Source organism: Amblyomma americanum, chromosome 5, assembly GCF_052857255.1.
Source record: "Amblyomma americanum isolate KBUSLIRL-KWMA chromosome 5, ASM5285725v1, whole genome shotgun sequence".
Lineage (NCBI taxonomy): Eukaryota > Metazoa > Arthropoda > Arachnida > Ixodida > Ixodidae > Amblyomma > Amblyomma americanum.
The window spans coordinates 185722560-185866738 of NC_135501.1; the positions used below are offsets into that span (position 1 = coordinate 185722560).

General features: G+C 46.4%; 4 protein-coding genes and 1 long non-coding RNA gene across 5 annotated transcripts in view; 3 read left to right on the forward strand and 2 right to left on the reverse strand.

The window, feature by feature from the left end:
- Window positions 1-4534, reverse strand: part of LOC144133189 (neprilysin-1-like) — a 14752-nt gene extending 10218 nt beyond the window's left edge. Inside the window, exons 1-3 of the mRNA XM_077666079.1 lie at window positions 4343-4534; window positions 2675-2904; window positions 967-1110 (exon numbers count right to left, since the gene is read on the reverse strand). Of these exons, the coding sequence (XP_077522205.1) occupies window positions 967-1110; window positions 2675-2904; window positions 4343-4505 (537 nt within the window). The 5' untranslated portion in view covers window positions 4506-4534. The remainder of the gene's footprint in view (window positions 1-966; window positions 1111-2674; window positions 2905-4342) is intronic.
- A 2939-nt stretch (window positions 4535-7473) lies between these two features.
- On the reverse strand, window positions 7474-23663 carry LOC144134469 (uncharacterized). The gene is made up of 7 exons (XM_077667379.1): window positions 23556-23663; window positions 21667-21807; window positions 18414-18590; window positions 16863-17025; window positions 11145-11246; window positions 9582-9862; window positions 7474-7482 (listed from the first exon to the last, which is right to left on the reverse strand). Exons 1-7 carry the CDS (start codon window positions 23661-23663, stop codon window positions 7474-7476), a joined length of 981 nt encoding a protein of 326 aa, XP_077523505.1.
- A 12575-nt stretch (window positions 23664-36238) lies between these two features.
- Window positions 36239-47077, forward strand: LOC144134470 (actinia tenebrosa protease inhibitors-like). The gene is made up of 7 exons (XM_077667380.1): window positions 36239-36301; window positions 39006-39039; window positions 40219-40413; window positions 42690-42866; window positions 44960-45157; window positions 46372-46563; window positions 46983-47077. The coding sequence occupies exons 1-7, from the start codon at window positions 36239-36241 to the stop codon at window positions 47075-47077; spliced, it is 954 nt and encodes a 317-aa protein (XP_077523506.1).
- An 8468-nt stretch (window positions 47078-55545) lies between these two features.
- On the forward strand, window positions 55546-62471 carry LOC144135430 (uncharacterized). Its single transcript, XR_013315497.1, has 4 exons — window positions 55546-55582; window positions 57242-57257; window positions 59367-59470; window positions 62355-62471. It is a non-coding gene; the product is annotated as an uncharacterized LOC144135430 (long non-coding RNA).
- Window positions 62472-63889: 1418 nt separating this feature from the next.
- LOC144135431 (neprilysin-2-like) lies at window positions 63890-97731 on the forward strand. The gene is made up of 10 exons (XM_077668096.1): window positions 63890-64058; window positions 65505-65645; window positions 68928-69101; window positions 72722-72878; window positions 74667-74765; window positions 80436-80747; window positions 82338-82535; window positions 83240-83469; window positions 88511-88654; window positions 97320-97731. The coding sequence occupies exons 2-10, from the start codon at window positions 65538-65540 to the stop codon at window positions 97671-97673; spliced, it is 1776 nt and encodes a 591-aa protein (XP_077524222.1). The 5' UTR covers window positions 63890-64058; window positions 65505-65537; the 3' UTR covers window positions 97674-97731.
- The last annotated feature ends 46448 nt before the right edge of the window (window positions 97732-144179 follow it).

Below are 144179 nucleotides of genomic sequence, written 5' to 3' on the forward strand. Positions count from 1 at the left end.
ATTGGGTACACTCTCACTTATCCATGAAAAAAATTAATGGTGGTTTAGCTTTTTTTATACCGAGTGAAGCGGTAACCTCACGATGGTTTACCCTGGCAAAGACAATTGAAACGGCCAAAGCATAGCATAACAGGCATTTGCCAGGCTAAAGCATCGAGATGATACCGCTTCTCTCTCGGTATAACCAAAACTAAGCCACTGTTACTTTTTTTTGTCATGGAAAAGACAGGCGGGCAGGTGAATGCAGGGTGGGCAGAGCGCACGCGAACATCGGTACGGACGACGACGTCACTCGACAAACACACGCTATTTACTGTTACCTTGGCCGAAATTTTCACTGCGTGCTCAGATAATATTGCCTTTCACATTCGTTCGACCCTCACGTACTGTTAATCTATTCATGCACGCCAATGTACTTGCATGCTACGTGAGGGTCAAGCTCCGCTCCTTGTGTATAAGCGACATATGAAACGCTTACTCACTGCAGACGTCACTTTGTTTGCCACAGGTGAGTAATACCGCATTGAACATAACGTTATCATTTACAAGGTAGATATAGATGTTTGACCTCCAGCTCACACTTCCCGCGATAGTGGAAAGATTCTTAACTTGCCAACTTAGAATTGAGACTAGATGGCTGTAAGCGTCCAAAGTTTTCTTCTTGCCGCGCCTGCGAAATGACGACTTAAGGAGAGAGCTACTTTGCTACTGCAACCCAATTTCGAGCTTTGTCGCAGCTATAGAGCATCAAGCTTATTCGTACTTTGCCACACTCAAGCGCAGTCCTCAGGGAAAATACGTCCTTTTGTTTGCTTATATGTCATATGTATAACCATCATACAATTATTATAAAATTCTAACTATTTCTACGTCAGCGGAATAAGCACATTTAGATCATTGACTAATGAACGCTGGAGCCCAAAACTAGTGAAGACACCGGGTTTACCTGGTGTTTGGATTACGTACCCGTTGGTATGATGCCCGCAGGCAGAGCACCTTTTGGGCGTACTCCCGCATTGTCTGCGTGTCCTCGTAGTCAACCCTATTGACCGTCTCGTCTAACGTGATCCCATTGACGTCGTATCCGTGCATTATTTCATGGCCGACGACCTGCGAACCAAGTTTACGTTGTCAAGTTGACAACTCGGGATTAAATGAAACACAGGTCACGGAACAAAATAAAGCATGCTCATCTTAAGATCTGAGGTAGGCGAGAACACGTTGAATGAAAGCCTTCCCTCCTGTTAATTATCTAAATATTCATCATCACAATCATCGTACATTGTTATCTGATAAGTGTTACGGCAGCAGTGCGTTAAATGTCTTCACTGCGCATATACTTGCATCTGTTGAGCCTTCATTGTGTCCATAGCGTGCCTCTCCCAGATTCTATGAATATCCTTACAAATATTTCTTTACACAGTCTGTGGACTGACCATAGACTTCTGTCTATAAAGTATATTGACGTGTCCTAGAAAACAATATATAGGCGATAGAAATCTGATTGAGTCTATAGACAATCTATAGACTGGTGGCCACGCACTTTTAGTTGACTTTTGTTGATAGACAGTCTAGATAGAGACTATGGATATAGACAATCGATAGATTATGGCCATACACTTTTAGTAGACATTTATAGACAGTCTATAGGCTACGAATAGACAAAAAGAAATATCTATAGGAAGGCATTAGTCTATAGACAGTCTATATAGATGGTCTATAGACGATTTTTACGAGGGAACACTACCAGTATCGTGGTCTGACCTGCGTTGCATTTTTTTCTCATTTACGGTGCATTAGCTGGTCAGGTTTGCCCGATGGTTGGCGGACACTGTTCATGACGGGGAACTTTCACGACCCTACGAGAAGTAAAATTACGTTGACTTAGCATATGAGGGGTTCACAACTGAGAGGGTAAGTCGGAGCTGATGCTCGACTAATGCGACGCTACAGCCGAAAGATCTGTGCAATATAAGGCTATATACTTCAATTCTATTTCTCTTAACATTTCGTCAGTAGTTGATGCGCAGAATTGATCTCGTTATTGTCGAGATCAGAGAGCCGGCGTGGGGTATGAAAGCAATCGAATAGATTCGAGGGCTATAGGATTTCCTAATATAGCATATTTAATTAAGCATATTTAGACTTATTTAAGGGCAATTGGGCATATTTAAGGTTATTTGAAGACCTTCAAAGAAGGTCCATCTGACTACATGATCCCCAAAGGTGAGAAGTGCAGTTATGCCAAGAATTCCTTCAATGAAGATGGCGAAAATCTTCAACCGATTTCACCTCAGCATTTATGAACAGACGGCGTTTTTGCGCCCCGGTAATTGCTTATGATTCACTCGCAGAAACCTGCGAATATATAAGTTTTTCATTCATTCATTCAACATGTGAGGTGCTTTTAAAGCTGCATTCTGCGCTTTCATTCGCAGTTACGGCAAAAGTTCTCATAGTTCGGTCAACGTAAAGACGTTTTTTTTTTTAGGACAACGGCGATTGCGTGGCTATTACGATGAAAGGACTTTCAAAGCTGCAACTATTCCAGAAGCACCAAAAAAGTGGTCTGCTGCGTTGGAGGAAACTAACAATGGCTTCACAACAAAGCAATACCGTTCGTGAAGTACCTATAGGCAGACATCAAAGTAGATGGAATCACGAGGATCCTTACCTGTCCGAGACCTCCGTAGTTGTACGCAGGCGGGCCTTCCTCGATGAAAAGCGGCGGCTGCACGACGCCGGCGAGAATGGTCATTGTGTTTCGCCCGGGCCGGTAGTAGGCGTTGGCGACGCCAGTAGTGAAGTTCTCCGTGGCATCCTCCATGAATATGCGACTCGTCAACAAACGGTGCGACTCCAGGTAAGGCGTGAAGAAACTGGCGCCAACTTCCGGGAAGGCATCTGCGCCAACGTCGACGAAAAGAGAAGTGAACAGGGACAACACATCAAATACTGTCCATTAAATTTCGCAGGAATTTTCTTGGTCAAATTTAATGAATGAATGAATGTTTATTTCAGGCAGACAAGGCACACAAGAAAAGTGCACGTCAGTCTAAGAGGCTGACAAAAATGCACGGATGCCTGACGAGTGTCAGTCTCTCAATGCACACAATGCCTCCGCATATGGTGAGAAAAAAACAATCTGTTTGTTACATGCACTGGAGAGCAGAAAACAACGGTAGAACTAATACAGGCATTGACACAGAGCGGCACTGGAGGGTTAAAAAAAATATAACGCAGCAATTCAAAGCAACCGGACATAATTTAAGAAGTCAAATCTCTCCTAAAGTGACAACAAGTATGCACTCAACTTTTTTCTGAAGACTACTAACGAAGATGATTGATTTACTAACGTCGTAATGACAGGGTGGCGATTTAAAAAATCTGGTATAACAAATGATTGATTTTGCATGCCGTAATTAGTTCGTATTTGACACTTCTTGTAAGTCGTGCACCTCGTGTTATATTGGTGTTCGTTCGGGAGTCCAAGCAAGCATCTGGTCCAAACAAGCAGCTGGTGAGAGTTGTTGGCGGATTTAATCGCTACTGGGGCCTTTGAATGTGTGAGGTCCCCGACACCTTTAAGATTGGTTGGTGGCGTGTTGGGTTTCATGGCACATAAGGCGCTCAGGATACTATGCGCTGAAAGCAAGGTTGAATTTGTGTTTTATTGTGTTTTTAGAAATTTCCTTTTTATTACATTGTCAGCAGAAAAGAACGACCAAAAAATTACACGAGTGCTCTTTGTCCAAGAAGCCTACCTTCGGCATAAAAGTTCTTTTTCCTTATGTTCTGAAGTTGAAGGCATGTATAAATGCGCAATCCCTCGCTCAACGACTATTGTTGTAGCGAGTTGGATGTATTGAAAACTAAACGTTTTGACAGATTTGCCTGTCTGGTTGGGTTTGAAGACTTATAATAAACTGCACATCTCCAACCAAAATTTTAACTTTAACCCAACGTTTCGAAGCCGACTCGGCTCCTTCATCAGGGGTGACTGAGGGCAGTAGCTAGCGTCTTTTAAGTATGGAGGGGGGGGGGGGGGTGAAAAGAACAGCTGTATCGCGAATGGCGCGGTGGAGGGTGGTGAGGGTTTAGGCTGTTAGTCACGCTGGCGCACTGCAGGGAGGTGCTGAATGGCGACTTTTTTCGTTGCAAAAAAAACGAAAAAAAGTTTTAAAAAACATCCGGGCCCTACTGTGTTTGTTATAACGAGATTAAACTCTCTTTTAACGTGAATACCGCCTAGACCAGCTAGTCAATCATTACCTTGATGCACAGAATACTAGATTACTTCGTCTGAAGAATTTTTGTTCAGTTAGTTGACTAGCGAGCTCACCATAGAAGGCGTCTACCAGGGAGTCGTTGGCCAGCTCATTCGGGTAACCCATGATGAGCCGCAGACCCCTGGACTTGCGCAGGGTCAAGTTTCGCACGGGGTCCCGGATCCAGGCCGCCGTCGAGAACTTATTGCTGAGCTCCCTGACCAAGTTCATCGCCATTTCTCTCGCAGCATCCAGTGTAGAACGCGGCGTGACTGCAGAGAGACATGTCGCAGATCACAGATGTTATTAACCTAGCGTGCATATTCACGAAGCAAGGCAGAAAAGAACTCAGCCTGCAGCTTTACACCGCGCTGCTGGCCTTCGCAAACATTCCATTTCCTCTTCCTCGCCACTCCAAAGTCGACACCACGGGGCTAGCGGGAGCCCTGGGCAATATGGATTCCCCGCACCGTGCATTCACCCCTCCAGCACCGCTGCACCTTAATGCGATGTGCTGTTCTGTCGTCGTGCTGTCTTTTCCTTGCACTCTTCTGTCGTGATTTTTTTTTCGCTGTGCTGTTTTGTCAGGTGTGCTGTTTTGACGCGTGCTGTTTTGACGCGTGCTATTTTTTTGTCAAGCTGTTTTGCCCTGTGCTGTTTTGTCGCTGTGCCGTTTTGCCCTGTGCTGTTTGTCGGTGTGCTGTTTTTGTGCGCTGTTTTCCCCATATATTCCCACGAGACATCATATCTGACCTACTTTATGGCGTTTATTTTTTGCGGCTATGCTTTAGAACTGCGGCCTGAAGTTCCCACCAAATAGATTTTTTTTCTGTACAGGCAAACAGCGCGCAGCAGGGGAGGTTCCTTTCAGCTGCGGCTTTCCATTAAATGCGCGAGGTCAATGAAATTCCAGGCTAACACAAAAGAAGTAAAGAGAGGCAGTGTCAATGAGAATCGGGCGCGCTGTACGACCCACTAAACGGGCGTAAAGCAATAGCGCAGAGCGAATAAAAGGCTAAACAGTAAACAGGCATCGCCGGACGCCCTTCCAAATGAAATACCCATGCTATCGATAGGGGGACAGTAGGTGTACGCGAAACAGAGAAACCAGGAAACAGAGAAACGCCAATGACACCACGGGCTCCTGTGCTATCTGATTCGCTCTGTCCTATGTTTTATTGAAATGAACCTTCTAGACCGCAAGGACCTTGTACACACTTTCGGTGATGACCGTTACAAAAAATTCTTTGGACCATCTATAGGCTGTCCCTAGACTTTTCTCTATAACGTCTGTAGACGTACACTATAGACAAACCCTACAGAGCAGTATGTAGTCAATACAGATCCTATAGACATATATAGACAATCTAGTCTATAGGCAATACAGATCCTATAGACTTATATACACAATCTATAGATTTATCGCCACACACTTTGAGTACACTTTTGTCTATAGGCATTTAATCGATAAAAATAGACTAATAATAGATAAAATGATATATCTATACGAAGTCCATATAGTCTATAAGAAGTCTATACTGCCTATAGACAATTTTTTTATGGGTAGAGGGAAGGCGCGAGAACAGCTTGAGCCTCGGAGGTGCGCAGAGTGCTCGATTCTTTCTTGTTCATGACTTCAAGCACACAGGCTTCACTCTTCCACCGAGCTAGCTGTGTGTTCGCTTGGAACGAAGGCATACCACTCAACGCTTGGCCATATATCAAGACCAGGACACTATATATGCCTTCTTACTGCCCGGAATGTACACGCAGAAAGAAATGTAGCGACGTGTGAAACCCAAGTAGTTGGTAGAATGGAGGACAGCCATATGATCTCACACTAAACCCCAATGCTCAAAGAGGCTTCGAGCCAAGGGAAGCAACTATGCGCCGTGAAAGGAAGAATACGTGATGTTTTCCTCCTTGCGCGGAAGCCCCTCGCGTACTCGCAAAGCCGTTCACGACAAACGGTTTGGCTACGTGTTCAATTTGTACGAGTGAATTTCGGTTGTGTGAGAACTCTATGGTATGCCTGTTCGTGCATGGTCCCCTCCTTCCATAACGAAAGACATTCAACATCATTGCAGTGAGTACAGCTTGCTTATACAGTCACTGAGGGCAGGAAAACCGGAATACCACAGGTTCCCTTTGGGTGTGGTTTTCTCGCCGGGCTGCACATAGCTGTACTCGGTTTCGTGCTCAGCAGATTGCGCTGTGTGTCTCGCAAATCCCCTCTGTCCAGAATATTTTAAAGGAGATTACCTATAACTGTTGTTTCTCAGCATCTTCCCTAATCTTAACGTAGCATCTGACACAATTATTTTCTTTTCATATGCAAGGTAATATGGTATCTCTAAGTATCTAAGTGTCTCTAAGCCAAAGGCTCAGCTGCAACCCACGCATCAATGCGCCAAACATGGCCGGGCCGGTTATTTACTGACATCGCTTACTGTCAGATTTCTAAAGACGCAATATCACAGGTTTAGATGTTAGTTGGCTGATAGTGTAACTGGTGGAAATAAGAACAACGCTAGCGTTTCTTCTTCGGTAGGCCAAGGATTTCGCATATAATTATCTATGCATGAGCACTGACCCGGCAGAGTTTCTAAAAACTAAATGGAGTGTACAGAGGCATCATCGTCGATGCAACTTTCTCTAAGACGCACTTCGGCTACCACCTGAATTGCAACTAGTGCGCACTTCGCATTTGACTTGGCTATTGTTTGCCTGAAAACGTGGATTCAGCTTCTAAAGAATATCTGCTGTGGAGTGCCCCGAATGCGAACATAGTAGTAGTAGTACAGACTTTATTGAGGCACGACACTTAGGCGCCTAAGACGTCGATGTCCTGCTGCAAGGCCTTGCTTCAAGGGGGCCCCCTTATTAAAATTTATATAGGCAGTTTATAGATTGTCCACAGACTTATGTCTATAAAGTCTATAGACTTTCTATATACAAACTCTGGAGAACAGCCTATAGGCAATACAAATCATATAGACAGTCTTTAGAGACAATCTATAATGGCCATACACTTAGTAGACTTTTGTCTACAGACTATGAATAGATGAAAAGAAATATCTATAGGAAAGCAATAGAGTCTACAAGAACTCTATAGACTGTCTATAGACCATTTTTGTAAGGGATAGAGGAGGAGGAGGAGGAGGCACTCTGACATTTTCGGTGGGAGACTGCGGAGAATTGTAGCCTATACACTCTAAACAAAGGGAGTAAAAAGAGAGTAAAGCAGTCCTCTAGAGCACACCCTTTATAAAAGGTGTGCGCTAGAGGACACTTTACTTCCTTTTTACTCCCATATAGGCGCATTTTTGTTTAGAGTGTAGGGTATAGCTTCCTCACCGGAAGCCTAGAACATAGATAATGTATGTACTAAGGCTTCCAAGGCACTCTGGAGCTTGAGACGCAATATGTGCAGTGCAACTCCTGAAATAAAAAGTCTGGTTTTCAAAAGCCTAGTTAGGCCTATCCTCGAATATGCAAAAGTTGTCTGGGACCCGTACACTGCTTCCAACTGTTCTAAGCTGGAAAGAATCCAGCGTCTCGGAGCAAGGTTTATATTTAATAGGTATCGTTATTCTGATTCTCCCACTTCTTTGTGTAAATCTGCTGGTTTGCAAACACTTGACATTAGAACCAAATGCGACAGACTCAAGTTTCTTTTCCAGATCGCTAACCACTACTTGAAAATCGATCAAACAAAATACTTTGAAATTAAAACAGGGGAAACATCACGCCATCGTCACAGTTTGTACATCCCAATGCCGCCTGTCAGAAATGATTGCTTTAAATTTAGTTTTTTCCCGAGAGCCATTAAGGAATGGAATATGTTACCAAACTCCGTTGTCACGTCACAATCACTTAGCGAATTTTTAGATAAACTGCACAATGTTTTATGTTCTGCTTGATTTCTATGACAATGTTTTTGTTTTGTTCAAGTGGCAAACACAATTATGTATGAAATTTAGTGTTGATCTCAGTGTTTGTTAATGTGTTCTTTTTCTGTTTCAAGTTTGATATCCACTCCTGTAATAGCCCGCCCAGGGCTGACAGTATGAATAAATGAAATGAAATGAAATGAAGTGACACTAGTGAGAGGAGCCGCTTCAAGCTCGTGGAGTGTTACTGTTTCACAAGTATGCATGGTTGGCCCGGCTGAAAGGCGCTCTAAAGAGGAATCTGAACTCGTCTTTTTACCGCGGGAAATCTGTCTTTACGTTGCGGGCATCCTTAGAAACTTCGAATTATTGTCCTGTGCCCGCCAATTGCCCTAATTAAATGGGATTAAACGTCCCGGCTCCCGCCTTTTTTTTTTAACTGAACGCGGTAGCTAATAAGGCGGAGTCAACCAACGCGTGGAGTGCCTTTCAGCCAGTCCAGTGGCGGGTAGGCCTTCACTTATATTTGTTTATTTTTAGGTTTTTCCGAAGAAACAGTATCAGTCACAAACGATACACCCACAAATTAGGCCCACGAAAAAAAAAATACAAGGTGGACTATTTGATTTACTGTCACTCCGCTGATGGCAGAGCGTCAAGTCGCCACGGGACTGGCTGACGCGTTGGTTGACTGCTCCTACCTACCGCGTTGAGTTAAAGAAAGGCAGGAGCCGGAACGTTTAATCTCATTTAATTAGGGCAATTGGCCACACAGAACAATAATTCGAAGTTTCTAAGAATGAACGGAACGTGTAGGCAGAGTTCCCGCGGTAAAAAGACGAATTCAGATTCCTCTTTAGTGCACCTTTAGTGCACAAGTAAACGCTTAGAATGACTCACGTATGGGATTTTACAAAGCATTTCGCGGAAATTGGTCCGAAGAAAACTCCAGTTTGCAGAATCCAGTTTATGTGATCGGTCAATCACTAGCCAAGCCAAGTAGAGTAGGGAGCGTCCACTTCTTTGCATTCATGCGATGAACGAACTAAGCGGCTGTTTTCCCACTAGGCGATTATGAGACTCTATGATTACAGTCTCGTAGCCACTGAATGAGGTTGCATTAAAAAATAAATGAGAGTAATACGCACAAATTCGGATAAAGCGGCTCGAGACACAGTCTCGTAGCAACTGAATGAGGTTGCAATAAAAAATAAATGAGAGTAATACGCACAAATTCGAATAAAGCGGCTCGAGAGACAGTCTCGTTGCCACGGAATGATGTTACACTAAATATAAATGAGAGTAATACGCACAAATTCGGATAAAGCGGCTCGAGAGACAGTCTCGTTGCCACGGAATGATGTTGCACTAAATATAAATGAGAGTAATACGCACAAATTCGGATAAAGCGGCTCGATACTGCCATTTCCATGACACCGTTGACGATGTATAAGCAGTAGTTGGGGATTGCGTCGTAGTTCCCTTTCGATCTGTTCGCGGCCGCCGTCATCATCGCCTTGCCGTGGGCTAGTGGAAGGAGCCGGTGGAGGAGACTCCAAGACATCAGGAGCCGAGAGTCGTTCCGTGCAATGCGGTTTTTGCTCAGCAGCAGCACCACGAGTGCCGGGGCGTTGTCCCACAGCACCAGTAAATCCGAAGCCACGAAAGCCGTGTAGCGCATGATTAATTCTTTCCAGCGATCTACAATAGAGGGTTGGTTTATTTAAAGGGCCGTTAGTCTGAACTCGCGTAATCCGAACTTAGGGATAACTCTAACAGATGATTTGGGCGAGCCAGCATCATGTGCAATAAAAAGGCTCCTCTTTATTAGAAACACCGCATTATTTGAACAAATTTTCGGTTACTTTCGAGTTAAAAATACGTATAGAGTCAACGGCAAACTATTCAGTTATCGTTTGGGTTTCTTAAGGTTTTTGAGACTGCACGCATTAAATGTATATCAGAAATATGCCTATTGGATTTAAATTGACACTAATGATTGAATAATACAACGTGATTTGAATAACGCACATCACAAATAGCGAAAAGTTCATAATAAATAGAGTATGTAAATGGAGTATGTAGTGTGCAGTTGAGGAAAGAGAGAAAGCAGAAAACGTTACAATTCATGCATGCATTTTAAAGACGAAAGATTAAACGTGAACCGCTAGTGTACAGCAAGATACGTTAGTAACACCATAGTAACACCCATGTAGCACCCTTTTGGTGCAGCAAAAGTCGCAGAATTTGAGACGTAAAGTTCTTAAACGCTGGCAGAAGGTCCCCCCCCCCCCCCCTTGTTCATACAGGTTTGTGATCACAGCGAAGTCAGACGTTTTATCGAAAAGCACTGGCTATTGCGAACATGTCGAGATACAACTTTTTATATACATCCCCAACAAATTTGGACAAAGGAATTTCAGAACGGGAACGAATTTTTGAGCGCACTGTTTTCATATGTTGTAAGATTTCGCTATAATAATCAATAGTTATGCAGATCTCCCGTAGGCAGCCTTGAATTGTTTTGCTATTAACTTTTATGTTATCGTCAAAAGCGTTCCCATTGGTTTCGTATGGCAGTCTTGACTGCTCGATGCGGCCGATGGAAACACTGCAAAAGAAAGACTTTTTGACGAAACACGGGACGCCGAAGAAGGACTGTGCCACATATCGAAAGAATGGACCATCACATTCAATATTTTTGTACCGGTACCTTACAGTTTTTCGATATTCGAGATATTTCCCCAACAATATTGGACATGAAGTCACGTGTGAAATTTGGGCGAACTGTACGCCGCGAATTCGGAAGAATGAAAAGGCCAAAGACTTCATTTGTAGGGTAGTCCAATGGATGTGTGTGCTATTAATAAATAAATTTTTATGGGAATTGAAAATGTAAGCCATCTTTTCCGGAAACAGAAATACTGCGTGGCCAAGGGAACCACATGAGTGAAATGCGCTGTGGCAAAGCCACAGACCTTACCCTGGGTAACGAAATTTCTAGTAAACGTCCCGAGACCCTCGACGGTTGTTGTACGGCCGGTGAACCTGTCTGTCTGCCGCAAGTCCGCTAAAAACTGGCGCACTGAAATGAAGGTGAGAGAATTTCGCGAGAATTAGTCACAACTAGCCATCGACAAGGGCATTTTTATTTCCTCGGAAAATAAAATGAAGCACAAAGACTGTACCTGGTAGTAGGCGATGTTCGAAAACCCACATTTCGGGCATCGCAGGAAACAGCCACATAAATAACGCGCTATTTAAGAGCAATCGCTCTTACTACTGGCATTTGCTCGTCCCGCGTACATTTCTCCGTGCGCTTTCAGATGTAAAGATGGCGGCTAAATCTCAAGTCAGCAAAGTGTGACACCCCATCATGTGACTGTGCGCGCAGTCGTCGGACCACACGAACGCCAGATTACAGCTTGTACTGGCGTTTTGCTATACATGTACCGTCTGAGCGGGTAACTAGACTGGTGCCACTTGTGATCGTCATTGGTGAGAAAATTGTATCCTAACCGCTTGGCGCGGAGGGTTCGGAGTGGTGGCGAACGAATTCGCACAATTCGGCGCACAGCGTTGTTAGTCGGGTTGAAGCCTGGTCTGTGTGAGGGATTCGCACCGATGACCTTTGTTCCTCGAAACCATAATAGGGCGACCTTCAGAGGGCCGTGGCGGGCGAACCAGTGGTCGCAGAGGGATGCCGGTGGTACCAAACGAATCGTCGCATCGTGATGTACACTTTGGTGACCAAATTTGTCGAAAGCATAGGAGAAAACAACTAACGCTCTTGATTCGATATCAAATTTGCGAATCATTCGTGTAGTTGTTTCATTTCCTTTGTCTGTCTAAGAAGTGCAGTTTCTGTCAAATATTTTAACGGCCTCTAATGAAATTCACTGCTTTACCACGTACTGGTGGTCGGGTTGGTGATCTGCATGCTGATTGCGCACATAAAGGGTTTTGAATAACGTTCTGTTATCAAAATATTTCTGGAACAGAAATGCTACAGGAGCCGACGCGGGTCGCGGAGAAGCAAAGCGGATGAATTTTAAATTCTTCCGAAGCGCGGTAATTACACTAAGTTTCTCAACACATGCAGAGAATGAAAATATATTGCAAACGGTCAGGAAAGGCATGAAGCGGAATCGGTGGTTGCATCCACTGCATAGAAGTAAATACTTCTTTATTTAATGTAAGAAAACGCAGAATTTGAAGCTCGTAACTAATATAAATCCTGAGTGGCTTCCTTCGCTACATTGGCTTGGAAACTGATGCGGGAGGGCGTAGCCAATACAGATAAATGCGCTGGCCTTACGCAAGGTTTAAGTATGAAAAAACACAAATGAAAAGGAGGACTTCTGCCTTTGTTGAATTTAGCTGCATATTATGAAGTCATTTCAACATAATCATCATCAGCCTGAATAAGCCCACTGCCGGGCAAAGGCTTCTCCCATGTCTTTCCAATTAACCCTGTCCTTTGCCAGCTGCGCCCACCCTATCTATACCTTGGTTTGAGTTAATAATAATAATAATGACGATAATTGGTTTTAGGGGAAAGGAAATGGCGCAGTATCTGTATCATATATCGTTGGACACCTGAACCACGCCGTAAGGCCAGGGATAAAGGAGGAAGTGAAAGAAGAAGGAAAGAAGGGGGGGCTGTAGTGGAGGGCTCCGGAATAATTTCGACCACCTGGGGATCTTTAAATTGCACTGACATCGCACAGCACACGGGCGCCTTAGCGTATTGCCTCCATAAAAACGCAGCCACCGCGGTCGGGTTCGAACCCGGGAACTCCGGATCAGTAGCCGAGCGTCCTAACCACTGAGCCACCATGGCAGATGGTTTGAGTTGCAGGTTAGTTGACCCTCGGAGCTCCAAACAGCTCCCATAGCTGAAAAAGCGTAAAAGCACTTAAGTCTGTATTTGCTGTATCAAGTGCCACTTTAACTAGTATTGATCACCAGGCAGCATCCGTGGACAAAGAAGATGCCGAAAAGATCCGATTTTTGCCGTGATAGCTAGCGATCGGTACGCTCAACTAGGTGAGGGTTGATGGCCACGTCTTCCAGTCATTGTGCTTTCTATTCTGCTTAAACTCGGCTCGCTGGTTAGAAGTTTAATGACACGCAGGTAAGTCCACTTTGATACAGGCGGAGAAGAGCACAAGACTACTGTCTGAACAACTCCCCAGGTGGTCGAAATTATTCCGGAGCCCTCCACTACGGCACCTCTTCTTCCTTTCTTCTTTCACTCCTTCCTTTATCTCTTCCCTTACGGCGCACTTCAGGTGTCCAACGATATATGAGAGAGATACTGCGCCATTTCCTTTCCCCAAAAACCAATTATTATTATTATTAACAACTAGGGGCTGCCGGGGTGGCTGAGTGGTTATGACACTCGGATGCTGCCACGAAAGATGCGGGTTCGATCCCGGCCGCGGCGGTCGAATTTCGATGGAGGCGAAACTCTAGTGACCCGTGTACTGTGCGATGTCAGTGCACGTTAAAGTACCCCAGGCGGTCGAAATTGTTCCGGAGCCCTTAACTACCGCACCTCTCTTTTCCTTTCTTCTGTCAGTCCCTCCTTTATCCCTTCCTTTACTACGCAGTTCAGGTGTCCGCCGAGATGTGAGAGACTGTGCCATTTCCTTTCTCCAACCACCAATTTATTATTATTATTATTATTATTATTATTATTATTATTATTATTATTATTATTATTATTATTATTATTATTATTATTATTATTATTATTATTATTATTATTATTATTATTGCCGCCGCGGTGGCTGAGTGGTTATGGCGCTCGGCTGCTGGCCCGAAACATGCGGGTTTGATCCCGGCCACGGCGGTCGAATTTCGATGGAGGCGAAACTCTAGAGGCCCGTGTACTGTGCGATGTCAGTGCACGTTAAAGAACCCCAGGTGGTCGACATTTCCGGAGCCCTCCACTACGGCGTCCCTCATAGCCTGAGTCGCATTGGGACGTTAAACCCTCATAAACGAAACTAAACCCTGAACGATTAGGCCTATGAAAGTTCATTGACACTCGGCTCATCTTCGCATTAAGCTGCAGTCTCTCCTCCGACCCTCCTACAGTTGATTACGTAGTGTAGGGGACAAATATGTGACCTAGAATACTGTCGCAGTTATACACCAGGCGAATCAGGAGGCAAGCTGCGATACTTCGCAGCAGTCGAAACAGTGACGGCATTCTTCATATAGTCTCTTTGGACGGGCAATGCCTCAAAATAAACACAAAACTATGAACCTCCTTAAATGAGCACGTCTCACGCTTTAGCATGGTCCCCTGGTAGAAAAATTACTAGCGGAGTACTCGGGGTATGCGCGTTCTACACAAAATTCGGGGAATTCGATAGTTAAAAGAAATGGCGGTCACCTTAACTTCTAGTTTTCACTGTTTCTTTTGAAGTATGCACCTTGATGTATGTACCTATCCCATGAATCCACGCACCAGAGGAAGTCACCAAGCGCGACTGCGCTGAGGAGCTCCTGCGATTCTGACCGAATCTCTTCAGTTGCGCTAAACCGACGTGCTTTCAGCCTCAATTACACTCACTTACAAAAAGATGTCACAGGAGGCAAAGTTGGGTCAATTTGGCAGGTACGGAAGTACCGTGATGTTTTTGGAAGTCAGGAGCTGTCGTATAACGAACGTGAGCGAGCGAGTTGCCATGGTGAGGACGCCAGTTCTTCTACTTATCTGCACATTTGTCCTGAAACCTGTCCCGAAACTGACCTGTTTGAGTATCCTACAATATTACAGGCGTGATGGATAGTTCGCCTTCGATTAGAAAGGATAGCCTCGGGAACTTTGATGTCATCATATGTTGGTGGTCATCCGGAACGCTCATCGCCGTCGACAGACGTTCGGCCATCTTTGAAGCTTTTGTACCACAAAAACATATTTCTTTGCATCATCGAATGAGCTCCGAAAGCTTTCTGTAGCATACCATGGACTTATAGAGGAGTTTTGATTAATTTTAAGCATAATTTGATGCATAATCCTTGCTCCCTAAAGTGCGTCCAAAAGACATTGGACTTGGAATGGTCATGGGGATGATTTGTGAACGGTTAACCATACAGATAAAGCTGTGCACACGAAGCGATCATAGGCAGAATACGCCAACACTACTTCTCATCCGCTCTCTCTAATTATTTTTCTCTTCTCCTTTTGCTTTGTTCTACCTTTAGGACAGAGCGTGTGCATTCGCTTATCAGTAAATACTTATGAATTGCAGCTCGAAGATCTACTACTGTGAAGTTATTCGTTTACGGGGGATTTTTTTTTTTCTCCACGCAAAAGTTTTGAAAAGTTCTGCACGTCCAACGAGAAACAAACCTGAGCAGTTCGGCGTCACAAGGCGCAAATAATAATAATGAAACTGTGTGGTAAATAAAGGGACACATGACTAATGGGCGCATGAGGTCGAGCATTTCTAAAGCAAGCATGAGTTCCCCCCCCCCCCCCCCTAGAACATCGCCGCCGAAATTCTCCGGCGCACAGTCTCCCCTCCTCACGCGACCCGTAACCGTGACCTTTACAACTGATTTCCAAACGGACATTTTCTTCTTGAAGCATGAAAAATAGAGAGCATCCCGTTATTCATATTGTTGCAGCACAAAACGAACGAGGACGAAAAAGCATGAGAAGGGAACATGTGCTCACTATCAACTCAAAAAAAATTATTGGGACTAGAAATATATACAAAGAGAAAAAAACACATGACATGCGCAGGTGCTCCAACAACATGGAAGCACACCAACTTGCGAAATTTTCTACCAATTTGCAATTTATCCAGTCATTACTCACTACAACACCAACTGCGACGACATCGCTGACGGCAACGTTCATTCTCACCGAAATATCACCACAGTGCTGTGGCTGGAAATCTTAAACTGAACCGAAATTGGAAATGGTTTGTCAACGACTGTCTTCGTGCGAATATTCGCCCTACGTGGTTCCAATTTAATAATAATAATAATAATAATAATTGGCTTTTGGGGAAAGGAAATGGCGCAGTATCTGTCTCATATATCGTTGGACACCTGAACCGCGCCGTAAGGGAAGGGATAAAGGAGGGAGTTAAAGAAGAAAGGAAGAAATAGGTGCCGTAGTGGAGGGCTCTGGAATAATTTCGACCACCTGGGGATCTTTAACGTGCACTGACATCGCACAGCACACGGGCGCATTGGCGTTTTTCCCCCATAAAAACGCAGCCGCCGCGGTCGGGTTCGAACCCGGGAACTCCGGATCAGTAGTCGAGCGCCCTAACCACTGAGCCACCGCGGCGGGGTGGGTTTCAATTTAGAGCGTTATTTCAGGTCTCAACGTAAAGCATCTAACAGGTGATTTCCTTCTTGTAATCCGCGGCGCGAGTGTATACCCCTCACAAAAATGGTTTATAGACCGCCTGTTTACTTATAGGCTTTATTGCCTTCCTTTAGATATTTCCCTGTATGTATTCATAGTCTATAGATTCTCTGTAGACAAAACTCTGCTGTAAGTGTGTGGCGATAAATCTATAAATTGTCTATAGACTCTCTATAGGAATTGTATTGCCTACAGACGGTTCTCTCTATTTATTCTATAGGGTGTCTGTAGACATTACAGGCAGAAGTATATATGGACAGTCTATAGGCTGTCTAAAGTAGTTTTTGTAACGGTACGCACCGGTGCTCTCTGCTCGAGTTATTCGCGTGGCCAGACGATGGGCGTTCAGGTTCGGGTCGTACATCCTCACAAAGCTCGAGTAGAACTGCGCCAAGGTCACGACGCTGGTGAACTCTTGGAATCGCTCCTTCATCCAGTCTTCGTCCGCTTTGTCGATCTCCATCTGCGATGGCGCCCTCCTATAAGTTGCACTCTCTTGGGGCTGTCGTTCCCCGGCTTATGAGAAAAATGCGCCAGTGAAACATACTAAGAAATGGAACGACTAGTAGCGAGATTTGCCCCAGGAGACTGGTCACGTAGTACTTTCAGCCTGCTAATGATAAAGCGTTGTATAACCCATTAGCAACCAAACCAAGCGTTTGGTTGTCCCGAAACCCCCATGGCGTCACCAAGACCTCATGGCGTCAGGAGTAAACTATAAGATAGCTAACGGCAGCAATAGTTAATTACAGTGATGTCTGTACGTTAAATATGGTGATAATTAGTGATAGTGGTAGTTGATGACGCAATAGGTAAATAGTATGTGTCATGCTGTAAGATACAGTCATAGCGTAATGTGACGTCACAGTACACGATGGCGTCATAGCACACGTCTGGTAAATCTGTTATATTACATCATCAATACGTCATATCATAAGAGATATGGCGTATTAAACTATGTCACATCGTAGGATGTAGCGTGATCAAACACATCACGTGATGTGTAAAAGGTAGTCTAGACTGAGAGAAACGCCAGATTGCTCTAGAGGCGTGGAGCAGGCCATAAATGTTTTCGCATTTAAAGCATGTAACTAGTGTTAAGTGCCCTCTAACTTTTTTCACCTAAGCTGTTACATGAAGTTTCAACAGCGACAGTTAATGAGGAAAGATAATGTTCATGACCGTCATCATACTCAGCCTGACTACACCCATTGCAGGGCAAAGGCCTCTCCCATGTCTCCAGTAAAGCCTGTCCTTTACCAACTGCGCCCACCCTATGCCTGCAAACTTCCTAATCTCATCCGCCCACCTAACTTCTGCCGCCCCTGCTACACTTGCCTTCTCATGGAATCCACACCGTCACCCTTAAGGACAAGCGGTTATCTTGCCTTTGCATTACATGCCCTGCCCAAGCTCATTTCTTCCTCTTGATTTCGACTAGGATGTCATTAACCCACTTTTGTTCCCTCACCCACTCTGGCCGCTTCCGGTCTCTTAACGTTACACCTGTCATTTTTCTTTCCATGGCTCGCTGCGTTGTTCTTAACTTAAGCTGAACCCTTTTCGTTAACCTTCACACTTCTTCCCAGTACTGTGAGCACCGGTAATATAAAGCTGGGATGCACGTGAACTGCCATTCATGACCAGAGAGAACCTGCCATATACGCTCCACTCCATTCTTATCTCTCTAATTATTTTAGTATCATGGTCCGGATGAGCGGTCACTACCTGCCCTAAGTCGACGTATTCCCCTTACCGCTTCCAATATCTCGCTATCAATTGCAACTGGTGTTCACTTGCTAGACTGCTGAACACTACTTTGGTTTTATGCGTGTTAACAAGGTAGCGTACGGCTAAGGTCTTCTTGGGACGATGGGGCCGCCGGAAGAAGGTGAACCTGGCGAACGTGGGGAAGCCGTACTCGAGGGACAGACGCGTGATCCGCTCTGCGATGTCGAAGTCGGGGTCGGGGGTCATTGAGGACATGTCGAGGCCCAGGAGGCCAAGGAAAGACTTCAGAGATTGGACCTGGAAAATTAGACCCCGTGGAACAGGCCACCGAAGCGAAGTGCAGCTCCGCATGTATATAAAAATGAGACTATCTGGGACCACTGGAATAGCCAGCATTTTCAGTACTGCCACTAACGCAGAAATACCGGGTGTTTCAGAGAACGGTTTCAACAATTTTCTAAAACAGGCTTTTTGGGGTGAAAATGTAGATTTTTCGGCATAACGTTACCAATGTTGGTGGCCAACAGAAAATCTTTCAATCGTCTTAAGTAGTAGGCTGGTTAATTAGTTTTACAGCGATAGCTGTTAGGCGCCCACCCCTGGCTTCCCTATCGCCGTCGGCGTAACCAGTGGGTGCGTTAATGTCACGTGAACTTATGTCACAGAAGCCTGCGAGTGGCTCGGTTTGGAAAAGCTGCCTGCCAGTGCAGGGGTGCATCGCTTGATCACTATGCGCTACGGCGCCAGGAATAATAATAATAATAATTGTTTTTTTTTTAGGAAAGGAAATGGCGCAGTATCTGTCTCATATATCGTTGGACACCTGAACCGCGCCATAAGGGAAGGGATAAAGGAGGGAGTGAAAGAAGAAAGGAAGAGAGAGGTGCCGTAGTGGAGGGCTCCGGAATAATTTCGACCACCTGGACATCTTTAACGTGCACTGACATCGCACAGAACACGGGCACCCTAGCGTTTTTCCTCCATAAAAAAAAAACGCTAAGGCGCCCGTGTGCTGTGCGATGTCAGTGCACGTTAAAGATCCCCAGGTGGTCGAAATTATTCCGGAGCCCTCCACTACAGCACCTCTTTCTTCTTTCACTCCCTCCTTTATCCATTACCTTACGGCGCGGTTCAGGAATATATCCCCAAAAATTGAACGCCTGAACAGCTGTCGCTGAACATCGCGTCACTCAGTTGTAACCGTCATGTGAGTTGCTTTAATAATTAACTTTTGGGCACCTAGTTGAAACCAGAGGTTTGTATCTGGTCGTATTTAATAGACACATCTGTTTTTAGAATTTCGAAAACGCTATTTCCTTTGGCTCTGTGGCTCGACAGATCTTCACTAAAATTTCGACTTGTTACGTGCACTGGAGGGGTTGCTTTGCCTGCATGCTTTCGAAAGCGCATGTATTTTCTCACGATGCCGACAAATTTTCTTGTGCCACCGCGACGAGGGTGATCGCGATTTAGAAAAATTCTAAAGCTGATATAGCTATTACTAACTACCAGCTGCCAGTCTCTGATTGCAGCCAGTTGCCTATCTGTGATAGTTAAAAAGTTATTTAACATAAATTAGTTAACAAGCTTACTACTTAATACAATTCACCGGCTTCCCGGTGTCCCCCAACACTGGTAATACTATGACAAAGGCCAGATTTTTACCCCAAAAAGCCTATTTTTGTAAATTTTTCGTCCTTCCACGAAACACCTGGTATTTACTTCTGATGAGAAGCATGCGCACACAGTGCGGTTTCATGTAGGCGGCGCACATCCTTGTCAGAAATATGAAGTTATTGATTGCTAACACACGAAAATATTTTCGAGTAATTTCGTAAAGTTCCAATATCGACTCGAAACCAATCACTCATAAGGTGGCATCTGAATTTTTCCTAATGTAATTTATATGAAAGAAGCGCTAGATAGGTTCAAACAGTACATCTGGAATCACTGCAGTTTCCATTCTGGATCCCAGAACCACAGGCAAAGTCTCCTTTAAAATGTGGCAGTCTCAATACTGTAGGATCTTTGCACACCGAGATCGAGAAACGCCATAACCAGCTGACTCAATTATGAAACGTATCCATTGTTACTGTGTTGCAAGTCGGGAAACACAACAGAAATTTTCTGTCGGCACAACAGATTTTCTTTAATATTTTTGACGAAAAACCTGTAGTAACAACACAATTTTGTGGAGTTCCTGCAGAAAGCTATTACACAACTACAAAGTATAAAAAACTACGACTAGAAAGCTACTGCGCTACAAAACAATACAAAAGAACAGAAAAGTCTGTCGTTAGGACGAAACTATAAAGCAGTTTCATCGTATTTATGACACGGTTCTGCGGCTTTTTTTTTTACTGGAAATACTTCGTAATAAAACTGTGTTGCCGGTTCAGCGGCATATAAAGCAACAGGGGTCCTTCGCGGTGGGGCAAGGTATCCCATTGGAATAGCCACTTCAGGGAAGTTTTGTGAGAGTGGCATAGTCGGCCAGCGTAGCAGAAAAGGAAACGACATCACGTCGAGAGAACATCACGATGTCATATGTTAGTGCTTAGGCCTCAGACTGCACATCGCGCACTACATCGCAGCCGCTAGCAACGATGTGAACTTTGCACAGAGAGCAGTCAACTACACTGTGAGAGATCTTCGGGGAGCAACGACAACCGAAGGTCCCTGGAAACGACGTTTCTCTTGGGAAAATACTAACTTCGCGACAAGAGTGTCCGCTGCATATTCCATGAACTCAATAATAGGCATTAGATAGCAAGGAGAAGAATGAAGCGACGAAAGACGTACGTCCTCGCTACCTTCTCTCTTCAGCTCAGGGCAGCACCAACATTTGGTGCCGTGCTTGCTTATGAAATTGTGGCCTTTTGTAGTTTATGGCCACAACAGTATAAGCAACAAGTGAAACAGCAAGGACGCTTGCTAAGCGTCTGAGGCTCGTCCATGGCAGCTCCGCTACACACTCGCGACAGCCGTTCTATATATACGCACACGACCACGTGGCTATGACGTGGTATCACATGGTCTTACAACCCCATAGGATGTCAACACGTGGCTTAACATTATCCCATCGGATGTTCTTAAGGTCAGATGTGAACCCAAAGGTCACCCAATGTCAAACGTCAAGTCAAGGTCAGAGGTCAAAGGTCAACTAAATGTCATTGCTCAAGGCCAGTGGTCAAGGGATCGACCCCGTAACTGTACCACATGTGGTCATACACGGCTGACGTGGTTGGGCCGAAGGTCGTTCAAGGTCGTTGTGCTGTCTACCCGAAGATTGCTTCACCCAGCGTAGTGAAGCTTTTCTCTTCAAAAATAGGTGCTTCGAAGGCAGTGACAGTGAAAGAAGACAGTGACGCACCTCCGAGGCATTGGCGGTGGCTCCGAGACGCACACAGGCGTGGAACAGGCCTGCCGCTTTCTCTGTGGCACTCTGACCGGTGGGCGGAACGTTGATCGTGAAGAGCATGGCTTTGGTGGTCCTTTGTAAGTACCGGCCTCTCTGTGTGCAGAAGGGAAGCATACATCAGTAGAAAGGAGACGCAATATTCACGTGGGCCCCGACTGTTTGGAACCGCTTGCGAAAATAAGACAAATGTCAGTCCGTGCCGCTCAAGCTTAGGTACGTAAAAAGAGGCTCTGTCAAAAGTGCCCGCCTAGCAGGGTTGATCGCTGAGCCCTGTCTATATACTATATTTCTGGACAAAAGCGTCTATGAACGCATTTTTCTTTCTTATAATGTAAGATTTCACTATAACAATCAATATATCTGCATATCGCCCGACGGCAGTCTTGTATTTTTCTTCTAGTCACGTTTTGGCTACCATCAAATGCGTTCCCCGTTGGCTTCCTAAGCAGTCTTAACTGTTCGATGCTATCGCTGGAAACTCTTTAAAAGAAAGATTTTGCTACATATCACAATACTGAACTATTACCATGCAATATTCTCATAACAGTGTTCTACAATTTGCCAATTTTCAAAATTTTTGCCCGAGAAAGCTGGACTTGTACGTTTGTACCACACCGTGGCGCACCGTTGCTTCACAGCGGTGGCGATGGGAGGTCTTTTCAAGCTCCACAGATGCGGAGCTGCAGGGGTCTCTAAAGTGCCCGGTTAAAACGTTCGGCAGGAAGCCCTATACGCTAGTGATTGTATGTCAAGTATAACGTCCCGAAGCGACACATTCCAATCTTTCCTGGAGGTTCAACAACTAGCGTCATCTGTCGGCCGCCAGAAACAAACACCGTGCAACTCAATGGGGACATTTTAAATACGTACTGTTAATTATACTAAAGAGTCTAGAGAGATTCGGTGTCTACGTGGTGATTACCGTGACCAACTCTTCCTCGTCGCTTCAAAATCTAACCTATAAGATGCTTTCTCTATTGAAGACAAGTATTTTTAACTGTCGGAGAATAAAAGCGATGTAATGAGCATTCCAACTTTCTGCGATTATTTCGAGTGTATAGCGCCACGGGCAGGTGACGACAGGTCTTCAAATTAGGAATGTTTGTCCACCTTTCTTGGGACTGCATGAGTATAAGGGTTCCGGATTCATTGAGACCATCCGGAGTTCTTAAAGTTCGTCTTTGATACCAGCAGCCGAACGCCAAGTCCACTGAGCCATCACGACGGGTTTGCAAACCCAATGGGTCGGAAAATGTCGAAAAAAAATATGTTTACTTCACTTCACATTTCTGTGCATCAACTCATTGTACACCCGAGGGCCGACAGTTGGCACGTACATCAGGAATCTAAAAAAAAATTGCGTCGTCTTTACGCTCTGATGACTAACGTATTGAACTTTGCGAAAGCTGTCTCCGTGCTACTAGCTACACTTTGTTAATGCCTAAGGCCTACAATAAAGTTTAAGACCTGCAAATTTTGCACCAACCTTGTCTACAGAATTCGGTCATGCTATATATTACCATTTGGCAGTCTGAAAGTAAAAATGATAAATGATCGTAAGGACGTAACGCAAGCTTTCGCCAAAAAGCATTCAAGTTCCGGTTACTCTATGCATTGAGATGCTACCAATTCTGCTATTATTGGCCGGCCCCATCCTGATTATACCGTAGTCTGTAACGCTGCATCAGGGGTCAGGGCGAGCGATGTTTTTACAACACACATTTCTTCCGCTCAGTTTTCAGTTTTCTTCGCAAAATTCGACCGCTCTAAGACTTTCCCTTTGCTACATCAACTACGTTGCTACAGTTATTCTAAACTCAGTACCCAAGGGATTAACTCACGTCACTCAGGACGTCGCCGTCCGGGGAATGGAAGGTGTTGCACACGAAGCTGTAGAAATCGTCGCACGGTGCGTATTTCCAGTCGAGCGATGAGTTAATAAACTCCATTGCAAGCCGAAAACCTTTCGCACCGAAAGGCAACTCCGGTGTTGTCGACATTGCGGCGGGTGCTCATAGTTGTCGTGTTGCGCGTAGTGTAGTGCGTTGTAGTTGTCGTGGGTGTAGTTGTTGTAGTGGACGTAGTTGTGGAGTAGTTGTTGTAGTGCGTGTAGTTGTCGTGGGTGTAGTTGTTGTAGTGGGCGTAGTTGTTGTGGATGAAGTCGTTGTAGTGCGTGTAGTTGTCGTGGGTTGTAGTCGTTGTAGTGCGTGTAGTTGTCGTGGGTGTAGTTGTTGTAGTGTGTGTAGCTGTCATAGTCCGCATGGTTGTCGTAGAGAGAGCAATTGTAGCGCGTGCAGTTGTAGTGTGCGTAGTCCTCATAGGACGTGTAGTTGTCATAGTCCGTATAGTTGTCGTAGGTAGAGTAGTTGTAGTGTGCGTAGTCGTCATAGGGCGCTTAGTTGTAGTGCGCGTAGTCGCCAAGGTTTGTGTTGTAGTCAGTGTCCGTGTTGTAGTCGTTGTGCGCGTCACGGGTGAGGGTTTGTCTGGAAGTCGAAGTTTGAGTTGTCGGCGTGGAAGGCGAGGTCACCATTGGTTGTCGGCGTTGATATCGTGGAGGTCGTCAACATATCCGTCGTAGTTGGCTTGGTTGATGTCCCTGGCACAATAAGTGTAGTTGGCACTGTCTCCGTGGTTTCCATCGTGGGCACGGTAGGCGATTTAGGCGGGGCGTGGGGGTCCGGTGGCCCTGGGCTCGGTTTTTCGGTCGGCTTGAAAAAAGTGAGTTCACATAAGACATTAACTGGCACTAGGCTTTGTGCCCGCCCAATTTTTGTGTCTAGCGTTCAGCTTAAAATGTTTACTCATGCTAGAAGAAGTGGAGGCTGTTTAGTGCAACGACTGCCATTGCAAATGTGCGTTTCACAACATTTCAATTATAGATTTTAATACTATGACTTAATAGCCTTCATGGGACCGCTTTAATAAAACACTTTGGAATTTCATCAAAATTACAGCTGACAGCACATTTAATTACAGTTTGATGACACTTTAGCCCTATTACAAATCGCTTGTTCAATATTTGACGCGGTAGTATCTAAGTTGAGTTTCGTTCCATTCTAAAGCTGCGTCTCTCAACTGCGCAGAGCCGGACCTTTCGAAATCATCTCCGCATCAAATCGTCAAATACCAACTCGCTCAGCGTACCTTGACGGCGACATTGCCCGCTGACCAGAGCGTGTAAGTGAGCACCACGCCAGCAAGAATGCCCGGCACCATGCCCCAAAGCCAGGCCAGGGCCAGCACCCTGGTTTCACCTCCGTATGCTCTTCACGTGAAGGCGGCATCGTAGTCCGGGTGGTAGCGCCGGCTACACTTCGAGGGACGGGGGCCGTACGACTTGTAACCTGCGCCATCCGAAAACAGGGTGGTTGGGGCAATATAGGGCTGCGTGTTTTGACAATAGCCGTATATTAAAGCGAAAGGCTTTTAGGCTCATGACTCGCCAGCGGGGATGTTCGCAGAAAGGTGTCACACTATAGCTGTCAAACTGATGACGTCGTCAATGGTGTAGTATGTCGTAGCTATATATATATATATATTATATATATATATATATATATATATATATATATATATATTATATATAGAGAGAGAGAGAGAGAGAGTGCACAAACTATACTTGGTTTAAATAATAATCAGTAAATAGTTAATTATAATTTGTCATTTGCTAATTAATAAGCAGATAATTGGCAATTCGTTGATTGATGATTGTTTAATTAGTAAATTGGTAATAGTTAATTAGTAACACTAGTAATATTTAGTAACACCAGGCAATCTTGCCAGACGCCTCCTGAACGCCGATCTTGAAGGATGCGCCTAAACGCTCTCCTGTGTCTCCAGCAACCAAGCGTGCGCACGCTAATGATCGTCAGCGGAAATGTCGCGAAGCGAACAATTGTGTAGTCTTTAATCAACATCTTCACACCACTCGTCAGCGACACTGGCAGCAACACCTCGCTAAAGGCTTTCGCCTCGCCGCACTTTAGGTCAACAAAGTGCCCCCCCCCCCCCCCTCACCCCCTGAATTTTTTCTTTGCAGAGAGGTGGGCCCTCTTTTTGTAATCTTTCTTCCAGTCTGGCAACGGAGTACATCCTGCCCGCTCGCGCACTTTTGTACCCAGGTTTCTCGCGCAGCAGTGGTCCGGAAGTTGTATCTGGTTCTGCTTACTTCCTCCTCGCCGATCGACCGTACTTTTGGTTGCTCTCCTTCCAGGTATTGGAATGAGTGTCATTTGCGGAAGTCATTTAGGGTTGGTTTCTTCGGTGAAAGCTTTTCCAAGACAAATTTTTTTCGTCGAAGACAAGTCCTTCTCGAAACGTCGGCCCTGGAGGTCTGAGGTTTCCCTAGCTACCTTGATCATCTTTTGTGAAATTTTTATCGGGTGGAATTTTGTAAGGACTGGAAATAGCAGTACTAAAAAGCGGGAAGCGGAAAACCACGTGTTGATTTCATTCATCTGCTACGCAATTTAAGGAGTAGGTAGTCTAAAGAGCCCATAAGGTATTACTGCTTACGTCGTAGCGTAATCGCACAGTTTCTTTGTAGGTATTTGCTGTAGTCGCTATTGTGAAAGCCTTCACAACGAAATAAGTCATCGCGCGGAGAAAGCAGGTCACAGTGCGCATGCCCTTCAACGTCGGTCTTTAAGTACATACATCCGACAGTGGTGAAGCTGCAACACTACTTTTCAGCAGATTACAGCTAACTATACATCGAGAGCCAACTGCAATGCAGTGCAAAATTTTCAGTATTACTTCCGCCAGATCCTAACCGCACTCCTAAAGCGCAGCCTTTGAGCAACGTGCAGTTTTCTTTCACAAGCCAGAACGCCAGCGGAATTAAAACCAACATTTGGGCAATAACTCGGCGATCAAGTAAGCGTACATGTTCAACTCTAAATTTTGTTCAGTCGTGAGAACTCTCACAGAAGACCTGCTCAGATTTCTCTTTCATGACGAAATATTAGTAGCGAGCCTAAGAATGCAAGCTTTTATAGTACATAGTGCTTTGTTATAAACGCCACCAAACAGTGGAATTTTATTTTCCACGATAACAAAAAAAAATTCTTTACAAATGCGTGTTCAACACAAGAAGTGCTTTTATTTTCAGATAGAACTATGCATGCACTCCGGCAAGAAGAAAGCCCTCCAGGCTCGGAGGCAGTAGGTTAATCAAAGTCCTTCCAAAATGCAGGTTGACAAGATTCTATGATCCACCGCGGGTGTCAGACGTACTGAGAAAAGAAAAACGCGTAGCAACCAGACATGTTTGTAAACACATTCGGCCCGAATCGGCGGCCAGAAAATAAAAAAGGTGTAAATAATGTACACGCGATAAAATCAAACGTTTCCAAGCGCTAGCATATATTCTGAGCATTCGCACAGCACTTTTCTGGAAACTTCGGCAGTGTCAAAAGCTGGCCTGGTTGGTGCATGATCTTGTGACAGGTACAGCGCAGCTCGAGACAGAAGAGACAGGCGGGGCAGCGTCGTGTCCCGCCTCTAACTTCTGTCTCATGCTGCGCTGTTTCTGCCACAGCACTGTTGTGCCACCCGCCAACTACCTAATTACTGCGAGAGCCACAAAAAACGCGTTGCAACAGGGCACTAGCGCGTCGGCAGCTGTCAAAACAAGCGGACCAGAGACGAGAAATTGCGGGCGATCATGTTATCAAAGATGGCAGAGCTCATATCCTCGCTCTATAAGCAGCTTACAGCAATAATAATAATATTAATAATTGGTTTTTGGGGAAGGAAATGGCGCAGTATCTGTCTCATATATCGTTGGACACCTGAACCACGCCGTAAGGGAAGGGATAAAGGAGGGAGTGAAAGAAGAAAGGAGAAAGAGGTGCCGTAGTGGAGGGCTCCGGAATAATTTCGACCACCTGGGGATCTTTAACGTGCACTGACATCGCACAGCACCCGGGCGCCTTAGCGTTTTTCCTCCATAAAAACGCAGCCGCCGCGGTCGGGTTCGAACCCGGGTACTCCGGATCAGTAGTCGAGCGCCTACAGCAAGCCTGTGGCCTTTTATTGCAGCTTTATTATATCATTACCCAAGCAGCAATGATCATCGGCCCAATGTTGGATATGCATTGGCAAAGACGGGTCCTACAAAGGACCATCATTTGCCAATATGTTCCCAATGTTGGGCGTATGTCCTGTGCAGCTTGGGTACGCTCGCCCTACATGCAACAACGCAACGGCATCATTAGAACGCCCTGGAGATTCTGTGGCGTCAGGTTCGGACTCAAACTTTTCCCACTCCTACCTTCCGCCACTTCATCCACCTCGGTGTATATCCCTCCTCAGCTTGTAATTGCTGCCCAGCAAGATCCAACCTCAGCCACATCATGTGGGGCTGTGTTCATCAACACCCCCCCTCTCCAAATAATAATAATAATAATAATAATAATAATAATAATTGGTTTTTGGGGAAAGGAAATGGCGCAGTACCTGTCTCACATATCGTTGGACACCTGAACCGCGCCGTAAGAGAAGGGATAAAGGAGAGAGAGAAAGAAGAAAGGAAGAAAGAGGTGCCGTAGTGGAGGGCTCCGGAATGATTTCGACCGCCTGGGGATCTTTAACGTGCACTGACATCGCACAGCACACGGGCGCCTTAGCGTTTTTCCTCCATACAAACGCAGCCGCCGCGGTCGGGTTCGAACCCGGGAACTCCGGATCAGTAGCCTCTCCAAATCCCTCAATATTAATTCAGAGGAGCAGGGGAGGCTGCCCTGCGGATACCACCACCTGATCTCCAGGACAAGATTCTGGATTGGGCTCAGAGAGTAGCGAAGGCCTAACCAGCCCAGGACCTCTCCCCCCCCCCCCCCCCGCTGCCCCCTTGCCTTTAGGGAAAAATGTCACTCCCCCAGATAGCACTAGTGAAGAAAGTTTTCTTTGCCCTTGAATCTGCAGCTATCTCATACCTGAATCGCGCGAGGCCCATTCACGCTCGTTATTCGTGTTCATTTCAATACGGTAATGTGCACTTGACGTTCATCATCTCGCACTGTTCTTCGGAATGTTATCTGACGTGCATGATAAGTAGGCTTCCGGTAGGCGACGCGGGGCAAAGTGGTTTCTAATGTGACGTGCAGTTTAACGTGTCGTGTCGACACGCTAGGGACGCCGTAATGGACGGCTTTGAATTAATTTGGACTCCTGGGGCTCTTTTACGTGCGTAGACAACGCACAATACGGGGACGTTGCTGAAATTGGTCTCAACCGGAATGTGGCCGCCATCCCCTGGATTCGATCCCACAAGCTTTGAATCGGCAGCTGAGCACCGAAAATACTGAACTACTGCGGAAAGTTTCACGGAGGAAGGTGTCTTTATACGCTTGCAAAAAACTGGAACATACCAAACAATTCTGGACAAACCGAGAATTTTTGAGCAGGAAACAATTTATGAACGCAATTTTTTCATAAGTAAGATTTCGCTATAACAATTAAAATATCCGCATATCACCCGAAGGCAGTCTTGTACTTTATTTTCTATTCACGTTTCCGCTATCCTCAGAAGCGCTCTCTGTTAATTTTGCATGGCAGTCTTTAGTGTTCGATGCGATCGCTGGAAACACTAAAATATTTTGCTACATATCAGAATAATAGACCATTACCTTCAATATTGTCATAACAGTGTCTTATGATTTTCCAGATTTAAAAATTTTTGCCCGAGAAAGCGGGACTTTTAAAAAAAAAAAGACTAAGCATATCTCCCCCCCCCCCCCCCCTTCTATAGAGTACTCGGCAATTGATTGCCACTGAAGTGGATTCTACACAGCGACCAAACCAGGGGCCGGATTCTCAAGGCTCCTCACGCGATATATCGGTTTAGCTACTATTGCCGACACTTTTGCTAGCTTTTAAGCTGAGATGATATATTTGCCAATGTGTAGGGTACCGGCTAGTCACCCTCTGGACTACTGAGCGAGACGCTTTATTAGCAGGGACAACGATTGCCTGGAACTATCTCCCACTTAATTGACACCCAATTGTTCGACGTAGCGTAACATCTGGCATATCCGGGCTGCATGAGGTGGCGAAGAGAAAGTTGTGCTTCATGTACCAAGGAGGTCGACATCGGTCCTTGCGTGGAGGAACCGCTGTAGGTCCGGCTCACCAGCGTAGTACCGGAGCTCATGGTATCCGTGGACATAGCTGAAACCGAACTGCGAAACTCCCGTGGTGTTCGCGACAGCGTCATTGTTGTTGTTGGGACCGACAGCGTCGTATCCGTTGTCATGCCAACCGCATGCGCTCCATGGCCACCATGACCTCCGTGGCCACCATGGGGTCCGTGGCCACGGTAGGGTCCGTGGCCACCGTGGGGCCCGTGAGCTCTGGCCACCTGCGAAAAGTTGGCGGACCATATAACGCGCACAGACATACACACACCGGCAGACATAATGCACAGTATGCGCACCACATAGAGCGGAAATTATAATTAGTTTTTATGATTGTTTTTTTTTTGGGGGGGGGGAAGGAAATGGCGCAGTATCTATCTGTCTCATATATGGTTGGACACCTGAACCGCGCCGTAAGGGAAGGGATAAGGGAGGGAGTGAAAGAAGAAAGGAAGAAAGAGGTGCCGTAGTGGAGGGCTCCGGAATAATATCGACCACCTGGGGATCTTTAACGTGCACAGACATCGCACACGTTAAAGATCCCCAGATGGTCGCGCGCTCTTAATGTGATAGCGTTAAGGAGCTGGTGTCTCATAAAACCCGCCGTGGTCGGCGTCGTTGTTGACCTGGAGGGAAAAATCTCCGAAAAATCCCCAGAGAAGCATCCTAGGAGGCTGGTGACCTAGGTCACCTAGATCACCTGACCTTGCTGCGTCATCAAAGCCTGCCCATCGGATTGTGAACAAACTGCCCACCGTGGCAGGTGGAAGTTAAATTAATGATTATTCGTTAGGGATAAGCAACCAAGAGTCGCACAAGGCCCGCCGCTGGCAGCACCTGCCATCCCAGGGTATTTAGCGGCTTATTGCTTAGCCACTGCGCCACAGCGCCAGAAGTGGTATGAGGGCTCCCATGGATGTATGAATGTGAAGGAGAGAATGACCAATTCTGCGTACGTATACGGGGATTAACCCTTTGCGCTATCGCGTCATGCCCTTAAGGCAGATCTTAAGTGCCCCCTTCAATTTTTTTTTCCTTTTAAATTTTGGGCAAAACATAGCAAACATTGACTCATATGGCTGTAGGCTGCTAAGCTGTGTAGGCAGCATTATTGTCCGACACAGATTGTAGTTACCGATACGCAGAAAGAACCGCATGCTTAGGAACGTTGAAGATTGTCAAATACGCGCGGCGAGGTTACAGGGACAGTAACTTGTACCGTAGGAACAGTGATGATTGGCGGAATAATGATTCGCTTATCTAAACTGCCCTCATTGGCTCCTCAAAGCCAGTTCAGAATTGACTTTATCGAGTTGTGTCACCGCTCGTGGTTAGCAACTGCAGCGATTGAGCTAACAGTACACGAGCAGTACACGTTGACTGAGGTCACAGTACAGGTCACTGATAACGTTGACGTCCGGCCAGCTTTGGACAACCAGTTCCTTTTTGTCTCGAAGTGAAAGATACTCTACTCAACGTGTGTTCCGTTAGAGGCCTAACTATGACGTCAGCGAAACAGCGTGGCCGCTGTACAAAAACGTCCTTATGGGGACATGCAGCGTATATCACCTACATGGTGATGGCGTCCAGCCATACGGAGGTTGCCTGGTCGTGATGATGGTTCGGTTTGACTGCGACGATCGAAGCTCAGGAGCTGCTTTCGCGGAGAGAGCCTCGAATGGCGGCGACCAGCTTCTTAGCACTTCTTCTTCTTCACTTCTACCTCTTCTTCTATGCACACCACACGAATCCGGACATGATGATGATGATGATGATGAGCTCAGGCTTAATGGCACATACCCATGGCGGGAGATTGGCCAGGGCGCATTGCGGACACAAACGCACTCATGGGCAAGGAGTGCAGTGACTGGATAATATTGTGTCCTAGATTAGAATTTGGATAAAAAATGAAAAAAAACGGAAATGAAAAAGCACTGAATTCTCATTCTAGCAGAGGAATCTTCCTGGTGCAGTTATATATAGTGGTGAATATAATCGCACACTGGTTTCAGGGCATATCCCTTGGCGTTTGCCCAGAAAGGGAGGGGAATCGGAACAGATAGACGAAGCCCTTATCTAGCAAGGGGGATTTTGCGGCATTTCGCTTCGTTTCCATCGCCTTTGTTCGCGACGTCAGCAGTGACGTAAGCAAAAGGAAGTGCTCAAGCAAGTTACCAATCGTAGGACCCGGATTGTCTGGAAGCAGGGCCGCAGCATCCAGGCCGTGCGATTCACTGAAACCATGCTTCGCCCTTTGATTGCACAGCGTCCACAGTTTCTCTCTCAAAATTAATTAGCGCCGATAAAGCTTATTAGGAGTGTAAAACTCGTCGCCTCTTCATTCATTCGTAGGTGACGACGCCGGTCCAGCAGGGCAACATGGGCGCGTTTTTATTAGTAAGTGCACCGTGAGTGCGTTTTGCTACGACCAGCGTGACGTCATATCTAACGACCGACGTCACCGGCCGCAGGAACCTATGCCAGAGGACCAACTGAAATCAAATTATTAAATCGTCACAAAATAAAGCGAAACACAGGAATACAGCGCCAGAACCAAATTTCATCATTTTCATCTCTGACGTCCGCGCCTCTCCATTCTAAGATCCCCATCAACTTGACCTAGGGTTGATATTTGCTGGAGAGAATTGAGAATTGGTTTTTGAGGAAACGAAGTGGTGCAGTAACTGTCTCACATATCTCAGCGGACACCCGAACCGCGCCGCAAGGGAAGGGATAAAGGAGGGCGTTAAAGAATAAAGAAAGAAAGTGGAGCCGTAGTGGATGTATTCTCTTTCAGCAAATGTAATGCCCGACTATTGACAATCGCTATAATTACGTTGGGAGGGGACCAGTTTTTTTGGAGTGTTTGAACGCATTGCTCTCGTCTGAGCCGAGCTTTCATCCATTTGCGCTTTTTGTTGTTCTGGCCCTCGGGCTTGCAGGTCAGAATGACGTCACAAGACCATGTGACCTAGATGGCAAGCGGGCCACCTGCTTTTCTGCTCACAACGCCGCCGACACCGACGATAAGAACGCCGGCGACGCCGGATTTTCTGCAGACCGGGAGCCGTGACTGATGTGCATGCATAGAATGAGGGTAAAAAACATAGTGTGGTGTATCTACTGTGCTTCCTTCATGCTATGCAAAGACACAAAACACAGAGAATACATTTAATATACCATTTTCATCATCATCATGATTAGCCTGACTGCACCCATTGCAGGGCAAAGGCCTCTCCATGTCTCTGCAATTAACCCTGTCCTTTGCCAGCTTCGCCCGCCCTATATGCCCGCAAACTAATATACCACTTTAATCACATTTTAATATCACGAATAACAAAACATAACCACGATAAACAATGCAAAACAAAGAAACAACGTGCTAACGCATCTAATTAGCATTTGGCCCAACTACGCGCCTTGATTTTTTAAGCATGCTTTCTACTACAGCAGTCAGAACATGTGCTTGGTAACTGGCTCTGCAGGCTCTCAATAAAGTTGATTCTCTCTCTCTCTGGTAACCGGCTGCCTTTAGATAATGAGATTGTCTTCGGAAAATATCTTCCACTAGGTATTTTTCATCTTTTTCAAGAGCGCTCATGGAGCAAGCCTTTACTCTGGCTCTTTTTACTAACTTAATTTTTTTTTTACTAACTTTCAGTGCGCCGAAGCATTTGGAAAGACTGGCTTGTTCCCCCTTGACTCACAGGCCCAGCATACGTGCTCAGAACCGAAGTACTGACCGCAGTGAAAGAGCCTAATGAGGCCCTTAACCAGCCACTAGTGACTCACTGTCAACGATCAGCGCAGTCAATGAACTTTGTAACGACCTCGAACACTCGTGTCTGTAAATACCTTTTGTCGTTGTTAACGATTACGAGATAATTATCCACAAACCTAAAGAAACTGGCCATTCCAAACACGACGCATCGATCACGTAGCTTACGGTCTCAGATATCAAGAGCTGTCCTTTACATATGCTCCATGAGAGGCGGACTGCACGCCAAACTCAACCGGAAAACACTGTTGCAGTAGATGCGTGGAAGGGAGTAATTACTCATTGGCATCCACCCAAGGACAGCCATACGGCCACAAATGAAAGCTTTACAGCTTTCTCAGAAACTTCGCAGTTAGAGAAAAATTCGTCCTGGTCTGGAGTTCCAACCCAGGACCATCGCTTCCCCGGAGCAGTTGCTCCCGGTCCACCCCAGACCAGAACGAATTTTTTCTTTAACTACGAAGTTTCTGAGAAAGCTGTATAGCTTTCCTTTGTAGCCATATGGCGGCGCTTGGGTGGATGCCTATGAGTAATTACTCCCTTATTACAAATCTACTCCAGCTTGGAGGATTCCCCTAAATATTTGACCAGTAGACACCTGTGTTCGGCCCAGACACTTGGCCACGTTTAGCACAGGTGCACGTTTATTGCGATGTATAATGTAGACTCATGCTGACGGCTCGCGCAGCTGGGTGGCGAAAGGGCTTCTTACGCTCGTGTAAACAAAAAAATAAAACGGGTTGAAGTCCCTCACCACAAAGGATCTGTCGGAAATGCCAAGAAAAAGCAGCTGAATACTTGTATTTCTTGGATTGATGGCTGGCCTTATTAACAAGACGAGACCACTGTGTGATCTTTTGTGTCTTTTATTCCAGTCGTCCTTCTAGCAGGAAAAGCCGAACTCGGAGGCACGTGTATATAATTCAGTAAAATGCCCCCCCCCCCCCCCCCGCCTTCCTTTTTTTAATACTACCGACGCCAAAGTACGAGATGTCAGCTCATTTAGTTGCTGAACTGGGCAGCTGTTTCACCCATTTAATCATGCATACGTTTGCTGAGCAAGACGTTAATTGAAAGATTCTCAAACATATTGTTAGTGCGATTTTAGTCGCATTTCTAAGCCTGAAAGAGAGGAGCAAGTGTGACTTTACTAATCATACGTTTTTTTTTTCATCGATGAAATGGCGACTTTCCCGCTGCATCAAAAAGTCCGCCGACCCCGACACAGACTATTTTTATCGAACATACTTTTTTCCAGACAGACTTTCCAATGCCACACGAGTCGCATAACTGCCTCACTATTTCTGTAACCGAAGAAAACTGTCCTGTTCCGCACAGCCTATTTTTATTTTCGCCGCCATTGACTCGTTTATAGTTAAGCACACACTGACGCAGTCTCTTACAAAAACATATCCACCAACAAAGCACTTACATACTTCGACTCCTTTAATATCCAGCTTTCATGTTCACGCAAGAAAACCGGACAGCTAAAAACGTCCCAACTGACATACCCAGCAATTCTGAAGAAAAGCATTTTTGAGCGGAAAACAGTTTATGAACGCAACTGTTTCATATAACGGAAGATTTCACTATAACAATCAATATATGTGCAGATCACCCAACGGCAGCCTTGTATTTTTTTCTATTCACTTTTGTCCTATTGTCAAAAGCGTTCCCCATTGGTTTTCTACGGCAGTCTTCACTGGTCAATGCGATCGCTGCAAATACTTTAAGAGGATGATTTTGCTACATATCAGAATATTGAACCATTACCTTCAATATTTCCATTAGAGTATCTTACAATTTTTCAATTTTCAAAACTTTAGTCCAAGAAAGCTGGACTTCATTAGGGCCTGACCCCACTAAACGCTTTAATTAGACAATTGTGCAGCACTCTGAAAAGTTTTCAAATCGCGCGAACTCGGCAAATACACAAGGAATTTCGCTTCTACGTCTTAAATGACGCGTTACATGAGTGGGACAAAATTAATAGTGGGAATGAAAAGCTACTTAACAATTTCCAAAGACCGTGAACGTATACCGCCTCCTTTTCGTAGACTTCGTTTATCCACTAAATAAATTTTATACTAGAACTTTATGCTAGTTACTTGTGGCAAAGTGTGTTCGATCGAATCTATGGAGAACGTGGCAGCGAGATAAAAGTTCTTCAGAGTGAGTACAGCTTTAAGAAACCCTGATCGCTCTGACCAGCTTTGGCAGAGGTTACTCGTCGTTAACTAAGGTCAGTCAGTGAACAGCGCTCTCTGCCATTACAAATACACCTCAAGGAAGAAGCCCACCATCTGTTCTTGCTAGCATTGAAACAGTCGGTGGGGTATGAAAAGCTATTATACAAACATAGACGTTTTGTGCTGCATATCAATATGCGTCATATTTAAAGTGATCGTTTTTTTTTTGATGAGCTCAAGAGTTCTCAAAGGGTTCCTGTTACGTTTTCTGAAATTACGTGTGTATTCATTATGTTCGGCTATCACAAAGTGACGGCTAATTCACTATTCTAACATTGCGCAAAAAATAAACAGATATTATGAACATCTCAGAAGCATTTGCGGGGTTTATGAGCTTTTGAGAAGAATGAGTGCATGCGATGGAGCAGCAGCTTGGGTCAGCTCGTCAACAGGCGGGCTTGGACCGAGAAGGCGTCCTCATTGTAAGTGCACACAGCAATGCCATGTACGCTTGGAACGCGAGTGATATGTACATAACTCTCACGTTTGCACATAACGCTTATTCCGCGGACGTCAGACTGCATGGCCTTGGCTGCTGGTGGTTTACCTTACCTCGTTGAATTCTTGAGAGGAGTGGAAGACAGCGGTGAAGGGAAGCTAGTGAAGCCAAAAAAAGCAGCGAACACAGAAATAACTAAGCGGTATTGCCGACTATTTTGGAGAACACCTTACAAAAATTTCTTTAGAGAGTCCACAGACTGTCCATAGACTTCTGTCTATAAAGAGTACAGACTCTCTACAGACAAACATTGGAGAACAGTGTACACGCAATACCAATCTCATAAACAGTCAAAAGACAATCTATAGATTTCTGGCATACACTTTTATTTCACTTTTGTCTATAGACTATGAATAGACAGAAAGAAATATCTGTAGGAAGGCTGATTTGGTTTATGGTAGTTTAACGTCCCAAAGCGACTCAGGCTATGAGGGACGCCGTAGTGAAGGGCTCCGGAAATTTCGACCACCTGGGGTTCTTTAACGTGCACTGACATCGCACAGTACACGGGCCTCTAGAATTTCGCCTCCATCGAAATTCGACCGCCGCGGCCGGGATCGAACCCGCGTCTTTCGGGCCGGCAGCCGAGCGCCATAACCACTCAGCCACCGCGGCGGAAGGCAACACAGGCTATAAGAAGTCTATAGAAAGTCTATGGACTATTTTTCTAAGGGCAGCCGTCGCTACACTCAAGCCGAACATGGCTGAAGTGTCTGTTAATCTCTGTACATGAGCCTCTACTGAGTTTAAGATCTCAGATGTTTTGCACACAGTACCGTAAAGAGTCTTCTATTCGGAATTTCTATGACTTTCGGTGTTTGCTTTTCGCAGTCAGAAAATCTCGTATCAGACATTCAGAATTGCCCCACACAAGTTTGGCCCAAGCGAGACGGCGGCTGTTGAACATCTACGAACATGTGGGCTGAAAACAGTTCGTAAAGTGCGTGCATAATTCGAAAACAGCGGGTCAGAACACAAGCAGTCTGCACTTGTCCTTTAAACGTAGTAAAATAATTTGCCTAATAATTCCTTTTAACTCGGGTTCAGCTAGAAGCAGTGTTAATTGTCAAAGAGAGAAAGGTTCTACTTTATCTGTGCGTGCAAGTATTAAGGGTCTCATTTGAGCTGGGGCGATTAGAAAGAGTAACTTATGAAACGACTTCAAAATGTTTGGCACTGTTGCTGTAGGATATAATGCTAATTAGCTTTCAAGGAAAATGCGAGACGTTCTATACAATTAAAAGGGACAGCGTACTCTTTTGAATATATCATATCTACGAAAACAAACTTCCTTAGTCTGAATACCGGAAAACTGCGGTTGAATTTACGAAAAGAATGTGACGTCAAGCGCGTTTTCCATGGAATGCACACTTTCCTCCTGCTTGGCTTTCTATGTTTCTAAAACGGGAGTGTATAAGCAGGGAGGAATATTTTATCCTTCCTAACCGTAATTAACGACTAGGGTCGGCACGCGTTATTCCCGGAAAATTTGGTAAATGTTAGTGCTTGCATTTCTGGGGGTGCGGTGTCCCATAAGGTGTTCTTTTGTCTACTCCGTGGTATAAAAGAGGTCTTGATATTCCAGCAAACAAGCCAAGAGAAAGGGACATCATGGAATGCAAAGCTCGCCTTCCAGTCCTCCTTTTCGTTGCAACCTGTTTAGGTAAGTTGTGCGAATAATGTGTTGCACTCGCGTTTGTGACGTCATTCTAGTTGTGAGTCGTGTTCACAGAATCGTACTCTGTCTGGGACTGAGAAATCATCCGTTTGCGTACAGCTAACGTCTTTCTAAGTAACAAGCAGAAAACTCTCGTCACCTGCTTTTAATAATAATAATAATAATAATAATAATAATAATAATAATAATAATAATAATAATTGGTTTTTGGGGAAAGGAAATGGCGCAGTATCTGTCTCATATATCGTTGGACACCTGAACCGCGCCGTAAGGGATGGGATAAAGGAGGAAGTGAAAGAAGAAAGGAAGAAGAGGTGCCGTCGTGGAGGGCTCCGGAATAATTTCGACCACCTGGGGATCTTTAACGTGCACTGACATCGCACAGCACACGGGCGCCTTAGCGTTTTTCCTCCATAAAAACGCAGCCGCCGCGGTCGGGTTCGAACCCGGGAACTCCGGATCAGTAGTCGAGCGCCCTAACCACTGAGCCACCGCGGCGGGGCTCACCTGCTTTTGCTAAGTCACATCTAATGATTCGTATCCGCGCACCAGTACTACGAATGTTAGCAGAACAGAAGGCCTCTGCGCTTTGTGCCTTCCGCTTTTTCACTCGATGAAATAAGTTCTGATAAATAGGCGCACGCCAGCCTGTCGCTGCACACGTAAATAGAAATAACTGTGCCGCCAGCGTTGTGCACGTTCTGGGTGTATGTTGCCAAAATTGTGGGAGCGCATCCAATTCTTGAAGATTCGCGGAAACAATGAAAATATGCTGTGGTTCCGTTTATCGCAGCAGCGCCCTGCCCTGCAGAACAGCTGGCAATCGCCAACACGCCAGTTCTGGAACCACATAATAAGCCATTTACTTTAATTGGCTTCTTCAGCAATCCCAGTTATACAATAATAGTTTATCCTATTCATTCTCATCGAGTTTTTGTTTTTTTTTCAGTTGCACGATGCCATTCGTGAGACGCATCAGACGGGTATACCGTCGAAAACACAAACTTCTGCTTCAGCATTGACTGCAGTAGGTTCAGGGTTACCAGGCCGCTTTCTTAGGCCAGCAGTTCTGTTAGATTCATATTATCAGAGAAGAGCTTAAACACCTCTAACCACGCAATATTGATTCACTTAACGGAAACAAGGCTTATGATTGCACGTAAAAATAGAAAATAAACTACTCTCCTTCTAAATTCTTTCTTATTTATGTTCATAACTGCCGGGTGTGCAAAATGCTTAAAGATCTCGCTAAATAAGTAACACCATTATTTAGAGGTCAAAACCTGACTTAAAGGGAAAAAGCGCTACTAATTCTTCATCGTTAGAAGCCATGTTCTTATAGTTGATTTCAATAGATGCCAAGCCATGAAACAAAAATAAATGAAATTTGGTGGTTATTACTTCAAGAAACAATGAACAAATGAACAGTCTGTATACGCATGCTACCTAGCAATGCGTCAGTGTCTATTGGTACTTAGACTCTTTACGTTACGAAGTACAGACAGCTGCGATATTTGGAAACGTGCAAGTTTAGGTAAATTGCGCAACCGGACGAGTACACAAAGGATGCATCGCCAAAAGACTGATGCTGTTCTTTGTGTCAGCTTAATCATCGTATCTTCGCAGATTATATTTATTTTTGCGAGGCTGAAGTTTGTTTGGAGCCTAAGCCGAGTGTAATAGCCGTTAGGCTTAACAAGAACTTGAGGATGTAAGCACTAACCTTAGTTATCTGCAACAACCACGTTGTGAAAAAATTGCATTTCAAACTATACTTCTAAAGGATTCATAATCTTTTATTTGAGGCTTTCAGCCCTTGCTCTGAAACTGTCAGGATATTATAAAGAATGCCTCGTGCTCAGTGTAGCCTAAACGCATTTCTGTGGGCTAGGATTACAACAAAAAACGTATCATCACTTTTATTGCTGATTTCTCCTCCTAACGTGACCCAAAATTCAACACATCACAGCTATTGTTCGCTTGATGATACCAATACCGAAAAGTGTCAGGAGGAAATTAAATAGTAAGTTATTCAGCTCTCGCAGGAAAATACCACTTGGTGCTCCATCTAGAGCAATGTCTAAAGCGTCGTTTTAAAGAAAACATAAAAGCAAAAATTCTGTGTCTATGGTTCTTTATATAATCTATAATTCGCTGTGCAGGTATCACAAGAGCGGCGACTGACTTCAAACTACCCGAAGAGTGTGAGATACCAGAAGAAGTTCCCCGGTGCAGGGCTAATTTGCCGGCATGGGTCTACAATAAAACGTCGGGCTACTGTGAGAACTTGCCAAATGGCAAGTGCTATAAATCAGGAAATTTTGACACCGAAGAAGATTGCAACACCAAGTGCCGCGGTAGGTCTCTTTTCTTAGATACCGGAAGGGAGTGTGACGTCATTTATTGGCTTGTTCCCACTCGCTAACACGAAACCAGTCGCCTTAATGCATCCTATACACACTACTTCTGCTCTCAAACCCAATCCAAAATAGCAATCGCTTAAGTGCAAGAAATTTTGACTGTTGTTCGTAAGGCTCGAAACATAGGACCCAAGGTAAGTACTTTACTATACGCTCGGTATGTATGCCATCATTAGCCTCCCGAGATCTCGAAAAGGAAATTTCATCGCTTGGCCCAAATGCATATGTAAATATTGACACCCGATTCCAAAAAATGTTTTGTTCACGCTGCAGTGATTTAAAACTTTGATAATCAGCCTAGCTCCGTACCCTGTGAATGATGCCGGCCGTATTTCATTGTAAAATAAGACATGTCCAGCATTCACGGGAAAATATTTTAAAAATTGAAAAATTGTAAGACACTGTTATGGAAATATGAAGGTTAACGGTCCATGATTCTGATATGTAGCAAAATCTTTATTTCGAGGTGTTTCCAGCGACAGCATCGAACCGTTAAGACTGCCGTAGAAAACCAATGGGGAACGCTTTTGACGATAACAAAAAACGTGAATAGAAAAAAATGCATGACTGCCGTCGGGCGATATGCGGAAATATTGACTGTCGTAGTGAAATCTTGCATTGTGTGAAAAAATTGAGTCCATAAACGGTTCCCCGCTCAAGAATGCTTTTGTCCACAACTGCTGAGTATGATAAGAGATACCGCCAGTCTAGGTCCCACTAAATATGTGGACGCAGAATGTATCAGGAGGTTGCTTCCCTTAAGTTCATCTTATCTGAGGTAAAATATGTCCGACCGGACATAGCATGTGGACCAGCAACAAATCCGTGTTGACCACTACAGCGAAACTCTACATAGGATGCCATGCCTGGCAGTGTTAGAGGAGGAGGAGGAGGAGGAGGAGGAGGAGGAGGAGGAGGAGGAGGAGGAGGAGGAGGAGGAAACCGGCAGAAGCATCCGGTGTGCTACCCTGCACTAGACGAAATTAAAGGGATGAGGAGATATGAACATAAAGACATAAAGGAGTTGGAGAAAGTTGAAGCCCGAAAGCAAAAAGCATGCGGCAAAGTCATAGCCTATCGTGCAAGCCCGACGATCGAAAACGAAATATTGGCGGTGGCTTAGCTCTGGTTAAACCTGGAGTGACGCAATAGCTACATCTGGCCGAGTAGAACGCGCTCAGTCGAATTGCAAAGTCAGTCTTTCGCCGCTCCGTTTCGCTGGGCGTTCCTTCTTCATCTTCGTCCCTGGACGTGGATTCACTTTCTCCCCCTCTCCACTCCTCCCCCACTCGGTTTAGCTGGCGCGCCGCGCCGCCGGCAGTTGATCCACACCACGTGACCAACCACGTGACCAGTTACGGCGCCGTCACGGAGCTCAAGGGGTGCCACGCTGAAGGCTCGAAGAGCTGGCGTAGTGTAGCTCTCGCTACAAAACTCGCAGGACGGTTACGACTGTTTAACGCGATGTTCAGCGATAGCTGTTTAAGCGTTTAGTGGTAGCTGTTTAGTGATGCACCCTTTCACAGGCAAAGAGGCCCTGTTCCAAAGAGAGCCACCCTTATTTTTATGCGACCAAGTTTGACCGTGACATAAGGTCACGTGGCATTAAGGTCACGTCACGTCATGTAACGTCACATTAAGGTCACGTGATATAATTTCATGTTACATTAACGCACCCACCGGTTACGCCGACGGCGACGAGAAAGCCAGGGACGCGCGCCTAACAGCTATAGCTGCAAAACGCAGCATTGCCTGCCTAGCCTTCACCGCCGACGATCGCTGCTGCTACTTCCCGCGAATCTTTATCTCCCGTCAGCGGTCGTTTATCAAGACGCTTCAGCACACGCCACAAGGACAGCCTTTCGGTACTGTAAGCAGCGCATGCGCAAAGAATGTATGTTATAGCCTCGTCGCCCCCACAAATAGCGCATGCAGGGTAATCAGCCAAATCCATAACAAAGCAGTAATTGTTAGTGAATGCGACACCAAGCCCCCGGCAGCACAGTAAAGTTGCTTCATGTCGTGGTAGGCCGGGTGGAGCATGTAATTTTAGACGTAGTGGTTACAAAACTTTGCAGAATCAGCCGCATATCGTACCTATGCGCGAAAGCGACATTGCGTGCGTAGAAAAGGACTTAGCTGCAATGCTTTCTTATGTTTGAGCACCCGCCTCAGCTCAATGTTTCTCAATGGCGTTAAAAAACATTTTTCAGACCCTTTGCTCGGGGTATGTGCCAAGCAACTGCAAGCAGGAAACTGCAGGGCAAGCGTAAGACGATATGCCTTCAGTACCGAGATGCGCCGTTGCCGCCTGCACATGGGGTGCTACTCTGTTGAAGACAACGGAAACAACTTCGCAACGTTCAAGGAGTGCAACAAAAAATGCGGAGGTAAGCCGAACGATACAAATTATACAGGATGTATGTGCTACTTTTTAGACCTCACCTTGCTTTCACTGCTTCCTTATCTCATTCGTTCCATAAAGTGTTGATCTGATTTGAGTAACCGATGACATGTTTATCTGTGAAGTATATTTTTCTGTTGGTTTTTTGTTATCATTTTTTGTGTACGCTTCATTTCCTCATTGTCTTTTCTAATGATTTTTGTGTATGTATGTTGCCTGCTGCCCTGCAATGTAGGGGCCGAGGGGCACGTCAAGACACAATATCTGGCTTTTTTCTCTCGACCCTCATCATGTATACATTGGAAATAAATTGAATTGAATTTAGAAATTGAATTAAATTAGTACTGCGCACGCACTCCTCCTAATGTTGTACGTCATGAGACATAGGTAAAAATGGCTATGGCGGTTTTCACTGGAGTAACCATCTAATTACCAGATTTAAGGGTTCTGTGTTCTAAAGTGATAATGATAAACAAAACTTTGTCCGTGGTTTGCATACAATGAATAGGGATACACAAACGACGTCGAAAATTTCCTATACAAGAACACAGCTACATTAGCCTGCCAAGAAAAACTTGTGTTATGAATTCTTGTCATACATCGGTCTAACACGGGCTGATGAGTGAACAAAGAGACAATATATTACCTTCAAAGTGTCATGCCCTAAGAGTCATAGAAGCAGTGAATGAAATTTAACATATTAAAACACGACGCAAGCTAGAAATCGCATGTAGTAAAATATATTATTATCGAAAGGATATTTGCGAAGCTTTTGCAAACATTATGGCGCTTCTAAGTATATGTAACATATTCTACATCGATAGCTGAGAGTGCTACTTTCGGGCCGCTTTGGTAGCCTTTGGTACGGACTTCCTTGAGAACAAACTACACGCGCGTAAACTATCACTCCAAGCCTACCTTCGTTACCCCAGCACCTCTCGTCCCGACCCCTCAACTACGACGTCGCGAAAGACGACTCTGCAGCGTGTAAACACCCGTCGGCTGTCCTACAGCCACTGAATTTTTTTTCTGAAGCGAAAAGCGACTACCGTAGTGAAGCTTTTCACTACGCTAGTCAACACCGCGCTTCACGCGAGCCGGCGTATGTCGGAGCACGAGTGACGTCACGCACGGCGCAGGTGGCCGCTGCCGACTCTTTCTCTCTCGCTTCCTAGTAACTACTGCGCATGCGCCACTAGTAGGACCGAGCCTCTAGCGTTCTGCCGCTGCGCAGCGCCGCGCCTTTCCTCGAAAATCCAACTTTCAGTTTTCTCTTTCTTCTCTCCCTTCCTCCTTTATCCCTTCCTTTAGGGCGCGGTTCGGGTGTCCACCGAGATATGTGAGACGGTTACTTTGCCATTTCCTTTCCTCAAAAACCAAACAAAACAAGTGAGCCGATGGCGTTCATTGAGTTCATTGCGTTGACCAGTTTGCAAAAGCCGTTCATTTTCACGAAAGGAAAGGCGCACAACCGGCACCGTGGGTCAGTGGAGACCTCAATCTCGCTTTCGCTTTGTATATCCTGGATTAGCTGTGCTAATCCACATTAATTTTTTTTTTGTCTGAGCGCATAATTTTTTCTTTTTATGCCACCACATCAGTAAAGGATATGGCTGCCACAAAGTACTATTCCATAAAGTAACAAGCACCTTCACAGTGCTCCTAACTGTGCAATTACAACCCTTTTATTCCAGTGCTAAGCTTACACACTAGCTTTTTAAGTAAACATCAATGCTATAGCACATCAGTATTCTACCAGAAACGATGCATAGAGGCAAAGATAGCCTGATTTGCTCTGGACATTAAATCCCTGTAAACCTCAAACCGACACTAGAGTAGGATTCAATAGCCTCGGAAAGCAACAACAGTTTTCGATCGGTAGCGAGTGTCTGGAAGTGGTAAGAGAACACGTCTACTTAGCGCACTTAGAATGCGTCTACTCTGCGTACAGAACAAAAACAGGCGGCTCGAAAGCATTCTGTGAGTACACTCGAGAAGCAAAAGTCGACATAATTAGCGGGTTTTATAAATCAGCGCGCAAAATTTTCTACAATTAACCACTCCTCATCGCAATTTCAGAATTCGCTCAGGACCCATGCTTACTTCCACAAGAAAAGGGTGTACAGTGCCGCAATGGGAGACCAGCGCCTCCGGGCGTAAATACTTATTTCAGCTTTAACCAGAAGACGGAAAGGTGCGAATCATTCGCTTACACGGGTTGCGGTGGAAACCGGAACAGGTTTGAGGAAGAAGCTGACTGCTGGAGAGTGTGTTCGAGTGAGTACAAACTTTCTGCAAACGTGTTCGCAGAGACCACTGCTGTTTTAGCATACCTCATTTACTACAGAACTGCAGCAACAATTGAGCATCATTGAAAAACTTTAACTGTGCACTACGTCATACACTGAGCCAAAGCATTAAATTTCATATCTTAACGTCCAAGCCCCTGTAAAATAAAAGGGTTCAAATTGTGAGCCTTTGAATAATGGTTTCTTTATAGTTATGCACCACACACAAATCTGTTTCTATCCAACTATCTAACTAGTTTTTCGTTTTGTGTAAAATACTGTAGACTTGTTTCAATTTAAGTAGAGCAATAACCAAAATATTTGTGTTTTGTGCAAACAGCTTATTCCCTTTCATATTGCAGCAATGTACGCGTTTACTGTACTTAGTAAGGCGTACTACCTCACATTAATCAGAAGTGCCCGCCATTTGTATCAATTTCCCAATATGTGGAAGCGCTGGAATCAATCATTTTCTCAATGGCTGTGGTAAAGCTAAACATCAGAAATATATATTCACCATTTAGTTGTTTTTCGACGCAAATATGTAGGGTCACGACTTACTGAAACGGAATCAGATAGCGCTCATAAGTCGTGTTATACTAACGACAGAAACATAAGCTCGAACCCACTGACAGGAGGGCGGGAAATCGACTCCACAATCCGAATTGTTTTTGCGCAGTGAGTTTCTGTAAGCAAAGCACTCAGATAATCGCCCTAAAGATAGTACCCTTCCGTTTATATTACTCATAATTACGGGAGATAATAAAGCCAACGTGATGACATCGCTTGGGCACTGTGTTCGCTAAACATTATATTCCCTCATACTGAGTGAAATAAGTATGACTGAACTTCCGCTATTGAATTTAATTGCGCTCCTTTCAGGGTATATAGTATCCACTTGTGCGTCAATAGATACACTTTGTGGTCTTCTGAGGAGAAAACATCACGGAAAGACTTGTACGTAAGCGACTGAATCTATTGATGAAGCGAGTGTAAACAAAGTTTAGGAACTCAAATAAAAATAAAAATTATCCCCGCATCCTACAGATCATGAAGCAATTTAAGCTATTAACCGATGCAGTGTCATGTCAGAGCACAAAGATCTTATGTTGTTTCTCGGTTTTCAAGAAATACAAAAGAAATAAATATTTCTGAAGATGCTTGATGATTGTGAGCTCTGGCTATTCTTCTTATGCGTTACAGAGCACATAAATAATTCCTGCAACATGCCAATCAGTGATGGACACATCTGCCCGAGGAACGACCAAGGAGGCAGCTATGAAGCTTATGGCTACAACTCCAAGACGGGACGATGCGAAAGCTTCCTCTTCAAAGGCTGTGGAGGCAACTCCAACAGATTTCCAACAGCGAAGGAATGTTGGACAAAATGTGCAAGTAAGAACTTTTTTTTCCATTACACTGGCTCAAGATAAGCGATAAAGTTAGAATGAAGTCAACACTCGCTGAAGCGAAGGAAAACATAAAGGAGGTTTTTTTTTATAGCCACTCTGCGCACCAAAGTGGATGCTCACTACATTAAACTATATTAGATGCGCAATAATTTAACACACAGCAGAAGAAACGACAAACTCATGCCGCCAGTGGGATCCAAACCTACGACTTCCATGTGTCGCTTACGGTGCTCTGTGACAAGTGGATCACACTAAGCCTCTCATTTTTCTGCCTCCGTGTTCTATAGTAGGAAGGATGAATTCCTGCTGCTGATACGATCGCAAGGCGTTTAACCTCCCCGATAAACACTCATTAAACCATGCACACTTCATTCATCAATGCATAAAACACTCCCTTTACAGTACCGTTCAGTGAGAGGGTTCTGAACCCAAACTACCAGATGTCCAGCGCTATTCATGTGTTTGCATCAACTAGCAGGACTAACGTGCTGCACTGACTTGTGATAAAACATTTGTAATTGCGCATCAGTCAGCAGCTTCATTGCTAATTTGGAACCTCGACAGTGGTGCGCTGAATAAGGTGGAAAGCAAAAGTCTCAGATTTCCTTAGATTCAAGATGCTCCAACTAGCCCCAAAAAGAACTTTTAAAGAAGTCTTAGCACACATATAACTGAAAAGATTTCTTTCTAGAATTTAAGATGTAAAGAAGGTGATTAATCATAGCCATAAAGCGGCATAGTGTAGCGGGCATTTACGGCATTTATTCAGGAGTCAATGCCTCTTGACTGCGCTTAAAATTCAGTTATGCATAGCTTGATTTAGAATGTAAGGTATTTTTGGAATGTGGAAGTAACTGTAAAAATTTTACAGATGCAAGGAGCACTGTGTCCTTAAAGCCTTGTCGGCCCCACATCTATGTTTCAAACTTATTCTCCAACGTCTGTAGTGTAGAGCACGGCGGCACACCTGATCAATGTCGCGAACAACGGCGTGTTTTTGATCACGAAATGTTCCAAAATATTTTCCGAGTGCCGCGTTTGTCCGTCTTATTTTATTAAAGCGACAAAAATTTTCTCTCTGCAGAGTCTTCGAATACCAAGTGCCTGAAGAAGGCAGGGTTGAATATTGGAGGCATAGGAATTTTCACGAGGTATTACTACGACATAGACAGCCATCAATGTCGGTCTACAAAGCATTTCACAAAAAGTACCAAAGACCGAAACAGATTCATCACACTCCAGGAATGTGAGCAAGAGTGCAAAGGTAAGAACACTTCCTACTGATCTCACGAGGCTTGGTGCGGAAGATCTAATTACATTTTTATTTACCCCAGAATTCCCTCTCTGCGCACTGCATTTCCATCCTTCTTTACTGCATGGACGCCAAGCTCCTTTACAAAGGCTTCATTTTATGGCTTTTCAAATGTGTAGTAAGAATTAACACTGAAATTCGTGCTACTGAATTATCACTCGAAATCTCGCTAAACTTCTTCAAAGTATACTCAAATACCCATTTCATTTGAGACATTATTGAAATTTAAGCTCAATATACACTGATATAATTTTCATACGTCAACAGTCAGGCCACATTGCTAGACGACTGGCTATAAAAAATAGTGTTCCTGGACACTTCGGAGCTTCGACATTGATTTTTTTAAGCCAGGATTCTAGGGAAGTTTTTTTGCGGTGAAATTACGGGACGTTCAAAATCAATACACACATTAGAAAGAAAATGCCGAGCTTGCCGAGTTTACCGTCATTCAATTTCTTAAACGCATATCAGCACTCAATAAAATGGCAAACAAATGCACCCCTGTCACTTAATTCCAGCTGCCTACAAGGGGAAGGCTACGTGGATGGAGCCCTAATTTCCTCGACGCAAGACCTTCTCTTGAGCGGCTGCACATACATTTCTTCGTGCCCAAGAATTTCTTCGTGTAAACTCTCAACACTGAAGCACATCGGAGAAAAGTACAATAAAATTTTGCACGCAGTGAAAAAAAGGGAGTGCATTTTTTGTCCGTCACGTCACTAGATGTCAGAATGAAACGACTCGCAGGACCAACGTAGCAAGGCGAGTGCGTAGTTGACCCGCTTTTCTTTTTTCAGTCTGTTATTTATTAGGACTATTAGGACGCTGTCATAGGACTATCTCTCTCTGTTTCTCTCTCTCTGTTATTTATCGGCCTGGGGCCGCCAATTCCTTTTGATCATTTCCGCTTCCAAAGACCCATCTAATGCTCACGCATTAGGAAATCATGCCTCAAACCTTTCTACCTCAAGAACACAGTTAGTTTCATCTATTTATTCACGTTTTAATCTTACCTTGACCTTGGTAGCTATTTTCGTTTTCACGCCGAAGTTTTTGTTTCGTCTCTTAAGCTAAAGATGTCTTCCGTGTGCAGATGGAATCTGTACCGTAGTTTTCTGCTGAAGTCTTTTGTGTTGATAGGCTAAGTGTGCCATGAAAAAGCTAGTTCAAGCATGGAATAAACAAGCTGGAGGTGTTTTGTCTCGTGTCTAAAGTTCCCTTAACTGTAGGGTAAAAAAGCCGGTTGGTGATGAAATAATTACTTCAGGTGGAGTTTTTCCTTATCCGATATCTCCCCGTAGGAACTCCCTGAAGGCGGTAATGAAATAACTATTTTGCTGCATCAGAAGTGCTTCGCTGCTGGTCGCATAAGTAAATAATTAGCTTTGTTTATATATTACTTTGCCATCAAACAGATAGGTATCAACAATATCAAACAATATCAAACAATAGTATGCAACAATATCACACAATAGTAAGTAAATTTATAAAATGCTGTGTAATCATTGTTGTCCTTATTTTGTAATATGTAATACTATGTAATCGTCTAATTCCTCCTGTGCTGTCAGTTAATTAAAGAAGCCGGGACTTTTTGTCAAGCTGGTGCCACAGCTTTTACTCCCGCCCCCTCCACTGTGCGAAAGGAAATAAACGTCAACTTCAAATTCGGAAAAGACTTAATTACTTTACGTGTTTAAAATGCCATGCCATTTAAACTCTGAAGTGCGCTCAGCCAGCTTCTCCTCACCCGTCCCTACTGGCCGCCTCATATGCTGAGCCTGTGCTGTTTCCGATACTTCATCTTCAGTGACGTACTTCCCTAGTTTCCCTCTCCACTTCCGGGGATATTTAACTAGGGTGGGCACAAGCACCGTTATTTCTGCCTCCATTCCAACCTGATACGCGGAGTTTTCAAAGCACGCCTGCACACAACCCAGCGCAAATACCAACTGCAGCCGCGAACTGTACCGCGGTTCAGTACCGAGAATTGTTTCCTCGGCCAGGGTGTCCGATATGTAAACACGAGGACATTGAGGCCGACATTCATCACTTACTGCAGGACTGTCCAGCTCTCAAGCCTACAAGGATCCGGCACCTGATGGTAGCGGGTCTTTCACCAAGCAACCCTGCTTCATACATTGCCTGGACGCAGGGACCGTACCATCGTTCTCTACTGGAGTTCCTCAAATCAGCTAACCTTTTTCCATTCATTTATGCTCTACTACATCATTCATCACACCTTCACCCATCAATGATGCCCTGGGGCAATAAAGTTCGCTAAAAAAAAAACTCTACTACGCTTGGCCTTGTCACATGACCCACGCACCTGCCAACTGGCAGCGCACCTGCAAACACAGCCATGTGACGCCATTACTGTCTCAATCAATCATTGAATTTAATGACTAACCACGCCGTTAGGTTTCGTTTATGGGGTTCTAACGTCCCAAAGCGACCAGGCTATGAGGGACGTCGTAGTGAAGAGCTCCGGAAATTTCGACCACCTGAGGTTCTTTAAAGTGCGCTGACATGGTGACTCCCGTCTTCTGGGCGTATATTTTCAAGCGGCGCAGAAGGACATTGCGGGTTTGTTTTTGTGGTTTACAACTGACAACGGCGCCGATGCTGTCTACCTCGGAGATGTCCTGCGTATACAGCAGTCCTTGAGAAAAATTACACTTAGTTCGCTATATAGATAACAGAGCGGCGACGGGATAGGGACGCATCAGGGGTGCTAGACTGACTTGCATACCTGAAGTGCGAGATTCGCTCACTTTCTTGAGTGGTAAAGGGTCAGAAATGCCGATTAGGGGCCCTGAAAATTCAGGTTCACCAAGAAGTGTAAGGCATAAGTACGGGGAACAAGGTGAGAATTGTTGTGACGAGGTGTGTAGTAGTGAGGGCACCCTCAGTCGTGCTAATCCCGCGCTCTGCTCACTCCCGAAGCTTGCTTTATCCAGCCGCACATCACTTGTGCTGAAATAGGCTTTAGCGCTGCAGAATCGGGCAGGGGTTCTGGGAATATTTCTGAAAACCCATTCTTTGGGCACGCTTAGTTTGATCTGCTTACCGAAGTGGCGTTAAAAAAAAAGTCCCCGTCTCCTCCTGTAGAGGCTTCATTTAAATGCTGAGTAGGATATTTCACTTTGTCTATATTCCACTCGAGGCCAAAGATGACGCACCCGCACCCAAACTTCTTTACATCCGATAATTTTCAACACCTTCGCCGCGTTAAATTTTGCATGATGGGCAACACGCAGCTAGCGATCATCGCCAAGCGCGGCAGGTTAAAGACAGGTGCTCTCTTAGGGTCAATTGGTACTTGATGCGTTTTCTTTATAGCTCAAGTAAAAAAAGAAATAGAGAAGACCAATTTGATTCGCGCAGAAGCAGTGCTTTAGCATTCTACTGTTCGATTCACCTCTTGATTGTATTTTAGTTCTGCTTCGTTTCCAATTCTGATTCTAAACTCATCCTAATCGCTTCTTTTATTAATTTTTGCTGCGTTCGTCTAAGTCATTTTCATTTGAGCTGAGTCATTCTTAATCCATGTCTCCCCCTCTCCCCTACAATGTAGAGGGTGGTGGAGGAGGCCAGAGTGGGACAGTAGGATGGTTGGCAGGTGACAGGTGTGGCAACCTGCGAGGCGTGACAACAGCGGTCACCTGGTTTTCGCTACAGCGTGCCGACATGAAAAGTTGGACGGCTGGAAAGTGACATGTGTGGCAGGTGGCAAGTCCACCTGCCGGGTTTGACGACGGCGGTCACTGGGAATTCGCTCTAGTGTGTGGCGGGGAGGGCTGGCAGGTGACAGGTGTGGCAGGTGAACAAGCGTACTGACAATGATTATTTGTGCCTTGAGGAAGGAAGGCGGACGTGGTCGATGGTTTTTCTCAGCACCATCCCCAGAACCAATTCGTGTTTAAATGCGGGTATTGTGAAAAATAAGTTGTGGTGACGTTGATTACAGGAGCAGTGACAGGGATGGCATCTCCACCGAATGACCAGTACCGTAGTAAGTTTTGCATGGGCATTTGTTAACCAGCTTGAGTACGCACTGTTTCATGCACTTTGTGTGCAAGCCTGAAGAATGGCTAAGTGCTCTGGTATACAACCTAGAGCATCATGAACATGCGATGTTTCCGTTATCCTGCATAATGAAAATGGCATTTCCACTTTTGGCGACTGAGCAATACGCGGGTGTGACTTCATGGTGAACTAAAATATTTGACATGAAACATTTGAAAGCAGTACACTTGCTTCTTACAGCGAGCATCTAATTGCTTTCTGTCACATAAATGACTAGTAGAATGTGGGAAGACGCCAGTAAATAGGAAGTATTTAATAAGAACGAATCATTGGCCTTTATGGTCCTTCGAACAGACCTCACAAGTCTCTCATTTACTGCGTTCCCTCTCTTGCGGGTTGTTGTTGTTGTTGTTGTTGTTGTTGTTGTTGTTGTTGTTGTTGTTGTTGTTGTTGTTGTTGTTGTTGTTGTTGTTGTTGTTGTTGTTGTTGTTGTTGTTGTTGTTGTTGTTGTTGTTGTTGTTGTTGTTGTTGTTGTTGTTGTTGTTGTTGTTGTTGTTGTTGTTGTTGTTGTTGTTGTTGTTGTTGTTGTTGTTGTTGTTGTTGTTGTTGTTGTTGTTGTTGTTGTTGTTGTTGTTGTTGTTGTTGTTGTTGTTGTTGTTGTTGTTGTGAGGATAATGGCGCATACCCACTGCGGGGCATTGTTCACGACACAGGTGGCTACTGACAGGTGCTCAAAACGTTAAAATAAAAATTTTATTAAGCTAAATACAAAAATAGGAATGCAAATTTGTTTTCTGAACTTAAAAAAACAAACACTGTCACATTGGTGACTGAAAAAGAGAACGGGGCCGGTGTGATCGGCACTCGCACGCGACCTGTGAAGAAGAAGCGACTCGCGGCTGTAGGCGCACCAGCCAGTCCAGCTTTCTCCTTCAACACAGGCGCGCTGTCTGAACCTGTCTGAGCCTCTTGGTCGCATACCGCAGCTTAGGCGGAGAGCCCCGCCCTTTCTGCTTCCGGGCCCTCGTACGCCCTTCGCCTCCCCTCACTACATACTCTACGTCTCTGCTCCGTATCAGGTGAGATGAACCGCTTTTTCTGCGTTCCGCGCTTTTAGGCTTACCTAGCCAAACGCAAACTTTGGGGAAGGGCAGGATACAGAGAGCCTGAATTCCGCACTGCCGCTTCTCATACGCTTATCCCGACTATAGCTGAACGTTTAGCCGCCGCGGTGGCTCAATGGTTACAGCGTTCGGCTGCTGACCCGAAAGACGCGGGTTTGATCCCGGCCGCGGCGGTTGAATTTCGTTGGAGGCGAAATTCTAGAGGCCCGTGTGCTGCGCGATGTCAGTCCACGTTAAAGAACACCAGGTGGCCGAAATTTCCGGAGCCCTCCACTACGGCGTCCCTCATAACCTGAGTCGCTTTGGGACGTTGAACCCCCATAAACCAAACCAAACTATAGCTGGACGTTCGCTTCCCAGTATTAACATGGTAAGCGCGTTGCTGAAGCCCTAAATGCAGGCGTATGCATTCGTGGCTGCCGCACAAGCAAAGCAAGCGAAACTACCGGTAAAGAATGGCGGTTGGGACATGAATGTTTGCGCTGTTATATCCTGCGCCGCCACACTTAAGTACCTTGTTTTTCTTGTGCTTGCCTGTTCCCCTTGCTTATTGCCTGGTTATTTCTCGTAACTTATTCTGGCCCCTGCGCGTAAACAAACCTCAGTTGCCAAGCCGTTGCAGTCAACTGAGCGAATTGCCTTTGCAATGAATCAATCATCCAGGCTGTCCCTGCAATTTCCTTTTTACAGTGATACGCTGACAGGGCACTTCTTATCGTAACTGTACCTTCGTTGCAGTAATGCTTCACCAAAAACTCGTGCTGCAGCTGCTGCCTTATCAGAATGTTATATCAAGGTGGGCCAGGAAGCATCGGCCATCAAAGATAACCGTTTCTTTTTCGCGTAAATGTATGGCTCTGCTTTTTCTGTGTTGTAGAGCGCACAGTGTCATTTGGAAGATTTTTACTGCGATAGTGTCAGTGTTGTCACCAGAATAAAACCTCACCGATTTCCGGCGTAACAAAATTCGCTGATTGGTCGAAAGAGGTCGCGTAACTTTGTGACGCCATCACAGCTTGGCCGCCGTTTTGTGAGGCCTGCTCACCATAGCAGGAGGCAGTTAGACTAATCACTGATTCAGAGGGGTCGCATGACCTTGTGAGGTCCTCATAACCTCCTCTCAGGGTTGTGCCCGCGACCGTAAAGAAGGTATGACGTTACAGTCACATGACCTTCAAGGAATCATTCGGAGGCCAATCACACACGGAAGCTAAACAGAAGTTGCGACAAATGTTAACTGCAATGCTACCTCATTCCACTCCAAAGGCGACTTAAGCGCCCCCAGTTTGCTTCCACCTCCTGGCACTAGTTTCCCTTGGGAGGTGAAGCAGTCGTTCTCACTTTTTCACCACTAGAGGGGGCGATAACTGCGGAAGTTGTTTTTTTTTAATTTCATATCACTGTCCGATAGTTCTGTTGTTTCCGTCCCTTGCGTATTGTTGCATGGCAGATATAGCAGCCATCACCTCCGCAGCACCGCGCCCCACGCACTGGCAAGCCCGAACATAGAAAAAAGCTCTCGTGGACGCAACAGCATGCAAGCTATAAGCTCCCGAACTGGCTCGGTCTCACCTCACCGATGCCCGCCGACGCCACATTATTGTTGATCGTGGACAGACCCCGAGTCCGCAGCCAGTACCCTAATGCCAGCCATTCGCTCCGCCCGCCTTCCCGCCGCAGTTCACCTCCCGCACCGTAAGCCCCGCCAGGCACTAGATTCGGAATGTTGACCTTGATCGGCAGCCTCAATGAAATAAATGTGGCTGTCGTCACAAAGACATCATTTTGAGGGTATCTGCCCAAGGCTCTGCGGAACGGACTTCAACCCTCATTGTGTGATTTTGTTTTGGTTTCAGCACACGCACTGTAGGACGAGCACACCATGTACCCGCCGAGCGAGTATCTCTCTCCCTATGAATCACTATCAGGTAAGCAGAGAGATCAGTTTAGAATGCGGAGGACGAACGCCGGTGGTAGTCTTGCTGCGAACATTTTTTACGCTGTTTTTTTTTTCTTTATTGATGATTGGAGCCAGCTTGACCCATTAATGATTTCTGTCATCTGATCTGTACACGCTCTGGAACGAACGCGGTCACGACAGACAGTTTCTATTACGTTAGGGATTTTTGGCGCTTCAGGGGCCTTGACCCGAAAATTTGCTGTCATCTTAAAATTAAGTGCGACCGGGGGCGGCAGCCATTCTGATTCTGACGAGCAGGAGGATCACGGCTTGCAATAACTTTGGCGAGGCTTTGTTATAAAAGGGAACGAATACGCCTGCATGAGCAGTTTTCCGAGGCGTCAGCGCCGTTCTTTGCCTGACTTGCCTACCGCTACGTGATAATATGTATTAGGCCTGGCCACAACGCGCGTTCTTGCCTTCCGGCCTGGCATATATGTTCTGCGTACACGTTGCGAGTTTCTTGTTTTCACTGCTGTATCGCAAGGAGACTATCGCCTCCACTCCTGGACACTGACTTCGTGCTGACTTTTCTCTTTGTTTTCAGGCACAGGTGAAAGCCAGTTTGAGAAGGAATTGGGTGAGTGGCATGACGGCAACGTCATCTCATTGTCAGACTAGACCCTTATTTTGTGAGCATTGAATTTCAAGTGGCGAAGCAGCCTACCATCATCCTTGCTTTCCCTATTGCACACTCAAACTTTCTGTTAGCATCCAAAATGCACTATGTCGTGGGGCGTATGTATGTAAATGACTCCCGATTCTAAGACTCTCCTTAATGTTGGTATACTGGTGAATATAACAAGGTAACCATGTGGGCTATTTGGTGTATTTCAGACATAACTTTACCAGCTAAAGCACGACACACCAGGGGAAGAAGAACACAGGACAACGCTGGCCTAACAACTGAATTTTAATCGAGAAGCGGCTAACCTAGACCACCAGAAGACACGTGCGTATCAGACACACTGAAAAGGCCAAATACATATGCGGCGATTCACCAAGGAGTGGATACACGCTCCATATCAGGCAAACAACAAAAGACACATACTTTGCCTGTCAAACTTGCACACGCATACTTTTGCTTAGGAAATTAAATTCCTTGTCAGTGAGATATAAAGACGGAGCACTGACGCATGTGTCCCTGCCTTGCAACCTAATATGGTAGGTCTCCAGGATTTCCCTCTCCTCCCTGTTTTTTTTTTCTTTTCCGATGACTGACATGTTGTTAAAAGCCAGAACACAATCGTTACAACTCCTGCAGCGACGTGGGAGATCATTTTGAGCAGACAAATTTCTCAGGGAATTGCTATGTTCGCCTGCGCGGTCATTAACATATCTGCCAGTTTGGCCCGTGTACACCCTACCACACGAAGGGGTAACTTGTAAACGACACGAGTCGAACAAGCAACGAGCAGTGAGGGGAGGAAGTCCAAGGGCTCTACTGTGAAGCATGCGAACAAGTTCGTTGCTTGTTCGACTGGTGTCGTTTACAAGTTACCCCTATCATGTAGTAGGGTGTACACGGGCCAAACTGGCAGATGTGTTAATGACCGCGCAGGCGAACACAGCAATTCCCTGAGAAATTTGTCTGATCAAAATAATCTCCCACGTCACTGCAGGAGTTGTAAAGATTGTGTTCCGGCTTTTAACAACATGTCAGTCATCGGAAAAGGAAAAAAGCGGGAGGAGAGGGAAGTCGTGGAGACCTACCATATTAGGTTACAAGGCAGTGACACAAGCGTCAGTTCACTGTCTTTATATCTCACTAAAAAGGAATTTAATTTCTTAAGCAAAAGTGTGCGTGTGCCAGTTTGACCGGCAAAGTATGTGCCTTTTGTTGTTTGCCAGTTATGGAGCGTGTGTCCACTCCTTGGTGAATCGTCACGTATGTATTCGTTTTTCTTTAGTTTTTTAGTGTGTCTAATACGCATGCGTCTTCTGGTGTCCTAAGTTGGCCGTTTCTCGATTAAACTTCAGCTCTTAGTCCAGCGTTGTCCTGTGTTCTTCTCCTGGTGTCTCGTGCTTTCGCTAGTGAAGTTATGACTGGTGAATATAGTCCCACTATTTTGGCGCTGTGCAGCTCAACGCAGATTGGTAGAAGCTTAAGTGCGATAAGTGCCTATTCTCCTATTACCATCGCATCTCTCACCCTTGCTTTATTCCCTCACACTTCACCTGATTTCAGCCAGTACTCGTTATACCATCCTGACCTTTTATTTCTCGCTTTAATTTTCAGCCAGTAGTAAATCAGAGTAAGTTCTTGCTGAATGCTGGTCATCTCAGCACGCAGGCAAGCTCGCACCCCGCGTGCGATATGCACTAATGTGTCACCTCACGCACGTCCGCATAAGGCGGCCAATGCGGACATTCCTCGACAAGCTCCACACGTCTGGCTGGCAACTCCTGCCAGCTATGACTACCACTGGGCGAACAGCGGCCGCTTCTTAAGCCAAAGTCATAATTTGAAGCAGCACGCCTAAGTGGAAGGAACTACGCACCGATGTAGCGTTAAAGACGCTAGATTACGCTAGTCTTTTCGGTGGTAAGGACAGCGTATTTGATGCTGCTTCTCAATTCAGGATAAAAAGGGGTGTTGTAAATTACTTTTAGGGGCCTGATTTTCTGCAACGTCTTGAACTCTTGCTCGAACGCTGCCTTGTTTAGATTCGAGGCGTATTGTGCCATAGTCTGACGCATCCAAAGACATTTGTTCAGCGTGTGTTCTTCGCCGAGGCTTGCGAATGTCAATGTCGCTGTCGTGGATGCAAGGCTTTCGAAAGGCTTTTCATGAAGAGTGTCAGTTAATGCTTATCGTACGCAGCCTGCACAGCATGCACTGCTGCGTGATCAAATGCTTATCGTACGCACCCTTCACAGCATGCACTACTGCATGATCAACACGATGCCCTCGGAAAGCTGGAGCGGCGTTCAGTCCACCAATATATCAATTTAGACAGCAGTGAACACTTTCTAAAGGGCACTATTGCCTGGAACATTGGCTGCTGTTCTGTTATAAATTGTATCGAGTGTTGGAGGGTCTCGTAACTACATCTGAGCGAAAGTTCGCACAGGTTAAAGGCAGTCACTTTGTTCTCACTCTGCAAGGAGAGCTCGGCCCCTGTTTTGTCTAATGCCAGCTTTTTCTGCTTAGCAGAGACTCCACTGCAACGCTAAACCTTGACTACTAATCCTGGAGATCAGGAATTTCTCTTAAGTTACCGACTCATACTATATTACAGTCTTCTTCAGTTTTTCGGGTCACGGAACTTTTAGTCGATGTCGCCTTATTAAACTGCGGAGCATGCGGAACCCAACTCTCGCCCGTAGCCGTGCAGCTTGCTCTATCAGCTATGCAGCCGTCGACGCGTTGCGCACTGCCCCGCAAGACCGTTGAATGGTACAGTGCTTAAAGCCTGGACTCCATGTACGCGAAAACTCACGCGAACGCGACGGCGGCGGCGACGGCTGGCGTTCGCTCCGTCGCTTGTGGGCAACCTCCATGCAAGCGAAGGCCGCAGGCGACGCGAACCCGCGACGTGCGCAGCGGACTCCGTGCTTTGCGCACTCAAGCTTAGAAACACGCCCGTAACCTGTTCTATCTCTTAAAATTTTGCGAGTGTGCCTCATAGTCAGGGCCAAAGAAATATTTCCTCTAGGGCAGCGGTGTAGCGGCAGTGGAGATAACCAACGGCGTGCTTGCGGAGACGAAGTCACATCACGGGGGAGGTGTGCTTTCGTTCGGTGCCTGTGCACTCCGGCTTAGTAAAAACACTCCCATAAACTGTCACCGCAATCTGATTGTAAGTGAGCAAACTATAATTTACCATTGAGAATGCGCGCCGCGAGTGTTCCTGCACAGTTGGAGCGCAGCGGCACGGTGGATCGAGCGCCGGTACCCGCGGCTCAACACGTATTTCTCCCTGCAGTACGCTCGCTCGCGTAGCCCGCTCCAAATGCTGTTAGCCCTCCGCACCCAACAAGTAGATTGTTTTAATTATTTAAATCGTGCGGGTCTGCCTCTCAGCTACAAAACCAAATATTTTCTCGGCGGTGGCGATGACCAAGACGACGGGCTGGTTTCGTGAGATGTGCCCGTGAGAAACCGTGGACAAACCGGAAACGGCTTTGGGGGGCTCTGGTTGGCCAGTCGCGTGGGGGACTTCCGGGCGATGAGCGAAATTTTCTGTGGGTGCAGATCCGAGCGACACGGCAAGCGACACACGCATTTTGCTTCGCGCGACGGCGTCGCTCGTCGCTTGCCGCCGTCGCCTTCGCGTTCGCGTGAGTTTTCGCGTACATGGAGTCCAGGCTTAAAGGGGCCGTCGCGCACTTAAAGTATCCATTTGGTTCCTACTTTCCAGCGACTTCGACACCAAGACGAGGATAACCACCGTCGTCGTGGGTGTGCTGCTGGCCGGGCTCATCGCAATGGCCATTTTTCTATACGTTGGAACAGTGCGCACAGGTGAGAGGTGTTACACGAGAGATGGTGTGCATTCCACATTGTCAGTGATTAGAAACCGTTAGCATACCGTGTACCGTGTTATCGTTACCGGTGCCCGAGTACCGGGAGCCCGCCCAACGCCGGTGAGCGCGCGCTGATTGGTCCCGGTGCTGCAGACTCACGCGCAGCTGCCGGGTAGCTGGCGCCATCTATCGCCGTCAGGGCGATTTTGTCATGCGCATTGGCTGCGCGCGGACTGCCGGCACTCCGGTACCGGTTACGTAAACACTATACACGTTATGTTAAAGGTGTCTATTATGTAACTCCTTGCCACGCAGTCTTATGCCCCTGTCACACGGGCACTTGTAAGGCCTTAGAAATTAAGGTCCTTTGCCCCAAAGGCGCGTGACGCGCATCTACGCGGCAAAGCGTCGAGACCTTTGCGATAAAGGTCCGTAGCAATAAAGGCGGCCGTCAGCGGCCTTATACCCCTGTCACACGGGACTTCTTCTCGGCCTTTGCCGTAAAGTTGTCTTATTGCACTAAAGGAGGAAAACCGAAAAGGAGCAGCGACGCTGCTACACGGAAAATCCAAAGGAGCTAGAACGCGGCCTCCGTGAATGCCAAAAGTCACCGCTGTGTGTGAAGCGGCGCTAGTAACATTATGAAATTAAAGCAGACGGTAGCACTTCAGCTAAGAGTGCTTTCGTTTGTGTTGGAAAAAGTAGCTATCACGATAATAAACGAGCGTTCTGACGGTGAGAAAGGGATATTTTGAAACAAAGTTTTTTTTTTTTTTCATCGTTCTCGGTCCGACCACGGTAGGCGCACTTTTCCGTTCGGCTCCTCGTTGTGTTCGAGAAGCGTGCTTTGTTGCTCGTGTCTTTGTGCACACAAGCAAACTCAAAATACGCACAGAACAAAGAGCGAACGAAGAAAAAACAGCAAAGCGAGATGCGCAAGCACGTGTGTGTGTCGATGCGGCTGCTGAAAAGCGTTCAAGTCCTTTCTTAGCAGTGTGGATGTCTTTAGTCACAGCCTCCTCTACGGTTAAGTGCACTGTAACGCAAAATTAACCATTAAATAACATAAATAAGATATTTTTTTACGGTTTCAAAATTTAAATTGCGTCAATTTTTTATTATTTGAGCTCGCTAGCTGGCGCTGCCGTCTGGGTTGCTCCTTTAAGCAACTTTAAGGCCGCTGACGGCCGCCTTTATTGCTACGGACCTTAATCGCAAAGGTCTCGACGCTTTGCCGTGTAGATGCGTGTCACGCGCCTTTGGGGCAAAGGACCTTAATTTCTAAGGCCTTACAAGTGCCCGTGTGACAGGGGTATTAAAGTTGCTTAAAGGAGCAACCCAGACGGCAGCGCTAGCTAGCGAGCTCAAAGAATAAAAAATTGACGCATTTTGTAGTTTTGAAACCGTAAAAAAATATCTAATTTATCTTATTTAATGGTTAATTTTGCGTTACAGTGCACTTAACCGTAGAGGAGGCTATGACTAAAGACATCCACACTGCTAAGAAAGGGCTTGAACGCTTTTCAGCAGCCGCATCGACACACACGTGCTTGCGCATCTCGCTTTGCTGTTTTTTCTTCGTTTGCTCTTTGTTGTGTGCGTGTTTTGAGTTTGCTTGTGCGCACAAAGACACAAGCAACAAAGCACGCTTCTCGAACACGACGAGGAGCCGAACGGAAAAGTGCGCCCACCGTGGTCGAACCGAGAACGATGAAAAAAAAAAGAAAGTTTGTTTCAAAATGTTCGTTTCTCACCGTCAGAACGCTCGATTATTACCGTGATAGCTACTTTTCCCAACATAAACGAAAGCACTCTTAGCTGAAGTGCTGCCGTCTGCTTTAATTTCATAATGTTACTAGCGCCACTTCACACACAGCGGTGACTTTTGGCATTCAAGGAGGCCGCGTTCTAGCTCCTTTGGATTTGCCGTGTAGCAGCGTCGCTGCTCCTTTTCGGTTTTCCTCCTTTAGTGCAAAGACAACTTTACGGCAAAGGCCGAGAAGACGTCCCGTGTGACAGGGGTATTACAAACCTCCACCCGCGTAAGGTAACACGTGGTTCTGCTGTTGTGGTCTTGGGCTACTCCTTGAAGCAAAGAAAGGCTGTCATTTTGGCGTTCGTAAAAGGAAGGTAATAGACACCTTTTACATATCGTGTACCGTGTTACTGGTACCGCATGCGAGGTGAATGCTCAAACCACTACGCCACAGCTGCGGTATCGCCGTCCTTATGTATGCCTACGTAACACATGGGTGTAAATTGCGAAGAACGTTGTTTTAAACGAATTGAATCGCCTTTCGTATGTATGCCTGCGGAACACTTGCGTGAACACTGGGAACAACTCTACATTTAACAAATGGCATCTACTTTCTTACGTGTGCCTAGGTAACACTCGCATGAACCCTGAAGAATGCTGTATTTTTACCAGCGCCCCCGCTTTGTTTATGTGCGCCCCCTTAACGCTTATGTAAACAGTGTGTAAAAGGCTATTTTAAGGTGGAAGCCTTACTTGCCTCATGAGTCCGTCGGAATCGTAGGAAGTGCCCGCCTCAACTGTCGATCAAATGACGTCATCAAAACTGAAATCGATAAAATGAAAAATAAAAGAATAAAGCAATAACAATAAAAGTATGGAAGTAATAAATGAACGATAAATAATAATGAACAATAAAATATATAAAAAGTAAGAAAAGAAAAGCTACAGAAAAAAATAGAACGAGTACTGGCGTCGCGGAAAAAACACTAATTATATAAAGTTCCATGCTTTCGCATTCGTGCCCGTAAGCAGACTTAAGTGCCCTCGGAAATTTCTTTGACGAGTTCAGTGACCCTGTTTGTTCGTCCCTATGTAACCCAAGCTGCTACAATCTGGTGCGACGCAGATGACGGCCGTGGTGAATCTGCTGATGCTGAATACAGCGGCAGCAGAGGGGTCGGCGGAGGGCCACCTCCTCCCAGCGGAATCAAACGGATCACTCCGCGACTCCCCGCAGGGCCAGGAGGTGAGGACCGGTCTTTTTTGGGATTCTTCAATATTTAATGCAGGAGGTTTTATGGTGCATCGGGTTTGCGAAACTTTGAAAGTGCAATAACCTCAGCGTGTTCTGGCCGGGCTTGTCGCAAGCTTACCTGCTTCCCCGATGCATCCGCAATTCTTCGACGCACATAGAAGCGTGTTTATCTGCGTGCGAGTTCTGTTTTGAGCGTTTCCCATTCAAGAAAATGTACAGAGGCGTGTAAAAAATACAACAAAATGTTTTGTCCTTTTCTTCTAACGAGAAATTTTCCCGTCTGTTTTGTAGTATTTTTTCTGTAGAACTAAATTAGTTGTTCTGTAGTACTCTTCAGTTTATTCAGTTCAGTTTATTGGCTTGAAGGACCCTCTTTTTTTCTGTATTATTACATAAGGGGTGCAACAAGACATAAGTCGTATCTCTCCAGTACTTCGTAGTTCTGCAATAATTTCTTGTACTAACTACATTTTATTATGCTGTTTAAACAACAAAAATTTCTTGTTACAACAGATTTATGGCCAAGAACATTACAGGAAATCTGTTGTGAGGAAAAAAACATTTTTTTGTTATGTTTTTCGATTGCGCTTGAGATGCAACACTACGGAGATAGAAAGATGTACTACGATTGAAGATTTTCACGTGGGTATTTAGTTTTTTTTTTCCCCCGAAAACCAGTCGCTCACGCCATCGCTGCATCGCAGAGTCAGGGGAGGGGGGGGGGGGGTCTTTCTGAATGTGCCTCCACGCAATTTTTTTTTTTGCAACAGTTCCATGTTAAATGCGTGTGAAGACAGCGCAGTAACAGTTCCTCACCAAAATACGTTGTGAAAAGCGGCCCTTCTACTTCCTAGTGGGACGCGTAAAAAAGCAACTAGCCAGTGATAACCAACCGAGGTATTGCGCCACAAGGGAAGAGTAGGCGTTATGAGAGATATTTCTTGAGAGCATCTGTTCTCTTTTTAGCGTTTTAAGAGGAAACGCTATGAAGTTAGGCTGAAAGAAAGACTAATGGAGCAATTTTCACAGTGTGAACATTTCCAACATTCTTGGACAAAAACTTTTAATATTGGAAAATTGTAAGCTACTGTTACGGAAATATTGAAGATAATGGTCCAATCTTCCGATCTGTAGCAAACTCTTTCTTTTGTAGCTTTTCCATCGCTCGCATGGAAGTTTGACCTAGGAAACCACGCTTTCAAAAAAAAAACACAAGCCTGCCGACGGGAGAGCTGCGGATATAGTGGCTTTCACAGTGAAATCTTACAGTATATAAAACAAAATGTCCTCATAAGGTCTTTGCCGTTCAAAATGCTTTCGTCCAGAATTATCTGCTACGAGCACAGTTCGAAAACGTGCCAAGTGACACTTACTGCGGCTCCCTTCTCGTGCTTCGTCACAGATGGAGAAGAGATTACGACGCTAAGTACGACTACGCTTCGTCCAGACGGTGCTCGGCAGGCTGGGGAATTATTCAAAGCGGCGCTCAACTATAGCTTTCAACCGTGCCAGCACTTTTACAGTTTCGTGTGCAGTACATTCTCGGACAGAACATACTGGACTACCTTAGGGCGGGTGAGTTGTCTCCGGCTCGCAGGAATGCCGCTGCGTTTCTGTTTCGTCACAGTTCCATCCATTTTGTGTGGCCATCTCAACCTTAAAGGGGCTATGAAAGGGGGTCTTAACAAAGATGCGATGTGCATAGATTCTAAAGGACGCCGCTTCACAAATATCCTCCAGCAAGAATTTTTTAGATGCGCTTCGTAGAAGCTCAGTTATGTGTAGTCAAAATTTGAATTTCCGCGTCTTCGCGCCTTTCCCTCTTCTCTCGTCACTTTTTGCACGCTGAAATGCCGGCGCTCCTCCGTCGGCCCTTCGCACTCGCCCCCCTCGGCCGGCTGCCGACGCGCGCGAACCAATGCTAGCAGTCCGCTGCTGACGTAACGAGTGCAGATGCTGACGTACCGTGCGCAGATGCTGACGTAACGAGCGTGGATGCTGACGTAACGAGCGCGAATGCTGACGTAACGAGCGTGGATGGTGACGTAACGCGCGCGAATGTTGACGTAACGAGCGTGGATGCTGACGTAACGAGCACGAATGGTGACGTAACGAGCATGGATGTTGACGCAATAAGCGCGGATGGTGACGTAACGAGCGCGGATGCTGACGTAACGAGCGCGGATGCTGACGTAACGAGCGCGAAATCGGGCGAAAGCGAAACACCGCAGCGCGCCGTCAGGCGCGTAAGCGAGCAGTTTTAAAAACTTTATTGTAAATTATGGGCTCGCTTTTGAGGTCTCGTACGCGACATGGACGCTCGTTGGCCTGCACTCTGCATAATGAGAGCCTTTTATACCCAACTTCAAACAACCTTTTCAGGGACCCTTTAACGCAGGAGCTCGTGCGCAGAGGTTGAGAAATGTCTAGAAGTTAGAGAATGCGTTTACATTCTATGCGACGTTATGCAACCAAATGCTGAGCAATATTTCTTATCCGGTCCGCTCTTGTGAGAACACGCTCTGAGTGACGGGATTTGAGTTACGTTACGATACTGTTGCCAACTGGTTTCTGTCTGGGATGGTTACTCTCGTCCTAGTTATGCTAGCGTTAATAAAGAAAAGACTAACAATGAGAACACGGATGACAATAAATATAAAGCTGTAATAAACTGTAATCAATAGCTCTTATTTCACTCACCATTTTTCCTAAAGTTGCAACAAAATAAAAGCGCAATGAGACGATTATTTCGGGGTTGTCGAGATGTCAACCTACGCCTGACGACACAATCACCGTCCGGGTGCCGAGAGACGAGCGCAAATTACATTCAATAATTATTTAAGTATAGTTTATTCACTGATCGCCGGCAGACCATAACCGGTGACCCTTGCTTACTTGTACCGAATACACACTTCTAACGCGAAATGTGTTTAACAAAGTTCTGTTGCTTCCAACCTTAACTGAGCGAGCTTAGACGTCGCTTGCCGTCCCTGACCCTCTAGTCTTCCTTCCGCCTTGCAGATAGCAGGCCTTACAGAGATAAAAATAAGACAGATGCTGCAAACCATGCCCATCCGTCCGAGGCTTCAGTCAGCCACAGAAAAAGCTGCTGCATTATTCCGGGCCTGCGTCAACCTTGCATCCAGCCCCAACAGAACTGAGGTGAGGGCTGCTCTCCTTGTAAGTCTTAGTGTTTACCAGCCTTTGAATGTCGCTTAGCTCTCGCAGCTATTTCGTCTCCTTATGGGCCGAATAATCGGAATAAAAGCTGTGGTTTATTTCCCTCCGAAGCAAGGAGCCTGCATGCACCACAGGCTTGCGTTGAGCCCAATCTGCAGAGTGTCAGTTACGATGTCTCCAGTGACCCTTCTCTCCAGCATAGCACCCGCCGCGGTGCCTCAGTGGTTAGGGCGCTCGGCTACTGATCCGGAGTTCCCGGGTTCGAACCCGGCCGCGGCGGCTGCGTTTTAATGGAGGCAAAACGCTAAGGCGCCCGTGTGCTGTGCGATGTCAGTGCACGTTAAAGATCCCCAGGTGGTCGAAATTATTCCGGAGCCCTCCACTACGGCACCTCTTTCTTCCTTTCTTCTTTCACTCCTTCCTTTATCCGTTCCCTTACGGCGCGGTTCAGGTGTCCGCCGAGATGCGAGACAGACACTGCGCCATTTCCTTTCCCCGACAATAAATTTTCAAATTTTCCTGCATAGCACGACCACCGTGCACAGAATATCGCGAGCATGGGCTCCCTATTCACCCAGATATAACATGAAGTCCTGTGATGAGCAATCGCAGTCAAGCTTTTGCGGGGATAGCTTCATGAAGGAATTCCTCCGGAATTAGCGGCTTTGTCGGTAACCTAAGTTGTCTGCCCAATAACTTCTGAATTTCCCGGCGGTGTGTAGATCTCGTGCACCGCAGCAGTAAGGTACAAGGTGAACTCAACTTGCTATGCAGCTCAGATATAGGGAAAGATATATGAGAGGCTTTCGCCGTGCACTGCACGTAATAAGACTTATAATGATGATAGCAATGACTAGGATGACATTTAATATAAGTTGTTTAGAGATATGACCGCAAACGAAGACTCTTCGCACAACTTAGTCTCTAATGGCCAGATGCACTGGACCTCAAGGGGGCAAGCTTTTGTAGCCAGCCCTGTGGCGTATTTATTTTGAGTTCTGAGCATTGCATTATATTATTCTATGTTTGTACCAGCTGTTAATTATGTACCAAATGCTACATTTCTTCCTAGCCGCCCCGGTGGCTCAGTGGTTATGGCACTCGGCTGCTGACCCTGAAGACATGGGTTTGATCCCGGCAGTGGCGGTCGCATTTCGATAGTGGCGAAATGCTAGAGGCCCGTGATACGGCATTCTTTATAGCCTGAGCTGCTTTGCGACGTTAAATCCCCATAAACCATGAGCCGTTTCTTGGTGCTTATTTTTCTTACATCACAGGTAGCTAATCATTCGACTGCAGTCTTTTGACGATGGAACAGTCTTGTGTATCTCTTGTGACGAAGGTTCTTGGGGAAATCGTGCTCTAATGGGCCCCTTGTCGCTCCCATAGCTACGCTCATTATATGCTCACACCTGAAACATACCCTACAACACCCGTTGCCCTACAGTCTTGCAGCGTAGAAACCAGCTAGATCAAATCACCATAGTACGTACCCAGCAACTCTCGACAAATGCATTCTTGAACAGGAAACCGTTTGTGAACGCAATTTTTTCATATAATGTAAGACTTCACTATAACAATCAGTATATCCACAGATCACCCGACGTACATAATAAATGGTTTTTTTGGGGAAAGGAAATGGCGCAGTATCTGTCTCATATATCGTTACCAACTTGAACCGCGCCGTAAGGGAAGGGATAAAGGAGCGAGTGAAAGAAGAAAGGAAGAAGAGGTGCCGTAGTGGAGGGCTCCGGAATAATTTCGACCACCTGGGGAACTTTAACGTGCACTGACATCGCACAGCACACGGACGCCTTGGCGTTTTTCCTCCATAAAAACGCAGCCGCCGCGGTCGGGTTCGAACCCGGGAACTCCGGATCAGTAGCCGAGCGCCCTAATTACTGAGCCACCGCGGCGGGTTAAGTCTTGTATTTTTTGTCTCTTCACGTTTTTGCTGTTGTCTAAAGCGTTCCTCATTCATTTTCGATGGCAGTATTAACTGATCGATGCGATCGCTGGGGAACACTTTAAAAGAATGATTTTGCTACATATCAGAATAATAGACCATAACCTTGAATATTTTCTCAACGGTTTCTGACAACTTTCCAGTTTTCGAAATTTTTGCCCGATAAAGCTGGATATTCTTCAGTTACTGCATGCAGCGGTGGCATTGACACCTTTATTAAAATGAAATTAAAAGAAACTTATTATGTTTCCTCACTGTGTCATCATTTTTAACGAGGAAAGCTGAGAACCAGGGAACACGAGACGCATGGCTGCAGGAGAACTTGGCGAAGGACGCTGCTGTCTGTGTAAGAAGAGACGGCGCCCTCTTAATTCCGGATGTCGGAGTGGTCGAAGTGTGATTTTCTGCAAATGCGCTCGTCGACATAGCAACATTGAAGGATTAACTTCTCAACTTCTTACTCTATTTTATACCCACTCTATCCTGCAGCGTAGAGGCATTAGAGCAGGGAAACGGGCTTCGCAATGCAGTAGCAACATCGGATTAAGTCACACAAATAACCCTTGGTGAAAAAAGAAAAAACTGCGAACAGTTCCTAGGACGACAAAAGCAGAATTTCATTTCGCTCAGTATAGAAACCCCAGTGCCTCTGCTGACAGCTTCTACATGCGCCGTCAGCGCATTCCATTCAGAGATTGCTTTTGCGAAAAAGTAGAATTTCGTATAATTTCGTTGAATTTTATTTTTTGGTTCCTCCTTGCCCACAGCTAGCTGGGGGTGGAGAAAGGTTGAACATATTTATGCCTTTTAATTTCCATCAACATATAATAATATACAGACTACAACAGCTTGAGCCTGCTTTTATTGTGCCTTTGTAGTATCGATTCTTGTCTCATTATTCTTCATGTCGCTAACATTATACCTCCGGATGAATGCTGCTTGAATAATGTCGGACCAGGCTGTCCGGTTTTGTATACGTTCTAAATCGTCCATTAGGTAGTGTTGGCGTCGGCCCCAGACGTGGCTAGCGTATTCCAAATGAGGCCTTAGCAGAGCTTGGCGTGCTGAAAGTTTTATTGTTTGGGGAGCGCTACACAGTGTGCCAGCTATCTAGTTAATAATTCCACTTGTTTTATCATTTATGCTATCAATGGGTTGATTGAATGTGGGATTTTTATTAATAGTGAATGATATGTACTCTATGGCCATTCTTTGTGTGAAGTTACTTATTTTGAATTACAATCAAGCCAACACTATTTAACCTTTTTCTTAAAAAAAATGTTTTGCCTCACATGCAGATGCAACCGGTCAAGGCGCTGCTCTCCCATCTCGGCATTGACGTCACCAACATTGTCCACGACCCCAACTTCAACATGTTACACCGATTTGTTTACCTCGGCCTGGTGTACGGCCACCCCGCCTTCATCCGATTTGACATTGCCTGGAGTTACACCCACAGCAGAACTCTTAGAGTACGTAGTCTCCTTTATAGTGGCGCGAAATTAAAAACGGTGTTTGTCGTGAGAAAAATTCAAAGCGTACACTGGTCCAGGCACAGAGAGTGGGGCGATAAAGCAGGGAAGCAGAATATACGCCATCATCACACAAGAATCGAGCCCCACGCAGATAATACTACATGATCTACATGAACCTTCATAGTTTGTTGAAGTGAAGGCCAAGATTAGTCGTTATCACTTACAGCCACAAGGCCCCTGACAACATCAAGAAGATCGTTAGGCGGGAAGGGTTAACTCCGCCAGCAACGATCTCGGCAGATTTCACAGAAAAGTTATTCAAATAGACAAACAGCCATGAAGTATACAACCCGAATGTAAATTACTCAAATGCGCATCACGCATGGCATACAGGGTGTTTCACCTAAGTTTTTAAAAATAGGCTTTTTCAGTTAGAAGAGCGCTTTTTTCGGCATAGCATTGTCAACGGTGCAGCGCATCAGAATACAGCTAACATGCACTCACTAGCAGGCTGGTTAACTAATAGGGAATAGTTAACTTTTTAGCCATTATTTTAGGCTTCTTAATTATTGACAGGCATGTAGCCCAACGTAAGTAATATTCATGCGCGTTTTTAGAATTTTGAAAACAATGTTACGCTCGGCGCTTTGGCCCAACAAATTTTGGTAACTTTGACGTGTTGCGTGCACTGGAGAGTTTGCTTTGCCTGCAAGCTCCTCGAAAGAGCACGTAATGTATTTTGGCACGATGTAGCCAGAATTTGTTGGGTCACAGCACGGAAGGTAAGAGCGTTTTCGTATTCTAAAAACTGATAGGGATACTACTTACGGTGCGCTACACCCCTCTTAATAATTAAGGAACCTGACGGTAAAAGTTAAATCTCAGCTGTATTCTGAAGCGCTAATAACGCTTACAATGGTATTCCGAAAAGAGCGCTTTTCTAAAACAAACACCTTATCTTTAAAACTCGTGTGACCCGCCGGGGTGGCTCAGTGGTTACGGCGCTCGACTACTGATCCGGAGTTCCCGGGTTCGAACCCGACCGCGGCGGCTGCGTTTTTATGGAGGAAAAACGCTAAGGCGCCCGTGTGCTGTGCGATGCCAGTGCACGTTAAAGATCTCCAGGTAGTCGAAATTATTCCGGAGCCCTCCACTACGGCACCTCCTTCTTCCTTTCTTCTTTCACTCCCTCCTCTATCCCTTCCCTTACGGCGCGGTTCAGGTGTCCAACGATATATGAGACAGATACTGCGCCATTCCCTTTCTTCCAAAACCAATTATTTTTATTAAACTCGTGTGAAATTTTACGTGAAACACCCTGTATAACTCCCTGCGGTCATGCGGGCGATGGAGCGTAGGGCAAACAGGAAGACGCATGAATAAGCTGTTATGGGAGCACTTGACATCGCTGAAACGTGTTACGGCGAGCCACTTGTTAGCTGCACATTGCAACAAATGCGCTCATGTTTGCACACCTTTTTAATAAGCGAAAGACAAACAGAAGGCGCGCGAGGTTTAAGAGGCGTTTCGCAATCTTCAGAAAGCTTATGACTGCTTCAGCCCCCACCCCCGTCCAGTCGCTTCTCCGAAATCAATCGCATGCCTATAAGGGTGGTAGTAGGTGTTTTGCTTTTAATGCGACAGCATTAGGAGTGTCACAAAGGCGAAAACTGTCCGGCCTCGACAATGTCGGGGTCATCTGTGCGGAGACCCGTCTACTAACCGTGCCAGGCTGTGTTTAGGGAATTTCCCCCTCACCGCCTTAGAATTGCAATCAAATTTGTAATCTAATCACAACTGGAATAGACTGAATTGGAATACAATCAGAATTTGGCATGGATTGATGAGTGAGAGACATTGGGATTATAGTGGGAACCGAATAAGAATTGGTCTAGATTCGCCAGGGCAAGGAAAATGCTATCGCATTTCCACCTGATCAATCCCGTTGATTGCCCCAAATTTTTTCTTCTCTGCCACAAAGGCAATATTGCAAGGGGAGCATTGTGCAAAACCACGTGTCTTAAGATTATCTGGTAGCAACAAAACATACAGCAAACCACAAAATATAAAAAGATAAAAATTAAGATGAAATTTTATGGGGGGGGGGAGGAAATGGCGCAGTATGTCTCACATCTCGGCGGACACCCGAACCGCGCCGCGAGGGAAGAGATGGAGGGACAAAGAGAAGAAAGGAAGAAAGAGGAGCCGTAGTGGAGGGCTCCGGAATAATTTCGACCACCTGGGGATCTTTAACGTGCGCTGACATCGCACAGCACACGGGCGCCTTAGCGCTTTTCCTCTATAAAAACGCAGCCTCCGCGGTCGGGTTCGAACGCGGGAACTCCGGATCAGTAGCCGAGCGCTCTAACCACTGAGCCACCGAGGCGAGTATAAAAAAAAGACGAAACGCCTTTTTCATTTCCTATGGTCGTTTTCTGTTATCTGTACGTTCTGCTGATGTCATGCCGCGTCCTAGGTAAGATGCTAAAGCTGGCAGCCCGGAAATCATTCCGTTGTTTGTGTGCGCGCGCGTGTCTGTCACAGTCGCATCTGCTGCCCGAGTTCCCGCGCGCGCCATTCCTTGTTTGCGAAATCCAAAGCCACACAAACTGTATCACCCGAGGGAAAAGTTGAGGGTCCACATTTTAAATGAAATATATATATATATATATATATATATATATATATATATATATATATATATATATTAACATGCACTAAGAAAGATTCGACTGTGTTGCAGTTCACAACAGTATCAGGAAGGTCAAAGGTGTAAGCTTCGCACGAAAGCTGTTTCATGGGATATATATATATATATATATATATATATATATATATATATATATATATATATATATATATATATATATATATATATATATATATATATATTATGAAAAAGCTTCAGGAGGGCATTTGTGCGAAGCTTACTTCGGGAAGCTTACACGTGACTAGAGTCAATGCCTAACCTGTCCAGCTTGGAGTATTCGTAAGCGAATAATAGAGTTAGACGACTTTTGAAAACACGACTGAATGCCAGCAACAAGCACTGCGCCAGAAACTTTTGTTTTCTTCGGGAAAGAACACCACTCTGAAGTTACCGCCAAGCCCTCCTTTTTCTTCTAATAAATTTAAGATGTCAGTGCCACTTTAATGATCAACGTCTTCTAGTGATGCATTTTTTTTGTCTCATACAAGAAAACAGCAAATTCGCCCAGTTAGCTAGTGGACGCCAAATCTGCTGTACTGGGTTCTCTTCCTGTGCGAAGTGAAGGTAACTCTCACAGAAATGGTCTATAGACAGTCTACATACTTCTTATAGGCTTTGTTGTCTTCCTGTAGATAATTCATTTTGTCTATTTGCAGTCCATAAACTGTCTATAGACAGAAGTTTAGTAAATGTGTATGGCCATAAATCTATAGATAGTCTATAGACTGTCTAGAGGATTTGTATTGCTCATAGACTGTTCTCCAGGGTTTGTCTATTGAGAGTCTGTAGACTTTAAAGAGAGAAGTTTATGGACAGCTATGCACAGTCTATAGACTGTCTTAAGTAATTTTTCTTAGGGCGAATTCAACTATATAGAACTGACTTGTAAATCTTCATGCTTCCGTAGATTCGGATATCCGATGACGACGAGAAATGGATGATTAACGAACACAAGCGCTCTCGCCCACGTCTGATTGACTACTACAAGTCTCTCCTGGTGCTTTACGACCCAGCCATTGACACTAAGGCGCTCGCCGAGCGTATCATCCGCGTAGAGGTGGTCGGTGGGTACACCTGCGCTGTTCTGCCGCGGAAAAGATTACATTGCGCTCTGTTTCTTGACTGAATTGTTTCGTCATCAATGCAAAAAGGAAAAGGGAACTTTCTCTGGGCTTCTATTAGTGCTTCCTTTCTAAAGAGGACACACGTCACCAGGAATTCGGGACAGCGTTCCGGTTCCCTTACCACGTGGCGTGTAGCAAGAAACTAACGACTCTATTATTCCTGAAAAAGAATAGTAAACAAAAAAGTTGAAGGACTGCTATGCGCTTATGAGTCGACGCGATAGCGAGCGCCATTTGGTGCGTCACCTGACGCTGCTATTTAGGTTTTCCAATTGTTTCAATTAAATAATTGATCGATTACCCGCTCTAAATTTTCTTAATTAGCACCATCAAACATTGCCTTTTCATGCTGAGCATTCTGATACCTTCGAACCCCCTTTTTCTTATTTATTTATTTTTCATTTCTTTAATTGCGATGATTTCAACAACTCTTCATCGACTATCACACACCAATCAGTCATCAATCTCTAGAACCACAAATTACCATGATACGATTTTTCTTACCCAGTACTCGATTATTTCCGGCACACGGTGCCGACTACTATACTACGCCGACGGCTTTTGGACCGAACGAGCGCTATACGCTATCGCGTAAAACTCCGCGGCAGGAACTGTTCTAACCGAGACCCTCTTTGTCTACGCGATGCGACGTCACATTGCTCAGCCAAGGCTCCACGTATGCGTGCGTGCGGACGTATTGGATCATAGCCGTGCTGTGTGAGGTGGGATAACCGCACTGCGGACGATGACGATTTCGGACAATTTTCCTGGGTCGTCGAACGCGACATTCGGCGATGAAAATCCCAATCTCTGTTCCATTCGAAGAAGCTGGAAAAAGTGGTTGGAGCAGTAGACGCTTCCAGACTGTGTTAAACAATGTGTGCGGTTACTTGCATCAGAAAAAAGCGCCTCTTCTCATGGAAGCGCCATAGGCCGCAAAGCTTAGCGCAGGTGTGAGCTGCCCCCAAATTCCTCGTAACTGGAAGTGAGCCCCTCTTTGTTGTCTGCAGTCTAAGAATGAGAGATAGCTACGCATGGTGAGGAGAGGTGATATATGATTTTTTTTGGCAATCTGTACATATCCTAGAACACTTTCGTTCGATGCCGAGTGTTTTGAGCTTACATACTGCGTTCGTGGCCAATAGCATACCCTGATTTATGTTTCAAAGGACCGGTTGACGAGGAGTGTCTTCACCGTAATCGCAAAGGGGATCCCCTATCGTAAGTTATTATTGTGATAGCATCACAGACTTTATCGAGAAGAAAATGCGTCGTCCGAACATAAATTCGCTGACTGGCTTTAGAGATGTGACGTCACCAGAGCGGAACATTCTCATTGGTTGGAGGAAAGTGACGTCACCAGAGAGGACTTGACGACACTTCCGGTGACAGCATGAACAGCTCTAATGCTACCGCATTGTCAGCACGTAACTGAATGAGATGTCCATGTGAATTTTCACTGCATTATGTTTCGCGTACTCTACCGCTCATCCAGACCCAGCGAAGCAAGGGTCGCGTTAAGTCCAAATGCGCATATTTAAAAGCTCGCCACAGCGGTTAGTGCGATGCACGAGGTGGAAAGCGATTCCACTGTGTTCGATATGCTGTCCGCTGGCCGGGCCGGCAGGCCGCGGCACGCGAAGATTGAATTGTAGCTTGATACTTTGACGTACTCTGTCTAGCCGTGGAGTGCACTAACATGTTTTCTTGTCTTTTATTCCTTTCCAGCGAAGAACTACATAGCAGAGGTGCGAAAGAGACGTTGGAGCGCCAGCAGTATGACACTGGCCAAAGTGGGGAGCTACTTGAAAGGCTACATTAGTGAAAGTACGTTGCACTTGCTTTTCACCTGATGGTCTTCTTGAAGTAAGGGAGTAATTACTCATCATCATCATCATTTATTTATCCCTTAAGAACCCTTCACAGGGTATTACATAAGGGGGGGGGGCGACGTACGTAGGACAATACAAGGACAAAGTCAGAGAGGTTGAAAAAAAAAGAACAAATCTAGTAAAACATTTATATAAACATACAATGAGGGCAATTAGGACAACGAATACAATCAGTAACATCAAATGAGAACACAATTAAGACAGTTACAAAAATATCAATCGAGTAGAGAAGGGAATTTACAAACGAGTGGCTCAAGCACATCAAACTATGGGCGAGAAAAGAAATATAGACAAATTTAATGTTTAAAGAAAGACAGTAACCGGTCTTTGAATTTGACAGGGTCACTTTCCATGACAGTAGAATCTGGCAATTCATTCCATTCCTGTATTGCGATTGGTAGAAATGACTTATTAAATGCAGATGTAGATTCATGCAGGCGCTGTATACTTAAGCTATTGAATAAGCGTCGAGATGAACGTGCTGGTGGATGAATAAAAGATTGGCGCAGATGCCTGAAATGATAGAATATTTTATGAAAGAGGCATAGTCTTGATATCTTGCGGCGAAAGACCAATGAGGGGAGAACAAGTGAGGATTTTCTTACACAGCACCCGATTATTTCCGACATCCACCCAACCGCAGCCATACGATTACAAAGGAAAGCTATACAGCTTTCTCAGAAACTTCGCAGTTACAGAAAAGTTCGTCCTGGTCCGGGGTTCGAACCCGGGACCATCGCTTCGCCGGAGCAGTCGCTCTACCAACTGAGCTAACCGGGGCAGCTGGCATGTAGGGTGAGAACGAATTTTGTCCGCTTTCGCCCTATGTTATGTGGGTGTCAGAGTAATTACTCCCTCATTACAAATGTACTCCACCATGGGGGGATTCCCCTAACCATTTGACAAACATTCGTCTTCTATAGAGGATAGGCCACGGAAGACATACATCACTTGTACCTCGCAACGCTTTGGGCCAACATTTTAGTGTGTCTAGAGCAGTTCAGCAACTTCAATTTCGTTATAGCTATAAAACGTTAATACTATCGCATCATTTACGCCGTCTAGTGCGTAACACCTGCGCCGTGCTGCTCATTTGCTATTAATTTCGCATCTACATCACTGTAATGCAATGATTCGACAGCAGCAGTCCGTGGGAAAATAACGACAAACTGAAAGCAGCATGCGGCAACTTTGTCCGAGTTGGCCGAGTCGATCCGACGCTGTGATCAAGCAAGGAGTCGACGCTTGCGTGATATTACGAAAAAAGCATAGGAGAACTGTGAGCAACATCAGCCATTTGCCAAGATGTAATTGAGGATTCATTCCCCCCCCCCCCCCTCCGTGTGGAATTTCTGCCTTATTCTATATGTTTCCGGATGACTCAGGTAGAACGCGTGGTACATCTATGGTTTACAAGGGCAGCACGCGCTTAAAATTCGCGATATGACTTGTCGGGGCATCGCGCACATCTTACGGACGCAATAGCGAATGAAGCGTAGCGATTTGCCGATATTTTCTGCATCCTATACGGACTTCGCTTTCTCATGTTTCGTTATGCGTTGGTTGTGCTGTTACGTGGTTGGTCACGTGGTGCGGAACAGCTGCCGGCGGCGCGCCGCCGTGGCTGATCACGTGGTTCGTCACGTGCTTGCTTACGTGACCAAGTTCCTCTCAGCCAGATGTGGCTATCGCGTCACTCCAGGTTTAAACGGAGCTAATCCACCGCCAATTTTTTAACCAATCTGACCGATGTTTCTTTGAAGTTGCTCCGTCGCTTACCATTTTTCAAGCCATTAGTTCACCAGCACGTGCGGCGTCCGGATCCATACACCATAGAACTAGTAGCTGCCGCCCGTTCGCAAGATTTATAGAGAACGCGTATTTTATGCATCTGGAACATGTTCTAGTGGAAGCATTATTTCATCATGCCGTTCCCAGCCCAACCAAGCTATGTGCAGCCTTTGTCAAAAGTTTTAAGGCCACAGCGTCCAGCTGCAGCGAAATTAATCGAAGCATTCAAAACACAAGTCAAGCAGGAAGCTTCTCTATCCCAATAAGAAACCTTGTGGTATCATTTCAAGGTCATCTTGTTTTTAATAGTGCCGTAATGGCTATGTTATGCGGCTGAAGCGGCAAGCCTTTTGACTTAAGACTTTTGACCACAAGTTATTCGTTAACAGCGAAGCATAAGTTGCTTTGGCGTACGCAATTATCTACCGACGCAGTATAGTCATACCGGCATTGGACAGTTATAAACAATGAAAAAAAGCGGCGGTTGTTTGGTGTAGGCCCTTTCAGCCTTTATAACAGTTTTTTTCTACTAGCCTTGGGGTGATTCATTTCACCCAAGAAGCATTCTTGGCCAACTTTGGGTAAAGTCTTTAACCACGTAACTCTTGAACTCCCGAAGGCTAACAGGAAGTTCATGCTTGCCATATTACGGCGATTCCCGTAGGCATCTATGCTGAGCGTACCGCGATGGACACAAAATATCAATACCTTCAGCTTTATTGCCGCTCGTATGATGCCAGCCGCAAGGAATGTATATTTTGGCTGTTAACACGTACGCCAGGGACAAATAAATTTCTGCCGAATATTGGAATCATTTCTCAGAACTTAATGTTTATTTCGGCTAAGGCAGCATCCCATTAAAAAACCTTTATTCGTAACCTAGGCGCTTAGGGTGGCACGTCTCTAATATGCGTGTACTGTGGGAAAGCCACCATCCTAAACAACGGTTATGATCGGCACTGTAACCTCAATGCTTAATATATTGTCAGTTGATGCTTATACAGTCTACCCTACTTATACACAACCTGGCAGTCACGCGGATTCATTTCGTTGTATCGACGTTTGCCTTAAGCGGACACTGCCTTTTACAGCCAAAGATATTTGGTCCGTGAAAAGTGTCGTTCATATTTTAAAAAAAAAAACTCCGTTATTGGCGCCTACATCTAGAAAGCAGACCTTCCTACAGCGCTTTCCAGGCTCTCCACACTTACATAAATGGTCTATAGACAGTTTATAGAATTCTTATAGACTCTGCTGCCTTCCTGTAGATATTTCTTTTTGTCTACTCATGGTCTATAGACTGCCTACACACAAAGTCTACTAAAAGTGTATGTTCATAAACCTATAGATTGTATATACACTGTCTATAGGATTTGTATTGACTATATACTGTCAGCTATAGGGTTTGTCAATAGACTTTATAGAAAAAATCTATGGAAAGTCTATAGACTGTCTAAAGACATTTTCGCGAGGGCAGGGTGGTCATGTTCTCTTTGCCGAGGTCCTTCTTGCCAAAAATCAGCTTTAGGAATGAGACATATAAATAATCCTGGTTGCAGCGTCCACGGCAGCTGGTGGCCGGACGGTAATATCAGACACCTAGCGACAGGGGAGTGCTCGAACCTGGCGTACAACGGCTCCGTCAGAGCACGCAGCTCTGTGATAACGAATATTGCCGGGCTAGTTGGTTTTGTATTCTTGAGAAAGAAATACATGGCGTTTTCGAAAAAGACATGGCCATTTATCCTGGAGATGCCCTCCTCGAACCAGCAAGGAACTGTCACCATTCAACTGTGCGCGCTCAAAAATTGAGCAACGGGCTATCGCCTCTTTATGCATTGAATCTTAACTCATAATTCCTGCCCGCACTGAATGAATGTTAGTTTAGATAATCAAATTCGCCGCCTATTGGCTCCTGGCTTCTTTTCGGTGGTGTTGACTTCCGTCGTTGAAACCCTCTTCCAAAAAACAAAACGGGACGCTCGACCAAACAGGTCTGAAGATGGCGCTCCGCGGTAAAACCTGAAGTTATGCCATATTAGCGCAATATGTCACGCGTTCTGAAGAAAGTGGCTAACAGACACAAGGTGCCGCTGGTTATTCCAGCCCTTAACAAGTTGTCGAAACTTATACCCCGCATTTGGGGGGGCTGAAGCCCTAGACTGCAAGATAAATCATCAGACAGCCTACATCTGCTGCGTGGAAGGAAAGGTATACGATGTACCCCTCTCTTTTGGGATGGCGTATGTAGGGGCAAACGGGGCGATGCATCAACGTCCGCCTTAGGGAGCGCGGCAAAAATCTAGAAATTAAGCAACATAAGTATGCTAAATTGAGCATGCATGCTAGCACGTGTAATTGCGCGCCTCGACTGGAAATGACGAATACTCAAGGCAGGAGCAAGAGTATGCAGGCGAGAATTGTGTTACAAGCCTTTCGCATAAGGAAAAAAGCAGCCCTGTGCGTAAGCTATGCCATAGCTTACGCACAGAGTCTTACTTTCTATGAAGACACGAGAATGCGTAGCGATAAGTGCGTGTCAGCAACGTTAAGTCACACAAAGTGTGAAAATGGGTGTAGCCCGATGCTACAAATTCATGTCCTTCACTTTCGGAATAAACACTTTGAAGTTGGCGCCTCTCCTTTGTCCCCCTCGACTTTTTGTGCGTGTACTTGTAGCGCCGTGTCGTTTTGAAGCGAAAGCTTCACTACGCTATAGGTAACGCCGATTTCGCCGTGCGTTGCCGGTCGACCTTCAGGTGAGCCAGAGGTCAAGTGTGGCTACGGGCCTTACCATATGTGGTCCACCGTGGCGTAGCACAACTTGTCCTTTGACCCTTCGATTCGCCGGCAGACGGCGGTAGAATAGGCAGCAGTGTTCATAGGGTGACCTACCTCTCGCGAACAACCATTAATTTAACCGCCACCTGCCAGGGTTGGCGCACTGCCTATCCAGTGTGCGGAACGCACTCAACATTGCAGAAGCCGAGCCGCGTCTAGTTGCCCGATACACCACAGCTTTCGCTCTCTAACCAGGTCCAGAAGTAGTTAAACCACAGCTTTTTTTTTTCTGTCGACATTTTCGTTCCGGGGTGGTGTAGCGGGTTGTGAGAGGCGCTCTTTGATCTCCGCGCTTGCTGGAATCGCGAGTTCTTCAATTTCTTGGTGGAGGGCAGAGCAGGGGGGAGGTTACGGCGCTCGCTTGTTCGCTATAACCGAGTGGTGCGGCCAGAATTGTTCATTAATAAGCGAGCGTTCGTTATACGTGCGGTCATTATAACTGATCTCCGCTTTGTATCCACACACACTAAGGTCATTACTTGACCGTTCGGCAGCTGTATGTCTACTGAAGTGGGTAGTCAACGGAGATCCTTTTACTGCAGTACTAACTCGGGCCCCGCCGCGGTGGCTCAGTGGTTAGGGCGCTCGACTACTGATCCGGAGTTCCCGGGTTCAAACCCGACCGCTGCGGCTGCGTCTTTATGGAGGCAATACGCTAAGGCGCCCGTGTGCTGTGCGATGTCAGTGCACGTTAAAGATCCCCAGGTGGTCGAAATTATTCCGGAGCCCTCCACTACGGCATCTATTCTTCCTTTCTTTCACTCCCTCCTTTATTATTTCCCTTACGGCGCGGTTCAGGTGTCCAAAGATATATGAGACAGGTATTGTGCCATTTCCTTTCCCCAAAAACCAATTATTATTATTATTATTATTATTATTATTATTATTATTATTATTATTATTATTATTATTATTATTATTATTATTATTATTATTATTAACTCGGCGCTTTCAAACTGCGCGTCTACTCCAGAGGAATGGACTCGGCTCGTGTCTCAGGCAACGTACAACAGTTTCAACGAGAAGAGTCGCACGCTGCTTTCGGACAACCTGACGGCGATTGTGGAGCTGTTCATGGACAAGAATCGCTTGCAGATCGACGACGCCCGGCTGCTGATGGGCTGGAGCGTGCTTCGCCGGATTGTGCCCTCGGCCAGCGGCAAGCTGATGGCCGGGCAAGCGATTAGGAGCCACGGCAAAAGGGCAGACCGAGCAGCTTTAATGTGCTACAACCGGGTCATGAACGTAATGCCCCTGGCCGTCTCCCACAAGTACTTCAAGACACGTTAGTATTTGTGTGCTCTTTTCGCCACCATCATCATCAGCGTTTGCTAAACCGTAAAGAGCTCGAACGACCGCCGTACCTAGATGGGATGTAGAACAGAGGGGTCCAGAAAACGTCAAAGTAGGTTTTAGCAGCACGCAATGATATTGTTTGGAAGAAAAGGGTGAATTAAAGCTACTTGAAGAGTTCAGTGGTCGCAGACGGTATAACGGTGTCAATTCAAGTGTTAAATAAGATAAAATATAGAACCACTATAAAAATCAGTTACCATGATGCGAAAAAGTTTCACGATTTCCAATGGTAAGAGCTGAGTCGGTGCGTTTATTTCAGGACGGAATGACTACTAGCAACGTTAAGCAAAAAAAAGGAACAAGTGTATGCGCATAAGCGAGAGGCTTCGTAAGGGTTACACAATTTTGGAGAGTATCCGTGTTCTGTCAACATACTATAGCGCATCGCTGTTGCGTCAAAATCGCATTTTGAAGCGAAAAGCTTCCTTACGCAAGATAAAGCAGTCGTCGCGTAGGCCGGAGAATGACCTTGAACGACCTTCGGCCCAACCACGTTAGCCGTGTATGGCCAAATGTGGTACAGTTATGGTGTCGAACGCTTGACCCCTGATATTTAGTTGACCTTTGACATTGGCTGACCTTTGGGTTGACCTTTGACCTTAAGAACATCCGATGGGGCGATGCGAAGCCACGTGATGACATCCGATGGGGGTGGGGTAAGACCATATGATAACACGTCATAGCCACGTGGTCGTGTGAGTGCATATAATGAAAATCTGTCGCGAGCATGTAGCGGAGCTGCCATGGACGCTAAGCAAGCGTGCTTGCTTTTCGCTGAATTCCAAGGTTAGCCAAGTTAAGCCACTGCCTGTTTTTTTTTAATTTTAATATGAGTTTGCTTATGGCTCTCTGCGTGATGCCGTGGCATCGACATACTATGTTGATACGGGATTCGCATAGGATGTTAGTTCAGTTGATACCAAGAGAAAGCACCTCGAATTCAAAGAGAGTTTGAGTGATGTGTAGTAAGAAACGTCTTCCAAAGCACAGCGTCGCGAACAACCAGCGGTATAGTCCAGGCACCGACCAGAGACGGCGTTCAGTCCAGAGCACGCACGGGGGACCGAGCGTTCGGCGCTTCTCGACATCTTCTTCGTTAAGCGCCAGCCTCTGAAGATTCCAAAGCCGACGGCCAGACTTACAGCTGTCTATGCAGGAAAAAGTTGTTCGAACCGGAACGAAATTTTAGAAAGGCCCGAGTACTGTTCGATGTCAGTGCACGCGAAAGAACCCCAGGTGTTTGAAATTTTCGGAGCCCTTCACTGCGGCGTCAGTCATAGGGCGAGTCGCTATGGGACGTTTAGCCCCCACGAATAAACCAAACCAAACGGCTACAAATATAACCGCTGTAATCACACAGGCCAAGTCTCTAGAATATTCTGAGTCTAATATTCCGGGAATTCGTGTCAACGGATTCACAGTAGAACTTTATCATTGCTTCTCGTTTCTTTTTGTTTGTTTGTTTGTTTGTTTGTTTACTGTCGAATGGTTCCTGACCCTGCCTTGTCCTCGCCCTCAGACGTCCCACCGCCCGCGATGGCCGCCGCTAGAAGAGTGGTGACGGATGTGCTGCGAGGGCTGGAAGGCAAGATCAACACCACGGATTGGATGCGCGGCCCCGCTTGGTGCCTGATGCGCACCAAATTCAAGGCAATGTACTTCATTTTCGGCTACCCGGACGGTCTCGGCAGCGAGCACCTGATCGAGACACTCTTCGGTGAGTAGTAATGGTCGCCCGTCCTGTCTATTGCGCGTTCTCCTCCTTGTTTATTTGCGGCGTTGTATTCCTTTAGCTATGTCGCTTCACCAACTAGCTCAAACCAAAGTCTTGATGGAGCAGTTCAATGACTGTCCCAGAGTAACGCGCTAAGCAGCCAGCCACGCGCGTGCGTGCGTGCGTGCGCGCGTGTGTGTGCGTATGCGTGTGTGCGTGCGTGTGCGTGTGCGTGCGTGTGCGTGCGTGCGTGTGCGTGCGTGTGTGTGCGTGCGTGTGCGTTCTGACTGTGCTTTGTTCAAAAAAGCACACCGCATGTCAGATGCACGGCTTTCAGTGTATTCCGGCATATCATTGTTTGTTTCAATGCCCAACTCTATCAGGGCCCGAGCTAGCCCCTACAAAAATGGTCTATAGACTTCTTATAGCCTCTATTGCCTGTCTATGTATATTTCATTTGTCTATTATTATTCTATAGACTGTCTATAGACAAAATTCCACTAAAAGTGTACGGCCATAAACGTATAGATTGTGTATAGAGTGTCTATAGGATTTTTATTACCTATAGACGGTTCTCTAGGGTGTGCCTATAGAGATAATACAGAATTTGTAGACAGAAGTCTACGGGTAGTATAGACGGTCTAAAGAAATTTTATCGGTGCAGTTTTAACGAGTGGTTTACATGTTTCGGAGTGACGCGCGTGCAGAGGAGATTCCAGACGTTGCCGAGAACTTCACCGCTGGTTTCCTGGACGCGAAACGCCAGGCGACGATCAACGTCTTCCGGAAGAACTTCAAGATCAGCATGAACACTGCCGCGATCGGCGCCCACTACCACCCCGACACACACGAAGTCTACCTGTCTGCCACCTTGCTACAGCCGCCGATATTCATCCACGGCGCACCGGCCGCCTTCAACTACGCCGGTATCGGAATGGTACGCTTCGCCAGTCGAGTGTGGCTTTAAATACGCGGCTTTGAATTACCAAGACGCACTCAGAGCCACTACGTGTGAGAGATTGAAGGACCATTCTGGACAGGCTCAAGTTAGCCTGTTAGGTTGGAATACCGCTTTTTTATCAGAAACACCCTTACAACCCCGCCGCGGTGGCTCAGTGGTTAGGGCGCTCGACTACTGATCCGGAGTTCCCGGGTTCGAACCCGACCGCGGCGGCTGCGTTTTTATGGAGGCAAAACGCTAAGGCGCCCGCGTGCTGTGCGATGTCAGTGCACGTTAAAGATCCCCAGGTGGTCGAAATTATTCCGGAGCCCTCCACTACGGCACCTCTCTCTTCCTTTCTTCTTTCACTCCCTCCTTTACCCTTCCCTTACGGCGTGGTTCAGGTGTCCAATGATATATGAGACAGATACTGCGTCATTTCCTTTCCCCCCAAAACCAATTATATTATAAACACTCTTACAAAAATGGTGTATAGAAAGTCTGTAGACTTCTTTTAAACTGTATTGCCTTCATACAGATATTTCTTTCCTCTTCACAGTCTATATAGACTGTCTGTAGACAAAAGACTAATAAAACTGCAGTACCATAAATCTATGCATTGTCTATAGACTGTCTAAGGATTTGTAATGCCTATAGACTATTCTTTGGGGTCTATAGTGTGCCTATAGACTTTGCAGACAGACGTCTATTGACAGACTATAGACTGTCTAAAGAAATTTTTGCAAGGGCAGGATGTTTTCTTCTTTTATTTTAACGAAGCATTCATAACATAGACTGAATGTTAAGTAGATATGTAGAAGGGTGACAGGAAAATTAAAATAGGGTAAAGGAGGGTGCAGGAGGGCTGCACGTGCCGTCGTGGCGGTGGCCGGGCAGTTTGCTAGGCGTCAGAGCTTTAATGCGAAAGCATTACTACAATCTAAACGCTAATTAGCCCATATTAACGGGAAATGGGAGTGAGCTGTCCTCTAGCTTTTTCCTTTCTGTTTAAAGTGTAGTCCCACTACGAGAACAGCCGGCGGTCGGCTTGTGTTAGTGCGAGTACTAGCAGAAGGTAAAGAAAATCCTAGCAATGGAAGACAAACTAGGGTGACGTCATCAAGCAGCCTTATGACGCGCACAGCAAGCCGCAATTGAAATTTGGTATTAATAATAATAATAATAATAATAATAATAATAATAATAATAATAATAATAATAATAATAATAATAATAATAATATCATAATAATAATTGGTTTCTGGGAAATGTAACGGCACAGTATCTGTCTCATACATCGTTGGACACATGAACCGCGCCGAAAGGAAAGGGATAAAGGAGGGAGTGAAAGAAGAAAGGAATAAAGAGGTGCCGTAGTGGAGGGCTCCGGAATAATTTCGACCACCTGGAGTTCCCGGGTTCGAACCCGACCGCGGCGGCTGCGTTTTTATGGAGGAAAAACGCTAAGGCGCCCGTGTGCTGTGCGATGTCAGTGCACGTGAAAGATACCCAGGTGGTCGAAATTATTCCGGAGCCCTCCACTACGGACCTATTTGTTCCTCTCTTCTTTCACTCCCTCCTTTATCCCTTCACTTACGGCGCGGTTCAGGTGTTTAACGGTATATGAGACAGATACTGCGCCATTTCCTTTCCACCAAAAACCAATTATTATTATCTTTAACATGCACTGACATCGCACAGCACACGGGCGCCTTAGCGTTTTGCCTCCATAAGAATTGGTTTTTCCCAGGTGGTCGAAATTGGTTCGGAGCCCTCCTCTACGGCAGCTCTTTCTTCCTTTCATCTTTCGCTCCCTCCGCTACTTCTTCCCTTACGGAGCGGTTCAGGTACCTGCCGAGATGTGACAGTCAATGGGCCATTTTTTTAAATAATAATACTATTAATAATAATAATTGGTTTTTTGGGGGAAAAGAAATGGCGCAGTATCTGTCTTATATATCGTCGGACACCTGAACCGCATCGTAAGGGAAGGGATAAAGGAGGGAGTGAAAGAAGAAAGGAAGAACGAGGTGCCGTAGTGGAGGACTCCGGAGTAATTTCGACCACCTGGGGATCTTTAACGTGCACTGACATCGCACAGCACACGGGCGCCTTAGCGTTTTGCCTCCATAAGAATTGGTTTTTCCCAGGTGGTCGAAATTGGTTCGGAGCCCTCCTCTACGGCAGCTCTTTCTTCCTTTCATCTTTCGCTCCCTCCGCTACTTCTTCCCTTACGGAGCGGTTCAGGTACCTGCCGAGATGTGACAGTCAATGGGCCATTTTTTTAAATAATAATACTATTAATAATAATAATTGGTTTTTTGGGGGAAAAGAAATGGCGCAGTATCTGTCTTATATATCGTCGGACACCTGAACCGCATCGTAAGGGAAGGGATAAAGGAGGGAGTGAAAGAAGAAAGGAAGAACGAGGTGCCGTAGTGGAGGACTCCGGAGTAATTTCGACCACCTGGGGATCTTTAACGTGCACTGACATCGCACAGGAAACGGGCGCCTTTTCCGTTGCACCTCCAACGAAACGCGGCCGCCGCGGTCGGGTTCGACACGGGTACTCCGGATCAGAACTGCATCCAAACTTAGGAGACTTTCGGCATCTTCGCCTGGTCGTCTCCGAGTAATCTCCTTCGGCTTAGAGCACTCTGTGGTGCTCTGTGGCGCTCTGGGTGTACTCTGGATGTGGCGCTCTACTGTACACTCTTTAAAAAAACTAAACAAAAGCGTAAACGAAAGACAGAAGGAGCGTGGACCGGGAGAGCCTTCGGGCTTAAGGCCAATACAAGACAAATTAAAAGGAGCTAAACGCTAAAAAAAAAGAATTTCTGAGTTAAGATTCCTCTTTAGTGCACCTTTAGTGTAAACAAGTGTGCGTTGTTAGCTTTTACGATCTCTCATCAGGCAAAATCCCCGCCGCGGTGGCTCAGTGGTTAGGGCGCTCGACTACTGATCCGGAGTTCCCGGGTTCGAACCCGACCGCGGCGGCTGCGTTTTTATGGAGGAAAAACGCTAAGGCGCCCGTGTGCTGTGCGATGTCAGTGCACGTTAAAGATCCCCAGGTGGTCGAAATTATTCCGGAGCCATCCACTACGGCACCTATTCTTCCTTTCTTCTTTCACTCCCTCCTTTACCCCTTCCCTTACGGCGCGGTTCAGGTGTCCAAAGATATGAGACAGATAATGCGCCATTTCCTTTCTCCAGAAACCAATTATTATTAAGTCGTAGGGGACAGTTAAGCTCCGCCTTAAGTATGACGCGATAGAGTAATAGATTAATTCCCGTATATGCAGAACTGGTCATTCTCTACTTTGCATTCATAGATCCCTGGGAACCCTGATTATGAAAGAGCGATGTTTTCGTGGCCGTGGCAGTGGAGTGCTGTGAAAATGCAGTCATCTCATGTCATGTCGCTGGCAGTTCAGTAGAGCGCCGACCGAAGTGCTTTTCTAATGGAACATGAGATTAGTACGTTTCGAATGGTGCATGCCCTTTTAAAATCCTTCTGGAGGACTAAAGCTTTAATCGGACTTAGCGGATGACCAACGGTCCTTAGCGTAGCAAGCGCTGTTTTTCATTGAGCTTTATTACTGTAATAGATAACGTTCGGCGAAAAACCGGTGCTACTCAAATGTTTTCAATGTACTGTGGTCCCGTCACGTAACCGTTCTGATAGTGGCTCGCATATTCGACTTGCCGGCGCCGGCTCAGATTCAGAAGTCAAGCCACCCGACTTGCCGCCGCGAATCAGGTGATGAAAAGCAAGAAGTCCAAACTGCGATTTGTTTTTCGGTGCTTTCAAGACGGTTAATGGTTACCTAAAATATCCCCGGACTTTTCCTTCCCTCTTGGCTGAACAGTCGGCAATAGCTCCTGAACCACTGCCACGTTCAACACGATGGGTTATGGTTCGCGCTGTACCTTGTAGGCGTTTCTTATTATTGTGAAAGCATTACCAGGCAGTCTATTGTATTCTGCGCATTATGTGTATTGTATTCTTGGATTCTTACCTTTATATTTTCGTGTTCCTATTTAATCTGAAGGCACAGAGCACGAAGGACGGGACAAAGAAAGAAACAAACGCAGCGCGTTTCTTTCTCAGTCCCGTCCTTTGTGCGCTGTGCCTTCAGTTTGAATAATGTTCCGACTAGCCCAGACAAATACCTTATTGTCTATTTAATCATTTTTGCACTGTTTAACATTTCTCGACTGACACCGCTATATGTATGCATGTGCTCTTCTCTTCCTCATATTATGTTATGCATTCCACTCCCCTCTGTAACGTCCAACTCGGGCCCAGAGGGTGTCAGAAATAACTAAATAAATGCGAAAGCATTACTAGGCTGTGTCGGCGGGGTCATGTCATCAAAACGTGTCGGCAGCAGTTGTGACGTCTTCAGAACAGTTAGGATCAAAAGAACCGTTGTAACCGACAGAGGAGGATGCGAGGATGCTGTGCAAATAGAAACATGTCAGTAGGATGATTAGTTAATAAATCAGAGCCAAAAGCAACGAAAAACGTCGAAACAGCGTGAACGTCGATATAGTGAGTGCATGGAAAAACAGCCGTGAATGGCAAAGTAGTAGAAAAATGTGCAAAAGAGTGAAAATTAAATTTTGAAATCCATTGCAAAGTGCTTGGTGAATGAAAAGTAATCGATTAAAAAATTTCGTTCATATCGAGTAAATAGTTCATTAATTGGAAGAAAGTCATTGGACCGTTGAATAGCAAGTGGACGGGAAAGCAACCATGGCGCCAGATTTGAAAAACCAAAATGGTTGATAGAGATGAAAAGAGGGTATAGTCAAAGTATATGCGAATAATTAAGGTAATTGAGAGGGGGGTGGGCAAAGAGAGTCAAAGGGAGACGACGAGTGCTAAGGAGGCGCCGATGCTGTCGCATTCTACCAATGCGGTTTTCCGCAGTAACCTTTATTTTGTATCGCATGTCCCCATGGACTGATGCAGAATTGCTTTCATTTTTCTGTGGCAATATTTTGACACTTGACGCATCGGTGACGCTTGCAGATAGCGGGTCACGAACTCTCCCATGCCTTCGACCCCGAGGACATTGAATACGACGTCAACGGCTACATTAAGAAGTTCCCCGACACGCCCATGATGAAGGAGTTCACCGCAAAAGTGCTTTGCCTCCGCAATTCTTACTACCAGGTGCGTATCTGCGGTGCCCGTTGGACGCTGAGTAGAGGTAAAAATTAGTAAAGTCGTTTTTGAGGAAAGGAAATGACGCAGTAACTATCAAACTTATCTCGGTGGACACACGAACCGCGCCGTAAGGGAACGGAGGAAGGTGGGAGTGCAAGAAGAAAGAGAGCAAGAGGTGCCATAGTGGAGGGCTCCGGAATAATTTTGACCCCCTGGGGATCTTTAACGCGCACTGACATCGCGCTGTTAGCCGCCGCGGTGGCTCAGTGGTTAGGGCACTCGGCTACTGATCCGGAGTTCCCGGGTTCGAGCCCGACCGCGGCGGCTGCGTTTTTATGGAGGAAAAACGCTAAGGCGCCCGTGTGCTGTGCGATGTCAGTGCACGTTAAAGATCCCCAGGTGGTCGAAATTATTCCGGAGCCCTCCACTACGTCACCTCTCTCTTCCTTTCTTCTTTCACTCCCTCCTTTATCCCATCCCTTAGAGCGCGGTTCGGGTGTCCGCCGAGATATCTGAGCCAATTACTGCGCTGTTCCCTTTCCTCAAAAACCAATTTCATTTACATCGCACAGCACACACGGGCGCCTTAGCGTTTCGCCTCCATCGAAACGTGGCCGCCGCGGCCGGATTCGAACACGGGTACTCCTGATCAGTAGGCGAGCGCCTATAACCATTGAGCCACCACGGGGTGTAGAGGTCCGTTTCATAAAGTGTACTCAGGGGAACGAATTGAGGTAGTGTAGATTTTACGTAATATTCTCCGCTTCTTCACCAGAGGGCGCCCTATAAAGACACCATGAACCAACGAAGATCCCACTTAGCTCTTATTCAATTCGAATGACTAGATTCTGGTAGAGTTTAATTGACAGGAGTCAAGCTTCTCATTTCGGTCCTCGGCTCTAGTTCTGGCCAACTCTATTCAGAATAAAGTCTCTCAGCAACTCTAATCCATCCGCAGATATATCGCGTGTTACGCAGAAATCATTGAGAGTTTTGCATGATCAACTTCGGGGAAACCGCTTTAGCAGAAATTGGAAAGAATTTTCTCACCTCTTCCGTAAAGCTTGTGCTTCTATACCTGTTGTGAAGGGCAGCAGAGAATCATTAAAACGATGTCAACTGAAAAGAGAGGGAGAGAAGTTAATTTTCACCCGTCACAAACGACGAGGGAAAAGGCTATAGCCTAAACCCCCATTCATTCCCCCTGACCTTCGGCCGGAATTCCTTGGGACTCGGCGGCGGTCAGAGCGAGACCGATGACTTTGCGTTGTTCTTCTGCTTCGTGGTTGAGCGATAAGGTCTCCCAGTATTGTACATTTCTATTCGGGTCGTTATAGAAAGAGCAGATCCAGACCATGTGGACTAGATCTGCAATGCTATTGCAGTGCGCACATCTAGGATTAGACTTCTGGATGCCATTGACTGTACATCTGAGGGTTTGGAAACACCCCGGTTTCCAATTTACTTTACCTGATTTCCTCGTTCCTACTGAGCTGTTTCTGCTGCTGGACAGGTATTACGACCGAGCTTAAAATGGGAAATTATTTCATAGAATGTTGTGAGTTCGTCACCCGACGCAAGGTGTTCCTCGCGTGGAGGCGGCGCGTCAGCGGCGATCGACCGGAAAGTGAGCCCTCGGGTGATCGCGTGCGCCTTCTCGGTCCTCCACAGGCCCTGAGAAGCCGGGTACCAGATCAGTGAGATTAGCTCCGATGGCACTTGCACTTCTCTCAGAATTTTGGCGACATCAGCAGAGATTCTGTTCATACCATAATTCTTAATGGCTGCCTTAGTCACTCACTATCACCCTTGTACCGTTTTTTATTATTTCTAAAGCAATGGCAACTCCTTCTGCCTCAGTTGCACTTGTGTTTTTAACGGTACAACACGATACCGGGTCTCCACTCTCGCGAACCACTGCCGCTGTGTGGAATGCCTTGGAATCGTAATCGGCAGCGTCCGTGTAGAGCACATCGGATCTACCTCGAAATTTGTCCTGTAGGGCCACAGCCCTACCTTTGCGTCTACCTTCGTGGAATACCGGATGCATGTTCTTTGGCAGCGGTGGAATTTGGAGTCTATCCCTGGTTGCTCTAGGTACGTTATCTGTCCGCTTTGAACACTCCGAGAGTTCGAACCCCAGATTCGCATGATTTTCCTGCTAGGCGGCGGGCATGAAGTTTTCAACACTTATAAAATGGTCTACATACAGTCTATCGACTTCTTTTAGACTCTACTGCCTTCCAATAGATATTTCTATTCATATTCTGTAGACTTTCTATAGGCAAAAGCCTGCTAAAGTGTATGACAGGCAACCGTTTAGCGCAAATTGCAAACCTGGCAATTTTTCTCTATTCATAGTCTATAGGCAGTCAATAGACAAAAGTCTACTAAAAGCCACAAATTATAGCTTGTCTACAGGATTTGTATTGCCTATGGATTGTTCTCTATAGTGTTTGTCTATAGAAGTAATAGACTATGGACAGTCTATAGACTGCGTAAAGAAATTTTTGTAAGGAAAGGGAGCCCGCACATGGAATGTCAGCCACGAGAACGCCTCTTTGCGTTCATAACTTCCGCTCTACTATTAAGACTTGCGAGGCAGAGGGAAACGGAAGCAAAAGTGGGTCCAGCCGAAATGTACTGAAGTCATTGGTGCATGAATCCAGCGTACGACTGCGCACAGTGACGCCGCAGGCAAGTGCGCACGGTATCCAAAATTTTTGCCTGCGTCTCCAAAGTGCCCTCCTTGGCCATCGCCATGTTGCTTGCTGTCTCTTCTGGGAACCTGGCGGAAGCACGCTGTAAACACTGACTGAATGACTGACTGATGTTGCTGAGAAGAAGGAAGAGGAAAGTGCACGGGCCTGCCTACTGGCTCAAGCCGAGCCGAGCCACGCTCGCTGCCGCGTGCTTAAAGTAGGATAGTTAAAGGATAGGGAGGCAAAGATGGAAAGAACAGGCGCGCGCTAATATGCCCCGGGCTGATCCCGGAGACAGTGCAATACCGGGCCGACCCGCGCCCGAGTGATGCTGTAAACACTCTGCACATGTTCGCGACATCCAACTGAGCAGGTGTTTGCAAGAGCACGTGCCCCGTAAAAAGGTCCAAAAACATATCCATCGATTAAGCTAATTTCTCGTTGGGGGTGTTGGTAGCCGTTCACTGTAAATATTTAAGCCTGTCAGAAAACACGCACACACAAAAAATACAGCGGGACGAATTGCTCGGTTCCTTCCCTTCTGTGTGGGTGTTTTTGGCGCCTTTAAATATGTACAATATCAATCCCGTTTGGCCCGACTGTCAAACACCTGCTCCCAGTCCTCCCAGGTCATGAGATGATCTAGGCGCTGCGGGGAAGGATCCGTCAGGCAATGAGAAAGCAGATGAGAGCAGAAGCGAAAGGTTCAGGGCAGATTGTAAGGATGAATAGTGAGACAAAAGGGGAGGATAGTGAGAAAGGATGAGAGAAGGGAGAGTGTGTGTTTGTAATCCGCGCCAAACGGCTGCCCGAGGCACTTGTGCGATGGGGAGTACAGCTGACGCCAGGCCTGGTAGGCCAGCGTCAGCTCGCTCAAAATGTGTGTGAAAGGCCGCAGTGGCTCAGTGTTTAGGGCGCTCGGCTACTGACCCGGAGTTCCCGGGTTCGAACCCGACCACGGCGGCTGCGTTTTTATGGAGGCAAAACGCTACGGCGCCCGTGTGCTGTGCGATGTCAGTGCACATTAAAGATACCCAGGTGGTCGAAATTATTCCGGAGCCTTCTACTACGGCGCTTCTTCCTTCTTTCACTCCCTCCTTTATCCCTTCTTTTACGGCGCGGTTCAGGTGTCCAACGATATATGAGACAGGTACTGCACCAGTTCTTTTCCCTAAAAACCAATTATTATTATTATTATTATTAGGCCGCCAGATCCCGGTTTCAAGAGCGTGTGCTTCACTCGGACCTTTCGGGATTCAGCGTTTATGGCATCAGTGTTCAGAAGAGCGCCTTTGTTTCGTTTCTCAGTGCGCAACCTGCGTCGAGGTCCAACGGCCACGATGACACACCAATGCGTTCTCCTTCACAGGTTTGTTGGTTGGTTTTGGGGGAAAGGGAATGGCGCAGTATCTGTCTCACATACCGGCGGACACCTGAACCGCGCCGTAAGGGAAGGGATAGAGGAGGGAGTGAGAGAAAAGGGAAGAAGGAGGTGCCATAGTCAAGCACATGAGCAGTTTGGAGTGCCCCCTGAATGTTTCTTTTAAGGCGAGTACTAAGTCCCAGTGCAGAATAAAGCTTGCACCCCTAAGGTCCGCTCCACCGCTATTCGAACACGGCCAAGCGCTAGTTGGCAGATCGCCTACAAGCAATGGGAATGGCTCTGTAAAATTTATTGCCGCGTTAGCACTAGAGGATCTGAGGCAGGCGGCAATGTGACGGCTGCAGGTTATTTATGCCACCTGGGGTTTGTTAATTTGGGCTGGAGTTTCATTACACGGGCGTTTTAAAATGTCCTTTCTATCGAAATGCGGGAGGTGCTTCCGGGCTTGAAGCGGCACCGTAGCCGCGGAGCCGCTACATGCACCCTGGTAGCACATGCTGCTGATGTACCAAGAGCTCAGGCGTGCGCAGCTGTGGAAAGCTGCACAGGCGTCGCAACAAGCTCGATGGTAATATGAGTATACCCCAGACCTGGAACCTCTTTAGGCACTTAATTGACTCCACTAACTCTAAGACTATCCAAAGATACAGCCTCACCAAACTGATACATACTTCCGATACTCCTCTACCGGAGCTCCTCCGAGAACTTCGCAATCAATACTTCCCCTCACACTCTCCTGTTACACACTCCGACTATGCAGGCCTCCCTATAACGACCACCTTGACGAACCCATTATAGAAGCAGAGGTTCAGGCTGAACTCGAGAGATTTAACACGTCCTCAGCCCCAGGCCCCGACGGGGTACATAAGGCACCCAGGAATCTCGACGCACTGTCTATTGCCGCACTTACCGAATACTTTAATGAGTGCTGGAAAATGGGTACCCTCCCACCGCAATAGAAAGAGGCTAAAGTCGCCTTCATACCCAAACCTGACAAACCTCTGCTCACCTCTAACCTCTGACCCATCTCCCTCACATATTCTGTTGGCAAACTCGTGGAGCCCGTACTCCAGACAAGGCTTTGTCAATACCTGGAAGACGACAACCTCATGCCTACTAGCATGTTTGGATTTCGTCCTGGGCTTTCCACACAGGACGTTTTCCTACAGCTAAAACATGACATTCTCGACTCACAAGCCTCCGACACCAGAGCTATTCTAAGGGTGGATTCTAAGGCCTTTGATAACGTTACACACTCAGCTGTCCCCCAAAACCTTACGACCCTGGGAGTCGGCACCAGTATGTACAACTACATCCGAGACTTCCCTAGCCACCGCACAGCCACACTTTCTTTCGCCAACCACCGCCTCCCAGGTGTCACGCTGGGAGCACGAGATAAGCTCCTCTCCCTTGTTCTCTTCAATATAGTACTCCTTCAGCTACCCCGACAGCTATCTCAAATCCCTAACATCAATTTTAGCCTCTACGCCGACGACATCACTGTCTGGACAAACCTCGGCTGTGATGCCGAAATAGAACACCTACAATTGGCCATAACCACCATCGACACATATGTACGGGAGCGTGGCCTGACCTGCTCCCTTTCAAAATCCGAACTCTTTCTCTACCAGCCCAAACTACACGATTCAGTCAATCCACCATCTCCATCATCCTAGGTACAACCCCATCCCACTAGTAGACAAAATCCGCATGCTTCGGCTTGTTCTTCACTCCTATGGCGCGCACGGAGAAGTCATAAAGACATTACAATCACCCAGTCAACATACCACCCAACTGATTCGCCGCATAGCGAACCGCCGGGCTTGCCTCCGCGAGCGACACACGACTCGCCTCACCCAGGCTTCCGTCATAAGCCGCACCACATATGCCCTTCCATACCTACCTCTCAAGCAGAAGGAGGGAGACCGGGCAAACGTGCCCCGGCGAAGTTGCATGAAAACGGTTCTACATCTTCCCCCCAGCACATCAAACGACCGACTCTTCAAACTCGGTGTCCGCATCACCATTGAAGAACTTACAGGAGCTACTTTTTCAGCACAAATATCCCGTCTATCCAACTCAGAGGCTGGCCGCAATTTATTATCCCAATTAAACCTCACCCCAACTACACACCCTTCCGCGGGGGACCCCCTTTCTCCTATCTTCCGTTCTAACCACAACTTACCCCCAGTCCCCAAGAAAATCCACACTGAGCGAGACAGGGACTGCAGAGTAGCAAGGGCTCGGGCCCTCCACAAGCAGTATGGCGATGACCATGAGGTGATCTACGTGGACGCAGCGGAGTAATAATAATAATAGTTGGTTTTTGGGGAAGGAAATGACGCAGTATCTGTCTCATATATCGTTGGACACATGAACCGCGCCGTAAGGGAAGGGATAATGGAGGGAGTGAAAGAATAAAGGAAGAGGTGCCGTAGTGGAGGGCTCCGGAATAATTTCGACAACCTGGGGATCTTTAACGTGCACTGACATCGCACAGCACACGGGCGCCTTAGCGTTTCGCCTCCATAAAAACGCAGCCGCCGCGGTCGGGTTCGAACCCGGGAACTCCGGATCAGTAGTCGAGCGCCTAACCACTGAGCCACCGCGGCGGGTACGCAGCGGAGTACACGTCAGGCTCCCGTATGGCCCCGGCGGTAGCCGACAATCAAGCAAAGCTTCTGACCTGCAGCTCAATCATCACCAATTCTACCATACAGGCAGAAAGAGGCATCCACCGCGCTTGCTCTCATTTCTAAATCTGCCACAGAAATTATCTCTGAATCTAAATCTGCCATTCTAAACTATGCCAATGGCTACATATCCTGCACTCGTTTACTACGCTCCTGGCAGCCCCGGCGCCCTATAACCTTCATCTGGGCGCAAGCACTTGCCGGCATCGCTGGAAACGAGGGAGCTCATTCCTTAGCCCGAGGTCTCACATTCCGGACGGCAGTCTAGCGCCTTCTACGGGCAATGGAGCGCCAGCTCTCTTTCCGTGATATTCTCTCGTACTACCGGGAACAAAGAAGGGAGTACGCACCCCCAGCCCCATCCCTCACCATAGCGCACTGGCGACGACCACAAACTCGGACTGCTCCGTACCCCATACATGCCCGATATCCAGACCAATTCCCCTTCTCATGCAAACTTTTCGGCAAACCAGACTTTCTACACACCCTGCTCACATGCCCCACCTTTCCTCACACCACCACCGACCGTGGCGGAGTCTTAGTGGGAGACTCTTCTGACCGAAACTTCTCCTCAAGGCCATTTAGGGGTGCCTCTTCACAGTGAGGGAGCACCCAAAGGCCATGTACCATTTACATCCTTGGAAATAAGTTTCCACCACCACCTCCAGACGTCGCACTCACAAAGCGGCCATATTTGTCTTTCTATGGGCGGAAGCTGCGAATATGTGAGTGAGTGAGTGAGAGTGAATGCTGATTGAGTGTTAGTGAGTGAGGGAGTGAGTGAGTGAGTGAAAGTTTTAAAAATAGCACAAACTAGAATAGCCCAGTTGGGCCTCTGGTTCTGGGTCCGATAACCATAAATGGTAGCCATTGCCTCGTCATACGCGACAGCCAGAGCTTACATGGTGGCCATGGGTTCGATCAGCCATTCCCCCTGAAGCCTGGAGGTGGGAGTACGGCTGCGGATGAGAGTAAGGGAGGGGATCGTACGGCATTGCCAGATTATGTGGAGTAATGTGGGAAGATGGGAGGTCAAAAGCGGAGGTCTCGAAACCGTTGCCACGCGCTCATTTCTTCCGCTGTACTACCACGGTAACGCTACTGGCAAGCGTAATGGTGCGCGGTTTTTTTTACTCCCATCGCACACACGGCTTATCTCGGGTCCTGGAGAGTCGTATACAAGCTTCTTGTCGAAGTTGTCCAGGTTAACAATGGTTCTCATGTAATTGGCACTAAAATCTCATAGGGGCACCTAACTTCATTACTGGCTTGCAAAGCAATAACATTAGCAGCTGTTTATGCTTTTACCGGAAGTGACATCATTTCAAGTCTTCGGACGTCACTCCCGGTCTCGTGACGTCACGTCAGGTTTGACATCACTTCCTCTTTGGTAACATCACTTCACTCCAGGCAATGGGAATGCTCCAATGAATCAATTTTATGACCGACAATGCATTTTCGACTCCCGCGGCTTCTAACGCTATCACGTGTACGAGTTGAAGAGGGAGAGGAGGAGAGCAATTTTTGATCGCCTATGTCTTCGTTGTTATTGACGCTAGTTCAAAAATTCTTGCGCTGCTATGACGAGTGGTGGAATGCCTATCTCTCGCCTGTTTTACGCAGCCTCAGTTAATTTGCTGCATAGCCCCTTTAAGGAACAGCGGTTATCTTGTCTTGGCATCACATGTCCTGCCCAAGCTCATTTCTTCCGCATGATTTCGACTGGGATGTCATTTACCCGCGTTTGTTACCTCACCCACTTTACACGCTGGTGTTAAAAATTTAAAAAAAGCCTTAGGGCAACGTTCTGGTAAGCATTTTAATTTCAGGACATAGTGCTGCATTAGACAATCTGGTTATCAGTGTTTGCAGGCTCGTCTCTCCTCTCGCAGGCGGAATCGGAGGAGCGGGGGGCAAGGTCAATGAACCCCACGATAGACAATGAAGGCGTGGTCGACTACACGGGCGTCCTGCTTTCCTACGAGGCCTACAAGCGCCTTCCGGAGCACGAGCGTGAGGCGCGTATCCCAGACATGGACTTCACTCCTGACCAGATCTTCTTCATCACGTACTGCCTCAAGTGGTGCACAGAGAGTAAATCAAACAAGCGTGGCCCTGGAACATTGCACTGGGCTGCTCGGTCTCGCTGCTTGGTGCCCCTGCGAAACATGCCAGAGTTTTCCCAGGCGTTTGGCTGCAAGAAGGGCGACCGAATGAATCCCGACACCAAGTGCCCCTTCTATTAGGGTTCCCTAAGCCGGAATAAACTCAGCGGTGGCCTCGCAGTCTGCCTTGTACTCGAAAGTTGTGTCACTACATTTACATCCTTATCTAAATTACACCATAATAATAATAATAATAATAATAATAATAATAATAATAATAATAATAATAATAATAATAATAATAATAATTGGTTTGGGGGGAAAGGAGATGCCGCAGTATCTGTCTCATATATCGTTACCAACCTGAACCGCGCCGTAAGGGATGGGATAAAGGAGGGAATGAAAGAAGAAAGGAAGAAGAGGTGCCGTAGTGGAGGGCTCCGGAATAATTTCGACCAGCTGGGGATCTTTAACGTGCACTGACATCGCACAGCACACGGGCGCCTTGGCGTTTTTCCTACATAAAAACGCAGCCGCCGCGGTCGGGTTCGAGCCAGGGAACTCCGGATCAGTAGTCGAGCGCCCTAACCACTGAGCCACCGCGGCGGGGCACACCATGATACGGAATAGCCGGATTCTTATCCGACCGCTGCGGCAGCGTTTCGATATGGAGGCGAAACGCTAAGACGCCCGTGTGCTATGCGATTTCAGTGTACCTGAAAGAAAAAAAATTAAAATTGGCTTTTGGGGAAAGGAAATGGCAAAGTATCAGTCTCGCATATCGGCGGCCTGAACTACGCCGTAAGGGAAGGGATAAAGGGTGGGCTGTGTGATGTCAGTGCGCCTGAGAAATCTCCAGGTGGTCGAAATTATTCAGTAGTCCTTCACTACCGCACCCCTTTCTTCCTTCACTCCCTCCCTTATCCCTTCCCTTACATGAAAGATCCCCAGTTGGTCGAAATTATTCCGTAGACCTCCACTGCGGCACCACTTTCTTCCTTTCTTCTTTCAATCCCTCCTTTATCCCTTCCCTTACGTGAAGGATCCCCAGGTGGTCCAAATTATTCCGGATCCCTCCTCAACTGCTCCCCATTCTTCCTTTCCTCTTTCACTCCCTCTATCTCTTCCCTCACGTGAAAGATCCCCAGTTGGTCCAAAATTTTCCAGAGCCCTCCACTACCGCACCCCTTTCTTCCTTCTTTCACACCCTCCTTTATCCCTTTGTCACAAAATTCGGCGCGTATTCGAAAAAACGACGCTGCGTGTAAGCAATTCCGCCCGCGCGCGATAAAATAAAACAAGAAAAACTGCGAGGAAGGATCCCCGAAGAGAGCGCGCAACTTTGCGTGTGCTGCTGCACTTTCCACTCAGCTCGCCGGTGCGGCGCCGAGAAAGGCATGGCCGCGCGCTGCGTCAGTTTCTCTAGAATGTCTCAGTAGTTTCTACTCATCGTCGACGGAGAGGGCGTAACCTTGACCGCGCTATAGTGATACCCTCTCTCCCTCGCTCTCGCGTCGGCGTCTTCGCATCGCAAGAAGAACCCAGAATTTTCTCGAAGACGGGTTCGGCGCTCGACCAATAGCGTCGCGCGCCCGGCGCGAGAAGAAGCAAATTGTGCAGGTGATACTGCGCGTATGTGCGGGCCTGCCTTGGCGCGAAGAACGAACAGACGTGGACCGCGTCTATAAATGAGGGGCTGTACCCACAGTCTGCCAACCCGAGCCGCTGTTTAAGCTTCTGAGAAGCGCGCCCGCTCGACTGCCGGCGGGAAAACACCACTCGCACAGCCACGGACCAGCAAGGCAACGTGCGCCAGTTTGCGGATCGGCCCCGTTGTGCTCCTCAGGTCGTCGAACTGTCGCAGTGCCCGGTGAACAAATTGTGTTTTGTTTGTTTGTCTCTCTCTGCGTTAGCGCATTTTAGGTACAAAGATTCTGTTGAATTGTAATCTCTCTCGATTGTTACTTTGCACGCGTGGCATTGTATTTGTGAATCACTTCGTATGTGCTCGTACGAGTGATTCTGAAATCCTCTGTATAGTCTCTTTGCTGTATAAACTTTGTTTTGTTTTGTGAAACTTTGGCTCCGACCCATTCTCTAACTTGCGACCGGCGAAAGCTGGGCACCAAACGACCAACCCCCTTGTCACTTGGTAGCTGGTCTCCGGCTGAGCATGCCACGCTGAGTCGAGGGCATCTCTTTTGTGACCGAGACTGCTACCCCTACACGCTCTAAGGGTGTCTGGGAGCGCACGCAAAAGTGCGCGAAATGGTGAGACCCTTCCCTTACGTGAAAGATCCTCAGCAAGGTCGAAATTATTCTGGAGCCCTCCACTACTGCACCCCTTCCTTTCTTCTTTCACTCTCTCCTTTATTCCTTACCTTACGTGAAAAGTGAAAGATCCCCAGATGGTCGAAATTTTTCCATAGACCTCCACTGCGGCACCTTTTTCTTCCTTTCTTCTTTCACTCCCAGCTTTATCCCTTCCCTTACGTGAAGATCCCCGTGTGGTCGAAAGTTTTGTAGCGGGAGCTACGCTGGGCTACCAGTCGAGCATTTCGCGGTACATGGGAGAGGACAGTTGTGCGCATGCGTCGTTACCATGGCAACCGAAGAGGAGCAAAGTGCGCTTCGCCGTCCCCCGGCCGCGCACCCGCTCCACCGCCAGTTCCAGTTCAAAAAACTTTTATTTCCATCAGAAATGGAGGCCCTCTACTCCCTACCCCTGGCGCGCAGGCCTAGGGGCAGAGGCCAGGACCTCCGCGACTAGATGCAGGCAAAGAGTTGTTGGCTCTTCGCGGCCTCTGCCGCCAGATGGATGGCTTTCTTCTGGGTCGCGGGGTCCGCGCTTTGCAGAAGGGTTTCCCAGGTTTCTCTACTATCTATTCCTTCCCTCACCCCTGGGGAGTGTACACACTGCCAAATTATATGGTCGAGGGTCCCCCTCTCTCCACATTTTTTACATTCATCTTCTATGTCCTCGTCTTGTAGGACGTGTGACGCCCATACCGGGTTTATGAAATTTCCGGCCTGTAGCCTTCTCCAGGTTACTGCCTCTCTGTTCCCGAGCTCCTTGTTTGGAGGAGGGACAGTTCTTCTCTACAGTCTGTAATTCTCTATGATTTCTGTGTATGTTTGTAGTCCCTCGTCGAGTTCCTTGCAATCTGGCGGTTCCGCTTCTGCTCGGAGGTAGAGATCTCGAGCTGGAAAGTGCGCCGCTTCATTGCCTGGTACTGACGTATGAGCTGGTGCCCATATTAGGCTAATTTTTCTATTAATCTTTTCCCCATTAGAATCCGCACCGCTTCTGATGCGACTCTACCTCTTCCATAATTGTAGATGGCTGTTTTACTGTCACTTATTATATAGTTTCCTTCTGTTCCCACGCAAGAAAGCGCTATTGCTAGCAGAAGAGGTAGCAATAGCGCCCCACCGCCAAAGCCGAACGTGACGTCATGCGGATGAGCAGTTGCGCGCATGCGCCGATACCATGGTAACGAGAGAGACCCCACAGCTGTCCCGTGTTCTTTGTGGCCGCCTCGCCGCACGCTGCTCTATCACTCGAACCACACGTCGCATGCGCAGGATTGCGTATAAAAGGCGGAGATGTAGTGGGCGTCTATATCACAACGTTTGACATGCATGAAGAGAGAGACCAGCCGCTGCTAAACGGTGGTATAGAAAGGAGAAGATCAACTCTTCCGATCCTGAGGTTGTCGCCTGGTAGTTGGCTTGAACCAATTAAGAAAGGTGGAGTCTGTGTGTACGTGAAACAAGGTATCACCGCTGTCAGACATCTCCCTTCGATCGCGGTGAATAATGGTGAAACCTGCTGTGTTCGGCTTCTGGAAAGCGGCATTATCATCCAAGGAGTCTACGTGGCACCGGGAACCAGCCTACGGCACGCCTTCATAGTTGTGTGTGACTTTGGGTGATTTCAACAGGAAACGGGACTCTCTTATTCAGTGCATGAAAGAAAAACTTGACTTAAGCTTCGGACCCTCACGTCCAGCTAGACAACACAATGGGGAACTACTATAAAGCTTGTATACTAAAAAGGCTCTACCAAATCGAAATACTCTATCGACAAAATTCAGCCGCTGCATGCTACTTCACAGATCATCGGGCAGTCTTTGTCTCTGTCAAGCAAAATGCATAAAAGATGTGTATACACAATGTATCTCATTGCTAAGCATAGTAACCACAGCAAGCTCAGCCAGGGAAACGTTCCTCTCGCTACGTATATCCTGGCATAGCCGAGCTAAGCCACTGCCAATTTTTTTTGGAGCACTCCACTACGGTACCTTCTTCTTCCTTTCTTCTTTCACTCCCTCCTTTATCCTTTTCCATACGGCGCGGTTCGGGTGTCCGCCGATATGTGAGACAGATACTGCGCCATTTCCTTTCCCCCAAAACCAATTTTACCATCGATATATTGAAGGTATACACGGTAGCCTGAATGTTTCTCAGTTTAGTCGCTGTCCCCGTTCTAATATGGTTCTTTTGTTTCTGTATCTATTGTTCTTGTTGACAAGTAGTTTTAAACTACACTGTATTAGGATGGGAACGTGGGTGAATAGGTAAAAGTGCATATTGCGTGGCACACAGCAGCCGGACACGGAATGTACAGAGAAAGGAAACAACACACAAGAGCGCTGCTGTGCTGTTTCCTTCTGCCTTTTATCCGGCTGCGCTGTTTCACCCAATATGTACTCAATCTTTCTGTTTAAGATATGCGATGGGCGCAGTCCTCCGCTCGTCCATTCGGTGAAGCGCAATCGACTCGCTGTGCGATGAAGTTGACGTTACGTTACCGTGAATTGCATGGATACTGATTGAGTTCAGATGTTTTTTAACCTCACAGTAAGATGAACTCTTCTGCGATATCCAGGTTGTGGTGTTAACATGCTCTCTGCTATCGAAGGGGCTATGCCTCGTAGCTTTTTGTCTTGGCACGAGAAATGAAACTGCCTAGAAAAACAATTCGGAGAAAATACACAACACGTAAAATGCCCATGTAACGCTGTCATTACCCCGCCCTAGTTCTTACACACTAAACGCGTATCACGCTTTATACGAGTAATGGGAGTAAGCCATCCTCTAGAACACTCCCTTGTAGGGGAGGGGCATTCTGCCCAAAGCGTGGGTTTATGTGCATCGATAAAAAAATAATACTGATGAATTAGCAACGGAAACAAATTCCCTGTTCAAAACATGCGAAGTTCTAGCTGTTATGAAGACTGTAAAGGAGGTTTCATTCTCCTCTGTTTCCTAACCTGAAGACCTTGGGATGCCGCGCTTAAACACTTTCTGGCATTGCTAACTGAATCGAGTTACCACGCTCTGCACTGGGAATAAACCTCCGTTTCTAACCCTTATAAATACGGTATATAGACAGTCTATAGACTTCTTATAGATTCTATTGCCTTCCTATAGATATTTCTTTTTGTCTACTCAGTCTATAGGCTGTCTATAGACACAAGTCTACTGAAAGTGTATGGCCATAAATATATACATCGTCTATAGACCGTCTGTACGATTTGTATTGCCTATAGAGAGTTCTCTAGGGTTCGCCTATGGAGAGTCTATAGACTATACAACAGAAGTCTATGTACAGTCTATAGACTGTCTTTGTAAGGAAAAAGGTATTTTAAGGGAGAAGTAAGCGTCCCATATATTTAGGGATCGAAATCTAGTTCGGAACTTAGGTATGCTCGTAAAATGGAGTACGCCAGAGGGCAACTTACTCCCTTTTTTACTCCCATATAGGCGTATTAGAGTTTACAGTTACGGAGTGCCTGGTTTCATTCGGGCACGGCGGCTCAACGGGCCGCAGAGGAGAAAACTCACTTCCTGTAAGCCTTTATTTCTGACTTCATATAAACTGCCTCACACTCCAGTAATGCCAACTGATTTCGTGGTGGCGATTTGCGCAAAAACACGGGCTGAAATGTATATTAGAACGCTACACGTACCATCCTCCCATGCCTGGAAGAAAGGCTTGAAAGGCCAGGGAAGAAACCGCAGATGCGGGAGCATTGTAACAAAGGCGAGCGTCACTTCTGTTCATTCCCAGTCTTCTCCGCACATGCCCTTATTGCTAGTGCGTCTGCTTCTTTGTTTTTCGCACCTATTTAATGTCACCGGACACGAATTTTCATTACTTGGTGGAACACATCAGGTAATGACGTCCTCACCCCAGGGGTCCCAAGAGGCTAATCTCATTTTATCCCGCGAGGCATGGAGGTCGTAAGTCGTTCCATTTAAAAACAGTGCGTGATCAGTGACCTCAGGTATGCGACTCAACGCTCACTACTTCGCCTTTGTACAGCCTTTATGTTAACTGCGCCGCCGCGGTGGCTCAGTGGTTATGGCGTCTGTCGCACTTCGATGGAAGCGAAATTCTTGAGGCCTGTGTACTGTGCGATGCCAGTGCACGTTAAAGAGCCCCAGGTGGTCGAAATTCGCAGAGCCCTTCACTAAGGCGTCCCTCAGAGCCTGAGTCGCTTTGGGACGTTAAAGCCCCATAAACTAAACTTTATGTTAACTGCTCTTTCACTGATCACCCGCAGCGGTGGCTCAGTGGTTATGGCGTCTGTCGCACTTCGATGGAAGCGAAATTCTTGAGGCCTGTGTACTGTACGATGCCAGTGCACGTTAAAGAGCCCCAGGTGGTCGAAATTCGCAGAGCCCTTCACTAAGGTGTCCCTCAGAGCCTGAGTCGTTTTGGGACGTTAAAGCCCCATAAACTAAATTTTATGTTAACTGCTCTTTCACTGATCACCCGCCGCGGTGGCTGAGTGGTAGTAATGCTCGGCTGCCGGCCCGAAAGACGCGGGTTCGATCCCGGCCGCGGCGGTCGAATTTCGATGGAGGCGTCCGTGGTGCTGTGCGATGTCAGTGCACGTTAAAGAGCCCCAGGTGGTCGAAATTTCTGGAGCCCTTCACTACGGCGTCTCTCATAGCCTGAGTCGCTTTGGGACGTTAAACCCCCCATAAACCATCTTTCACTGATCTTTGTATATTATCCGCGTACAATAACGTCAAGGTCCTTCTTCCTCTTGCCTTCATTTTGTTTCCTAAGGTCAAACCTTGTCGGTTGTATCTGCGGGCGATATCACCACATTTTTCTAATGACAGGCTTATTGCCAGCACAGATAGGTACTGCAGATGACTGCTCCTCGCGCCTAGCCGCGTGTTGTTTCTTTTCGTGCATTTTTATTTGTACGCGTGCTTGTATTCTCTCTTCTTTGGCCCTCAGGCCCACAGCTTGTGACCCAAGAGAGAGAGAGGGTTTATTGATAAGAAAGGCAGAGAGGTTGGCCTGAAAAATAAATATCTGGCCTGCTACTCTGCTCTGGGGGACGGGAAGAGGAGATAAAAGAAGGTCACGATGGGGGACGATGATGATGGGAGGAGGCAGATGAAAAACTACTTAAAAAAAGAAAAGAAAATTAAAAAAAACAAGGCACATATTCTGACATCACAAACGCGAGACAAGGTCCGAGTCGCTCAAGAAGCGTGAGAGCGCTCGCGTTGCCTTGACAGTTCTAAAACTATCTGGCCAAGCGCCGAGGATCAAATCCTCAGAGAGCAGCGATGTGTCCATAGGCTTCAGAGCAGATGCGAGTATGAGTCTTTCACGTGCATACGCTGGACACGCCACTAAAATATTTTCTATAGTCTCTAGCACGCCACATGTGGTACATTCCGGGGAGTCCGCTTGTCCTATTAAGTGCAAGTATTTTCGCGTGAATGCCACATTTAAACGTAGTCTACGGATAACGCATGCAATAGGGCGAGGTATTCCGCGAGGAACTGAAAAGGTCATTGTCGGATCTAGCCGTTTAAGGCGGATGTGGCGGGTGTCTGGCAGGGCCCAGTACCTAGCCGTCGCCCTCCTCATCAATTCCGAAAGGAGACAAGTTGTGTCCACTATAGAGAACGGTACAGCTGTACGCAGGCCACTGCTGAAGGCGCTCCTTGCTTCAGCGTCGGCGGTCTCATTTCCATCGAGTCCGCAGTGTCCGGGGATCCACTGAAACACTATACGGTGGCCGTTTCCCTGAGCAAATGATACGAGTCTAATGATATCAAGAGCCAGAGCTTGGTAGGCTGTGTGGCGTAGGAAGCATCCTAAAATGTGTAGCGCAGGTTTACAGTCGGTGAAAATGCACCACTCCTCAAGGCGGTTCTCCGCAGATGTGGCGAATCGATTCCCGAAGGCCCACAAGCTCTGCAGCGGTTGAAGTAGACTTGTGTCCCAAAACGAATCTGCGGGTCGTCTGTTGTGCAGGGATTGTGAAAGCTGCTGTTGATGCATTTGGAGACGCAGATCCATCCGTGTAGACGTGCACACATTTGTGGTATTCTGACCAGATGTAGGCAAGTGCGAGTTGCTTCAGTCCGCTAACCGGCATCGCAGACTTCTTGATTATGCCAGGGACATGCAGGCAGACTGAAGGCTGGGCCATTACCCATGGGGGCTGCAAGGAATGATGCGACAGGGCATAGTCTGATGGCAATTCGGAGCGATGGAAGCGCAGTGAGCGTGCAAAACTGCTGTCCGGTCGCTCATCAAAAAGCTTCGTCAGCGGGTGACAGCGGTGCCGTGTAAGCACACGTAAATATACACGAAGTGGTTCGTGTGACAGGTAGACCGATATTGGGCACCCACGAGATTCCTCAATCGTGCCTTTGTTCGAGGCACAACGTGGTAATCCGAGGCATATCTTGAGCGCCTGTGCTTGGACACTCTCTAATGTCCGCAAGCAGGAAATACTCATGTTAGAGAGTACAGGAAGGCTGTAACGAATGTAGCCAATAAAGAGGGTATAGTAAAGTCGAAGCAAGGAGCGCTCCGTTGGGCCCCATTTAATGCCTGCCACAAAGCGAAGCACATGGCAAAAAAGAGTGAGTCTTCTCTTTAGCATGTTTATATGCCTCGACCATGATAGATCGCGGTCAATGACAATGCCCAAAAATCTGTGGTGGGAGACGTACGGTATTGCAACCCCTTGAAGAGTTACCGGGTAGTGGCAGACAGACTTGCGCGTGAATGCGACCACAGCACATTTTTCAGCTGCCAAGTGCAAACCCTGACGCCGTAGGTACCTTGAAGTAGATGACACGGCACCTTGTAATCTCGCATGCATTTGCGGACGTGTCAAACCCGACGTCCAGATGCATATATCATCAGCATAGGCACTGATGTGAATGTTAGTGGGAAGTTCATTCACCAGTCCAATCAATGCCACGTTAAATAGGGTTGGGCTAAGAACTTCTCCCTGAGGAACTCCACGGCAAACCTGATGACGGGTAGTCTCCCATCAGGCGTAGACATGTAAACAGACCGGCCGTTGAGGCAGCTCCCAATCCACGAATACATCCGGCCGCCAACGCCAATGTCGTCAAGGGAATCAAGGATGGCGTCATGAAGTACATTATCGTAGGCCCCCTTGATGTCCAAGAAGACAGCAGCGACGAGTCGGCGACTACGTTTTTCATGTTCCACTGTCGATATGAGGTCGATTACGCTGTCAATCGAAGAACGTCCCCTCCGGAACCCGGTCATCATATCCGGATAGAGAGCATTCTGCTCTAAAAACCATTCGAGCCGCGCCAGCACCATTCGCTCCATAACTTTGCCGACGCAGCTTGCTAGTGCAACTGGCCGGTATGAGGTAAGCTCATAAGGAGGTTTGCCAGGCTTCAAAAGTGCAACCAGGCGGCTGATCTTACAGTGTTCTGGAACGATTCCGGAAGCCCATGTATCATTGTAGTAACTGAGCAGCACAGTTCGACCTTCCATGCCAAGGTGAGAGAGGGACGCGTACGAAATCCCGTCAGGACCAGGTGCAGATGGACGCCTACACGAGGAAAGAGCAGCTTCTACTTCAGGCATTGTGAATAGCATGTCGTAGTGGTCATCTGGTGAAGGTGGTACAAGAGCCTCCAAACTGGTTGATGGTACCATAGTTGTGCCCACAACCATTTTGCAGAATTCTTCTGCTACCTCTACATTATTTCGGCGTTGGTAAATAGACAGGGCATGGAAAGGATAGCGTTCCTGCGGGGGTGAACGCAAGCTCCTGGCTACATGCCAAATACGCGACAGTGGTTTGCGAGGGTTCAGCGATGAACAGAACTGCCTCCAACGTTGTCTCCCTAGTTTCGCTAGGTGGCGCTTTATTTGTCGTTGAGCTCGGTGACAAAGGGCAAGATCATACGTGGATTTGGTTCTTCTGTATTTTCTTTCGGCGCGCCGACGGACTGCCCGTAGTCTTTCGAATTCCACGTCAATAGTAGAACCTGGCGTAGGCGCACATATATACCGCGTGGTCTCACTGAGAGAGGACGTAATCAGGCCTTCTATTTTAGATGGTGTTGAGAGGTCCACACAGGAAATCTCCACGGACGACCTAAAGGCAGGCCAGTCTGTATATCGCACGCGAGACGGAGTAGTAGGTGCGTACCACTTGATGAAAACATACGTTGGAATATGGTCACTCCCATGTGTTTCCACGTCACTGCACCAGCTGACGTAAAACTGGAGACTTGCTGAAACAAACGCCAGATCTAAGCAGCTGCTGTACGACGTGCCACGCAGAAACGTAGGTGAACCATCGTTGATATTGATGAAGTTCTGGGAGCGCATAAAGTCAAACAGGTTCCTGCCTCGGTTATTCATAACAGCACTGCCCCACTGAGGGTGATGAGCATTGAAATCGCCCACTATGATATGAGGAGCTGGACAACTCTGGATGGCTGAATATAGGAACAAAGTATCAATGGCATCGCTAGGTGGAATGTAGGCACCGATTATCGAAAAGACCCGTCCTTTTAGCGTGACTGTCAAGCAGATGTAATGGTTTGTGTTGTGTGGCTGTAGAACTTGCGGACGTGCGCAATGTCTTGGCGTATGCAAACTAACACTTTGCTAGTTTCGTCTTCTGTGCGAGACCACAGCAGCACGTATCCAGAAAGGCGGAAAGGCGATGGTATGTTGGGCTCACATATAACCAGCACAGGGAAGCGGTACTTGTGGACGCGTTGCCAGAAGTCACTCAGACGTCCTCGTAGGCCTCGGGCATTCCAATGCACCACTACACTACGGCGCACGTGCATTGGCACAGATGAGGTGGGTTTTGCTTGTGCCATAATGAATTACTGCAACGCCGCCAAGAGCGGCTCAAGTGCATCCAAAAACTGCACAACAATCTTTGCTGTTGGCGTGTTAATGCCTGAAAGCAGCACGCGCATTGAACACACAAGCTTTTTTAACATTATGCTCACATCCTGACCTTCGGGCTTGCCAACAGTGTCAGCTGGAGTGGCAACCGGTCTTGGTCTTGCCATGGCGATCTCCTTGGATGCAGAGCAGGCCATTCAGCATCAGAGGAAGAAGGTAACACAAACGCATCAGACTGAGCTACTGCGGTAACATGGGACACGGCCGCAGACGTCTTGTTATCGTTGGTAGGCTCATGCTGCTGTGCCGGCTGAGCTGATACTTCCTGCGACTGTGGTGCAGGTGGACTAGAATTGTGTGGAACCGGACGACGCCGCCGGGAACGATGTTTGCGGCGACGAATACGCGCCGCCGCTTCTTGGTGGGTCGAATTGTCCTTCACCATCTTTTTCAGGATGAGTCTTTCGTTTTGCAGCTTAGGGCAGTCCTTAGCTGTGGCTTCATGGGAACCCGAGCAGTTGGCGCACTTTATAGTCTCCGTCGTGCAGGTGTCATGCTGGTGCATCCCGCCGCATCGACGGCAGGATACCTCATTCGTGCAAACAGCACTCACATGACCTATCTTGTTGCACTTGTGGCACTGAACAGGTTTGGGAACATACAGGTGGACAGGATGCCTCACATAGCCCACCTTGACGTGGGATGGCAGAGCGTCAGTTTCAAAAACTAGTTTGACACACTTGGAGCGCCCGAAACGATGAATGTCAACAATCCGGGCCGTAGATTTAATCAGCGACCAGAGGTCCTTGTCAGCTATCTCCGGGTCAACATCAGTGATAACTCCAGTGGTTGTCTGCTTCCCGTAAGCAACGTAGGAGCGGACCGCCATGCCACCGAGGACGCTAATTTCTTTCAGCTTGTCTACTGAGGCCTGAGATGTAACATCTACTGTCAGGACATTCTTCCATGCATTAATTCTGACTTCACAGACTTGTCCAGGAACAACCCGGTCGAAAAACTGGGTTAGCCGCTGTCTGTTAATGGTGTTCAGATTAGCCGTCTGCGTTGTAGGAACGATGGCCACTGAGAAGACACCTGAATGGTCAACATTCCTCGTAGGCAACTCACCCGCTGTCGATGTCCGGCGAAACTTCCTTTTCAGGCGGCGCGACTCAACAAGCGTGAAGCTGCTGCTGTCAGAATCCATCGCTGTCACCGTGGATTCATCAGACGAATCTGGAAGCTCCACATCAGCACTAGAGTTGCCACCTGGTAGAGCCGCAGTCGTGTCAACGGCGACCACGGGTGGACGCAGGGGTTGTACACCCGCCATCCCGAAGGATGACGAGGACACAGTTCACGCACAAAAGCAAAAAACTGCAGAAAAGTGGAAGAGCTCAAACAAAGAACGTTCGGCACCCCCACTTCTTCAAGCAGCGGTATTGTCCTATGACGTACCCGACTGAGTCACCTATTCTGTAGGGCACCTTCGGGGGCTCGTACGCTCTCTGTTTTGTAATAAACTGTCCACCACCACCAGCAGCCGAGCGCCATAACCACTCAATCACCGCGGCGGTGCACAGACACCTTACTGACAGAGTGCAGCTCTGCCCAAGAGTTCTGAAGCATGATGTGAGAAAGGTAAGCTACGAGTCAGGATGAGCTCGCCCGCAGAGCACATGCGCCAGGCTATTTTTTGAAGAGCCGACTTGCAGGCTCAACCTCTGCTAGCAGGCCCTACCCGGAACGCTGTTTATGATAATATCCGTTAATATATATCTGGAACGGAGTTCAAGGTACGCGTGTGTAGAGCATTGTTCCACATAACACTGCTTAATTAACCTGGAACAATGTTTCAGGTAGTTTCCTGATTTTTGTATCCGGAACGCGGTTCAATCTATTTGGGTTTGACTTTTACAAAGCTCAGATTAATTTTCACTTACTAAATGGGACCTATGTGGAACAAGATTACGAGTGTACGTACTTCGGCTATTTCGAATTTGCATCTTTGTGTGCTTTCAAAGTGCATGGAGTGTTTTTAACCTTGCTGTATTTACCTGCGCTCGTGAACCATGGGGATCTTGCTAGGATTATTAAGAGGCTATGATGGGCAACGCCTGAAACATGGTCTTCACTCGACAACCTGACACCTGGCACGACTAATAGGAGCCGCTTAACCAACCAGCTGGTTCAGCTTATGTCTTAGCTCGGCTGGAATTTCGTTTCTGCAGCGCACAGCCCTGGAAACCCAGTTGTGCAGAGCGCAAAACACGTCAAGAACGAGCAAACTGTGTGTTCCGCAGCTCCCAAAGCAGCTCCCAAAGCAGCTCCCAAAGCCCCCAAAGTCGAAGGGGGCCTGTCGGAACTGTGAGCTGGGTTGGATACCTCCTCTCGCCTGGCGCATCCTACAAAATTGCTGTCGGTCCAGCGACCCTCCAAATTGTAACCTCATCTGGGCTCTCTGCCACCAGGGACTACAGGGCAATGAGTTAGCCGATCAGGCAGCCCGCGCGCTCTCTCCCCGGGCACTCACACTTGCTCAGGAAGCCTACTCCGTGCCTGTCCAATCTCTAACTACATTCAAAGACATCGCTACATATTATGAGGACCGTCATCGTCGCTTTCCGGAACCCCGTAAGGGTCTCCGGAGAGCAGACGAACAGCTTCTTCTCAAAGGTTTACAAATACAATGCTGTGGCCGGCAGTATAGAAACACTTCAATTCAGAATTTGATGGCGGCTGCAGCCTGTGCAGAGCGACGTTCTCGAACTTTTTCCACATGGTCTGGGCCTGCCCTTCCAATCCCCACCCTTCCCAATCCTTCATCTCCCACCCTTCTAGGGTGGCCTGAGAGGCGACGCTACTCAGCTGCCATGACCTACACTGCCAACGGACCTTGGTGGCCAGGGCGCCATTGGGCGCTAGACGCCATTGGGGCTCCGGAATAGGAGCTCCACCTAGATTTGTGAGGACCTGTGTCATAGGGCCTGGGTCCAGACACCTCATTTTACATAGTCAATAAATGTTTACCACCACCACCACCAAAGCCGCGGCGACCAGGAAGGCAAAAATGACGATGAAATCCTATGAGTTTAACTTCAGACGATTACTTCCAGACCATCTAAACCAGAATTTATCGCTAGATATCTCGTGTTCAGCCTTCAACATGCCCAGAACGTGTGCTAGACAAGTGTTTTGTCCTCTGCACGAGTTCAAAAGAAGCTGAATAATGACAGGCGAGCAAATTTTAATCGCGTATAGCATCCTCAGTAAACCAAATTCTAGCGGAAAAAAAAACACTCGTTAAACAGTGCGCCGTGAATAGTCGTTTTCAGAGGCCCCTTAAAATTCTTCATAAAGGTTACACCCCCTCCCCCGACATCAGAACAATCCGAAGTCCTTTAAAGCACATAGCATTAGATTTTTTTATGTTCTATGTCATTACCTCCTGCCGTTTCTTGTCACCGGTTCGAAACATACATTGAAAGCGACAGGCTGTGTGTCAGCTGCAAGTTCCCTACAAGACCACGCTTTGGCCAGGGCTGACCGCAGCGCTGTAATTTATGTACCTTGCGGGAGAGGCCTTACGTGGCAAAGTAATGGCGGACGCGTTGACTGATGATGATTCCAGAAAAAGCTCCTTAAGATTTACGACTTCCATGCACTACCTTCAGTAATATAACATGAATATCAAATTTGCGATGAGATAGCCAGCAGGCCTAATCGAAAAAAGTTGCACGCCTCGACGCGCTCTTCCACGGACATAATCTTTGTAATTCAGAGGTCATGGTCTTTCTTAATGTGATGTATTGTAGGCTGGAATGTAAAACTTGTTGGTTTATCTTTAATTTCTGTTTTGTGCCAGAGCAATTTTCTGGTATTCATCAGGCACGTCGTAGTGGTGGACTCCACCTGCAATTTGACCACGTAGGTGTTTTAAAATTTCACAGAAACCTCAGTACAGGGGGGTTTTCGCAGTTCGCCTCCTACAGAATTTAAAACTTGTCCCTGACATTTCAGCGACACTCGGTCGCGTGGCAGAGAACACTCTGTTGACGTTAAGGTAACTTATTTTAAAGTCAAGAAAATTACTCTTGATTTTAGAGTGACACCTTAGGAGCCAGTGAGGACCATTAGATGACGGCGTTAAAAACTGACATTGAAGAATGCCATTGGAGATTGATGTTCCGGAAATTCCTTTGCAAAACGTACCGCTTAATAAGAGCTTATTCCTCTAAAAGACAAAATTAGCGAGGAAGCTTACTCGCTCACTAAGGATGTCTGCATCAGTCGAAAAGCTTTACCTTCAAATGGCAATATGGCACCCTTGTTATAAGCTCACATATATAGCAAGGGCGAGAGTGCACCGCCGAGAGGCAAGAGTTAGCGGTGAAGACAGCGTAAAGAAAGGATGAACTTAGCTGCAGTCTCTCTGGCCTTACTGTTGACAGGTACGTTGTTAGTTGAAGCACCCGTTATGAGAAACTGCTCCGCACCTTGGTGGCAACCAAAGCAGTGTCACTAGGGTGCCTCGATGCGCGCCCGCTCGAGAGCGGGCAGCGGGCGCGCATCGAGGCACCCTAAGTGTCACTGCTACCGAGCAAAGCCTTTCTCCTGAAATTCGCCTCCCCTAACTCTCTCAGCTACACTTGAAACTTTCTCTGATGGGCCAACTCTAACCTGTTTTCACTTGATTGTTTTAGAGCAGTTTTTATTTGACAAGAGATCGCTAACGCTAACTGCTGCTTCTTTTTTCATCACTTTTGTTCTTTTAGGCATCATTTCTACAGATGATGTAAAAGCTGCAGGGGGTAAGTTTCTATTGCTGAGGCGGCAACACTTTGCATTTGCTAAAATACCTTTGCTTTCCAACTATGTTACTAAAGCATGCGTGCAATACAATCTGAAATGATAATTAAGGTTGTGCGAAAATACTTTTTCCAATATGAGTTTTTGGTTTCTGATATCGAATAGAACAACAAATAATAAAAAGCTCATCCGTTTATTCGCAATAACATTTTTGTTTTTCTAAGCGCAAACATTTAACTTGCTACATGGATCTTATATTTAAGATCGCATGAAGAGACATAACCCTTGCTTCCCAAAACAGTGGTTATCTCATCATAATCACGAGACACTCTGACGCCGTGAAGGCAACTTTCGAGCCTGGATGCAGATGTAATTTTTAAAGTAGTAACTTCTAACTCATTCATGGTTAACGAGCGAAAAAAAGACGAAGACGAAGAGAAGCAGTTGAATCAATCGATCATTTTCTCCTCTCTTGCCGGCGGTTCGCGGTTCAGAGAAAGCAATATCTGGAGGTTCCTCTTTCGAGACTAGGACTGCCTCTGTCTCTTACAGTTATTCTATCGTTCGGTGCGAGTGCCAAGGGATTCCCGTTAAGCAGTGTATGCAGCTACCTTCACGATTACATAAGTGCAACTAATCGATTATCTTGTTAGCTATACACAAAATTCTTTCGCATGTCCAAAAAAGGCTAGATTGATTCTATTCCGGATGACTTATACCTCTTGAATTCATTTTATTTTTCCAATTTTTTTTTATCTTGATTCAGTCTTCTGACGTTTCCTTCCCCGCGCAAATGCTTCATTGGCATTCTACTCTATACCTTGGCCAATCCCCCCCACGTGGGTATGTGCCATATTACTTGAGAAGAAGAAGAAGAAGAAGAAGAAGAAGAAGAAGAAGAAGAAGAAGAAGAAGAAGAAGAAGAAGAAGAAGAAAAAGAAGAAAAAGAAGAAAAAGAAGAAGAAGAAGAAGAAGAAGAAGAAGAAGAAGAAGAAGAAGAAGAAGAAGAAGAAGAAGAAGAAGAAGAAGAAGAAGAAGAAGAAGAAGAAGAAGAAGAAGAAGAAGAAGAAGAAGAAGAAGAAGAAGAAGAAGAAGAAGAAGAAGAAGAAGAAGAAGAAGAAGAAGAAGAAGAAGAAGAAGAAGAAGAAGAAGAAGAAGAAGAAGAAGAAGAAGAAGAAGAAGAAGAAGAAGAAGAAGAAAACACGACACAAGCGCTCACACGCGAGCTAAAGGAAGCGTATTACATCGCAAAGTCAATAGATACGTGCATTAGCACCCCTTCAGTCACCCTAACAAACCGTGAAATAGCTTTCCTCGATGACACTTTATTTTTGTCTCGTGTATTTCTTCTTTCGTACCGATGCTCACTACATTGCTTTAGATCTCTTGCTGATGCGCATGTAATTCATTACTGGTTAAGATTCCTGGTGCGGCGTCATTGTATACCTTAGTCTCTTGCTTCTTTGTTTTTTCCCATTTTTGTGTACATAATGCTTTTTTTCCCCAATAAACGTTCAGATGCGAGTGAGCGCTTGTGTCGTGTTGTCGTCTTGTTCTCTTCGTCTTCGTCTCTTTTGCGCTCGTTAACCATGAGTACGTGCCAACTAGCCCAACTTCTTACCTTAACTTCTAACTCACTGTGCCCAAAAATGGCACATAAATGACACACGTCCTTATGTGGAGCTATTTTATCATGTGAAAAATATCTCATCCAAAGATACGTTGGCATGACGTTGCATGGGATGGCATGTTGTCATGATGCTCCCGGTGGAGCTCACGAGACTTAATCGCGAAGTATATTGAGTTCGTTTCGAATTTTTTTATTATACTGCATGAAAGCAGTCCAAGTTCGGAAGGGATACCGACATCTGAGCTTGTTGGCATAGTATCTTTGACCCGCAGTGGACTTAAATGGGCCGACGATGATGACGAATTGGCCAACTAAGGGGCGAGAATTTTTTCTGTATTCTGTTCTTTTTACCAAGGCTGATAATCTGCGTGTATATTACGCAGCTAAGCCAGAGGAGTGCGGCTATGGTTATGATGTGTTCCCGAATTGCAAGCACGGTGGATGGGGCTACAGGTACACGCCCAGTAAGGAGCGATGTGAGCGACACTACTTTGAGTGCCAACCGAAGAAAGGCTTTTTTAGCACTATGCAAGCCTGCAAAGAGAAATGCGGAAGTAAGTACGCCGCTTTTTAGTATTCACCACTTTATAGCGACGAGAAAGATTCTTAATCGAATGAAATTGCTTCCAGCTGAAGGCGCTAGAACACAACTTTTGATGGGGCTACAGGTACACGCCCAGTAAGGCACACAGGTACACGCCCAGTAAGGTACACAGGAACGCACAATAGAAAATAGCGTGGAACTGACCAATCTTAACTGGAAAAAGGCGGAAGCAAATATTCCAAGATGTACGTCAGCAGGTATCGACGAAATTCCAATCAAGCTAATTAATGAACTTGGCCCAAGAGGCAAGGAAACGCTGATAAAAGTATTGAAGGCAGTCATAACGAATCAGCAAATTCCGCACAGCTGGACAGAGTAAAATGAATTTGATTCATAAAGGAAAAGGCAATAAGACGAACATAAAATCCTTCCGACCGATTACGATAACATCAGTTACATACAGGCTGGCGATGCAGCCGGTGAAAATAAAAATGCAGTCATGGGTAGAAAGTAATAGAATACTCGGAGAACTTCAGAACGGGTTCAGAAGTGGTAGGCGCTTAGATGACAGCCTGTTCGTGCTTACCCAGTGCATAGAAACATAGCTAAGGCGGAAAACAGACCTCTGTATTTAGCATTCCTGGATAAAAGCGGTGCATACGACTACGTGAACAGGGAACTCCCGTGGAACATATATATTAAAAGATGAAGGTATCGGTCATGTAATTGATTTTCTACAGGAAATATATCGAGAAAATAACGTTGAAATATCATGGGAAGGAATTAAGAGTACGACAACTGTCGAGGTGCACAAAGGATTAAGGCAAGGTTGTCCTCTATCACCGCTGCTGTTCGTGCTTTATATAATGACGGTATGGAAAGAAAGCTACAACGAAGCAATCTAGGTTATAACCTGTCGTACAGATTAGGCGGAAAGCTTGTTGAGCAATGACTACCTGGTTTAATGTATGCGGACGATATTGTACTGTTAGCAGATAGCCAGGAAGATTTGAGAACTTTGGTTAATTGGTGTGGAGACGAAGGAGACAGTCTACGGTTTCAGTTTTAGCGCAACTAAGTCAGGTGTGATGGTTTTCAACGGCACAACTGATCAGGAGCTTACAATACAAGGCCATGAAATACCCCGAGTGGTCGAATACAAATATCTCGGGGTGTGGGTAAACAAAGGGCATATGTACACGGAAAAGCACGAACAGTCTCTCATAGCAAAAGGGCGAAGAGATGCCGGGATTATGAAACATAGGGCATTGTGGGGGTACAACAGGTATGAATTCCTCAGAGGTATTTGGAAAGGAATAATGGTGCCGGGGCTTACTTTCGGGAATGCGGTTCTATGCTTAAGGGCTGAAGTTCAGTCGCGATTAGAAGTAAATCAGAGAACTGTCCGAAGATTAGCACTAGGTGCCCACGGGAAAACCGCAAACGAGGCAGTACAGGGGGATATGGGCTGGGCAACGTTCGAAGCACGGGAAGCTCAGAGTAAAGTACTATACGAAGAACGCCTGAGGAAATTGGATGATAACAGGTGGGCAGCTAAGGTATTTAAATACCTGTACAGAAAGAGCTTTGACACACAGTGGCGGAAACGAACTAGAAAGCTGGCCAGTAAGTTTGCCAGAGACGAGGAAGGAGAAAGAAAGAGCAATAAACGACAGGTTAAAAACGTCGAAGGTAAAAATTGGATAGATTCAATGGAAAAGAAGCATAGTGTAGAACTATATCGATGCTGGAAAAGGCAGATCAGGAAGGAAACGGTTTATGATAACTCAAGAGGCAATGCCCTCCTCTTTGAAGCTAGGTCAGGGTGTCTTAGAACGCGCAGCTACAGAAAAAAATTTAACGAAGAAGATGACACATGTGCTGTGTGTTGTAAATCTGTAGAAACAATAGAACACCTCATCCTAAAATGCGATGGTATCCATCCCGACGTCGATGCAGGCACAGTCACTCTTCCTGAGGCCTTAGGGCTTAGAGATAACAATAGTCATGTAAATAAATCTGTGATGGAAATTAGCAAAAAGCGATTGGAGGATTTGTGGTACAAAAGCAGAGAGGTGACATAAGTTTTAAAGTGTAGGAAGACGTTTTTTTTTTAAAGGAAATGGCGAATTGTATGGTCTCAGCCTACTTGCTATGGTCTTTTCTACTGCAGGCGCATGTTTTGTATCTCGTGTATGTTATACTGAATATGCTATTGTTTGTATAATTGTTCCATTATTTTGCCCACTCCTGTAAGAGCCTAACTAGGCTTACAGTATGCTTAAATAAAAATAAATAATAAAAAACAACTTACAGCAGAGTACACAAAACAAAAGGAAAAAAACTGAGCATAGTGACAACAACCACTGCCCCGTTTCAAAGGGGATGCTCCTACCTTCCATCCATCCATCCATGATTAATTTCTTGGCGGGAGCTTCGCTATGAATGAAAAATTCAGGGGGGCACATTGTTTACCTAAAGTGCGGTGAAGCGAAGGCCTTTAGCGTGGTGTTGCTGCTTATGTCGCTGCTGTGTCGAGAACATGTTTATTGGGGAGCGCTCCTCTCGAAAGATGGTGGCGCCACTCAATGACGTCACACGCATGGGCAGTACGCTGAAGTGTAGGTGCATCGTCTGCTGGCGCCTCGCACATGCGCAGTGCATTATCGTACACTGAGTACGACATACTACACCAGCCATACTACACAGTTATGACATACTACACCAACCACTAACCAAATACTTAATAACGAAATAACAAGTAATTATCTAATCACCAATTAGCTGGTTAAGTAGTTACAAATTAACTAAATTCATATCACCAATCAACCAAATAACTAATAATCAATTACAAATTAAAAATCAACTAATTGCATCTTACCAATTGGCTAATTAAGTGATCACGAACATTAAACATAGCTAGTGCACTATATGCATAGCTACGACATCACTAATGACGTCATCAGTTTTGTTTACAGCTATAGTGTGACACTTTTCTGCGAACATCCCCGCTGGCGAGTTATGAGCCTATAAAGGCTTTCGCCGTAATATTGAACCTGCGTTAAACATTTCATACACGCTTTCGCTACACGCTGTGAGAGAAACCCTGCGTGCTGCTTGAGTTTTCAATTCCTTTCAACCATTAAGAAACCAGCGCGTGCCGTTTTTTTTTTTCAGACTTCAGTAAAGACCCGTGCACTATGCCGAAGGATCAAGGAATAAGCTGCGGTGGTTTCTTAGAGCCGTATCCTGCTTTTTGGTTCAACAAAAACTCACAAAGGTGTGAACACTTCACGCATAATGGCTGCCGCGCGAAAGGCAACACTTTCAATGAAGCAGCGGAATGTTGGGACGAATGCGCACGTAAGTTTACCGATCCACTTAATGAGTGGGCACTTCCTTCATGCTTTTTCTTCGCTTATAATCTGAGAGTTGAACCACACCATCAGTTGTAGTTTTACCAAAGTATAATTATTTTTCAATACCGGTCAGAGCTAGAAATCCTAACTGTAAAACCAGTATGGTGGAAGCACAGAACTTGCGAGTCAACTTACCGAAAAGGCGTCAATGAACCGTGAGTACAGCACACCTGCGAGCATAAGAAGCGATATAGTTTTGCAGCTTTAGTTTCATAGTAAGTCTATTGCATCATATACGTTTGCTGCTTGAAGTGGTTTTTATCTCTGCACTGCTACATTTTTTAGACCTACTACAGCTTTGAAAATTGGCTTTGTGGAAGTTAAAGATGCAATAGCTGTCTCACTTCTCGGCGGACACCTCAACCACACCGTGAGGGTAGGGAGGAAGGTTGAACTGGACGAAGGAGGGAAGAAAGATGCGCCGTAGTAGAGTGCAAAAAAGACGAACTGCGCAACAAGAACACGGACGAAAGGGAGGCAGACACACACTAACGCAGTGTGTGTCTGCCTCCCTTTCGTCCGTGTTCTTGTTGCGCAGTTCGTCTTTTTTGCATTATGATCAACCAACTAGCCCGACAAGTCCTGTTGAAACATCTTTCTAGTACCACGGGCTCTTTTCTATGTACCCAAACAAGGCAAAATGCAGCGATCTCATGCACTTGTCTCATCGCCGTGGCCACATGTCAGTCAACTGCGTTAGTGTGTGTCTGCCTCCCTTTCGTCCGTGTTCTTGTTGCGCAGTTCGTCTTTTTTGCATTATGATCAACCAACTAGCCCGACAAGTCCTGTCGTAGTAGAGTGCTCGGGTATAATTTCGACCACCTGGGGATCTAAAACGTGCACTGACATCGAACAGTATACGGGCGCTGCTTGCGTTTCGCCTTCATCGAACACTGCTGTCGCGGCCGGACTCGAACTTGAGCATTCAGGCTCAGTAGCCGAGTGCCTTAGCCACTGAGCCACCGCAGTAGTATTGCTAACCAGGATGGAAGGAATGGAGTGGAAATAACCACATCTGGGGAAATTCAAGAAAACCTTGTTGAAGTAAAACACGTACAGCACTGACAGACAAATGATGTTGAAGTTGGACATTGGAAGTCACAGACGTGGTAAGCACCTGTGTCCCTCTGAGTCAAAGGAGAAACAGCGAAAGGAAATAAAATTTATTGCCAGTACTTTCCTGCGCGCCAGGGAATTACTGCAGCGGTGATCTAGTGGTTTGAGCATCCGCCTCGCATGCAGGGGGTGCGGGGTTCGATCCCCGGCGCCACCGGCTACCCAACGGTGATACAATGGCTACAAGCTTTCTCCTGGTCTGGTACTCGGCTTATTTAAGGTGAAATGCTTGGGAAATGGGTCGTTGATCCCACCTTGAGTAGAAGAAAATACCTTGTGTCATGGCGCTCTTTAGCCACCGATGCATTTGCATCATAAAAATCCATCATCGTCATCATCATCACCGCAAGACAATTTAGATTCCCGTAGCCCAGAACTTCTTCAGCACCACACTTTCGGCGCCTTGTGAGGTGGTCTGTAGGCAAATGCACGCAGGAATGCTGAGAGCTACGAAATGAGTGAGCCGTCCGCTTTAGTTACTGTGGCGCGTTCTGTGCAACTACGGCTGCCATGCGACGCAGGATTGGCTGGCTGTTAACACTGGACGGCCAGCTACAGCTCTTGGTCGTACTTAATTTAGAGGTTGATGCATATTTATCAGTTGAATGGAAAAACAAAATCAATTTGACCGTCAGGTCGCCTGACCAAAAAGAAAGACGAGTGCACTATTATCCTGAAGGCGCTAGGTTGGCAGTGGTGTTTGGAAGAGATCGTTAGAATGATGCGCGGTGAATTTAGCATTCAGGGTGTTAAATTTTGCCGCGTAGTTCTAGGCTAAGAGCAAAGCCTCATCTGTCGCAAATAAAAAGCACCTGCGTTTTCCTGCCTTCCGTTGTTGTCATACAGAGGCACAGTGAGGAGCTCCCTCTTGAGGATGTGCCGAGCGCGCTCTTGTTGTACAGAAGGGCTTGGCTCACCTCAGTCCAGTGGAATCTATCAGGAGATAATGTTACGGGGGGGGGGGGGGGGGGAGGGGGGATAGTGGGTGTTCGGGACAGCATGTTGCCATCACTTCTTCCCCACAAGTGTGTTTTTACGTTCACACCTGCTACTTCTAGATCTCCCGAGACCGTGGTGTTGTCATCATGAGCGTCCGCATCACGTGGCATCGAAAAAATACGATGCACTGAGCATAGGCATGCAACCTTACGCTTCGTTCTTCTGTTCTGCGCCAGTTTTTCTGCTTTGTCTACCCGACTCAACGCTAAGGTTAGATCATTGGCATAGACAACCGCCATTAGACCAAAATTAGAATACGCGTGGACTGTCTGGGATCCTCACAAAAAACTAATATTATTGTACTGGAATGTATTACACGTAAAGCTGTTTGGCTCATATATTCTAAGTACCGCACCACTCCCTCACCCACCAAAAATTTTTATGTTTCATAAGCACGCACCGTCCCTCCAAACTCGGTGAAAAATCCAAAAGCTCTAATTTCTCTTTCTACTTAAAAATAACAAAGTGCCTGTCGGTCCCCATTTATATCTTGGACCCCTAACGTTCAGCGCAGCAAAGAACAGGTACGCTAAAAACGCACTCTGCGAAGCTGATGTCGTGGCGGAGGCAGAAGCAGCAGCGGCTACCGCCACAGCTGCCGCCTTTCGCCATCCTTCAACCGCCGTTGAGCCAGTCGACGCTCTTGTGCTTCGTCGATCTCTGCCGCTAGCTTACATCCCTACCTCAAGCTAAATACTTAGCATGATTGGCAACGTCAGCCAGATGATCAGGCTGGGCCCGTCGTCTACGAGACCATCCCGGAGGCGTAGATAGTCCCGACCGACTCACTTCATCCATAGCCAGAAACTGCATGCGAGGCGGTAGTGCGCATTCACGCGAGTGTGGTGCAGTCTCACTTTCAAGTCAACGGCGAGTCACGTGGTTAACCACGTGGACCGCTGGTGAGGAGGCGGTCTGTGCAGCGGCGGCGAGCACGTGGTACGGCACGTGGCTGACACACCTCCACTCCCTCCACTCGTCCGCTTGAAGGTCAAATGTACAGCGCCGATGACCTTGGCTCGACGAGGCTAGTAAAGCTTTCACTTTAAAACATATATCGAACTGCTCAGTTTGCATTAGGCTCGGCTGCCGTCAGCGGCACATTTACACAAGGTGTATCGAGGGCAAGGGTCAGATCTGCTGGGTTAACGGGTAGTAGTGCTCTTTGCTGCGGAAAGAACGCAGCGATTCCTTCGGCTGGCCTTACTGTGCACGTGTTTTTATTAGAGAAACCTAGAACCAACGGCAGACTCAGCTTAGACTGGAGATTAAAAGATTTATTGCGCTGCTTTTTTTACTTCCCTTCAAGATTACGTTACAGACGTGTGTTACCGGCCATTTTCGAGTGGATACTTCTGCCCGAATGATAAAAGATACGCTACGAGGCAAAGAGTATTTGGCTACAATCGAGTTACGCAGAGGTGTGAAGGCTACATATATTTCGGCTGCGGTGGGTACGGTAATAGTTTTACCACACCTCAAGAGTGCTGGAAGGAATGTGGAGGTAAGCATTCATCATTTCACCATTTCGATATCGTGAACAGAGCTGATTTTCTAAACGAAAACTGCACGATGACTGAAATGCTCGTTGATGTGAACAACCACATTAGGATGTTCAAATAACGGCGGGAGAGACTGGCGTCGGCAGAGATAACGCTGAGCGAGGCCCACCGAGAGAGAGAGAGAGAGAGATCTCTGGCCGTAGTGACGGTCTCCGGAAATCTTGACCACCTGGAGTTCTTTAACGTGCACTGACATCGCACAGAACACGGGCCTCTAGAATTTCCCCTCCATCGAAATTCGACCGAGACGCGACAGCATGTTGCAGCGTTGCCAAGGGGTCCACGGAACACCACCGCCCGTTCGGCGCGACGCGTGGCCCGTTGGACAATTTAAGGAAAGGACACCTTTCTCACATATCTCGGTGGACACCCGAACCGGGCCGTAAGGGAGGTAAAATGAAATGAAAATTGGTTTTAAGGAAAGGAAATGACGCCTGTCTCCCAAATCTCGTTGGACACCCATACAGCGGCGTAAGGAAAGGAAAATGTCTTCCTTTATGGCGCGGTTTAGGTGTCAACCGAGATGCGCCATTTTTCTCTCACGGCCAACGCCGCCGACAGCACCGGCTTTTCTGCGACACGAGCTCCTTAACGCTGTCGCGTTAAAACCTGGCGTGTTCTGCGTTGATGTCGCCGGTCCGATTCCATCGGGCGACTACACGGCAACAGTGGTCCACCAGAACTTGCAAACCAATGGGCTCTCCTTCCGCGCCTAGAATGCCCACCGGGCTGAAGAAGTCGCTATCGCCCTCGCGGTCGCAGACCCCCCATGCAAGGTTGTCATCTCAGACTCGCGTTGTTTCGCTTGCGAGAGCTATGTCAAGGGCAAGGTATGTCTTCTAGCCTATGTCATACTCTACAACGCCGTTCAAGAGTCCGAAAACATGCCTAGGTGCATCGTGTGGACTCCGTGGTAATGAATCTGCGAATGCGGCTGCCCGACCACTTATCCCCCAGGCATCTACTTCCGCATCCTCTTCAACTGATGAGCCTTGCCGACCGCTTCTGCGGTTTCGAGAAATCGTCGCCTATTACAAGTACAGGCATCGGCAGTTCCCTCCACCGACAAAGGGCTTTCGAAGGCCGGCGAACGCATTCTGTGATAGCTACAGAACACCTACTGGTGTCCCGCCTCGGCTGCTCACTAAGACTCGAAAGCGAATCCTTTGTGGTCACACCGTGACGAGCTCTGTTATCTATCCCACATGGTGTGGCCTGTCAACTCAGTCCCCACTTCCCTCACCTCCCGACCCCCACTAAAGAGACCTTCCTCCTCAAGTGTGACGGCACAAGCTGCCCTCACAAGCCGGGCTCGCGAGGCGGCGGGATCTTGCGGCATCTCGGACTAGGGACGCGGACCGAGATGATGATGATAATAATAATAATAGTTTGTTTTTGTGGAAGGAAATGGCGCAGTATCTGTCTCGTATATCGTTGGACACCTGAACCGCGCCGTAAGGGAAGGGATAAATGAGGGATTGAAAGAAGAAAGGAAGAAAGAGGTGCCATAGTGGAGGGCTGCGGAATAATTTCGACCACCTGGGGATCTTTAACGTGCACTGACAATGCACAGCACACGGGCGCCTTAGCGTTTCGCCTCCATCGAAACGCAGCCGCCGTGGTCCGGTTTGAAACCGGGAACTCCGGCTCAGTAGTAGTTGCCCCGCCGCGGTGGCTCAGTGGTTAGGGTGCTCGACTACTGATCCGGAGTTCCCGGGTTCGAACCCGACCGCGGCGGCTGCGTTTTTATGGAGGAAAAACGCTAAGGCGCCCGTGTGCTGTGCGATGTCAGTGCACGTTAAAGATCCCCAGGTGGTCTAAATTATGCCGGAGCCCTCCACTACGGCACCTATTCCTTTCTTCTTTCACTCCCTCCTTTATCCCTTCCCTTACGGCGCGGTTCAGGTGTCCAAAGATATATGAGACAGATACTGCGCCATTTCCTTTCCCCAAAAACCAACCAATTATTATTAGGCTCAGTAGCCGAGCACCTTAACCACAGAGCCACCGCGATCGCGATGGGTAATCTTTTAATCCTACGCACTAATATGCCGCCTTTTACGAAAGCTTACCGTGGGAATGCCGATAAGCGAAAAATTGATTTTAAGCAAAAGAAAAGCACAGTACATGTCTCTCTTCTGAGACTACTACGCCTCAAATAGAAGAGGAGATTGGTTTCTGAGGAAAGGAAGTGGCGCACTATCTGCGGACACCCGAACCGCGCTGTAAGGAAAGAGATAAAGGAGGAAAAAAATGGTTTTTGTCGAAACGAAATGGCGCAGTATCTGTCTCTCATATCGGCGGGCACCTGAACCGCGCCGTAAGGGACGGGATAAAGGAGGGAGCAAAAGAAGAAAGTGGTGTCGTAGTGGTGGGCTCCGGAATAATTTCGACCACCTGGGGATCTTTAACGTGCACCGACATCGCACAGTACACGGGCACTTTTGCGTTTCGCCTCCACGGAAACGGAGCCGCCACGGTCGGGTTCGAACCCGGGAACTCCGGATCAGTAGCCGAGTGCCTTAACCACTGAGCCGCCGCAGCTTCGCCCTTTTCTGTAGCGCGTCTCCCACGCTGCCGTTCTGTTCACTCGTTGGCGGTGCCGGCGTTGTTTCTCGGGTTTTACTTGGCCGGGCTTGACTCAAACCGACACCGCTGAAACCCGGGGAGTACGGCTAGAAGTGCTTTCGCACCAAAAAGCTCGACCCGGAATAAATATTGCATGGAACAACGCAAAGAATAAAAAACTACCGGAGTTGTCGGTCGCCTATCAAGTTGGCATGCTGGAAAACCCAGCATGCCGAGCATTATTCTGGGTATACTTACTGTGGCGTTACCTTGCATATTATTACTTTAGTGGTCAACTCGTTTGCAGATGCTTGGTTATAGTACTATAGGTAGTACTTATCTAATAGTTAGGCTTTGCACTGGGGTAGAATAGCCTAACCGTAGATCGCTGCGAGCACCTAATACATCTCGTGTCATTAACCGTACAAAATATTTCAGCAAAACATCAGAGCAAGTGTGCCCTATCCAGTGCGGGAGCCTCTGGTGCTTACTGGCGATATTATTACGACATAGAATCGGACACCTGCCAATACAGAAGCTACTTCTCACCTGGCATCGAAGGAAGCAATCGATTCTACAATCTTGAGGACTGCGAAAGAGAATGTAAAGGTGCGTGCGCATTCTAGAGTATATGCAGTGGTTTGAGTGCGCTGGGCTTCAGTTGCCTCTATTTTTTCCGATACCAGAATTGTGCCTTTCTACTGCCATTCTCCCGATGACTATGTTTACTATCGAACGCAAGAGCAACGTATATGAGCGCAGATCAAAAAGTTATCCTGTTCGCGTCACTTTAATTGGTCGAGTAATTATTTAACAGTTTTCATCAAAGGAAACCTTACCTTGCCCCATTAAAATAAAAAATTAAAAATTAGAGAGGACACTTAAGCTTCGCCTGAAGGGTATGACGCCTGTTTCCCTTTTTCAATTGTTTCAATTACTTAATTGATCAGTTGCACACTCTCAGCTTTCCTTTATTTAATAATTCCATTAGTTAGTGATTTCATTAACTCGTCATTGCCTATCACACACCAATCAATCATCAATCACTAGAACTACAAATTACCATGATACAATTTTTACCGATTATTTCCGACAAGTGGTTCCGAGTGTTGCTACGCGGACGGCTTTTCGACCAAACAAGCTGCATAAGCTATCTCGTAATACGTAGTTTCAGGATGCTTTTCTCCCAGGCCTCGAGTTTTCCTTCCGGAATCTCTTTGTAGTGACTTACGTGCCAGTAGAAATACACAGGCACATTGAAGGCCTGGCTCAACTCAGCAAAGCTTTAGATTTAAGACGCTGGTGCTAGGAGTGTGGTCGCTATATTTCCTGGGGACTGATCGCATCTTCAAAGTAAGGCCGATCTCTCTGCCAAAGAGCAAAATAAACGCACATATGCGACAGCCTAATAGTTGTTGACTCAGTGTACTAGTGGGCAGAGTAGGTAAGGGAACAAACACGAGTTAATGTGATTTTAGTCGAAATCAAGAGGAAGAAATGGGCTTGGGCAGGGCATCTATGCGAAGGCCGGATAACCGCTGGTGCTTAAGGGTAACCGAGTGGATTCCAAGAGAAGGCAAGCGTAGCAGGGGGCGACATCAAGTTAGGTGGATGGATGAGATTAAGAAGTATGCAGGCATACGGTGGGCGCAGCTGGCAAAGGACAGGGATATGGGAGAGGCCTTTGCCCTGCAGTGGGTGTAGTCAGACTGATGGTGAACAGTCACCTTTCAAAAAGCTGAGGACAGTGAGCTGGACACTGAGAGTGCATTGAACTTTTGCACTTGCAGTGTATTGATAACTATACAACGACTATGTAACAGTGGGTTTAGCTCAGCGCTTAAGTCAATGGTAGGAGCAGCGAAACACAATCCGTTGTGGTTGAGGCTGAGCCGGCTCTCGCTGTACGCGATGGCAGTGCGGCTACGTTTAAGCCCATCTTCTGCTTCACACGTATCATAATTTTACCTCGTATGCAGCTGCAATTTAGGATAATTCTTAGCCCGCTGCAATTCAGAACACCAATTCGCTATCAAGAGCGTAGTTTCTCAGGGCCCTTTTGTGTGTGTATGACTCTTCTTTCTTCCACTTCAGATCACCCCGAAGTTCGATTTTTATCAACTCTTCCGAACATGCATCTCGTTTAAACATCTATGTCTTCAAAACGTATTTGTACCATAAAGAATGTTCTTTGTTTCAGCCAACTACACGTACAGCCCTCAGTATGTTAACGCCACTGGGTCTCTGGAAAGTTTCGAACCCCTCCGGGTACCGAGTTATCGGAATAATTGAATACAAAGTGCTCAATAAACACTGATATTCATGGCTATTGCTTGTCCATTCCTTGGCAACAAAATGCATTAGGGCTGCCATGACTGCTGCAACAAAAGATTTAGTGTGCCGTGACGCTGCACGCACTTACAAAAATAGTAATAAGCAGTACTTAGAAATTTTATAGGGTGTCTCGCCATCATCGCCATCACGCCTGGCTTCAAGCCTTCAGTGGACAGGGTGTGGCCGTCGCTTTTCGACCGCTACAAACCACTACATATACTCATTTGAGCTGCACTCGCCAACCACACCTATCGCTACCGTAACATATGCCCACATTGTAACGAATACTCTTTCCTATACCACACCACCTGGTCGTGTCAACTTAACCCCGCAGTCCCTCATATCTCCTACCGCACCACGGCCCAATGTGAAGCCGTGTTGTCCAGCTCGAATATGGGCGATCATTGCAAGCTGGTAGACCGGGCCAGGCTGGCGGAAGCCGCTGCAGGAGCCCTGAACTGACGGCCCCTCTCAGATAAATTTATTGGTCAAAATAAACGATTTACACCATCAACCTCATTGACTGAGATGAGATTTATCTCATCCTCAAAAGTGACACATCGCATACATCTCGTTTTGCATGTATGTTGGAAGCTGATAAACGAAATGAAAACATCCCCCAAACATCAACTAGCAGCAAGTAAAGATAGTTTTTTACTCGTGAAGTGATTCGACTGATTTGAATTACACGGTCGACTGACGACTGCCTTGCTGTGGCCGCTGCAAATCTGCTGCATTAAAAAGTCAGCTTATCGCGAGTTAAGGGCGAGGTCATGCTTCCTTCATAAAAAATGCAGCTTCCTCATCACCCTTATCCTGGCATGCTCAGCTCGCAAGATACTATTGAAGTAAAAATTTCGTAACGAATAAAATTATTTCCGATACGAGTTCTTCGCATCATTTATTCATGCTGTCAGCCCTTGTGAAAGGCTATTAGGGGAGTGAATGATGAAAACGTGGTACATAAATAACAGTCATGCAAAACAAAAACATGGAAACCAACAAAGAAGTTTATGCAATCGGTGATCGCCGTTAAAAGGAATATAACGCTGGGATTTATGCCACTTTCGCCTTGTCTGCCTAAAAATGATTTAAAGATCTTCCCATGAAGTACGTTTGAATATATGGAAGGCCTTTTATTCTGTCATGTTGTAAATACCTTGTGACGTAAGGTGCATACCGCCTAAGGAAAGAAACAAGTTGTGCACCCTCAGCGTTGCCACCTGCTGACTATTTTAGTGACCTTACGCAGTTGTCTCCTTTATCTTTGTGTTTAAGTGTCAGCCTTAGCCGCCTATGTGCGACAAAGCTCAATTCAGCACAAGCGGAATATATGGTTCTTTAGATTTTCCTAGCTTGATTCGTATTCCAATATTCTAATAAACTGCAACACAACACTAGGCTGCAGCTTGCTACTCTCAGGGCCACACAGCTGCAAGCTCGATCACTTGGTGTTCTATCATTCCTTCTTTCGAAGATATATATTGCACGGACAAAAAAAATGTTTTCGGTTGTTAGTGTCAGCGTTTGTGCTTGTCTTTCTTCTGTCGTCCGTCTGTTTTCTGCGCTGCATATTTCCTCTTCACGAGGGGTAATACACGGCACTGATTCCAACATCCATCCGAAGAGATCATGGCCTACTTGCTAGTTCACACCCAGGGAGTAGAAGTCCTGCAAGTCCGCATGCTCGGCAGTTCGAAGACTGCGGTGATAACTATAAGCTCTGCACCCCCCCCCCCCCCCCCCCGGCTGGGTTTACTACTAAGGAGGCGAAACTGCCTGTTACCCCTACAAAGTGACGCTTCAAGTCTACCAGGTGTGCCATAGCCTCGGCCACCGCTCGAACTAATGCCCAACGCCCACAATACAGACATGTCACAACTGTGGCGTCCGTGACTCGGAACAATCGCACACCTTCTCCCCGCGGTGTGCAGCCTGCGGAGAAGGTCACGTCACAGCTAGGAGCACGAGAATGCCGAAAACGACTCCGACCGAACTCTCACCGAAGCTCTCCTTCAAGCGACAGCAGAACAAAACAATCTCCCCCCCCCCCCCCATAAGCAAGGAAAAATGGGCAACCGAAGCACAACTTTCCATGGTTCAGCTCGGACCGAGACAGCTCCCCTCCTTGCAGCTCACGGTCTTGATCCCGATCCCGCTCGAAAGCCTGCAACTATCAGGCTTATGGATGCCTGAGCCCTCCACTACGGCACCTCTTTCTCCCTTTCTTCTTACACTCCCTCCTTTATCCCTTCCCTTACGGCGCGGTTCAGTTGTTCAACGATATATGAGACAGATACTGCGCCATTTCCTTTCCCCAAAAACCAAGCAGCCAACCATCAGGCTTATACAATATAATAACTCTAACACTATAGGTCTAAGAATATAAGCCTAACACTATAATTCTAACGCTATAAGTCTACGGCTAAGAGTGTTACCCGTTAGAACGAGCAAATTTGAGGTCACAAAAACGGATAACTTCGAAACTTATTTCCGTCGAAAAGAAACGGCCTATGACTGCTAAACGTGAGCGAAACGTCCAGCACGCAGAGCTGAACGTATATTAAAGATTTCATAAAAACACAAAAACCCCTTGAAACTGTCCGACTTTCCCCTGCCCCTAAAGTGGACGAAAGGCCGAGCACGAGAAGTATTAACCGGGAATGGCTGTACTGTTGTAGTATCTTGCATATAGTGAGTCACGCGTTTATATTTGTTTCCTCGGCATTTAAATTTGTTTAATATTTTTTTTTTATAATTAGAGGGTGCACTGGATGGGGCTAAGGCCCCGTCAGGCGACACTAAGCCTTTAGCCTCAGCCCCCTCTTAGGCAAATGTCTAAGCAACAAAATAAAGAAAAAATATAATGACGTATCCATAGCACTTACAAGATGCCGATATCCATGATAGATTTGTCCGAAAACATCCAATCTATCTCGTGTCATTAACCGTGAATAATATTTCAGGAAGCAGCAAGTGCGCACAATCCAAGGAAGAAGCATATGGTGCTTACTGGCGGTGGTATTACGACGCGAAATCTGACACCTGCCTGGGCAGATGGTACTTGTCTCCTGGTATCGATGGTCTGGATGGATTCTACAGTCACAACGACTGCCGAATTGCATGCATAGGTATCTGCAAATAACTGAATTTGATATCTATTGAGTGTGCCAAGCTTCATTTTCTCCCTGTGCCGATAGCGTAGTTGTGCGACAACGCAGGCATTTTCTCCGCAAATGAATTCATTAAAGACCAGAACACACATGTGTACCTGAGTAAAGCGAAACTTTCCTTCATTTCTCCCTGCCTTAACGTCAGGTAGGTTATTTAACATGTCTCGATAGAAAGATATTTTTTCCTCACCGAATGATAAAACAAAAGAAATGGCGGTTTAATTCATGCGACAACGAGAGTACTCGGGTTCAGAAATGAGTGCGTACTGTTCAATGTTTTCCTCTCATGCGTACACAAGCTACAACGCAGGGAAAGTTGTTACTAAAGAAACCTTTATGCACATGTTTTCTTCCGCCACTTGCCAGCACCCAGCGATGATGACGTATACTCTTTTTCACATATAGCAGTCAACGCTGCCAAAGCCCGCGCGCTTATTTGCGGAGGCTAAGCCAGCGCCCAAAAAATGGTTCGCCATAAAAACCAAATTCAATACAGTTATTTTTAGTTGCGACAATTGATATGTACGGAGCAGCGTTGACTGCTGTGTATGAAACGTAGTATAGCGTGTACTACAGGTCTGCTTGGAATCGTTACCTGTTATCGACGCCTCGGCACAAGCATTTTAATACTATCTTATACACTTTCCAATTGTTTCACACAGTCCAGGTGAGGTATCTCTGGCGAATGCAAGAAGCGTAGACGCTAGAGTTGGCACAAGCTTATCTGCACCCATTTTATGCACGCCGCGAGCCATCCAGACCAATAAAATCTATGAGCCTCCAAGCGGGGAACGCGGAAACTACAAGCATGCGCGAGCGGTCATAACAGCATGTGCGAGGGAGGCTGTAAACCTGTTTGTGATCGGAACCGAGAATTCATCGCAAAGAAAGATACGCTGCACGTTCCCAAAGCACAAAAACCTGAAAAGTTTTCAAGCAGTCGCTATTTGATCAGCTCTTGGAATATTGCGCATTCATAAGCGGATAAAACTTTCCTTTCTTTCATTCTTGAGCTGCACTGCGCATGAAATTAGAGCCAGGTTTTAGCAAGCTAACTCCTACATGAGCAAGTGCCCATTACGTAAGCTTCTACGGCCTGCATACCAGTTGAAAGGGGATGGGGTATTGGGGGTTCTTGCAGCGCTAGCTTCGGCAGACGTATGCTTCGACGCGCCTATTCTTTCAGTTTCCAAGGGATCTCTCTATGCTCTTTTACTGCAAATTTGCGAATCGTTCAAACTGTGATGCAGATGGAGAAATTAAAGATAGTTTGTTCACTGTTTCGGCCCATGAGCAGGGCGTCGTGGAGTCTGACCATTGAGAAACAATGAGTTTATCATTGTACACGGGTGACTATACGGATTATATTGAGGCGGGAACATAGAGATGAGATAATCAAATCTACAACTCGTCAGCACTAAAGATGGAAGTCAAGAATAATGCCAAGGAACCGCACGTGACTAGATTGGACAACTCACGATCTCCCAGGGTCTATTTTAATCCGCGTATAACGTCTTCCTATACCTAGAAGCCGGACAATGCTAGACTTATCCACTACTGTAGGCAATCCCACAACCTGAAGTTAATCTTGTACCGCAAGTAGTGTCTGTCGAGATATCAAGGCTAATCGCTTGTGTTGGTAGCCAGTAAGCCGAATATAAATGTCGTCCGCATGCACTGACATACGGGCGTGCCTGCGATTTATCTACAAGGCTTCGGGGAGACCAGCCATTGCAGCATTATTAAATACCACCTCTCTGAGGCACATCTGGGGATATAGCTCTTTCATTGCTTAAGGTGCTCCCTAACCGCACTCGCATCGAACGGTCACAGATGAACGAGTGACTAAATCTATTAGGACGAGCGCGTCCCCCACCGCAGTGGGCAGACGAGGCGTGCTTTAAGGCTGGCTCTTCTGCCCACTGTCGTCATTGGAGTAGGGGACGCGCGGCTGAAGGCGTCGCCCAAATCGGTTGCGAGGTACTGCGAGCCGCGGTTTTTAAAAATTATTTCTAACTTATAGGGTCCACACAGAGCTCTCAAATTTGACTCGAATACCCACAAATACCTCCTCTACACATCTGTTGCACTAGAATATGCCCATCAAAATCATTTCAGGGTCCATTTAAGGACGTAACCGCTAAGGTTCCTTGCCATTCAGCGTTTCGCCCTTTTGCTATATCCCTTTTTTGCGATGGTTTGGGCGCATCTCAAAGTGTCGTTTATATCAACTGCCCTGACCATCGGTCTTATTTAAGTTTATATCTCCGAGAAGTTCATGTGTGCACCATGTTTTCTCTTCCATCTGACTACAAGTTCATTTCTCGCCACGTTTAACGCCTCCGGATCTCGAGGAAACGTCCAAGGGCCGTCAAGTAGATAAACTTGAAAACGTTGGAACCAAGTGAGTTTAATAAAGACTGATTTACGCTTGCGTTATATTTTTGTTAATTCATCACCGACAAAAGACACTTCGGCATTTTCCTCAGGGCATGCTAGACTTCCTTACCTCTTTGATTCTCTCAAGTCGAGTGTCAATGGGTCAGTCTAATGTAATGAGTTCATTCTTTTTCTTGCAACGCTACCATAGTGCGGTTAATCTAACTGCATACTTCAGCCACCTACGTTTAGTGGTGGTTGTGCTGGAGCTTTGTCTTCCACCCGAGGAGAATCTTGGTTATACTATAGTGAAGGGGGGACAAATCCAGACAGATGGCTAGGAGCCGTTGGCGATCGGTGACCTCTAGGCTGGTCTCACTACCGGGAGTGGTCTTTCCGAAAGAGAGCTGAGCAACCGGGCCTCCCACTGTTCATGGTTCGAGATCTGCAAGTCCTCCGGGGATTTTTCCCGTGGACATTCACATAGTATGTGAGCTAGGATGGCTTTTTAATGCGAAATCCTTTCTTGACTCATGAGTGGCGTGGATGGAAGATGTAGACGGAAGTTCTAGGCGGAAGCTGTACGCACGAACTGTCAATCATAAGTTGTGATGTGCCCGAGTGCTGTGCGATGTCAGTGCAGGTTAAAGATCTCCAGGTGGTCGAAATTATCCCGGAGCGCTCCACCACGGTACCTCTTTCTTCCTTTCTTCTTTCACTCCCTCCTTTATTCCTTCCCTTATGGCGCGGTTCGGGTGTCCGGCGATATGTGAGACAGATACTGCACCATTTCCTTTCCCCAAAAACCAATTCTCTCTTCTCTCCTTCAATCTCCCGGTTGATTAAACTGGAGCCAGAAGACATGTCTTGTTCTAGCTTGTCTTGTCCTAGCTGTCTTGCCCTAGCTGTCTTGTCCTAAATTTAATGAGGCTGCTCAGGTATAAATACTGTAACCTTCAGCAGGAAATAAATGTTCCTTCTGTTTGCTTGTTACTTCACTGACGACCTCCAAAGGTGCAGTCACATTCACGCCACAGCTTACTGCGCCCACTGGCCTATGGGTCGGTCGCCACCACTGCACACGGCTGAAAAATTGTCAGGAGAAAATACAAAGTGATTGAAGAAGCAGCAAACACTATTTACATATTTGAGCCAATGTTTACATCTCTCGACCAACCTTGCAGCGTACTTCTGAAAAAATTCAGGCATTTAAAACCCAGTCCATTCAAAGAAAGCAACAATTGACGGCATGCACAGTAGGATATTTTTTTTAAACCAAAAGGCATTGAAATGTAATTAATGTAGACACGTTGCACGCCTCTCTAAATATTCTATACGCCACAGTGGCTCAGTGGCTGTGGTATTCGACAGGTAATCTCGAAGTCAAGAAAAAGAATCATTACTTACACAGTCACAGTATAAGGTCTAACTTATCCCACTACACTCCATCCTGTTGAAGTGGCTCAAAACACATCATTGTGCACAATTATTTTGTTTTAAAACCATAATTAATTCACATGCGAAAAGCTACTACTAACCATTCGGCGCTTAATTTTACGTTTTAACTATGACGTGCTTGTGTTAACTTACAAGCTGATTCATCGCACTGCGAGCTGTCCCTATGAAAGACTCAAAAATCGTCCTGGAACACATGCTTTCAGATTGATTTCATCGATAGTTTAGTCACCGCATCGATCCGGAATAATTACGAATTGTTGTCTACTTCGTATTTGCTATAAAAGTGTGAAATAGGCAACCACAAACTATAAGGTCAGATACGCCGTGTCATAAACAAGAAATTTGAACACTAAAAGCCTAAGTAAATAAAGAATATATACCAACGAGTCGAGCTTGAATAACCTCAGGTGAACATTATTAAAAAAAAATTCGCGGTGGTTTAGCTCTGGTTAAACCTGTAGTGGCGCGATAGCTACAGCTGGCCGAGTGGAACTCGCTCAGTCGAATTGCAAAGTCAGTCTTTCGCCGCTCCGTTTCGCTGGGTGTTCCTTCTTCATCTTAGTGCCACTTGACAGGGCGCATGCGCACAGCTGTGGCAGCTCGGTTAGGGTGTCTAGACACCCTAGCTCGGTTTTGGCCAGCGCACTGTGCCGAAAGCAGCTGCAGCTCATGGAGGAAAAAAAAACTAGGAGGGAGCGTGACGTCATAATCTTGAAGCCTAGTCATAAAAAATATAATGCAAAGCATCTTGCGAAATAGGCCCTCACGTGACAAGGCAGCGATAGCTTAGCCGAATATCGGTTTCGGTTTCGCATTCTCGCTGTGTTGCGTCAGACTAAAAAGCTGGTTGGCAGTCTGGTAACTGTGAATAGCCTATTTCCCTAGAGTCAGTGCGCAAAAGGGCCCTCGGCAGCGGCGTCAGAGGAGGATGGTTCGCAGAGGCTGAGCGAGTGACGTCATGCTCCCTCCTAGTTCTTTTCTTCCTCCATGCAGCAGCTGCTCCGCACTGCATGGCTGGTCACGTGACCGACCACGTTATCAGCCACGGCGCCGCGCCGCCGGCAGCTGCTCCGCACCACGTGACGGTGCCACGGGGTGGCGGCGCCCCCACTCTGAAGGCTCGAAATGCTACCGTAATGCAGCTATCGCTACAATACTGAGCCCTGCACTACGGCATTTGCTAAAGCTCATATGCTGCCTGGGAACATTAAACCTCACATGCCATACCGCATACCCTCCACCCCCCCCCCCCCCTGATTAATTCCTATCTCGAGGTCGGCGTTTGCTCTAAGCATGCAAGATTTTCTACTTGAATACAAAATAGTACGTTCATGTTTAGACTCGAAATGCCAGCCCACCGTTAAAAAAATGCAACCCTTTTTTAAAGGTCGGAAGAGAGATGCATTTTTATTATACGGTTAGCGAAACGCAGCAGTGGATGTTAACCTTAAAGTTGGAGCGCGAAATTGTGGCAGTCAATGTACAGTTATACGCTACTGGAGAACCTGATCAGTGCTGTGATATCAGTAAAATATTTACACCCAATATGTGTGGTATTACTGTCACATTCCAAAGGCAGGCAACCGCTCGCCACTCCCCGCTAGTGGGCTGTTTTTTTCCTGAGCTTATCGCGCCCCCGCAGGAAAGAAAGCCCTTCAGCTGGCCGCCTGCTGAAGCCAGGCAGCATCGCAGCAGTAACAAGTGCTGCGCGAGGCCCCCTTCCGACCCAGCGAACGCCGGCAGGCTAGCACAAGCCATACATGGAGTCGGACCGCAACTGCAGCTGCAGAGGTCTGTGTCGCAGTAGATTTGTGCACTGGAAATTGTCTGCCTTCCCTAGTCTACTTTTCTGGGTCGGTCAAAAGTTGTCATGCCGCAGATTCAGCGGCAGGAACGGGTGTTCTCTGCAGTCGCAAAGCCGCCATTCCAAGCACGCACCGTGCCTGTCAGTTGATAGGACAGACGCTGCGAGAACGCACATCTCTATTTCTATCTCACTCTGTCTCCCCTTGGTAATAAATAATTCAAAAAACCAGTACACCATCTGCTTTGACTGCTTACGTCTCTAAGTCTTGCGTGTTGGGAAGCTTGAGGTTAAAACACAGACTTTGTCGACATCAATGAGATAATCAGACTAGGAAATTTGGAGCACTCCTCCCTAAGCAAATAAAAATGCGTGTGACTACAGATCAGCAAGTAAAGCAGTCAGTCAAGGCTGTTCAGGTTATTTATATTCGAAAGAGTTACATATACGACTGTGCCATGCTGCAGTTGCTGAGAGGCTGGTGCTGTGACAACTCGCAGGTGTCGCCTTTTGGGGAAAGTGACGCTGAGCATATGGCGGCCATATTCTGGCTTGAGAACTTTTTCGCGTTTCCGTCGGGTGATATTGATGCAGGAATTTTTAGGATTTACACGCTTCATTTTAAAGCGTATTGGTTCACTGCATTGAAATTCGCTACACACAGCGTGTTCAGGGCTCAGATTTAAGTACTCGCCAGCGTTGTCGAGGTTTTTGTTTCCTTCAATCGAAGCATAGTCCACGTGCCATCGTTTTGCTGTGTACTATTCCCTTAAAAAAATTTCTTTAGTCAGTCTATAGACTGTCCATAGACTTCTGTATGTAAAATCTATAGGCTCTCTATAGACAAACCTAGAGAACAATCTATAGGCAATACAAATCCTATAGACAGTCTATCGACAAGCTATAGATTATTGGCCATACAATTTTAACACTTTTTCTATAGACTATGAATAGACAAATAGAAATATTTTTATGAAGGTAATATAGTATATAAGAAGTCTATACACTGTCTATGGACCATTTTGGAAGAGGTGGACGAAGAAAACATACAAAAGGACAGCGCCTGTCCTTGTGTATCTATTCTTCCTCCACGTGTTGCCTTCCCGCTTCCATCAGCTATAGAATAAACAGCCTGAGCTTGAAAACACATTCGAAGATCTTAAAGCCCTGCTGTGAAGATATTGTTTAAGCAGATTCATCCGCAGCCCTATTGCTCTATGCGTAGGCTTAGCGAGCTTGCCAAGGGAGTGAAGCTGCCCGTGTGCCATGTATGAGCGATCACTTCTGTCATTCTGACGCACATGGAGTTTAGTGACCTTGCAAGAATTTCTTGGTGCAATTTTTTTTACGATGCTGCGAGTGCGGCTGTTCATACTGTCAAATATCTTTCCTTCCCACGTGTTGATCTTTACTTACATTGTTGAAATAAAACTCGAAAAAAAAAGCATCAACTATATATCGGCGCCGAGAGACTAGCGCAGTATACAAAAAGCAAATGGGTACGCTAAACTTATACTTTGTAGAGAAGGGCCGGGAGCTGATCGAAACGACATTATCTAGGTTGCTCTTTTAGTTTGCGGAAGCGAATAATGAAACATTTAGGGAAAAATAAACCTTTCACGTCGTTCTGAGCAAAAGTGGTGGCTTATACAGAAGCCTTTCTGAAGAATTTACGTCCAATGACCATCTGGCAAGGCGGTTGCGCTTACAAAAATTTCTGCACACAGTTTATAGACTGTTCATAGATTTTTGTCTATAAAACCTATACACATTTTATAGAGGCAGTACAAATCTTATAGACACTTTATACACAGTCTGTAGATTTATGGTCATACACTTTTAGTAGACTTTTTTCCATAGACATGTCTACAGACATTCAATGCACAATAGGAAATATCTATTCTCAAATTCTCAAAAACTGATTGATCAGTCGATATCCACTGTTTCAAAAGCACCGATGTTTGGGCCAGTTGGTAGTGATCCATCTTGAGAAAACGAAGCAGCACGAAAAAACGGGGACGAAAAAGACACACATACGACAGGACGAATGCTGTCGTATGTCCTATTCGTCCTGTCATATGTGTGTCTTTTTCGTCCCCGTTTTTTCGTGCTGCTTCGTTTTCTCAAGATCCACTGTTTGCGCCAAATGATAAGGATGTGTCAAGTTTTAAGTTGTCGCTGATTGTTGTTGTGCCTCGGGAGTCACTTTTATCGCCAGTGTTTAATACTTCCTTCGCTGACTTCTCTTTGGAAATTTACAAATAGTCGGTGCTCCAGTAAGCAGGCGACACTGTGTTACTGCCAGAGCATATTTCTCTTAAAGCAGCCACTGGTATTTTGCAAAATGACGCACAGAATGCAATGCGTTTGTTCACTGACTGTGTAATTGTTGTCAGTGAAAAAAACACAGTTGCACTGTTACGCTACTGTAAATCACACGACATTCTACTTACATTCATGAAAATGCCGCCGTGTGTCGTCACCTCCCTCTCTCCTGTGTCTGCTGCAGTGTACAGACTCCTCATGTCTCACCAACTGGTCTACACATATACCCTCCCAAGTTTTTAATTACATTGCTCTGACAGTGTTTCTTATAAATGTTCGTCAATTGAATGCACGGAATGTGTTAAGTGTTGCGTGTTGTGTTGGGTTTAATGGCGCATATGCATCTAAAGCTATCATGCGCCAAACTCAAGGTGCAGGAAAATTGCTTTTTGCTGGATTTTACAAACGTGATAACCTATCAGTGGTGAGATGGCCTAAAATTTTAGTTCGTGCTTTTAGTAATGCGAAATTAAAGAAACTTTAGAAATGACTATTAGTGAAAGCTTTAAAATGAGCCGGGTAACCTCAGCAACCATCCTTGCCCCGGCAAAGATCTCGAGGTTCACAACCCATCAACATAAAAAAAAACCTCAGCCATTTTCTCAGGAATGCAAAAGTGGTTAAGGTCTACCACCATATGTAGGAAGGTGCAGGGTCGGAATTGAGTTTTTCAAGGAGACCTGCTTCTCTTAAAAAACTGAAAACATTTGGGATATCAATAAATGCATCTTGACCTAAAACCAATGCTGGAAGAATAGGAATGTGTTCTTTGTTGAATCGAGTAAAATACTTTTTTCCTTAGTGGCTCAAGTTCTGTGCATGAGAATAGGATGTGGTGTACTCTAATTTCATCTCCGCAGTTTTCGCAAATAGGTTTGTCTTCTTTTGTGAGTAAGGATTTGTGGGTAAGGTGTGTATGTCCAATACGGAGACGGCATAAAATTACTTCCACGACGCGTTCCTGGTGACTACATGTTTTCCATTCGCCCAATACGGTCTTCAACAAATGCAGTTTCTTACTTCTCTGTCGCAGGTTTCTTGCCATTTAGCCTTGAGATTACTGTGTATTAATTTTATGCAGTCTCTATGGGGCACGCTGACTTTCTCGATTGCACGACTGCCAGCCTGTGCAGCGCATTTGTCGGCTCTTTCATTACCATATATTCCAACAAGGCTGGGTACCCAGCAGACCTTTATTATATTTCTCTGTGTTATGACTTTTTATATGTTGTGTAATATGTTTCTTAAGAATGGTTCGACTGCATTTATGCAGTTTAATGCCGTGAGCACACTAAGTGAATCTGTGTAGACTATGCTGCTTTGAATGTTATTCTTTATTATTCTGACTACAGCTACAGAGACAGCATAACATTCCACTGTAAAAATGGATGCACAGTTTGGCAGCTTAGCTATTTTTTTTTGCCAGTTTCCTTGTACGACTGCGCTTGCAACATATTCTGCTGTTTTTGAGCCATCAGTGCAAAAATCCGTGTAGTTCGCGTATTTTTCTTCCAGTGCTCGGTATTCTTCCAATCTGTGCTCGTGTGGTGTTTTTTTTTTCGGAGGCGTGTTAACGTGAAATCACATACAGTGGGAAGGCTGTACCATGGGGGCAGTGGGTTGGGCCTTGAGGTGACATCAGGAAGGGTATCTAGTAATTACAAGTTTTGGCAAATATCCTCAAAACGGAGAAGCAACGATCTGACTGAGTGGGGTATGTTGTTGAACAGTGTACTAAAGGGGCACTTGGTAACTATGGGATAACAGAGATGTTTTGGGAGTGAACAAATTTTAGGACATATGAGCATGCGAGCACAGTTCTTCTGTCTGTACGGGATGGTTCATTGATTTCGACATAGAGACTATTTACGGGGGATGTTCTGTATGCGCCAATCGCAAGACGTAAACCGAGGTTATGCACTGGATAAAGTCGCTTTAGATATGACGGCCTCGCGGACACATACACAACGCATCCATAGTCTAGGGTAGAACCTACTACAGGCCTATAGATTTGTAGAAGGCATGTTCTATCAGATCCCCAGCGTTTTCGTGATCGTACTTTTAATATATTCAGGAATTGGGAGGCTTTCTTTTTGGTGATGTGTGGCACGAATGTGAGTTTCTTGTAAAAAGTTACGCCCAAAAATTTGTTCTTGTTTTACTGGAAGTATTATTTCATTTATGTGCAGTGTAGGTTCAATTTGTAAACCTCTTTTAAGCGAGAACAGAACAGCAATTGTTTTTTTTTTTGTGGTGAGAACTTAAACCCATTTCTGTCTACCCAAACCGCAAGTCTTTTTAATGTTAGTTGTATCTGTCGCTCACAGGTTGATAGGCTGGAGGATGTGCATGCTATTTGAAGGTGAAAAACACATAGAGAATATATAATGGACTTTGGAATTATCTTAGCTATGGAATTCATTTTCACGTCAAACAGGGTAGTACTTAAAATGCAGCTCTGCGGTACCCCATTTTCCTGAAGGAATTCTTCAAAGGGGTGTAACTTAGGCGTACGTGGAATGAGCGCTCAGACTGAAAATATTTTATACAGTTCAGCATCCTTCCACGGATCCCTATGTCTGCAAGGTCGCGAAGAATCCCAAACCTCAAGGCGGCATCATAAGCCTTCTCCATATCAAATAATACTGCTAGGCGGTGTTGTTTATGTATGAGTGCTTCTCTAATTGCATTTTCGAGGTAGACAAGATGGTCAGTTGTCGAACAAGACTTTTTAAACCACTTCGGTGGATGTCGAAAGCTCAGGAGATTGAAGAACAAACATCAGTCTGATGTTCACAAACTTTCAAACGATTTAGCAAGTAAGGCAGCTAGTAAGAGCTATTGGCCTATAGCTACTGGGGGACGTTGGTGGCCTTCCAGGTTTCAGCAATTGTACTACAACGGCTTTTTTTCACTCCGCGGTTATTATTCTTTCTATGAATATCTTATTAGAGAAATTGAAGTGTGCTTCTATGTCAGGCTGGGAAAGATGGGTGAGCATTTCGCAGTGTATCTGGTCGTGTCCTGGAGCAGCTTTTTTGCCGGCATACAGTACTTTATTTATTTCTTGGAGGGTAATTAGACAATTGTATTCTTCATTCGCAACTCCACTTGTTGTGAGCCTGTGTTTTTCGGCCGTGCTTTTGTATTAGAGAAATGACTGGCCATAGTGTGATGAACTTGAAATTGCAGCAAAGTGCTCCCCCAATATGTCTACCTGTTCTGCTATAATTGTTTGTGTACCGGGTGTTGTCAGAAAAGGAACTGTGAAGGGTGGGTAGCTGCCATTTAATTTTCGAACTTGCTCCCACATTTTCTTCGATGGGGTTGAACTATTTATAAAAGACACGCAATCTATCTAGGATAATTTTTGGGCCTTGCGCCGACTATATCTGGCTTGTGCCCTCGCCTTTTTGAAAACGATAAGGTTTTCGTGTGTTGGGTATCTGCGAATGACTCCCCGGGCTTTATTTTGTTGTTTTTTTTTGCCTCCTTGCATTCACGTGTGTACCACACTTTGTGGCTCTGGTGGACCACTCCTGAGGTTTTCGGAATTGATAGATGTGCGGCATTAAGATTGCATGTTGTAAACATTTTATTTATTTCGTTTGTGCTGAGATTTTATAAAGCAATATTCTCTAAACTGGCTTTTTCTGTAAAGAAATCCCAGTCAGCTAAATGTAACTTCCAACGCCGTGGTTTTATTGGTATGACAGCTTTTGAGGATGACAGGCTTATTGTAACAGGAAAATGACCGCTCCCATAGAGGTTGTCAAGAATTTCCCATTTAAAATCGGTAAATACACTTGGTGAACAAAAAAGATAAATCTAGGCAGCACATTTTCCCATTGATTAGAAAACAGTAAGTGTGTTTGCCTGTGTTCAGGAGGCAGACATTGTTTCAGAGGATGAAATCTAAAATCTGGCCTCTGACGTCCGTTTGCACACTTCCCCGAAACGAAGAGTGAGCATTAAAATCTCATATTAAAATATATTGTTACGGCAGTTGTATTAAAAAACTCTCTAAATCGTGAAGTGTGACGGTTAGGCGAGGTTCAATGTATATGGAACATACTGTTATTGTTTTAAAATTGAGGACAGCGACAGCAACGGCTTCATATGAGGTTTTAAGGTCCATTCTCTGAGTTGGAACCTCCCCCCCCCCCCCCCCCCCCCCCTGGACCACAATAGCGGCACCTCCAGAGTCTGCTTGAGTTCGCTCGGTCGCAGCGAAAGATTGGTACTTTTTAAGAATATTTTTTTTCTCTGGTCCTAGGTTAGTCTCCAGGAGACAGAGTGCTACCGGGGAGAATGAAGTTAAAATATCCGTTACGTCAGTGCAGTTGTTTAAAATTACACGACAGTTCCATTGAACTAGAAATGCCATGATTGTAGACTAGTTGGGGATAAGTTTTAGAAACTAGGTTTGTGGGTGTTTTGGACCTGTTATAGGGACTTTATTCCTTTTTTGCGCTCAAGAGAGCTTTGCCGGCGCTGCAGCGGAGGTGAGGGAGGAGTTGTGTCCATCACCTTACGGCAGGTGCTGGAGGACCGCGACTTCGCCGCGGGTGTGTGCGTTTTAGACCTCCCCCGACGGGGGGAAGTTGCGCGGGATGCCGACCCATGGACCGGCCCTCCCTGCTTGGGGGGTGGCAGAGCAGCCTTCGCTGTCCCTGCGTGGGCGTGGATGGCCCTGCCATCGGCTCGGTAGAAGCGGCTTCGACAGGTGCCGGAGTGCTGTGTGGTGCTCCGCCCCTGCGCACCACCTCAGCAAAGTTGGGTTTTGCTGTGAAGGAGAATGTGTCGGTAAGCGCAAAGCGCCTCCTGGCTTCTTTGAATGAAATGTTTTCCTTGGTCTTTATGTTGATTACCTATTTTTCCTTTTTCCAGGGCGGACACACCCTGGAGTATGCAGCATGGTCTCCTTCACAGTCTGCGCAGCGCGGGGCTGCGTCACATTCATTAGAATGGGGATCCTTCGAAGCACATTTTACGCAAGTTTTGCGGCCGCGACAAACATGTGAGCCATGGCCGAACCTCTGGCAATTGAAACATCTGCGTGGTTTGGGTATATATGGTCTTACATTTATTTTTAAGTAGCCGACTTCAGTGCTTTCGGGCAATGTGCTGGCGTTGAAAGTGAGGATCAGGTGTTTCGTGCCTATTTCCTTGTTATCCTTCCGGATCTTCATCCCCTCAACATTTATGACATCTTTGTCGGCAAGGCCTTCAAGCATTTCTTTTTCAGAAAAGTGGATGAAATCGATTTCATATATGACGCCTCTGACTGTGTTTAGAGATCGGTGTGACGTGACGGAGACAGGAATCTCCCTATA

Coding starts and splice junctions, on each gene's coding strand:
- LOC144135431 (XM_077668096.1), top strand. CDS start 65,538: ATGCTGCAAACCATGCCCATCCGTCCGAGGCTTCAGTCAGCCACAGAA. Junction 80,748..82,337: donor CCACAAGTACTTCAAGACAC/GTTAGTATTTGT, acceptor CCTCGCCCTCAG/ACGTCCCACCGCCCGCGATG. Junction 88,655..97,319: donor TCCGCAATTCTTACTACCAG/GTGCGTATCTGC, acceptor CTCCTCTCGCAG/GCGGAATCGGAGGAGCGGGG.
- LOC144134470 (XM_077667380.1), top strand. CDS start 36,239: ATGGAGCAGCAGCTTGGGTCAGCTCGTCAACAGGCGGGCTTGGACCGA. Junction 39,040..40,218: donor TCGTGAGACGCATCAGACGG/GTATACCGTCGA, acceptor TTCGCTGTGCAG/GTATCACAAGAGCGGCGACT. Junction 46,564..46,982: donor ATGTTGGACAAAATGTGCAA/GTAAGAACTTTT, acceptor CTCCCTTTACAG/TACCGTTCAGTGAGAGGGTT.
- LOC144134469 (XM_077667379.1), bottom strand. CDS start 23,663: ATGGAGTTTATTAACTCATCGCTCGACTGGAAATACGCACCGTGCGAC. Junction 17,026..18,413: donor GTCCCAAGAAGACCTTAGCC/GTACGCTACCTT, acceptor GCGCCATCGCAG/ATGGAGATCGACAAAGCGGA. Junction 11,247..16,862: donor AACTCGAGCAGAGAGCACCG/GTGCGTACCGTT, acceptor CCTTCATTTCAG/TGCGCCAGTTTTTAGCGGAC.